Source organism: Oncorhynchus nerka, linkage group LG17 (genome assembly GCF_034236695.1).
Source record: "Oncorhynchus nerka isolate Pitt River linkage group LG17, Oner_Uvic_2.0, whole genome shotgun sequence".
Classification (NCBI taxonomy): Eukaryota; Metazoa; Chordata; class Actinopteri; order Salmoniformes; family Salmonidae; genus Oncorhynchus; species Oncorhynchus nerka.
The window spans coordinates 17,396,864-17,535,122 of NC_088412.1; the positions used below are offsets into that span (position 1 = coordinate 17,396,864).

General features: G+C 44.3%; 2 protein-coding genes across 7 annotated transcripts in view; one reads left to right on the forward strand and one right to left on the reverse strand.

Moving 5' to 3' along the window:
* Window positions 1–4,864, forward strand: part of aass (aminoadipate-semialdehyde synthase) — a 24,211-nt gene extending 19,347 nt beyond the window's left edge. For all 4 annotated transcript variants that reach the window (XM_029685855.2, XM_029685856.2, XM_029685854.2 and 1 more), the window contains exons 22-24: window positions 1,778–1,866; window positions 2,087–2,263; window positions 2,404–4,864. In XM_029685855.2, coding sequence (XP_029541715.1) covers window positions 1,778–1,866; window positions 2,087–2,263; window positions 2,404–2,522 — 385 coding nt within the window. In that variant the 3' untranslated portion in view covers window positions 2,523–4,864. The remainder of the gene's footprint in view (window positions 1–1,777; window positions 1,867–2,086; window positions 2,264–2,403) is intronic.
* Window positions 4,865–9,732: 4,868 nt separating this feature from the next.
* LOC115144792 (receptor-type tyrosine-protein phosphatase zeta-like) lies at window positions 9,733–107,446 on the reverse strand. Of its 3 annotated transcripts, XM_029685857.2 has the most exons (31): window positions 107,197–107,446; window positions 82,971–83,051; window positions 59,245–59,424; window positions 58,605–58,756; window positions 50,956–51,051; window positions 49,726–49,792; window positions 47,773–47,930; window positions 46,313–46,463; window positions 41,159–41,343; window positions 39,956–40,082; window positions 38,207–38,247; window positions 37,433–38,033; window positions 36,027–36,548; window positions 34,792–34,930; window positions 29,462–29,553; window positions 28,695–28,780; window positions 27,559–27,579; window positions 27,294–27,399; window positions 27,125–27,207; window positions 26,788–26,922; window positions 26,505–26,639; window positions 26,118–26,281; window positions 25,648–25,783; window positions 25,279–25,425; window positions 24,939–25,032; window positions 24,419–24,495; window positions 24,129–24,257; window positions 23,878–24,030; window positions 19,743–19,885; window positions 10,882–11,017; window positions 9,733–10,772 (listed from the first exon to the last, which is right to left on the reverse strand). In XM_029685857.2, exons 1-31 carry the CDS (start codon window positions 107,258–107,260, stop codon window positions 10,629–10,631), a joined length of 4,545 nt encoding a protein of 1,514 aa, XP_029541717.1. In that variant the 5' UTR covers window positions 107,261–107,446; the 3' UTR covers window positions 9,733–10,628. The 3 variants fall into 3 exon arrangements, with proteins under 3 accessions (XP_029541717.1, XP_029541719.1, XP_029541720.1); XM_029685859.2 differs by lacking the exon at window positions 36,027–36,548; XM_029685860.2 differs by lacking the exons at window positions 27,559–27,579; window positions 36,027–36,548.
* Window positions 107,447–138,259: the final 30,813 nt, after the last annotated feature.

Genomic DNA, 138,259 nt, shown 5'->3' on the forward strand with positions numbered 1-138,259 from the left:
CCCCTAGTCCCCTAGATACTACACATCCCTTACTCCCCTAGATACTTATCATCCCCTAGATACTACACATCCCTTACTCCCCTAGATACTTATTGTCCCCTAGATACTACACATCCCTTACCCCCCAAGATACTTATCAGCCTCTAGTCCCCTAGATACTACACATCCCTTACACCCCCTAGATACTTATTGTCCCCTAGATACTACACACCCTTACCCCCCTAGATACTTATCAGCCCCTAGTCCCCTAGATACTACACACCCTTACCCCCTAGATACTTATCAGCCCCTAGTCCCCTAGATACTACACATCCCTTACCCCCTAGATACTTATCAGCCCCTAGTCCCCTAGATACTACACATCCCTTACCCCCCTAGATACTTATCAGCCCCTAGTCCCCTAGATACTACACATCCCTTACCCCCCTAGATACTACACATCCCTTACCCCCCTAGATACTTATCAGACCCTAGTCCCCTAGATACTACACATCCCTTACCCCCTAGATACTTATCAGCCCCTAGATACTACACATCCCTTACCTCCCCTAGATACTTATCAGCCCCTAGTCCTCTAGGTACTACACATCCCTTACTCCCCTAGATACTTATCGTCCCCTAGATACTACACATCCCTTACACCCCCTAGATACTTATTGTCCCCTAGATACTTATCAGCCCCTAGTCCCCTAGATACTACACACCCCTTACCTCCCCTAGATACTTATCAGCCCCTAGTCCCCTAGATACTACACATCCCTTACTCCCCTAGATACTTATCAGCCCCTAGTCCCCTAGAAACTACACATCCCTTACTCCCCTAGATTCTTATCGTCCCCTAGATACTACACATCCCTTACTCCCCTAGATACTTATCGTGCCCTAGATACTACACATCCTTTACCCCCCAAGATACTTATCAGCCTCTAGTCCCCTAGATACTACACATCCCTTACACCCCCTAGATACTTATTGTCCCCTAGATACTTATCAGCCCCTAGTCCCCTAGATACTACACACCCCTTACCTCCCCTAGATACTTATCAGCCCCTAGTCCTCTAGATACTACACATCCCTTACCCCCCTAGATACTTATCAGCCCCTAGTCCCCTAGATACTACACATCCCTTACCCCCCTAGATACTTATCAGCCCCTAGTCCTCTAGATACTACACATCCCTTACCTCCCTAGATACTCATCAGCCCCTAGTCCCCTAGATACTACACATCCCTCACCCCCCCATAGCTAATACACATCCCTTACCCCCTAGATACTTATCGTCCCCTAGATACTACACATCCCTTACCTCCCTAGATGCTTATCAGCCCCTAGTCCCCTAGATACTGCACTTCTCTTACCCCCCTTAGATACTTATCAGCCCCTAGTCCCCTAGATACTACACATCCCTTACCCCCAAGGTACCACACATCCCTTACCTCCCCTAGATACTTATCAGCCCCTAGTCCCCTAGATACTACACATCCCTTATCCCCCCTAGATACTTATCAGCCCCTAGTCCCCTAGATACTACACATCCCTTATCCCCCCTAGATACTACACATCCTTTACCCCCCTAGATACTTATCAGCCCCTAGTCCCCTAGATACTACACATCCCTTACCTCCCTAGATACTTCAGGTCGAAATAGGATTCAATAAGCATATTGGTATAGCCTGATGGGTTAGTTGCATGGATTTTGTACTCATATCTTTGCCATATAGTTCTTAATTGTGTGTGTGTGTGTGTGTGTGTGTGTGTGTGTGTGTGTGTGTTCAGGTTTGGTATGCTGAGTAAGGAGGCTGTTCCTCATGCAGAGACTGTGCTGGCGTCACTGGCTAAGCACTTAGAGGCCAGGCTCTCCTTTGGTAAGAGAAGAAATGTCACTACTACCTTCTTCTTTACCCAATTTAGATTTTTTTTTCTCCAGTTGGTCTCTTGACCAATCACATCAGCTCTGAGAAATATCTGATGTGATTGGTCAAAATTAGTGTAAAAAAGATTACAATTGGGCTGTCTGTGTAAACACAGCCATAGTAATTATTTCTCTCTACTTTCTATTACTGTGTCCTTTATCCTCTCCTTCAGATGAAGGCGAGCGGGACATGATTATCATGAGGAACGACGTGGGCCTGCGTCACTCTACAGGCGAGCTGGAGACCAAGCACATCAGCCTGGTGGTCTACGGAGACCCCAACGGCTACTCTGCCATGGCCAAGACCGTGGGTTACCCTGCAGCCATCGCTGCTCGCATGGTGCTGGACGGTCAGTAGTGTATTATTCTTATTGCATGTGTCTTGCCCGAGTTGTTGATTAGGCTTTACTGAGTATGACACACTTATTCCACCACCAAAGATAAATGTACAACCCTAACATGTAAGTTTGAACTGACTTTCAATCTGCAGGAGAAATCCGTACGAAGGGACTGGTGGTGCCAATGACTAAGGACATCTATGGACCGGCACTGAAGAGACTGCAGGAGGAGGGCCTCAAGTTCACCTCGAAAAGCACCATCCAAGAGTAGTAACTCATGAGTCATCAGCAGTGTCCCAATAGTGTTTGTTTCTTTTCCTGGCATCCTCCTCCATCTGCACTGATCCCCCAAAAAGACCCTACATTTTTTATTCTTCATTTCAATTCTTTCAGAACAGTGCAGATAAAGGGAAGGCGATGAAGAAAGGAAGCTATTTTAGTTGTAACGCAACACCGTGTGATATACAGCCAATCAGTGGCTGGGTACCAGGCCACAGAGAAATGGGATGCATCTCAAGTCTCAAGTTACTTTCTTTGTTTGTCTCCTGTCCTTCATCTGTGCTGATCTGAGAAGGCAGGGTGGGGGAAGGCAATCTGGTAGAAATCCTCAGGAGGACAGGATATGAGGGGAAGCAAGTTGTGGCTATTGAGATGCACCCTGAATTCTGGATGCTTTTGAAACAAGCAATCTACTTTGTGTCAAATAGAACCATTAGGTTGTATGTGAACAGTTTCCAAGCACTTTGCTTCTTTTTAATTAAGGCCGTACCATTCTTTACCTGGAGAATCACAACTCCCTGAGTGTCGTTATAACATAACGATCCTATAATCTGCACAGACCTTCTAAGCGAAAGCGTCTCGTCTGTCCTTGACCGTAACGTATGCTTTTCCTGATGTTGATCACCTGCTGCACAGTTCTGCTGATCTTTACATATTGATTTGGTTACCTGCTCATTGTAGATGACACTCAGACAATCAAGATGCTATAAATATCAGGAGTGAACGTGTACAGTACCTGCTCAAAAAAAGACCAGTGAATAAGTTTGCGAGTGAACAGCACTAATATAATACCGTAGCCTGGACAGCTTGCTCAAAAGAACAAGTAGTTGTAGTCACTCACCAAGAGCCTCTGAATTTAAAAAACAACAACTTTTTTACTCCGTGACCTGCATCACCGGTCAACCATAGCTCATACCTACCATGTCTCATTTTCGGGTAATAGTTTTAAATCAATCTACTGTATTTGTGTACAATTCATTCTAAGTAGTGTGCAGATATATTTTAAGAACAAAAAAAGATTTATGTTGAATCCTATTTAAAGATCTCAAACACTATTTGTTGAGTAAAATATCCAAGTGTATTTATTTTCTGGATTGGATATAAATGGTCTCCAGTGCTGCAACATTGTTTCTGCGTAATTACATGGTTGAAATGTAAGATTGAGATGCCTATTTGTTATCAATGCCTATGTAAGCAAATAGATTATATTGGTCAATATAATCTATCATCCTATTGAAACAGATATACAAGTACACCTATTTTTTTTTTTAAAAGTTATTTAACCAGGTAGGCCAGTTGAGAACAAGTTCTCATTTACAGCTGTGACCTGCCCAAGACAAAGCAAAGCAGTGCGACAGAAACAAGAGTTACACAAGTACAGTCAATAACACTATACAGTGGGGCAAAAAAAGTATTTAGTCAGCCACCAATTGTGCAAGTTCTCCCACTTAAAAAGATGAGAAGCCTGTAATTTTGGGATCATTGTCATGCTGAAAGACCCAGCTACGTTTCATCTTCAATACCCTTGCTGATGGAAGGAGGTTTTCACTCAAAATCTCACGATACATGGCCCCATTCATTCTTTCCTTTACATGGATCAGTCGTCCTGGTCCCTTTGCAGAAAAACAGCCCCAAAGCATGATGTTTCCACCCCCATGCTTCACAGTAGGTATGGTGTTCTTTGGATGCAACTCAGCATTCTTTGTCCTCCAAACACAAGTTGAGTTTTTACCAAAAAGTTATATTTTGGTTTCAACTGACCATATGACATTCTCTCAATCTTCTGGATCATCCAAATGCTCTCTAGCAAACTTCAGACGGGCCTGGACATGTACTGGCTTAAGCCAGGGGACACGTCTGGCACTGCCACCAATTGAGCAAGTTCTCCCACTTTTATATATAGAAAAATCAATGTACAGTGTGTGGAAATGTAGGGAGGTAAGGCAATAGCTAGGCCATAGAGGGGAAATAATTACAATATAGTACTGGGTCAGACCCAATTTTGCCTCCAGAACAGGCAGAATTTTTCGGAATGGATTCTACAAGGTGTGGTGGTCAGACGCTCAATTGGTAGCAAGGGACCTAACGTGTGCCAGGAAAACATTACCCACACCAGTACACCGCCACCAGCCTCTACTGTTGACACCAGGCAGGTTTGCTATGTCTGTAGAACTTTTTAAAATTTGTTAACAGGGTGGTGTACCAAAAACTGTCCACTGAGTTTATATCTGCTCGCAGAACATATTGGGGTTTTCTTGTAAGATTAAACCCTTAGCAGTTGTTACACCGTTTGTGTATTTCATAGAAAAATAAAAGGAAAAGTGATGTGTGGAAGTTGTGTGGCTTTGATGAAATTGATTGGTGGCTTTCATTCTCAAGTACCTACAGAACACGGAAGGCTGTGACTGCATTCAACATTTTATCTAAACTATTTTAATCTTGAATAAGGGGTTCATTTTCAGTTCATGTCTGCATTATTGTGGATCAGCTTTTAACGTCCTTTCATTTCAAAAGTTTAACGGGTCAATCGTCATTTACTAACACTTTACATGGTTGTGGGAAATGTTTAAAGAACAAAAATTCTTAAGAAAATGTCAATCCAATTTTCATTAGGATAAATTGCTTTCTTTAACATAAGCGTTAGTTAAGGTTTCTAAAGAGATTTCTTTGACTTGACATGCAGCACCAATTACCAATAAGGTGTGCCTTTTGATATTTATAAATATGCATCCATTGTGTTTCAATAGATATTACTGAGTCAACTCATAGCCTCTGAATAAATAATCAGCTTTTCCTTCCATTCAATGTAGGCCCGCCCATGCAAACTAGGCCACCAAGCCAGGGATAATTGGGCATGCAATTATTAAAAGTAAAAAAATGCAAATGAAGGTATGGATACAGCTGCTGGTCAAGACGGTGTCTGGACACTTGACCTATTTTCCCCTGAAAAGGCGCATTTCTTTTGGAGTCTTAGACGGGATTAGAACATGAAAATCAATTGGAATAACCAATTCTCCACAGGGATTATTCCATAACTCCATAGAGTCGCATCTCTGTCACCGGGAATCCATAATCCAATGTCTAAGATGGATCTGTTTCTTCAAGCCACCCGTTTGTCTTCTTCCAGCACATATTGTTTAGCGGCTTATCGGGCCTGCCGAAAGGTCATTCTATCATGGCAAATGGCGGAAAAACATTAAAGTTGGTTTAACTAGATGGCGTGGTCATCTCTGCTTGCTGTAAGCAACAAGGTAATACAGACCCACCACAAAGCCCCCTGATAATATTTGGGGGAAGGTTTCAAGAAAGGGTTAGACAATGAACACCATGTGACAGTTATAGTATTTTTTAAATACTTTCTTTTATGACTTGCATAACAACTAGGCAGACAGTAAGTTCTTATTGTTTTTGACAGCATTATCTGGTTGAAACGCCAGTTTACATTTTTGTATTTTAATTTTTTTCTCCTTAAGTGTCAAGGAAAGTTGGACTCGTTATGAGTGAATGCAACACATTTCATATTTTCTCACTTTTTTACTCTATTGTAATTTTATTGAGAGATGACATATTTATATTATTGTTGACAGATCATACCTTTTTTTGATTGTTAAGGTTTAGCCTAGCTGCCTTACTATGAAATGTGTTATTTCAAACAACTGCTTACTAATCTGATGTGATGGGGTCAAATGGACTGTATTAGGAGGCAATAATAACTTCTGACTTAAGTTGATCATGTGTAAATAAAACGTAATTCCCTTTACATGCATGTTTCCCTCAGCCCGTATTCTGACCTTGAATTTAAGCACGAGAATAGGATGCTATTCACCCGCTTTTCATTTGGGGTGGAGATCAAAGAAAGGAAGGTGTGGCGGAGCAGCCCGGTCTCAGGCTAGACATAACATAGTAAACAAATCTGGGACATGCAAATTAGTATGATATGTTAAGTTTGGTATGGTTACATTAAGGCAAAAACAAATGTAGGCTGGTTAGTCTGGGTGGACATATAACGCAAACGTCTAGCAACCTAAAGGTTGCGAGTTCGAATCTCATCATGGACAACTTTAGCAACTTTAACTACTTAGCATGGTACCTAACCCTTCCCCTCACTCTAACCATTTTAGCTAACCCTTCGCCTAACCTTAACCCTAACCACTAGCCTTGCTAAAGTTAGCGAGCTAGCTAACGTTAAGACCTAGCTAGAATCCATAACATATGGTATATTTTTGCAAATTCACAGATACTATGAAAAGTTATTCGTAACAAATCATACGCAATGGGTGATGGACAGCCACAAATGAATCCATACCATACGAAACGTAACATATCATACTAAATGGAGTGTCTCGTATTTAGATACAGAATAATAAGAAAGGTTGGGTGGAGGTGTGTCTACATATGTGCTGTATTCTGACCTTGACAAAGACCTAGATTCAATCAGATCAAGCGTTAACCGGCGATAGCAAACATCCACATAGTGGTTGTTTTGGAGGTGGAACTGCATTGAAGCCCAAATCATTGAGCAGCTGCTCTTGCAATCATTGTCTGGAAGCCACATCCGGCCCAACCATGTTAGAAGTTCAGAATGAGAAAGTGTAGGCTATATAGAAATAATTATGCTCAAATTTAAAAATCATTCAACAAAATAAAGATTTCTAATCATGCTAATTAAGGTGTAGATTACATATCGCATTCCAGTGTTCGAACTTGTAAAACAAGGATGTGAAACTGACTCTGTGCAGCCAATGGCAATGTCCGCTTTAGGTATAAGGCAGAGAGTCACTTCTGGATTTGACAGCTCTAACATAGTTCCACCAAAACAACTGATATGCTGATCTCAGCTAAAAAAGGATCTGAATGAATAGAGCCCTTAATTCTTAATTCCATCATCTTTACGCGTGTGAGGAAACCATGAATAAGGTCGAGCGAACCTACCGGTTCCAAGTGGAAAAAGCATCTGCTTTATCTTTTCTGATAGAAATAACGCCATTCTCCATGCACTGTCATTTATACATTGATAAGAGCTATTTATAAGACCTAGGTAAATGACTAATCCGTTTGGAGAAGGGGATTGTAAATACACAATATCAATTGTTTTAGATGATTCTCTTATAAGGGAGACGAATGTCAAACCAATCATGGAAGCAAACTGAAAATCATATCAACATGACATGTATTGGGGCCCCTTTTCCACAGTGAAGAAGGCTATAAAAAACAGTGTCGTTATTCAGAGTTCTAATTGTATGCCCTCATATTGTGTGAATGAAATTGGACCCTCCAAGCTATAGGCTTCTGTAGGGCCCAACCTGCCAAGTGGATGTATGCGCTTTAGAATGGTTGAATTATTCATTTACAAGCTCTGAGCATTTTTTAAATCTAACAGTTGGTGCTAAAATGAACACTATTATGTATATATTTAGATGGCTTTCTTTCATAATGACACTACATTATTTTCCATTCATTTCTATTGGTCACAAAATGATCTGATACGCAACCAAAAAAATAGAAAATGCATCCAACAAGTTTGTAATTGCTTTGCCACATTCTTTGCAGTATTACTTTAGTGCCTTGTTGCAAACAGGATGCATGTTTTGGAATATTTTTATTCTGTACAGGCTTCCTTCTTTTCACTCTGTCATTTGCGTTAGAATTGTTGAGTAACTACAATGTTGTTGATCCATCCTCAGTTTTCTCCTGTCGGGTTCACCTAGGGGTCATGAAAAGGGTTGTACCAAAACGTTTGATATATTAGAATAATTGATTATTCTTATGTAGTATTAATAAAAGGGGAGGGATGAAAAGACCCCTCCCTCCTTACATTTATAGGGTCCTAGACTACAGATTAACAATATATATTCATTGTAGAGGTTTCGTATTCCACAATTGTTTTTTAATTCTCTCTTTCTTATAAAAAGGCCTCTCTGAGAATGTGTGACTGTGAAGAAGGAGCTCTGCAGGAGAGTGGAGGAGATAAGACTAAAATAATCAGCTTTGGGGAGTGGACGTTTCCTGCTAACTTTTAGATAACACTAAAAGCCATTTTTTATATAGGGTTTTGGTCTCAGGAGTAAAAATGTAATGACGTAGGTAGTGACATCACCAGGATAGACTGAGGGTGTAACAAAACAACTGGAGACTTTTTGTTTGATGCAGAACTTTCTCAAACATGCAATTGCATTAATAAAGGTTTTTGAATGATTTAATTAAATATATTGTCATAATGCTAATTTCATCAATGAACCAATGATTGACAAGGACGTAAGGAAGGAACCCTAACAACAGCCATTAAATGTTGTAACTGTTTTAAAGTCACCATTGGCCTCATGGTGAAATCCCTGAGCAGTTTCCTTCCTCTCCGGCAACTGAGTTAGGAAGGACGCCTGTATCTTTGTAATGACTGGGTTTATTGATACACCATCCAAAGTGTAATTAAGAACTTCACCATGCTCAAAGGGATATTTTTTTAACCCATCTACCAATAGGTGCCCTTCTTTGTGAGGCATTGGAAAACATCCCTGGTCTTTGTGGTTGAATCTGTGTTTGAAATTCACTGCTCGACTGAGGGACCTTACAGATAATTGTATGTGTGGGGTACAGAGATGAGGTAGTGATTAAAAAATCATGTTAAAAACTATTACTGCACACATAGTGAGTTCAGGCAACTTGTGACTTATTATGCAAACATTTACTCCTGAACTTATTTAGCCCATAACAAAAGGGTTGAATACTTATTGACTCAAGACATTTCAGCTTTTCCTTTTTGATTCATTTGTAAACATTTCTAAAAAAAATATTCCACTTTGACATTATGGGCTATTGTGTGTAGGCCAGTGTGAAACAAAATATAAACATAATCCATTTTATATTCGGGCTGTAACAAAATGTGGAAAAAGTCAAGGGGTGTGAATACTTTCTGAAGTCACTGTAGATGGATCCCTGACAAAGGCCATGCAGCCGAAACGCGCCAGAGTAAAAAAAAAGAAAAAAGAAATCGTTGTTCCATTGAACATGCCCTACAAATAAAGGCATTTTAATTATATGAAGAGTGCATTGGTCCTCCTTTCTTTTTGTTGACCAATTTACCAAAGAGCACCTTCTATTTACAAAGACCTACTATTGTGTACTCTAGCAGCGCTCCCCTTTTTTCTACAAACTCTTCATTGTACAGAACACTACAAAAAAAATACAGAACACTACAAAAAAAATGATTTCACTTGTTTAATCCTGTCTAATCCTCTAGCAATGTTTAATGTACAGCTAAAAAGTGTCAATACCCCATGCTTCATATTTAGTACGTTACAAAATACAGAACACTAATATTAAAACATAAAAAATGTTTTGACTAAGTTAATTTTAGAATGCAGCCATACATAAAAAATTGACAAAAATTGTAGTAAAATATAAAAATCTAGAAGTATAAATAGAAATTTGGTCCATTGACTTGGTTGCTATAATATTATTTACATAGATGTATTATTTCATACCATTATGCATTTTCGACTTCAAAAGCTCACTGTTGCTACAAACAAAATAGAATATTCAATGTTAGACGGAATAATTAGTTGCTCAATGCATTGACTCAACAAAAAATAGGCTAACAAAACCTGTTGAACGTAAAAAGTAGCATGTTCCCTTTTTTTTGCATACTGAAAATAAATATGAAACAGAGTAAAGCAAATATCTCAAGACAGCAGTATCAACAAAACATCAGAAAAGTTGACTTCAATTGTATGAGAGCCATTACAAGTAGGCTACAAGATGAATATACAAAGGCACACATTGCAAGGTCATAGGGTATCATGTCCAGCGGTCTGGAAAATGCATTCAAAGACGGAGAACAGAAGAGAGGGTAAACAGGCAAAGCTGCAGTTTTTAAAAACAGAAAACTGTGAGATAGGCGAGAATACATACTGACAAGTTAGGGGCCCTGTTGCCATAGGGCGGCAGGTAGCCTAGCTGTTAAGAGCGTTGGGCCAGTAACCAAAAGGTCTCTGGTTCGAATCCTCGAGCCGACAGGGTGACAAAATCTGTCGATGTGCCCTTGAGCAAGGCACTTAAACCTAATTACTCCTATTCTGCTAAGTGACTAACATGTAAATGGTTACACCAGGGACTCAAGGCTCTCTGCTGTGCTGGCGGTGCCCCCTGGGACTGTTCCGTTGTTGTCTGAGGACTGGAGCATCCTCTCGTCCTCCTGTGTGCCCACCAGACTCAGCATGGCTGTGTATAGGAACTGATACTGCTCCTGAATGAGAAATGGAATAGAGAAACTGTGCTGTTGAAGGGAGAATGTTGAGACACAAAATGGCCACAGTGCATCAAACAGGTACAATCGGTGCTTCAGATTGACTTACAACATCAGTGAAGGTCCTGGGCCTCATGAGGTTGAACATCTTGGCCACCTGGTACACGTCCACAGAGCTCTCCGCCTCTAGTTGGCGCACCAGAGTAGACAGGGCACAGAAGGTTCCCGCAGTAACACCGCCAACCCTGCAAAATCAGACCCACGCCTTGAAGTGGTGGTAAAACTGACCTTATCTAGGGTGTCCAACTAAAAACTACTTTCAAAAATAATATGTTCATTGTGTAGATGCTCCTCAAAAGTTATTGGCATTTCTACCCTTGTAGGCTAATGTGGCTAAATCAATGGAGGACAGAGAAAGAAAGTGGTAAAAGAAAACATTGCATCGCGTCAGCTAGGCTGGATTCTGTGCAAGAATTAAGGCTACTGGCTACCTGACAGGCTCACTTTCCCGTTGCACTTGTAATCTTCTCGAATCCGCAGGGCATAAAACAATATAAGATAGACATCAACTTTGAGACATGTATTTTCATATTTTAGTAATAGATTTTCCTATTCATTAAAAATCCCCGTTATTTTTCGAAGATTTATCACAAAAAATACCATATCTATGAAATACTGAGCATGTGCCAAGCTTTTTATTTTCAAAGCCTTTTACATTTAATTCAGCTTGTGTCATGCTAATTTAGCTTTTTGCGACCGGCGGAAACATCTTTGAAGACAAGGACCACAAAATGTCAAATCCTCAAGTCGTTACGAGAAACCTGCTCTACTATGTCAACAGATATGTCAAATGATAGGTCTGAAAGGCTCCTTAACAGCTTCTACCCCCAAGCCATAAGACTCCTGAACAGCTTCTACCCCCAAGCCATAAGACTCCTGAACAGCTACTTGGCTACCTGGACTATGTGCATTGACCCCCCTCACCCCCATTTTTACACTGCTGCTACTGTATGTTTATTATCTATGTATAGTCACTTTACCTCTACCTACATGTACATGTTACCTTGACTATCCTGTGCCTCCCCTCCCAATAGCATCGCTACTGTTATTGTTATTTTATTTTATATATTTTCTTCAAATTTTTACTTCAGTTTATTTTAGTAAATCATTTATGAACACTTTTTTAAATTGTTGGTTAAGGGCTTGTAAGTAAGCATTTCACTACACAGGTTGTATTTGACGCATGTGACAAATACAATTTGATTTGATTTGAAAAGAGGTCGGTGCTTATTAACCAACATATTATGTTATGAAATCCGAATTCTTGGATATAATGTTAATGATGTGTTAGAGAAAGACCCCACTGAATGATTCAGAACATGAATAATCATATTTGCCTTGGTAAAATTTATTTTGTAACAATAGGAAATTAAAATTAATCTCCAAAGTGTGTCATCACCCATTATGGGCAGAGTGGGTGAAGCCCTACCTTGTATATCTTAAGGGCTCCCGAGTGGCGCAGTGGTCTAAGGCACTGCATCTCAGTGCTAGAGGAAATCCAAAATTCACTACAGACCCTGGTTTGAATCCAGGCTATATCACAACCGGACGTGATTTGGGAGTCCCATAGGGCAGCGCACAATTTTTTTCATATATTTTTTTATTTCACCTTTATTTAACCAGGTAGGCTAGTTGAGAACAAGTTCTCATTTGCAACTGCGACCTGGCCAAGATAAAGCATAGCAGTGTGAACAGACAACACAGAGTTACACATGGAGTAAACAAGTCAATAACACATTAGAAAAAAAGGGGAGTCTATATACATTGTGTGCAAAAGGCATGAGGAGGTAGGCGAATAATTACAATTTTGCAGATTAACACTGGAGTGATAAATGATCAGATGGTCATGTACAGGTAGAGATATTGGTGTGCAAAAGAGCAGAAAAGTAAATAAATAAAAACAGTATGGGGATGAGGTAGGTGAAAATGGGTGGGCTATTTACCAATAGACTATGTACAGCTGCAGCGATCGGTTAGCTGCTCAGATAGCAGATGTTTGAAGTTGGTGAGGGAGATAAAAGTCTCCAACTTCAGTGATTTTTGCAATTCGTTCCAGTCACAGGCAGCAGAGAACTGGAACGAAAGGCGGCCAAATGAAGTGTTGGCTTTAGTGATGATCAGTGAGATACACCTGCTGGAGCGCGTGCTACGGATGGTTGTTGCCATCGTGACCAGTGAACTGAGATAAGGCGGAACTTTACCTAGCACTGGAGCCAGTGGGTCTGGCGACGAATATGTAGCGAGGGCCAGCCGACTAGAGCATACAAGTCGCAGTGGTGGGTGGTATAAGGTGCTTTAGTGACAAAACGGATGGCACTGTGATAAACTGCATCCAGTTTGCTGAGTAGAGTGTTGGAAGCAATTTTGTAGATGACATCGCCGAAGTCGAGGATCGGTAGGATAGTCAGTTTTACTAGGGTAAGTTTGGCAGGGTGAGTGAAGGAGGTTTTGTTGCGGAATAGAAAGCCGACTCTAGATTTGATTTTCGATTGGAGATGTTTGATATGAGTCTGGAAGGAGAGTTTACAGTCTAGCCAGACACCTAGGTACTTATAGATGTCCACATATTCAAGGTCGGAACCATCCAGGGTGGTGATGCTGGTCAGGCGTGCGGGTGCAGGCAGCGAACGGTTGAAAAGCATGCATTTGGTTTTACTAGCGTTTAAGAGCAGTTGGAGGCCACGGAAGGAGTGTTGTATGGCATTGAAGCTCGTTTGGAGATGAGATAGCACAGTGTCCAAGGACGGGCCGGAAGTATATAGAATGGTGTCGTCTGCGTAGAGGTGGATCAGGGAATCGCCCACAGCAAGAGCAACATCATTGATATATACAGAGAAAAGAGTCGGCCCGAGAATTGAACCCTGTGGCACCCCCATAGAGACTGCCAGAGGACCGGACAGCATGCCCTCCGATTTGACACACTGAACTCTGTCTGCAAAGTAATTGGTGAACCAGGCAAGGCAGTCATCCGAAAAACCGAGGTTACTGAGTCTGCCGATAAGAATATAGTGATTGACAGAGTCGAAACCCTTGGCAAGGTCGATGAAGACGGCTGCATAGTACTGTCTTTTATCGATGGCGGTTATGATATCGTTTAGTACCTTGAGCGTGGCTGAGGTGCACCCGTGACCGGCTCGGAAACCAGATTGCACAGCGGAGAAGGTACGGTGGGATTCGAGATGGTCAGTGACCTGTTTGTTGACTTGGCTTTCGAAGACCTTAGATAGGCAGGGCAGGATGGATATAGGTCTGTAACAGTTTGGGTCCAGGGTGTCTCCCCCTTTGAAGAGGGGGATGACTGCGGCAGCTTTCCAATCATTGGGGATCTCAGACGATATGAAAGAGAGGTTGAACAGGCTGGTAATAGGGGTTGCGACAATGGTGGCGGATAGTTTCAGAAATGGAAGGTCCAGATTGTCAAGCCCAGCTGATTTGTACGGGTCCAGGTTTTGCAGCTCTTTCAGAACATCTGCCTTCTGGATTTGGGTAAAGGAGAACTTGGAGAGGCTTGGGCGAGTAGCTGCGGGGGGGGCGGAGCTGTTGGCCGAGGTTGGAGTAGCCAGGCGGAAGGCATGGCCAGCCGTTGAGAAATGCTTGTTGAAGTTTTCGATAATCATGGATTTATCGGTGGTGACCGTGTTACCTAGCCTCAGTGCAGTGGGCAGCTGGGAGGAGGTGCTCTTGTTCTCCATGGACTTCACAGTGTCCCAGAACTTTTTGGAGTTGGAGCTACAGGATGCAAACTTCTGCCTGAAGAAGCTGGCCTTAGCTTTCCTGACTGACTGCGTGTATTGGTTCCTGACTTCCCTGAACAGTTGCATATCGCGGGGACTATTCGATGCTATTGCAGTCCGCCACAGGATGTTTTTGTGCTGGTCGAGGGCAGTCAGGTCTGGAGTGAACCAAGGGCTATATCTGTTCTTAGTTCTGCATTTTTTGAACGGAGCATGCTTATCTAAAATGGTGAGGAAGTTACTTTTAAAGAATGACCAGGCATCCTCAACTGACGGGATGAGGTCAATGTTCTTCCAGGATACCCGGGCCAGGTCGATTAGAAAGGCCTGCTCACAGAAGTGTTTTAGGGAGCGTTTGACAGTGATGAGGGGTGGTCGTTTGACTGCGGCTCCGTAGCGGATACAGGCAATGAGGCAGTGATCGCTGAGATCCTGGTTGAAGACAGCGGAGATGTATTTGGAGGGCCAGTTGGTCAGGATGACGTCTATGAGGGTGCCCTTGTTTACAGAGTTAGGGTTGTACCTGGTGGGTTCCTTGATGATTTGTTTGAGATTGAGGGCATCTAGCTTAGATTGTAGGACTGCCGGGGTGTTAAGCATATCCCAGTTTAGGTCACCTAACAGAACAAGCTCTGAAGCTAGATGGGGGCGATCAATTCACAAATGGTGTCCAGGGCACAGCTGGGAGCTGAGGGGGGTCGGTAGCAGGCGGCAACAGTGAGAGACTTATTTCTGGAGTGAGTAATTTTCAAAATTAGTAGTTCGAACTGTTTGGGTATGGACCTGGAAAGTATGACATTACTTTGCAGGCTATCTCTGCAGTAGACTGCAACTCCTCCCCCTTTGGCAGTTCTATCTTGACGGAAGATGTTATAGTTGGGTATGGAAATCTCTGAATTTTTGGTGGCCTTCCTGAGCCAGGATTCAGACACGGCAAGGACATCAGGGTTAGCAGAGTGAGTAAAACAAACTTAGGGAGGTGATGTTGACATGCATGAAACCAAGGCTTTTTCGATCACAGAAGTCAACAAATGAGGGTGCCTGGGGACATGCAGGGCCTGGGTTTACCTCCACATCACCCGCGGAACAGAGAAGGAGTAGTATGAGGGTACGGCTAAAGGCTATCAAAACTGGTCGCCTAGAGCGTTGGGGACAGAGAATAAGAGGAGCAGGTTTCTGGGCATGGTAGAATATATTCAGGGCATAATGCGCAGACAGGGGTATGGTGGGGTGCGGGTACAGCGGAGGTAATCCCAGGCACTGGATGATGATGAGAGAGGTTGTATCTCTGGACATGCTGGTTGTATGGCCGTCTACAACTCATCCAGAACGCCGCAGCCCGTCTGGTGTTCAACCTTCCCAAGTTCTCTCACGTCACCCCGCTCCTCCGCTCTCTCCACTGGCTTCCAGTTGAAGCTCGCATCCGCTACAAGACCATGGTGCTTGCCTACGGAGCTGTGAGGGGAACGGCACCTCAGTACCTCCAGGCTCTGATCAGGCCCTACACCCAAACAAGGGCACTGCGTTCATCCACCTCTGGCCTGCTCGCCTCCCTACCACTGAGGAAGTACAGTTCCCGCTCAGCCCAGTCAAAACTGTTCGCTGCTCTGGCCCCCCAATGGTGGAACAAACTTCCTCACGACGCCAGGACAGCGGAGTCAATCACCACCTTCCGGAGACACCTGAAACCCCACCTCTTTAAGGAATACCTAGGATAGGATAAAGTAATCCTTCTCACCCCCCCTTCCCCCCTTAAAAGACCTAGATGCACTATTGTAAAGTGGCTGTTCCACTGGATGTCATAAGGTGAAAGCACCAATTTGTAAGTCGCTCTGGATAAGAGCGTCTGCTAAATGACTTAAATGTAAATGTAAATGTTGTAATGGGTGAGGTCACCGCATGTGTGGGAGGTGGGACAAAGGAGGTATCAGGGGTATGAAGAGTGGAACTAGGGGCTCCATTGTAAACTAAAACAATGATAACTAACCTGAACAACAGTATACAAGGCATATTGACATTTGAGAGATACATACAGCGAGGCATACAGTAATCACAGGTGTTGAATTGGGAGAGCTAGCTAAAACAGTAGGTGAGACAACAACAGCTAATCAGGTAGCACAACAACAGCAGGTAAAATGGCGTTGACTAGGCAGAGGGAGGGTCGGATTAACTACACACAGAGCCTGAGTGCGGCTGGGGCCGACAGATAAAACATAAACAAGCAGAATGGAGTACCGTGATTAATGGACAGTCCAGCATGCATCAGCTATGTAGCCAAGTTTTCAGTGTCCAGGAGGCAGCGGTGGATGGGGCAGGGAAGCTGGACTGGCGAGTGTTATCCAGGTTAAAAAACTAACAATGACTAAATAGCTTGTAGCTAGTTAGCTGGTTAGCTTCTGGAGGTTCTTGAGTGTGTTCTAAAAATAAAAAATAATAGCGATTCCGTATCACATTGGGTGAGGCAGGTTACCGGAAGGTATAAACAAATAAAAAAACGAAAAGAGATAGAAAGTAAATATGGGTCCAGTGAGTGTTTGGGACGCGGCGATTCAGACGGTTAGCAGGCCTGTGCTAACAAGCTAACAGTTAGTAGGCCGGGGCTAAACAAGGTAGCAGTTAGCGGACCGGGGCTAAACAAGCTAGCAGTTAGCAGGCCGAATTAGCAAGCAAGGAGATAGCAAGGGCTAGAGAGTTAGCCTTTGGGGGACGTCGCGATGGGGTGAGTCTGTTTATTCCTCTTCATGCGGTGACATCGATAGACCGGTCGTGGGTCCGGATATTGTAGCCCAGGAGTATGCTACGGTGGTAGCACAGGAGCTCTGGCCGGGCTAGCTTCAAGCTAAGTGGGTGGAAACGCTAGCCAGGAGTAATCATCCGGGGTTGCGGTTAGCTAGATAGCTAGGTGTTGAAGATCCAGCTGAAAATGTTCCGCTTGTGGTGGGAATCCGGGGATAAAAAAAAAAATTAGGTCCGTTATGCTCTGGTTAGGGTCGCGTTGTTCGACCTGGTGAGAGCTTTCCGAGCTAAAGGTTAGCTGATGACCGGTTAGCTGAAGACCGCTAGCAATGTTTTGCTGACTGATAGCTGGTAGTTAGCTGGCTAGCTTCAGTTGAGGGGTTCCGGATCCGAAGTAAATATAAATACTTTAGGAAAAATAGCTACATTGGGTGAGGCGGGTTGCAGGAGAGTATTTAGAAGTTGAGGTTTAGCAAAAATGTTTTAAAAGATATGCGAAGAAAAATATGTAAAAACGAAGAAAAAAAACGATATATACAAGGGACACGACACGACAAGATGTCTTACTGCTACGCCATCTTGGCCCAGCGTTGTCCGGGTTAGGGTTTGGCCGGGATAGGCCGTCATTGTAAATAAGAATTTGTTCTTAACCGACTTGCCTTGTTAAAAAAAATGTAAACTCTTGTCATATTAGCCAAGGGCTACGCCAAACTGGAGTATAGAGTACTAATCCTGTACGTCTTTAGTGAACCTTTACAGTGTTGTCTGTGGTTAAAGCAGAGAATTAAGCGCCCTTTAACCCTTAAACCTTTAACAGGCAGCGCAACCCAGTGGTTGATCTCATTTTGACCACCAATTTGAAATGAAATGAGACCCTATGAAATTTGTTTGGCATGTTTTATCATCTCACCCAATGTAAAATTATCATTTGGTTTTCATTATCAGATTCCCATATATTTTTAAACACGCATTCAAAGATGGAAGTGAACGTGAGCAAAACCAAACTTGATTTACCACAATTGTTTTGTACAAATTGTGTATGAAATGGTAAATTAGAATGTAAATGTTGTTTACCTGTTAAACACAATTTAAGAATGATTAAATTACGAATATGTTGTTGTTTTACAATTTTAGGAACTCTTAAAAAAAAAAAGAAGCTCTACCAGGGTGAAAGAGTTGTCCATTAACCTGTTAAGCCCACCCGACACGCAGGCGTCTCATCTAGCCATCTGTAAATGCAAATGCGTTACGCTAAATGCTAATAGCACTCGTTAAAACTCAAACATTCATTAAAACACACATGCAGGGTACTGAATTAAAGCTACACTCGTTGTGAATCCAGCCAACAAGTCAGATTTTTAAAATGCTTTTCGGCGAAAGCATGAGAAGCTATTATCTGATAGCATGCAACACCCCGAAATACCTGAAGGGGACGTAAACAAAATAATTAGCATAGCCGGCGCTACACAAAACGCAGAAATAAAATATAAAACATTCATTACCTTTGACGATCTTCTTTGTTGGCACTCCTAGATGTCCCATAAACATCACTATTGGGTCTTTTTTTTCGATTAAATCGGTCCATATATACCCTAAATATCGATCTATGAAAAGTGTGTGATCCAGGAAAAAACAGCGTTTTAAAACGCAACGTAATTTTTTTAAATTAAAAAAGTCGACGATAAACTTTCACAAAACACTTCGAAATACTTTTGTAATCCAACTTTAGGTATTAGTAAACGTTAATAATCTATCAAATTGATCACGGGGCGATGTGTATTCAATAGCTCCATGTCTTGAAATCATGTTCGGAAATTTCTCATCCAAAACATCCTGTCGGAGACCGGAAGGAATGGGCTCTCTCTTACTCGTTTGACCAAGAAACAAAGCCCAGGCAATTGACAAGACTGGCGACATCGTGTGGAAGCTGTAGGACTTGCAATCTCAGCCCCATGTAATTTGCTTTCCAATAGACAATACATGCAAGTGGCACATTGATATATTTTCCAGATTTTGGTGATCAGTTTTTCTTCCGCTTTTCGATGAAACACACGTTATGTTATAGTCACAGCCGTGATTTAACCAGTTTTAGAAACGTCAGAGTGTTTTCTATCCACACATACTAATCATATGCATATACTATATTCCTGGCATGAGTAGCAGGACGCTGAAATGTTGCGCGATTTTTAACAGAATGTTCAAAAAAGTAGGGGGTAGGCTTAAGTGGTTTTAAGCTAGACTACAGTGCATTCGGAAAGTATTCAGACCCCTTCACTTTGTCCACATTTTGTTATGTTACAGCCTTATTCTAAAATTGATTACATTGGGTTTTTTTCTCATCAATATGCACTTTTGGGACTGTTCCATTTGTTCCAGGTTTGGAGTGGAGATTACCTTATTTCACAGATACATAATCAGTAAATCAATAGAGAGGTCTTACTGGTCGTGGACCACCGTGGGGCCCTCCTTGGAGGAGCTCTCCTCCTTCACCAGACTGAGCAGCTCAAAGGTGCTGCTGATGGGGCTGTCCGGGTTGGGCCAGTGAGGCGCCCGGTAGTGCCTCACTTCCAGAACATAGTCATCCTGGCCCAGAGGGAGACAACAACACACAATCAGAGAGAGGGCTAGAGAGAGAGAGAAAGTGTTTGTGTGTTCTAGGGTTGCACATGTTGGGGAAAATTCCGAAGTGGAAACTTTCCGTGGGAATAAACGGGAATATATGGGAATTAATGCAAATGAATATTAATACCATTTAAATGTAGATGTTTTTTGCATTGGATATATTTACCATATCATATGGAAACATTAACCTTTTACCTTAAGGAGACATAATTGCAAATGATTAAATCCTTCCAATAGAAATAAAAACTATTTAGTTATGAATTGAACTTTAATTAAATGAGTTGACTCTTCACATGGGACGATTTTACTGAACAAAAAAAGAAGGGGAATATTGAATGATCCGCAATGGTCCATCGCATCTCCCAAAAACATTATCAACATACATCTGTAAAATGATAGTCTAAAAACTAAAGCTTTGGTTGTCTTCCTCTCAGGTTTCCATGTCTTCTCCCTGGACCTCCTCAATGTCCACCTCTTGAACATCAGTCTCTGAGGCCTCATCTTCACTGTTACTTTCCAACCTTGATGAGGACGTTGCGATGTCGCCGAAGACCCATCTTCTTGCCCCGGTCCGCTAGCTTTCTAAGCGCCATGTCTCCCCGTGTTATTGAAAGAGTCCAGGGGCATCAGCTGTGTAGCCGAGTGATCATAGGGTTCAAAGAACAGCAATTGTGCTTTCCTCACCATCAAAGAACAGCAATAGTGCTTTCCTCACCATCAAAGAACAGCAATAGTGCTTTCCTCACCATCAAAGAACAGCAATAGTGCTTTCCTCACCATCAAGGAACAGCAATAGTGCTTTCCTCACCATCAAAGAACAGCAATAGTGCTTTCCTCACCATCAAAGAACAGCAATAGTGCTTTCCTCACCATCAAAGAACAGCAATAGTGCTTTCCTCACCATCAAAGAACAGCAATAGTGCTTTCCTCACCATCAAAGAACAGCAAAGTGCTTTCCTCATCATCTTAAATAAGCATGCCCCATTAAAGAAACGTAGAACTAAGAACAGATATAGCCCTTGGTTCACTCCAGACGTGACTGCCCTTGACCAGCACAAAAACATACTGTGGGGTACTGCATTAGCATCGAATAGCCCCTGCGATATGCAACTTTTCAGGGAAGTCAGGAACCAATATACACAGTCAGTTAGGAAAGCAAAGGCTAGCTTTTTCAAACAGAGATTTGCATCCTGTAGCACAAATTTCCAAAGGTTTTGAGACACTGTAAAGTCCATGGAGAATGAGAGCACCTCCTCCCAGCTGCCCACTGCACTGAGGTTAGAAAACACTGTCATTACTGATAAATCCACGATAATCAAGAATTTCAATAAGCATTTTTAACGGCTGGCCATGCTTTCCACCTGGCTACCCCTACCACGGCCAACAGCACTTCACCCCCTGCAGCAACTTGCACAAGCCCCCCGATGTTCTGAAAGAGCTGCAAAATCTGGACCCCAACATATCAGCTGGGCTAGACAAACCCTCTCTTTCTAAAATTATCAACCGCAATTGTTGCAACCCCTATTACTAGTCTGTTCAACCTCTCTTTTGTATCATCTGAGATTCCTAAAGATTGGAAAGCGGCAGCGGTCATCCCCCTCTTCAAAGGGGGAGACACTCTAGACCCAAACTGTTACAGACCTATATCCATCTTGCCCCACCTTTCTAAAGTCTTCGAAAGCCAAGTTAACAAACTGACCACTGACCATTTCGAATTCCACCATACCTTCTCCGCTATGCAATCTGGTTTCAGAGCTGGTCATGGGTGCACCTCAGCCAAGGTCCTAAACGATATCATAACCGGCATCAATAAAAGACAGTACTGTTGCAGCAGTCTTCATCGACCTGGCCAAGGATTTTGACTCTGTCAATCACATTCTTATCGGCAGACTCAACAGCCTTGGTTTCTCAAATGACTGCCTCGCCTGGTTCACCAACTACTTCTCAGATAGAGTTCAACGTGTCAAATCGGAGGGCCTGTTGTCTGGACCTCTGGCAGTCTCTATGGGGGTGCCGCAGGGTTCAATTCTCGGGACAACTCTTTTCTCTGTATATATCAATGATGTTGCTCTTGCTGCTGGTGATTCTCTGGTCCACCTCTACGCAGACGACACCATTCTGTATACATCTGGCCCTTCTTTGAATACTGTTAACAAACCTCCAAACGAGCTTCAATGCCATACAACACTCCTTCCGTGGCCTCAAACTCCTCTCAAATGCTAGTAAAACTAAATGCATGCTCTTCAACCAATCGCTGCCCGCACCCGCCCGGGCGACTAGTATCGACATAGAATATCTGAACAACTACAAATACCTAGGTGTCTGGTTAGACTGTAAACTCTCCTTCCAGACTCACATTAAACATCTCCAATCCAAAATGAAATCTATAATTGGCTTCCTATTTCGCAACAAAGCCTCTTTCACTCATGCTAAACATACCCTCGTAAAACTGACTATCCTACCAATCCTTGACTTCAGCGATGTCATTTACAAAATAGCCTCCAACACTCTACTCAGCCAATTAGATGCAGTCTATCACAGTGCCATCCGTTTAGTCACCAAAGCCCCATATACTACCCAACACCGCGACCTGTATGCTCTCGTTTGCTGGCCTTAACTACATATTCGTTGCCAAACCCACTGACTCCAGGTCATCTATAAGTCTTTGCTAGGTAAAGCCCTGCCTTATCTCAGCTCACTGGTCACCATTGCAACACACACCCTTAGCACGTGCTCCAGCAGGTTTATTTCACTGGTCATCCCCAAAGCCAACTCCTCCATTGGCCACCTTTCCTTCCAGTTCTCTGCTGCCAATGACTGGAACGAATTGCAAAAATCACTGAAGCTGGAGACTCATATCTCTCTCACTAACTTTAAGCATCAGCTGTCAGAGCAGCTTACTGATCACTACACCTGTAGACAGCCCATCTGTAAATAGCCCACCCAACTTCCTCATCCCCCATATGTTTATTTCTTTTTGCTATTTTGCACCCCAGTATCTCTACTTGCACATCATCATCTGCACATTTATCACTCCAGTGTTAATGCTAAATTGTAATCATTTCGCCACTACAGCCTATTTATTGCCTTACCTCCCTAATCTTACTTCATTTGCACACACTGTATATAGATTCTTCTATTGTGTTATTGACTGTACGTTTGTCTATCCCATGTGTAACTCTGTGTTGTTGTTTTTGTCGCACTGCTTTGCTTTATCTTGGCCAGGTCGCAGTTGTAAATGAGAACTTGTTCTCAACTGGCCTACCTGGTTAAATAAAGGTGAAATATATATATTTTTTAAAATAGATGTTCCAACATCTAGTGGAAAAGCTTCCTAGAAGAGTGGAGGCTGTTATAGCAGCAAAAGGGGGACCAACTCCATATTAATGCCCATGATTTTGGAATGAGATGTTCAATGAGCAGGTGTTCACATACTTTTGGTCATGTAGTGCATGTGTGCGCCTGTGTGTGTGTGCGCCTGTGCGCGTGTGCGCCTGTGTGTGTGCGCCTGTGTGCGTGTGTTAAAAATGATCCAGTGATTGGTGGTGCAGATGTCCGGGTCTAAACTGTGTGAAAAATAACAGCTGTGCTCCATTGAGGCATGGAGAATGTGGTTTCACCATGGGCTAAGATCCAGGAAGAGATAAGCAGAACAACTCCATGGAATAAGCATTTCCTTGTTGCTATATATTACCTCTGTGTATCAATTCAGTGGTTTAATGGTTGTTTGGGTATAGACACAGTGTTAACATTTGATGAGCAAAAGCGACTGGTCTACAGTGTCTGGTGCATAGTGACTGGTCCATTCTACGAAGCTAATATTTTAGTTATGATCCCACAGTCTGTGGCCAATGAAGTTAGTCTGTTCTATGTAGTTGATCATGTTAGTGTGACTTATCTTACTTATCAAGCTGATCTCCCTGGTCTTGCTGATCTCCCTCAGCTGATCTCACCTGTGTAGCCTCCAGGACGTAGTGCTGCACCACCAGCATCTCCTCGTTGGCCAGACACATGTGGTTCTCGCTCTGCAGGGTCACTGTGAACGCCTCATAGCTGATTGGCTGCTCCTTGCGGGGCCAGTACACGTATGGCTCTTCCCCCTCTGCCTGAGAACACAGATGTGGTAAGGACTTCCTGTTTGAGGCAGAAAATGGCTGCCATGCATACAGAGGTTTTGAGTCCAGGACGACAGATAGATACCCACCAGGCTTGGTGTTCCCGGCAGTGTGACTATGACCTGAGCATTGTGATCCCAGATCATCTTCCAGAAGTCTGTCACTGTGCCAGCCAGCGGGTTTTGGGTCACGATGAACTCAGTGCTCTGCCGGTACCCCTGGGGAACACAACCGGTGGTAGAACATTAAGACCTGAATCCGATCGCCAATATGGACAGGAAACCAAAAGTAAAATCGACTGAAAATGTGTTACTATGTGTAACTATGTAGTTAGTATCTGTCACCGTGACTCTTCTATCTAGAATGGTTGGGTTCTTACCGTGAGGTATGAGGCGTTGATGTAGTCTGATGTAGTTTCTCCAGCCACTGTGGACAGACAAACCCGTGACCTTTCATCTGGAGACAAAGCCACACGTTGTTAAACATCCTCATAAGGTATACAGAATATCATTTTGTAGAATATTACTATTAGAATGGTTAGTTTTATCAGAGCGGCATTACTAAACCATTATCAGACATTTGTCAGACATTTGTCTTAAACCAAACAAAAACAAAATGTGCTTCAAGGTCCATGCTCTCAAATAACTTCTTTGCCATTATTTTTTTAGTACAGTTTTAGTTAGGAGGGGTTAAAGTGTGCGGGAATTTTGCTAAATGTTCTATTGAAAGTGACAATGTTGAGGATGAGTGCTGGTAGAAATCCAACCTGAAATGTAAAAAAGGTCTCACTGTCTAAACTGTTCACAGTCGTGGTGGATGCTGTTCCAAGGTCAAGAGGAGAGGAGGTTTTTAAAGTGCTGGAACCTTTCAACGTATGAACAAACCTGTCTGTAACTCACCGGGTATTAAAGAGGAGTTTCTGTTCTTCTCTCTGTTACACTCTTTCAGGGCTGCTGAGTAGTCACACTGTATGGCATTGGACGAGGATATCAGCTGGAATCACATTGGAACCAAGGAGCAGATTAACTGTTAGTATTTAAAAATGTGCCAGTGGTTGTACCTGTTCTTTTCAGAGGACAAAGAAAGACAACCGATAGACTTATTGTTCTCCAAATGTATGTTTTACTTTTAGTTCTGCCCTTTCTGCCCTACTGGAGTTCTTATGGAAAGTTTACCATTGTAAATCTACAGTAAATGTAAATAGTAGCACTGTGACATGTTAATAGCATATGTCCTTACCTTAAACTGTTTCTCTAGCTGTGTCCCTCCGGAGGGCCCTGGGGTCAGGAGGTCGTTGACGTAGCTGTGGATGCGACTGGAGGGAACCTCCGTCTCCTTGCCCAAGATGGCCTCCACTAGAGCATCGTGGATGAACACATACTGCTCCTGAATGCACAGGGAAAGTAGGGGTTGAAAGCCTTAGTTGGGTGTTGACATTCGTACTGTTCTGGTAAGGTGACAGGACAACTAATCTTACTGTAGTGGATCCACTGTTTTCTTGTTGGTATCAGACCTGGGTTCAAATAGTATTCTTTCAAATGATTTAGACGCATTTGATGGAGCACAACCCAAAAGTGCAAACCCCGCCCATCTGGACTGAGCACTCACCTCTGTCTGTACCAGGTAGTTCCTCTGTGTGCGGATGTGTTTGAGGAAGCCCATGATGTTGACCGTGCCCTCTTCTTTGATCTGCTTCAACATGCTATCCAACACTATGTAGGTTCCAGTCCTGCCAACCCCTGCACTGGAAACACACACACAAGAGAGGTTCACAATATATTCTGAATCCTGGTTCTCTATGAAATAACGTTCCATGTTGAACTTATCAGCTGGACAAGGTGAAAGTGGCTGTTAAGTGATATAATGGAGGACTATGTCCATTCTAATCCTATGCGGGTCGGAATGTAAATGTCCTTCCTGAATTGAAACATTCACGTATAGAAGAAGATACATCTGTTTATTGACTGAATTTAAATGGAATTTCAGTTTAAACAAATGGCCTTGATCTTAAATCTGTTCTATACATTCTACTTATCTATGCATATATACATGTTCATTCTATATCTATGGCCTCCTACCTGCAGTGCACTACGATAGGCCCCATGTCATCTGTCCTGGCTTTGGAGGACTTCTGGACGAAGGTGAGCACGGGCAGAGTGTACTCGGGCACGCCCATGTCCGGCCACTGAGTGTAGTGGTACTGGGTCACGGTCCGCTCGTTAATCCGCCCCTTCAGAGAAACCTGGGGGTTTGTGGGAGGAAACAGGAAGTGGTAAGCAGGATGGGACACAAAATGGCTGTCAATGTGACACTTGGGATTCGTAGTTCCATAATAAATGTAGTAATGAGGCAGCGCTTCAACTAACTTGGAGTGGAGGTGCAACCGAGGTAGATGATACAGTGAAGAAGTAGAGGTTAAATTATTAATGAGAGGTAAATGTGATGTAAATAGTATGACCTCTGACCTTTTTGACCTTGGTGTTCCTGAGGGTGAAGGTTCTCTGGGTGTAGTGGGCCAGAACCTTACTGCTCTTCACCGTCACCAGGAAACCACCGTACTCTTCCTGGCTATCCAGGGGCCAGTACTGGTCACACTTCCTCTGACATACATGACCAAATACTTTAGAATAATTTCATGAATAAACATGAATAAACTATTTGTGAACTATTACTAAATATGTTCAAGCATTACAACACTTCAGCATTTACAAGCATGTATAAGCAGTTATAATGGCCCTGGTTTCTCACCCGTCCCTTCTCTACCAAGTTGGTAATCATGATGATGACGCCCACGTTCTGTTCCCACACCATCCTCCAGAAGTCCACGGTGCTGGACTTGAGAGGGCCCTGGGCTGCGATGTAGGCCCTGGACTTGTTGAAACCCTGTGGAGGGTAGGGAGGGAGGGAGGGAAAGCGTGAACAACAGATTAGCTACTGATACATCAACAAGACATTTGCCCTCATATCAAATCAAATTGTATTTGTCACTTGCTTCGTCAACAACAGGTGTAGACGAACAGTGAAATGCTTACTTAAAGGTCCTTTTCTACTATTGTGCACAGACAAATGCAAGAGAATTGCTTACGTCAACGTAGTTTGCGTTAATGTAATCTCCACTCATCCCATCTTTGTCAGCCTGGGTTGAGAGTCTTACTCGGCTGTGGTCATCTAGGAGTAGAGGAGGAAAGATAAGCTGGGTGCATTCAAGAATGTATGTGTGTGTACATGTGTTTGAAGGTGCATGTTTGACTAACAGGCCAGGATATTAATGTATCGGTTCTTGTTCTTGTTGTCTGGATGGTTGGAGCCGTCTGTGGTGATACCCAGGTCCACCGGGCACGCCGGGCACGCCTGCACCTCCTAAAAGAAAACACATGACCTTACATCCCACCATCCTTTTACTACGCAGTCAAACTAAAATGTGTCATCATGCACAACAAAAACATCAACATGGGCAGCTGGAAATGTGGCGAACATCTACACGTGACTACTTCAGAAAAAAAGGGAGACGTAGCTTACCTCATAACACTCTTTCAATATCTAACGGGGAGGGGGAATGCAAAAAGCACAGCAATGAAATTTCATGACACATGGTTAGCAAAAAAAACGTGCAAATAAATAACAAGAAAACAGTTTATGGGCAAATCTTAACTTCAAGACACTGTTTATGCGATCAACGGGATTCAGTCCATGTACCATGTTAATGTCCTTAGCTTTGACTTACAAACCTATGTTTGTGTTATTGACAAAATTTACACATGTATGCATTTATACAGCACTGATAAAATGCCAAGCTAGGATTTATATGGTAAGCAATGGTAAATATGTAGTTTAACATGAGCAATCACTGCATAGTGTATTTTATTGATCCCTTATTTTACCAGGTAAGTTGACTGAGAACACATTCTAATTTACAGCAACGACCTAGGGAATAATTACAGGGGGGAGGAGAGGGGATGAATGAGCCTATTGGAAGCTGGGGATGATTAGGTTAGGTAGCCAGGACAACTGGGTTAACACCCCTACTCATATAAGTGCCATGGGTTCTTTAGTGACCACAGAGAGTCAGGACACCAGTTTAACGTCCCATCTGAAAGACAGCACCCTACACTGGGCAATGTCCCCTATCACTGCCCTGGGGCATTAGGATATTTTTTTTTTTCAATCAGAGGAAAAAGTGCCTCCTACTGGCCAGTCAACACCACTTCCAGCAGTATCTGGTTTCCCACCCATGGACCGACCTGGACCAACTCTGCTTAGCTTCAGAGGCAAGCCAGCAGTGGGATGCAGGGTGGTATGCTGCTGGTTTATAATGTGGTATATTTGTAAGTCTCAGTGGTAAGGACAATAGACATGACTCCTCAGATGAATCTGGGCCAGAGACATACAATATCATGTAGCATGAGACAGAGAGAGAGTGTGAGTTTGAATGGCCATCACAGTGCAAAGCCTCCCACAAGTCCTCTGCATGCTTACCTTAAAATAATAACAGCCGCCGTGTAACATCGCAAATGACACATAACAGTTTCACAAGAAGGCTACATGCAGAAAAGCTCAATTAAAACATACTGCCAATTAATAAGAATAATACTAATACAAATGTCTGTCATAAACCATATCCTGTGAGGGAACTGAAGAAGAATTTGACAGCACACCTCAAACTCTCTGGAGAATGCATTGGTGTGGTGGAGCTCTGTCACGTGCTTGACAAACTGCTTCACTGGAAGGGCTTCTTGTTTATCTAAAGGCAGAGAGAAAGGGTTTTATTGATATCATCCACAAAAGTATTTTATCAGAACAAAAGATTGAAACTTCCTACTCTGGCAGAAGCAGATGTTGAGTAAGTGAGTGTTAATGAAAGAGCTAAGCTTGGTGAAGATGGTGGACAGATGGAAAGAACAACCTGTCCATATGTCTCTGTGCTTGTTAACACTTATCTTATGCCAACTCTACTGAATTCTAGTTGATCCCATGGAAAAGGTGTGCGTGCGTGTGTGTGAACGACCTAGATTCAATCAGATCAAGCATTAACCGGCGATAGCCAACACCCACATAGCTGATGTTTTCGTGGTGTCGGAGGTGTAGCTGCGTTGGAGCTGACAAATCGGTGAGCAGCTGCTCTTGATCACCCGTCCCACTCATGTTAGAAGTTCAGAAGGAGAAAGTGTATGCTATATAGAAGTAATTATGCTCAAATTGAACATCATTCAACTAAATAATAAGGGTTTCTATCATCCTAATGGAGGTGTAGATTCCATTTCACATTCCAGTGCTCCAACTTGACAATGGCAATGTTCACTTTAGGTATAATGCCAGGAGTTCTAAACCAGTTCCTCCTCCGACACGCCAAAACAACTGCTATGCGGATGTCAGATAAAGCGGATCTGATTAAATAGAGCCCTTTGTCTCATAGAATGGTTACCTGTATCTGTACGCATGGATGTGGGTGAAACAGATATGACTCTGGGGGATGTGTTGTCCTCTATGTAGAAATGGGCAATCTGAAAACACTTCCTGTGGAAACAAATGTACGATGATACAAGTTAAACAACAACACTCGTATAACTGCAGGTGTTGCCAGTTTCTTCTGTCTTTGTGACATATTGCCAATGCTATTATACCTTTGGTACAAACATTTTTGCTTTTTCCATCTAATTTAACACAAATGAGGGATTTGTATGCATTGTTCTCATTTGGTGAAAAATGTGTTGAAAATTCTGTGTGACAAAAACAAGAATAATATTGGAGTAATGCTTATGTAAATGTAATACAACAACTGTAGATATATTTTTAAGACATAAAAAAATACAGCAGGCCTAAAAATGCTGCTGTTGTTGTTTTTGAAGATAAAAAGCCAACCACCGATGTTGGCGAACATGGTAATCTGTCCTCAACACAGGAAAAAAAGATGTTCCTTCTAATCCAGAACAGGTTTTTAACAGGATCACCACTGCATGTCTTTCTGATGAACCTGCGCCCAGCTAACCAAAAATGGACATCACCACACAGATTACTCTGGACATAAAAAAAACAGCAGAGAGATGTCCCCGGTAGATTACATGTGTGCGTTTCTAAAAGACATCTCCACTTTGCTAACCCCAAACGCCCAGCTGTGGGGTGGCCAAATGAGCACCGTGTCACCGGAGGACGAGCAAGGACGCGACACAGAGGGGATTACAGCATTTCAGCCTCACGCCACTCATTTTACAAGACGCTGACACGAAAGCCTTCATGTCTGACATAATGAGGCGCAGGCGCTTTCCCCTCTCCTAGTCCACCCGAAGCCCCGTTCTTCCTTCCTACCCCACCAGATGCCCTGTTTCCCTTTTCCTACCCCACCCGAGGCTCTGTTCCCCCCTACTACCCCACCCGAGGCCCTGCCTGTCCCCCTCCTACCCCACTCGAGGCCCTGCCTGTTCCCCCTCCTACCCCACCCGAGGCCCTGCCTGTCCCCCTCCTACCCCACCCGAGGCCCTGCCTGTTCCCTTCTCCTACCCCACCCGAGGCCCTGCCTGTTCCCCTCTCCTACCCCACCCGAGGCCCTGCCTGTTCCCTCTCCTACCCCACCGAGGCCTGCCTGTTCCCCTCCTACCCCACCCGAGGTCCTGCCTGTTCCCCTCTCCTACCCCACCGAGGCCTGCCTGTTCCCCTCCTACCCCACCCGAGGCCCTGCCTGTTCCCTTCTCCTACCCCACCCGAGGCCCTGCCTGTTCCCCCTCCTACCCCACCCGAGGCCCTGCCTGTTCCCCTCCTACCCCACCCGAGGCCTTGCCTGTCCCCCCTACCCCACCGAGGCCTGCCTGTTCCCCCCTCCTACCCCACCCGAGGCCCTGCCTGTTCCCCCTCCTACCCCACCCGAGGCCCTACCTGTTCCCCCTCCTACCCCAGCCGAGGCCCTACCTGTTCCCCCTCCTACCCCACCCGAGGCCTGCCTGTTCCCCCTCCTACACCACCCGAGGTCTGCCTGTTCCCCCCCTAATCCACCCGAAGCCTGCCTGTTCCCCCTCCTACCCCACCCGAGGCCTGCCTGTTCCCCCTCCTACCCCACCCGAGGCCTGCCTGTTCCCCCTCCTACCCCACCCGAGGCCTGCCTGTTCCCCCTCCTACCCCACCAGAGGCCCTGCCTGTTCCCCTCCTACCCCACCCGAGGCCTTGCCTGTTCCTCCCCCTACCCCACCGAGTCCTGCCTGTTCCCCCTAACCCACCCGAAGCCTGCCTGTTCCCCTCCTACCCCACCCGAGGCCTTGCCTGTCCCCCCCCCTACCCCACCGAGGCCTGCCTGTTCTCCCTCCTACCCCACCCGAGGCCCTGCCTGTTCCCCTCCTACCCCACCCGAGGCCCTGCCTGTTCCCCCCTCCTACCCCACCCGAGGCCTTGCCTGTCCCCCCCTACCCCACCGAGGCCTGCCTGTTCCCCTCCTACCCCACCCGAGGCCCTGCCTGTTCCCCTCCTACCCCACCCGAGGCCCTACCTGTTCCCCCTCCTACCCCAGCCGAGGCCCTACCTGTTCCCCCTCCTACCCCACCCGAGGCCTGCCTGTTCCCCCTCCTACACCACCCGAGGTCTGCCTGTTCCCCCTAATCCACCCGAAGCCTGCCTGTTCCCCCTCCTACCCCACCCGAGGCCTGCCTGTTCCCCCTCCTACCCCACCCGAGGCCTGCCTGTTCCCCCTCCTACCCCACCCGAGGCCTGCCTGTTCCCCCTCCTACCCCACCCGAGGCCCTGCCTGTTCCCCTCCTACCCCACCCGAGGCCTTGCCTGTTCCTCCCCCTACCCCACCGAGTCCTGCCTGTTCCCCCTAACCCACCCGAAGCCTGCCTGTTCCCCCTCCTACCCCACCCGAGGCCTTGCCTGTCCCCCCCCCTACCCCACCGAGGCCTGCCTGTTCTCCCTCCTACCCCACCCGAGGCCCTGCCTGTTCCCCCTCCTACCCCACCCGAGGCCCTGCCTGTTCCCCCTCCTACCCCACCCGAGGCCTGCCTGTTCCCCCTCCTACCCCACCCAATGCCTGCCTGTTCCCCCTTCCTACCCCACCCGAGGCCCTGCCTGTTCCCCTCCTACCCCACCCGAGGCCTGCCTGTTCCCCTCCTACCCCACCCAAGGCCCTGCCTGTTCCCCCTACCCCACCGAGGCCTGCCTGTTCCCCTCTCCTACCCCACCCGAGGCCCTGCCTGTTCCCCCTCCTACCCCACCCGAGGCCCTGCCTGTTCCCCCCTACCCCACCGAGGCCTGCCTGTTCCCCCTCCTACCCCACCAGAGGCCCTGTTCCCCCTCCTACCCCACCCGAGGCCCTGCCTGTTCCCCTCCTACCCCACCCGAGGCCCTGCCTGTTCCCCCTACCCCACCGAGGCCCTGCCTGTTCCCCCTCCTACCCCACCCGAGGCCCTGCCTGTTCCCCCCCTACCCCACCGAGGCCCTGCCTGTTCCCCTCCTACCCCACCCGAGGCCCTGCCTGTTCCCCCCTACCCCACCGAGGCCCTGCCTGTTCCCCCTCCTACCCCACCCGAGGCCCTGTTCCCCCCTCCTACCCCACCCGAGGCCCTGTTCCCTAACCACTGTATGACCCCGAGCCCCAAGCTCAACGCTCTACACTGAGGCACATCTCTTAGCTTTAATCCCTCATCAGCACCAAGATTATTACAGATTTAAAATGAAATACAATAACAGGGTAGAAAACATGAACAATATGTCACGTCTCCAGCCCAGTGGATGAGAAATGTACAGTCTTATGCGGCTTAAGTGTTTACATTTCTGACAAAGTGTCCTTGATCGGAATGCCGAAGTTGGTTATTTAACTGTCCAACCGGTCCGTTTGCCACCACAGTGAAAAGTAGTATTTTTCTATGATCTCACAGTATGGGCATAATGTATTTATAACTAGAGACGGGCAACTCTGAATGATGGCACCTATGTGTAAGTGAATCTACCCAGACACATCAAAGCTAAATGTGAAAAGCCAGACCTCAAACCGAAGCCATGTTGAAGATATTGGATGTGTCATGGGGAAGTGTGTGAGAGTGAGAAAGAAATTGGGCCCATGTCAGAGGAGATTAGGTCTCACAGTGAGACAGACAAATATGTGGTTCTTAAGGTCAACCTCGCTCCCCCTCTGCCACCCCCCGCCTCGCTCCACCCGTGCCCCCTGATGTCTGGGGCGGCAGTGCCCCGTGTCTGGGGACAAAACAGTCCCACTCCTCTGAGACAGATGAATAACAATATGACAGGTATCGGCCCTGCGGCAGTTCCACACAGCTGCCCCATAGGGAAGCAGAAGGCATAATGGTGTCAGTATGTGTGTGGAGCCTATCAATGCAGAAAGAAAGCTGTTGTTCATGTAGCTTAGCTGTCAGGTTAAACAGATGATGGGTGGGTTCAGGGGGAATCGATGGGAGAGGATTTCTCAACATCATCACCATAATACTAATCATCATCCGTATGGATCTTATAACAATCATCATTATGGATCTATAATAATCATCATTATGGATCTATAATAATTATCATTATGGATCTATAATAATCATCATTATGGATCTATAATAATCATCATTATGGATCTATAATAATCATCATTATGGATCTATAATAATCATCATTATGGATCTATAATAATCATCATTATGGATCTATAATAATCATCATTATGGATCTATAATAATCATCATTATGGATCTATAATAATCATCATATGGATATTATCTTCCTCCTCTACCTTCTCCACCTCCTTCACTTCTTCCTCCATATCCACCGCCTCATCCTCCAAACCCCACCTTCTTCCTCCATATCCACCTCCTCATCCTCCAAACCCCACCTTCTTCCTCCATATCCACCTCCTCATCCTCCAAACTCCACCTTCTTCCTCCATATCCACCTCCTCATCCTCCAAACTCCACCTTCTTCCTCCATATCCACCTCCTCATCCTCCAAACTCCACCTTCTTCCTCCATATCCACCTCCTCATCCTCCAAACGCCACCTTCTTCCTCCATATCCACCTCCTCATCCTCCAAACTCCACCTTCTTCCTCCATATCCACCTCCTCATCCTCCAAACTCCACCTTCTTCCTCCATATCCACCTCCTCATCCTCCAAACTCCACCTTCTTCCTCCATATCCACCTCCTCATCCTCCAAACTCCACCTTCTTCCTCCATATCCACCTCCTCATCCTCCAAACACCACCTTCTTCCTCCATATCCACCTCCTCATCCTCCAAACTCCACCTTCTTCCTCCATATCCACCTCCTCATCCTCCAAACTCCACCTTCTTCCTCCATATCCACCTCCTCATCCTCCAAACGCCACCTTCTTCCTCCATATCCACCTCCTCATCCTCCAAACTCCACCTTCTTCCTCCATATCCACCTCCTCATCCTCCAAACTCCACCTTCTTCCTCCATATCCACCTCCTCATCCTCCAAACGCCACCTTCTTCCTCCATATCCACCTCCTCATCCTCCAAACGCCACCTTCTTCCTCCATATCCACCTCCTCATCCTCCAAACTCCACCTTCTTCCTCCATATCCACCTCCTCATCCTCCAAACTCCACCTTCTTCCTCCATATCCACCGCCTCATCCTCCAAACTCCACCTTCTTCCTCCATATCCACCTCCTCATCCTCCAAACTCCACCTTCTTCCTCCATATCCACCGCCTCATCCTCCAAACTCCACCTTCTTCCTCCATATTCACCTCCTCATCCTCCAAACGCCACCTTCTTCCTCCATATCCACCGCCTGCTCCTCCCTCTTACCTCCAGTAGATGAGGATTCCCACCAGGACGATGAGTCCCAGGAAGGTGAGGGTGGAGATCACTGCCAGAGGGACCATGGCCCTCCTCTCTCTCTCCCTGGCCAGACCCACCCTGGACTCATGGCTGCTGTTACTGGCCTCTGTAAGTGGTGGGAAGAGGGAAGAACAGACGAGACACACAACACAACTCAGAAAACGTGTCATTCACTCATTCAACTACAACACATAGACTGGCAAACACGTCAACAGTAAATCAATCCACATACTCATCCAATTTACCTTCCAGTTCCAACACAGAGCTCCTCCTTGACCTACGGAACCTTGTTCATTTACATTTTAAACGCTACAGTAGACCTTCGCTTTAACATCTTCATACCCATTCAGCTAACAAATCTAAACCTATTGCTACTTCTCTAACCCATATACAACTGCGACAATGATACATACGGATGAAAGTGAACACGAATGCTTTCACCAAGTTAACGTGCATTACAGGTTAGTTCATGACAATGGCTCAATGCTTGATGCACACAATGGCTTAAATCTATGGGACTCTTAATGAGCGGAGACCAAAAAAGCCTATTGGCAAAACTGTGCTTCTATTTGCAAAGGCTTGAATGCAGATGGACTTTCTATGAATTCGTTTTCTTGTCTACGGTTTGGATGTGGACAGATATATGGGATATTATAAAGGATTTTCAAGGTTACACATCACAAAAGATTTGCGAGGGGCCCTGAGACTGTCTGAATGATTTGTCAATTACATTGACTGTATAAAGGGACATTAGACCATAAGTGGTCTGCTAAGGCAAAAAACATTTGGGTGTGATTTGGGATTAGGAAGAGATCTGCTGCCCTCTGCTGGAGATCAAGTGCTATAACCAATGGAGTTCTTCACATGATGTTACAATACACAATTGAGACAAAGGCATGTGCATGTTAATGTTAACGAATATAACACAAAACACGTAACAAAGAACACTGAAATGATGATGACTGTGGACTTGATCATGAAAATGTTATAGAAAGCAGAAAGGCCATGACGGTGAATACACACACAGGATTTTAGTTGTCACAGAAAGGCGGTGTGTTAGGTGATGTGTCTCCTAAATCCCAGAGTATTTCCTGTTCCATTGGCATCATGGGAGCTGTAGTTTTCCCCAATCCGACAGGCGCAGCACTGTGCCTTGCCTTGATGTACGGGGAGATGTTGCCCCCTTGTGGATGGTTCTTTACCTGCAACTGGCTCCTCCTCCTCAGAGTCTCTCTCTGTGCGCTCGGTGATAGTGAAGTCTGATGACGTCTCGTTGTCGTACAGGCTCTCGCCCTGCCCCGAGCCACTCTCCACCTCCCCACCTAGCGACCAGGGCGCCGCCGCGGTCACCCCAGATACTGTTGCCGTGCTGCCCACTGTATCGTTGGTGACGGCACTGCCGTTCTCGCTCTCAAAGTAGAACGATGAGGAGAGTTCTTCTGTGTCGATGTTGGGAGTGGCGGCGGCTTCAGAGGTGAGTGAGGGGGTGAAGGTGGGGATGTAAGGGAGCGCGCCCTCCCCCGAGGCTGAACTCTGAACCCTGTCCCACTCCTCATCTAGCTCCTTCTGGGCTTCTCCAAACAGGGTCGAGCCAGAGGCACTACTGTCTACCGTCTGCAGTTCAGGGGGGAGGGTGGGAGTGAGGGGGGAGGCCGAGTAGGAAGAGGAGGGGGCCGAGGTTTGGAGGGCCGAGACCCAGTGGTCCTTGGAGCTGGACGGTGTGGCTGTAACAGAAACGAGCAGGTCACTATTGAAACCTGAGAGAGGAGGATGAGGAGGAACAGGGGGAGAGGATGAGAAGAGAGGCTGACCTCCAGATGGGTTGTGGGAGCCTCCCAGAGATGAATGGAGGAGATGGTCTAAATCGCTACCGGAGGAATAGAGCGCTAGGCTAGCCGTCCCCCAGTCAGACGTGGGCAGGGGAGGTGAGGAGAGGCATGCAACCAGGAGGACGAGAAGCCATCCAGAGAGCAGGTACACAACGACTCCACGCCATCGCTAGCTACCGTGAATCCAACATCACCACCACCACCGACGACGACACCCACCAGACAAGACTCTACTACACGGCCTGTAGCGTAACTAGAGTCCCCCAGCCCACCAGATACTGAGTCAGTAAGGCCCGGGGTGGCCCCGAACAGAGAGAAGTCACTAGAGAGGAGAAGAGAAGGCTGCAGGGAGAGAGAGGTTGCAGGGAGAGGTCTGAAGGCTAGCTCAGTGGGGGAGTCAGGTAAGGTTTGAAGGGGGTGAGTGTCACTAAACATTGGTGGGTCACCCGAGGCCACAGACGAAGAACCAGACAACATATCACCATCACCACTATCATCATCACCAAAACCATGAGAGACGACTGTCTCCCAACCATACAGGGGGTGTGAGGGGTGAGGGAGGAGAGACAGGGTGGGGGAGGTCGTGAGGTACGAGTCACCACTAGACAACAGTGCTGTAGCTGCATGCAGGGAGTCCAGAGCAGGAGGGGTCACAGACGACAGGGGTCTAGACGGGGGAGGGGCATGCAGGCAGGCGGTGGGGTCGTTGTTAGGGGTGGAGCCGGGGTTGCCAGGGGTCGACGTGTCACACACAGGGAGGGTGGAGGGGAGTGGCTCACCGTTGAACACCGGCTGCGTGGTCTGCAAGAGTGCCCCGGCGAAGGAGGCGGCAGTGGATGAAAACAAGGGCATGCTGGGACTTGTAGGCCATGGTGGTTCTTCCTGAGAGAGGGAGGAGGCGGAAGTGGCCATGGTCCGGCTTTCCGGGAGCGGAGTGGCCATGGAAACACCGCTGCCTTTTCCGCTTGGGACGGTCACAGGATACGCCACCCCTCTGCCCTTCTCGGTCTTGGTTGATGAAGTGTTGATGACATCAGTGCGTGATTGTGGAGTGGTCACTGTAGTGGTATACTTCTGGGTTCTCCCCTTGCCTCTGCTGCCTGCTGAGACGGCACCCTCTGCTGGTGCTCTGGTTGTACTGCGATACCTCTCACTCTGCTCTGTGGAAGTCTGTGCTCGGTTGGGTTGAGTGGTCCTGGATGGAGTGCCTGGTGTGGGGGTTCTCCTCTGGACAAATGGGGTGGTGGTTCTGATAGCAGGCAAGGGGAGGCTGGGTGGGCCAGTGGTTGATGTGGGCCTGGTTCTCGTAGTGCTTTGGGTTGTCCAGTCCATGTCATTGTCCAGTTCTTCACCTGGTTTAGCCCAGGGTCCATAGTCCTCCTGGTGGGGAAATACATTCAGAGTGCATGGGAAAATACTGAAGTCTTGTCATGAGACACAGCTCCTCGTACTATATCCTACGTTTAAATTAAAGCTTTTCTTGCAGTACGCTACTGACAGTATTATCACATTGCATTATGAAATAAGCTACATTTATGCAATATTATACTTACATCCCCTTCAAATTCAGTAGAATCTGGATAAGGTGTTGCCTCTGAAAAGAATCACAGATGATAGCGTTAGAGACCGAGTCGTGGGATTTCATACTTAATAATGTACCTTCCCTACAAGCAAAGGACGTTGAAAATACATTACTGTACAGATGTAGGATCGTAATTTGAGCAGGGTGATCAATTAAGATCGTACATCTGTAAACATGTTCATACGAATATTAAAGACAGTGTGGCAATCCAAGAAAACAGCCTAGACATTGTTATGTGTGATTTGTTTTTCTTCAATTTAGTTACAACTTTGACAATTACTAACAATAGCATTATAATTTAAGATATTGGTCCCATTGACAAACCCAACGACGTTGTAACAGACAAGCACTTTACACATCAAAATGTGACAGAGAAAATATCTATAAAGTATCTGCCAAAAACACACATACAAACATTGTGAGCCAATACGTGAAAACCATTCTGATGAAAAACTGAAGAGGCTTGACAAAAATCTTCGGAAGCTTGATATCCACTAAGGTCACATCTTTCAATGGGTCCACAGTATATGAAGCGAAAACTCATGCGATATAATATTAATCTATACTAGAAATCTTTGAGAATATGTTGCTGTCGGTGTAGATACCAGGTGAGGGAGAGAGAGAGAAACAGTGAGATAACAACATGAGGGAGATGTTCGGATATATTGGGCAGAACTTCCGGGTCAGCACAAACTGAGTATTAACACACACACACACACACCCTCTTACCTGGATTGGGCTAAATTACATATGGAGGCCTCAGGCCTGATCAGAATGGGTTTGTGAAGCATGAGGTGGGTTTATAAAGAGTTAAGTGGAAAGGAAAGGAATGAATGAATGAATGAATGAGTGCACAACCAGACCTCACAAAGGAGTTGTTTTGTCACCACAACTGTCACAGTGCATTCGGTCACACAATTGTATCAAGTCATTTGGATGAGTGTGTACAATTCATGCACATTGAAATATGATGCAGAGGATTTTCAGCAACAATAAATTAGTTTATTATCAACTTCAGCAGATACAGAGTTCCCATCATTTCATACAAATGACAAATGCTGCCCATAAGCAAACATTCTCTCACTGTGGGAGGAAATGGTGCCATTTCAAAATGTTTTGTCGTTTGTGTGACATAGGACACATGGAATAACCTTTGACCTCAACCAAACAGATTGAGGGGCTATTCCTCACCTTAGAAATATAGAAAAGCACATTTTAAGTAAGTACATAGACAGAAGAGGACATGAAAAATAAACAGCTTTCACCCAGAGCCAGAACACACTAGAAACAGCAGTAGAACATAGAGGAAGTGGTGTATGTTAAAAGGAACAGGACTGGACAGAAAGAAGAGTGGATGTCATACAGGGCTCATGATGTGCTGGGAAACAGAAGTGTCTCTGGAAACCTGTTACAGTTTGGTAGGTGTGACATATGTAAAAGGTGTGGACACCAATCAAAATTTCAGAAACCACGACAGAACTATATCTTTATTTCCTCTGAATTCCTCAACACAATCCATTAATGCCTAGTTAATAACTCTATCTGAGAAGCCTTCACAGCATATTAATTGCAAACTGACTGACTACCATTAAAGAGACACAATAAAGGGAACTGGTTTGCAAATGGTCAACCATCTAGGTTTGGTCTCTACTCTTCATGTAATCAGAATGCTACGTACGGTCTGTGTAGAGGTATTTGCGGTCGCGGTCGTCAGTCTTACCGGGGTCTTCGAAGGGCATGTCGATGGACAGCTGCTCGCTCACGTGACCGTACAGACCGTTGGTGCACACGGCCACCACCTGCACCACATAGCTAGTATTGGCTATCAGGTCCTGCAGCATGGCCCCCTGGGGAACAACAGGGAGAGGTGAGTACAGGGGATTTAGTGTCATGGTGGTGGAGAAGGTGGTGGTGTTGGTGGAGGAGGAGGAGATGGTGAAGGTGGTGGTGGTGAAGGTAGAGGAGATGGTGGTGGAGAAGGCGGTGGTGGTGGAGGTGAAGGTGGTGGAGGTGAAGGTGGTGGTGGAAGAAGTGAAGATGGTGGTGGAGGAGGAGGAGGTGGTGGTGGAGGTGTGTTACAGGTATCCTGTGTTGTTTTCTCTCCTTCTCCCCTCACAGGTGAAAATCATCACTCCCCAATCAGTCACCAATCCAATCATCAATCAGAAGACACACCTCCTCCTGTTTCCTACCCTATCACAGTTCCTTTCCCTTGGTTTAAAAACCCCATCAGTTGTTTGCTCTAGAGCTCAATCTCTCTATAAATGCCATGTCTGTAGGTCTCTGTGTTTCACGCTCTCTTTGTGTATTAACCTCTCTTTTGTTTGAGCACCTCCATAGCACTTTTTCATCACCTGTGAGTATTGTTTTGGTTATGGTGTTTGTTTGTTTGCTGGTGGGAAAAGGGGAAACCAAGACAAGTCGCCCATGGGCATACACTACCCGTAGGTAAACTTTGTTAAATACACTAGTTAGAACTGGGCGGACCACCCACTGGATTTTTGGTTAGTTAGTTAGCTATTGTTAAAGTAGGCTAGTCTAGTTTAGGGGTGTTTTTGAATACTTATTGTTTCTTTCCTTGGGTCCAGCTCAGCCCCTTTTCCTGCTCCCCCCCCCTAATAAATTCTGAGTTTGACGGTAGATTTCAGTGGTTATTTCGTTCTCACTTTTACTTTGTCACAATTATAATTTGCATGAGTTATGTTACGGGTCTCACTACCATCCCCCCCTAGACTGTCGGGCCAAAAGGGATTCGTAACAAGGTGGTTATAGCATCTGCTCTTGCATTCAATCACACTATGGTTCTTTAGTTTCTTCATTCATTCCTTCATTAATTCCTGCAAACCTTCTGAAATGTGATTGACCGGGGTCTGGTCATCTGTGTGTGTTAGTCCACCACCACCACTTCATAAAGGATGCTCACCACATCCTGGTCTCCGTCAGTCAGGTACTGGAAGGTTGCAGAGTCCTCTCCTTGGGCCAGCCTGTAGGTGACTGAGTACTTCTCTATCCCGGCGTCGTACACCGCCCTCGGCCGCTCCCACATCACCAGCAGGCTGGTCAGGTTATGGGGGTCTGCCTGCACATTCTCCGGCTCTGAACTACAGACTGACAGAGAAAGAAGAGAGAGACAGGGAAATAGAGAGAGACAGAGAAATAGAGAGGGAGAGAGAGAAATAGAGAGAGACAGAGAAATAGAGAGGGAGAGAGAGAAATAGAGAGTGAGAGAGAGAGAGAGAGAGATAAATAGAGAGTGAGAGAGACAGAGAAATAGAGAGTGAGAGAGTGAGAGAGACAGAGAAATAGAGAGTGAGAGAGACAGAGAAATAGAGTGAGAGAGACAGAGAAATAGAGAGTGAGAGAGACAGAGAAATAGAGAGTGAGAGAGACAGAGAAATAGAGAGTGAGAGAGAGACAGAGAAATAGGGAGAGAGGGAGAGACAGAGAAATAGGGAGAGACAGAGAGACAGAGAAATAGGGAGAGACAGAGAAATAGAGAGAGGGAGAGACAGAAATAGAGAGGGAGAGAGAGAGAAATAGAGGGAGAGACAGAGAGAAAGGGAGAGAGGGAGAGAGACAGAAATAGAGAGGGAGAGAGACATAGAGGGAGAGACAGAGAGAAATAGAGGGAGAGACAGAGAGAAAGGGGGAGAGAGGAAGAGAGACAGAAATAGAGAGGGAGAGAGACAGAAATAGAGGGAGAGACAGAGAGAAAGGGAGAGAGAGGGAGAGAGAGAGGGAGAGAGAAAGGGAGAGAGAAAGGGGGAGAGAGGAAGAGACAGAAATAGAGGGAGAGAGACAGAAATAGAGGGAGGGAGAGAGAGGGAGAGGGAGGGAGAGAGAGGGAGAGAGAAAGAGAGAGAGGGAGAGAGAAAGGGAGAGAGAAAGGGAGAGAGAAATGGAGAGAGGGAGAGAGAAATAGAGAGAGGGAGAGAGAAATAGAGGGAGAGAAAGGGAGAGAGGGGGAGAGAGAAATAGAGAGAGACAGAGAAATAGAGAGGGAGAGAGAGAGAAATAGAGAGGGAGAGAGACAGAGAAATAGAGAGGGAGAGAGACAGAGAAAAGGGAGAGAGAGAAATAGAGGGAGAGACAGAGAGGAAGGGAGAGAGAGGGAGAGACAGAGAGAAATAGAGAAATAGAGAGAGAGAAATAGAGAGGGAGAGAGACAAGAGAAATCAAAAATATTAGAATTAATATAGATTAATAAGAATCAAATATAAGAGAATCAGCCTCAACTGGGTGTTTGTCCTTCCTAATTGGTCCCATCACAGATTAGCGCTCCAGTACTAACGCAGCTCATGCGTTAGTGAGGGAGGGATTTCAGAATGGGAGACTTACAGTTGTACAAACCCCATTTTCAACACAAGAGAAAAGCAAAGGAACAACAGTCTTTTCCTAACTACTCGCAAAACAAATCCCAACAAAAGCACAAAAATAATTGCTATCTCTATTTTGTTGCGAAAAGCATCTCACTCTGGTAAACAAATGGTATGTCCAATAACAACAGGGAAGCAAGATACATTTCACACCTATTCATGTACATTATATCATATTCAATGCACTCTATCCATTTTTCAAAGACGCTTGAAAAGTCCTCTGTGAAAGTGAGGAGGCAGCCACAGACTGAGCAGGTAACCTAGCAACTACCTGGTCTAAAAAAACAGAGACTAATATCAATGCGGACATGACACATTAAGTAGTGAGAGACAGAGAGAGAGAGAGAGAGAGAGGGGGTCTGTCCCTGGCTTAGCATATTAGCCTGGTGCCTAAGCATTCACAACAATTACATTCTCCCTTTAAGGTTAGAATTTATTTAACCTTTATTTAACTAGGTAAGTCAGTTAACAATGTGTTCTTATTTACAATGCCTACTTGTAAAGCCCCCGCGTGAGAGTCTGGGTATGATTAAGGAGGCACACAAACATGCTGTCTGAATATTAATGCCTGCCAGGCTTCCAGCATCCATGTGCTAGTTAAAGTCCTGATTATGTTGAAAACACACATCAAACTACTGCAATCACTTCTTTAGTAGGGTAAGGGACGCCCAAAATAGGGCACGGCAGTGGTGACAGGCAGGCAGGTTCACAGTTGGGTTACCAGTGCATGCCTCCTATGATCATTTTAATAGGCCACCAAGAGTGTCATCAAATATATTTTGGACATTTGATATTGGTGTGTTGCTATTTGCTGTTCAGAATGTAATATTCTATGAAAATGTAGGCATGCTAGCAGATGCCCATAGATTTCCAGTCATTGCGCTAATGCCAGTGAGCATTGGCTCGCAAAACTACCTCTAACTTCCTTCATACTGGGCACAGAGACGTACATCATCAAGACCATGATTAGTTGAATCGGGTGTTAGTACCAAGAACCAGGAGTGAATACAAGAGATTCATTCTGTACCTAGAGAACTCATGATATCTCCAGGAGTGACAAGAGTCATCGTTTTGCTAGGGCCAATCTACTTTACGATGTTCCCTCTTACTACCTACCCTCTTACTATCTCTGACTTTGCTACTTTGAGGAAAAATGTACTTACTATGACTGTGAAATGTGGTTGCACCATAGCTATCTTAAGATTAACGCACTAACTGTAACTCGCTCTGGATAGGAGAGCTGGTGTAACTTAGTCAGGTTTGTAGGCCTCCTTGCTCACACACGCTTTTTAGTTCTGCCCACAAATGTTCTATAGGTTTGAGGTCAGGGTTTTGTGATGGCCACTCCAATACCTTGACTTTGTCGTCCTTAAGCCATTTTAACAACTTGGGAGTATGCTTGGGGTCATTGTCCATTTGGAAGACCCATTTGCGACCAAGCTTTAACTTCCTGACTGATGTCTTGAGATGTTGCTTCAATATATCCACATAATTTTCCTCCCTCGTGATGCCATCTATTTTGTGAAGTGCACCAGTCTCTCCTGCAGCAAAGCACCCCCACAAACATGATGCTGCCACCCTTGTGCTTCACGGTTGAGATGGTGTTCTTCGGCTTGCAAGCCTCCCCCTTTTTCCTCCGAACATAACAATGGTCATCATGGCCAAACAGTTCTACTTTTGTTTCATCAGACCAGAGGACATTCCTCCAAAAAGTACGATCTTTGTTCCCTTGTGCAGCTGCAAACCGCAGTCAGGTTTTTTTTTAATGGTGGTTTTGGAGCAGTGGCTTCCTTGCTGAGCGGCCTTTCAGGTTATGTCGCTATAGGACTTGTTTTATTGTGGATATAGATACTTGTGTACCTGCTTCCCCCAGCATCTTCACAAGGTCCTTTGCTATTGTTCTGGGATTGATTTGCACTTTTCGCACCAAAGTACATTTATCTCTAGGAGACAGAATGAGTCTCCTTCCTGAGTGGTATGACGGCTGTGTGGTCCCATGGTGTTTATACTTGCATACTATTGTTTGTACAGATGGTGGTACCTTCAGGTGTTTGAAAATTGCTTCCAAAGATGAACCAGACTTGTGGTCTACAATTTTTTTTCTGAGGTCTTGGCTGATTTCTTTTGATTTTCCCATGATGTCAAGCAAAGAGGCACTGAGTTTGAAGGTAGGCCTTGAAATATATCCACATGTGCACCTCCAATTGACTCAAATGATGTCAATTAGCCTATCAAAAGCTTCTAAAGCCATGACATAATTTTCTGGAATTTTCTAAGTTGTTTAAAGGCACAGTTAACGTTGTGTATGTAAAATTGTGATACAGTGAATTATAAGTGAAATAATCTGTCTGTAAACAATTGTTGGAAAAATTACTTGTGTCATGCACAAAGTAGACAACCGACTTGGCAAAACTATAGTTTGTTAACAAGAAATCTGTGGAGTGGTTGAAAAACAAGTTTGAATGACTCCAACCTAAGTATATGTAAACTTCCCTATTTCAACTGTACATACTGGTAGTGAGGACCTCCTCTGACAGACAGACGGGTGCGTACTGGGAGTGAGGACCTCATCTGACTGACAGACAGACAGACAGACAGGTACGTATTGGGAGTGAGGACCTCCTCTGTCAGACAGACAGGTAGGTACAGGGAGTGAGGACCTCCTCTGACTGACAGACAGACAGGTACGTATTGGGAGTGAGAACGTCCTCTGACAGACAGACAGACAGGTACGTATTGGGAGTGAGAACCTCCTCTGACAGACAGACAGACAGGTACATATTGGGAGTGAGGACCTCCTCTGTCAGACAGACAGGTGCGTACTGGGAGTGAGGACCTCCTCAGACAGACAGACCGACAGACAGGTACGTACTGGGAGTGAGGACCTCCTCTGACAGACAGACAGGTACATATTGGGAGTGAGGACCTCCTCTGACAGACAGACAGGTGCGTACTGGGAGTGAGGACCTCCTCTGACAGACAGACAGACAGGTACGTATTGGGAGTGAGGACCTCCTCTGACAGACAGACAGGTGCGTACTGGGAGTGAGGACCTCCTCTGACTGACAGACAGACAGGTACGTACTGGGAGTGAGGACCTCCTCTGACAGACAGACAGGTACGTATTGGGAGTGAGGACCTCCTCTGACAGACAGACAGGTACGTATTGGGAGTGAGGACCTCCTCTGACAGACAGACAGGTACGTATTGGGAGTGAGAACCTCCTCTGACAGACAGACAGGTACATATTGGGAGTGAGGACCTCTGACAGACAGGTACATATTGGGAGTGAGGACCTCCTCTGTCAGACAGACAGGTAGGTACAGGGAGTGAGGACCTCCTCTGTCAGACAGACAGGTACGTATTGGGAGTGAGGACCTCCTCTGACAGACAGGTAGGTAGGTACAGGGAGTGAGGACCTCCTCTGTCAGACAGACAGGTGCGTACTGGGAGTGAGGACCTCCTCTGACAGACAGACAGGTACGTATCGGGAGTGAGAACCTCCTCTGACAGACAGACAGGTACATATTGGGAGTGAGGACCTCCTCTGACAGACAGACAGGTAGGTACAGGGAGTGAGGACCTCCTCTGTCAGACAGACAGGTGCGTACTGGGAGTGAGGACCTCCTCTGACTGACAGACAGACAGGTACGTATTGGGAGTGAGGACCTCCTCTGACAGACAGACAGACAGGTACGTACTGGGAGTGAGGACCTCCTCCGTGCCGGTATAGGAGGAGAAGACCTGTCCCATGAACTGCTGCTGCTGCTCCCTGAAGTTGTTCTGCAGGTAGTCCATCAACATCACATAGCCTGCCTGATGCATGGTCATCACCTCACAGAACATCTCCAGCTACAACACAATACAACCAACACATTATTACACATTAGTGCTTGTTATTGCATGGTGATTTCACATTGTGTCCTTGGGCACAATGCCACACAAGGAGAGACCACATAAAGATCATCGGGAAATGATGGTTGTATTACTATTATCATTATTCACATAGACCTAAACAACTGGTTCAAACAGTATTCAGTCCTCTCACACCCTAACACACACACGTGCTACACACAAGCATGCATGTATATCATATACAGCTCTTGCACAGTCTATTGTGTAACACTATATATACAGTGCATTCAGAAAGTATTCAGACCTCTTCCCCTTTTCCACATTTAGATCAATTACAGCCTTATTCTAAAATGGATTAAATAAAACATGTTCCTCATCAATCTACATGAAATACCCCACAATGACACAGCGAAAACAGGTTTTTTGACATTTTTTCAAATGTATTAAAAATGAAAAAACAGAACTTATTTACACAAGTATTCAGACCCTTTGCTATGAGACTCGAAATTGAGTTTATTGATCATCCTTGAGATGTTTCTACAACTTGATTGGAGTTTACCTGTGGTAAATTCAATTGATTGGACATGATTTGGAAAGGCACACACCTGGTCACCCCTCATAGCCTGGTTCCTCTCTAGGTTTCTTCCTAGGTTCTGGCCTTTCTAGGGAGTTTTTCCTAGCCACCGTGCTTCTACACCTGCATTGCTTTCTGGTTGGGGTTTTAGGCTGGGTTTCTGTACAGCACTTTGAGATATCAGCTGATGTAAGAAGGGGTTTATAAATACATTTGATTTGATTTGATCAAATGAGTGAGAGTGTGTGTGTGTATATGTGTGTGTGTGTGTGTGTCTTTCTTGTAGCCCTCAGGGTATTTATGATTGACAGGTGTTACCTGAGGTGTACACAAGCAGTCATTAAATCCAAGAAATATAGACAGAGGCCTTCACTCCGCTTAAAATGAAACACATGGTACTGACACACACACACACCACACACACACATTTGATACCTTATCAAAAAGGGTCTCACACACACACACACACACACACAAAGAAACAGACACACAGAGCTACAACCAATTATGAATAGCGACTTGAAGGAGCATATGTTAAGCTCCCACCCAACCCATTCATACTATAAAAAAACAACTGTCATCTGACAGGGACAAAATAGGGAGATGAGGAGGCGCCCAGCACTCTCCCGCTCCCTTTCTCTTCTGTACTAACAAAAACAATATTTCCACACACACTCTCTGCTTTTATTCACACACTCACTCACACACACACACACACACACACACACACACCTGCGTGTCGGAGATAGCCACAGTGTTCTTGAAGACAATCCACTCCACGGTATCAGTGCAGGGTGGGGTGGTGAGGGAGCCATTGTAGGTGAAGTACTTATCTGTTGAGTTGGGCAGGAGGCCACGGAGAGAGAAGGGACCCACCATCCCACTCTTACCTTGAGAAAAGGAGGGTAGAGGAGAAAAGAGGGGGACATGTGTAAGATGAAAATGCACGGAAGGCTAAATAAAGTAGTGAGAGAGAAAGAGAGGATAGACGACATAAACATCAAATGTTCATTATCATGACACAGTGAGATAGTGGGTGTATGACTGTGGGGTAAAGTGGCACTTGACTTTAAATCTGTACAAAGAAGTTTGTACAACTAGCTTTCATAAGAGCTTGACATTACCCACAACAATGAGCTGATGCACTGAAGTCCTCTGTAACGCCTACTTGCATGACAAACTTCAACTGCCATTAGCATGAATTAACTACACTTAAGCCATAAGGCACGAGGAGGTGTGGTATATGGCCAATATACCACAGCTCAGGGCTGTTCTAACGCACAATGCAATGCGGTGTGCGTGGATACAGCCCTTAACTGTGCTATATCGGCCATATACCACAAACCCTGAGGTGCCTTATTATATAAACTGGTTACAAAGGTAATTAGAACAGTAAAAATAAATGTTTTGTCATACCTTTCAGCCAATCAGCATTCAGGACTCGAACCACCCAGTTTCTAATAGCCCAGGCTATGCAGACTTTCAATTAGTACTGTGCAGTAATACATCTACAATGAAACGCAAACTAGGGGTTTATAGCTACGCTTGGATGGCTTTGTGTTTGGTTAACTTAGTGTGGCGCCCCAGGTGGTGTGGCCGGGGAATGCCACTATTTGGGGAGTCAGCCACACACCACAACCAGCAGATTAGGGTGCAGCAAGCTAGGTTGCAGTGCCACGCCCTGCACCTGAAGCCACTCCGCATCGTTAAGGTGTCCGCATACATAGGTTTGGTTTGCTCTTAGCAGAACTCGACTAGGCGAAGTGAACATCTCGTTTCACATAGTCCCTAAAGACCCTCGCTTGAAAAACTAGAAAAAAGCTGCAATATTAATGTTGTTTGTTCCTCTTGAGATGCCATATCAACAACATACCCAGTAACACTTCCTCAACATAGTTTGAATCAAAGTTAAATCAAGGAATCTGTCATTAAGTTTTACATTTTTGCCAAGGAGGTCTTATGTAGTGCAATTTTAAATTAACTAAGATGTTTGGTGCAGTATTTTTCAAGGGAAAAATGTGCATGAAAAGTAGTTGTCTAGTTGAAAGACAAACTCTTAATTGAAAAATCCCTACTGTTGACCAATCCCTGACGAAGGGGCGTAGACTTCGGCTACGAACTTCGGTTTGCCTCAAGAAATAATTGTGTGTGCTAAAACCCTACCAACCCCCAAAACAAAACAAAAAAACGTCACAAAATGTAGTCGCAATATATGTGCAAACTGTTTTGACTGGGAAGTATACACTAAGCTTTAGGCTGCTGCACAGTGGACACATTTAAGGTGCTGGTTCAGTTCCACAGGGGAGGAGATCCTTGCTGGATGCCGGAGGCTGAGCTCTACAGACATTTGGAGGAATCCCGTGCACATTGACTTTCCACAGGAAGAAAAAACTGGAAAGAACAAATCAGCTGGTAAGCTGGATAGCAGCCCAGCTATTTAGTCTCTTAAGTTAAGTTCCAGTCTAAGTTAAATTTATCCCCTGTGTGTGTGAGTGGTTTTGAATGACATTTTTTGACCATCCTTTTTGTGAACCCATTTATTTAAATAAATATGCCATTGTTCTTGTCAATGTTCCTCATCATTGACATCCTACCAGCCATGCCTAGCGAATCGTTACATTAAATACACTACTTTAAGGTGAGCATTGGATGAGTATAAGGTTACTGGAGGTCAGGTTGGCATACCGAATCGGCTGACACTGTTGACTCCGTCGATAATGGCCATGTAGTTGTCATTGTCTTCGATGCCTGTCTGTAAAGAGGGAATAGAAACAGGTTAGTCAGACCTCTCAAAAGTCTACAGTGGCTTCCTCTCCTCTCCTTCACTTTTTTGTGTCTCTATATTTTTAGGCTGCTTTAAAGCTGTGACCCGCTAAACTGAAGCTAACACCGATGCTAAACTAAGCTGAAGCTAACAATGATGCTAAACTAAACTGAAGCTAACACTGATGCTAAACTAAGCTGAAGTTAACAATGATGCTAAACTAAACTGAAGCTAAAACTGATGCTAAACTAAGCTGAAGCTAACAATGATGCTAAACTAAGCTGAAGCTAACAATGATGCTAAACTAAACTGAAGCTAACACTGATGCTAAACTAAGCTGAAGCTAACAATGATGCTAAACTGAAGCTCACACTGATGCAAGCTAATAGCTAGAGACTGTATAATCCACAGCTGAACCCAAACTCTATAATGCATGTCTAATCTGTGGTCAGTCTGATACTGTGGTGGGTAATCAGTTCCACTATCCTGTCCCCTTTGATTTCAGGGTCGGGCGCGGAGTGTAGCATAATCTAGGGGCCTCGTGCGGAATAATTGTACAAAAAATAATAATATTACTAGCATAGTTTTTTTCTAAATTATGCTAGCTCACGAGGCCCCTTGATGAGCCAATTGCCTCTTCTACCTAATGGTAAGTCATGCCATTGCAAGTAGATATGTCATCCCTCATCGACTATGAAAAACCTTGCTGGTATGGGTGCAAAATGATCCACTACACTCTCTTGACACAGGTCATGCACACACACACACACATGCATGAACACACACACACGCTCAAACACACATCCACACAAACGCATAAACACACAGACAGCGCAAATACACTCTTCCTGTCAGTGTCGACAGCTAATCTACCTAGAGTACCTACCTGCCTGAACCCCCCCAGGAACACCCGCTCCACCCAATCTACTTACAGTACCGACCTTCCTGAACCCCCTCAGGAACACCAACTCCACCCAATCTACCTATAGTACCTACCTATCTGAACCCCCCACCAGGAAAATCCACTCCACCCAATCTACCTAGAATACCTACCTACCTGAACCACCCCCCGTTGGAGCAACACTTAACACACTATTTGCTCCAGACATTTATTACATGCTCATAGCAAGTCACAACATACAAACACACACCTCTAACAGCACAGAGAGGGCTGTGATCCTGCCCCCGTCCTTGATGGCCTGGTCTATGGACTCAAAGTGAAGTGCTTCATAACAGTAGATCTGCATCTGGAACAGACAGAGATAAGGTACAGGAGATGGTTGATATCTTATGTACTGTCATTGAACAAAAGTTTTGAGAATGACAAAAATATACATTTTCACAAAGTCTGCTGCCTCAGTGTCTTTAGATATTTTTGTCAGATGTTACAATGGAATACTGAAGTATAATTACAAGCATTTTATAAGTTTCAAAGGCTTTTATTGACAATTACATGAAGTTGATGCAAAGAGTCAATATTTGCAGTGTTGACCCTTCTTTTTCAAGACCTCTGCAATCCACCCTGGCATGCTGTAACTTAAATTCTGGGACACCGATGGCAGCCCATTCTTGCATAATCAATGCTTGGAGTTTGTCAGAATTGATGGGTTTTTGTTTGTCAAACCGCCTCTTGAAGATTGACCACAAGTTCTCAATGGGATTAAGGTCTGGGGAGTTTCCTGGCCACAGACCCAAAATATCCATCATGCTGGAAAAAGCATTGTTCGTCACCAAACTGTTCCTGGATGGTTGGGAGAAGTTGCTCTCGGAGGATGTGTTGATATCATTCCTTATTCATGGCTGTGTTCTTAGGCAAAATTTTGAGTGAGCCCACTCCCTTGGCTAAAAAGCAGCCCGGGTGCCCCTATTCAATCGGGAAGGGGATTCATCAGAGAAAATGACTTCACCCCAGTCCTCAGCAGCCCAATCACTGTACCTTTTGCAGAATATCAGTCTGTCCCTGATGTTTTTCCTAGAGAAAAGTGGCTTATTTGCTGCCCTTCTTGACACCAGGCCATCCTCCAAAAGTCTTCTCCTCACTGTGCGTGCAAATGCACTCACACCTGCATTCCTGAGCAAGCTCTGTACTGGTGGTGCCCCGATCCCACAGCTGAATCAACTGTAGGAGACAATCCTGGCGCTTGCTGGACTTTCTTGGGCCTTCGTCACAACAATTGAACCGCTCTCCTTGAAGTCTTATATTATAATTTTTTTATTTCACCTTTATTTAACCAGGTAGGCTAGTTGAGAACAAGTTTGCAACTGTGACCTGGCCAAGATAAAGCGTAGCAATTCGACACATACAACAACACAGAGTTACACATTTCCGGTCACAACTTGCAGACTTGTTTACGTGTGGCTGTGCGTTTTGTTTTATTTCTATGTTATTTTATTTCACCTTTATTTAACCAGGTAGGCTAGTTGAGAACAAGTTCTCATTTGCAACTGCGACCTGGCCAAGATAAAGCATAGCAGTGTGAACAGACAACAGAGTTACACATGGAGTAAACAATTAACAAGTCAATAACACAGTAGAAAAAAAGGGGAGTCTATATACAAAAGGCATGAGGAGGTAGGCGAATAATTACAATTTTGCAGATTAACACTGGAGTGAAATTATCAGATGGTCATGTACAGGTAGAGATATTGGTGTGCAAAAGAGCAGAAAAGTAAATAAATAAAAACAGTATGGGGATGAGGTAGGTAAAAATGGGTGGGCTATTTACCGATAGACTATGTACAGCTGCAGCGATCGGTTAGCTGCTCAGATAGCAGATGTTTGAAGTTGGTGAGGGAAATAAAAGTCTCCAACTTCAGCGATTTTTGCAATTCGTTCCAGTCACAGGCAGCAGAGAACTGGAACGAAAGGCGGCCAAATGAGGTGTTGGCTTTAGGGATGATCAGTGAGATACACCTGCTGGAGCGCGTGCTACGGATGGGTGTTGCCATCGTGACCAGTGAACTGAGATAATTTGTAAGTCGCTCTGGATAAGAGCGTCTGCTAAATGACTTAAATGTAAATGTAAAATAAGGCGGAGCTTTACCTAGCATGGACTTGTAGATGACCTGGAGCCAGTGGGTCTGGCGACGAATATGTAGCGAGGGCCAGCCGACTAGAGCATACAGGTCGCAGTAGTGGGTGGTATAAGGTGCTTTAGTGACAAAACGGATGGCACTGTGATAAACTGCATCCAGTTTGCTGAGTAGAGTGTTGGAAACAATTTTGTAGATGACATCGCCGAAGTCGAGGATCGGTAGGATAGTCAGTTTTACTAGGGTAAGTTTGGCGGCGTGAGTGAAGGAGGCTTTGTTGCGGAATAGAAAGCTGACTCTAGATTTGATTTTCGATTGGAGATGTTTGATATGAGTCTGGAAGGAGAGTTTACAGTCTAGCCAGACACCTAGGTACTTATAGATGTCCACATATTCAAGGTCGGAACCATCCAGGGTGGTGATGCTGGTCAGGCGTGCGGGTGCAGGCAGCGAACGGTTGAAAAGCATGCATTTGGTTTTACTAGCGTTTAAGAGCAGTTGGAGGCCACGGAAGGAGTGTTGTATGGCATTGAAGCTCGTTTGGAGGTTAGATATCACAGTGTCCAAGGACGGGCCGGAAGTATATAGAATGGTGTCGTCTGCGTAGAGGTGGATCAGGGAATCGCCCGCAGCAAGAGCAACATCATTGATATATACAGAGAAAAGAGTCGGCCCGAGGATTGAACCCTGTGGCACCCCCATAGAGACTGCCAGAGGACCGGACAGCATGCCCTCCGATTTGACACACTGAACTCTGTCTGCAAAGTAGTTGGTGAACCAGGCAAGGCAGTCATCCGAAAAACCGAGGCTACCGAGTCTGCCGATAAGAATATGGTGATTGACAGAGTCGAAAGCCTTGGCAAGGTCGATGAAGACGGCTGCACAGTACTGTCTTTTATCGATGGCGGTTATGATATTGTTTAGTACCTTGAGCGTGGCTGAGGTGCACCCGTGACCGGCTCGGAAACCCGTTTGCACAGCGGAGAAGGTACGGTGGGATTCGAGATGGTCAGTGACCTGTTTGTTGACTTGGCTTTCGAAGACCTTAGATAGGCAGGGCAGGATGGATATAGGTCTGTAACAGTTTGGGTCCAGGGTGTCTCCCCCTTTGAAGAGGGGGATGACTGCGCAGCTTTCCAATCCTTGGGGATCTCAGACGATATGAAAGAGAGGTTGAACAGGCTGGTAATAGGGGTTGCAACAATGGTGACAATTGTTGCCAACCTTACTTTGCTACCTGACAACTTTATGGTTTTTACTTTTTAGTTACCGTTTATATTTTTGGTTTTTCCCTCACTTAACTTTTTTTCATTCAACTTTTTCACTCCGGACGCTTTATCTGGACATGGTTCGTCAGGACCTCCAACAGCCGAAGCTAAGTAGTAACATTAACATGATGCCTTCTAACTGCAGTCGCTGTTCTCATAATATACAGGAGAACGATCTCCTTACGGCGAGGATAGCTGTGCTACAAGCCCAGATTCAGACGCAATCGCTAGGCACGGGTAATTTCAGTGTAGGAAAGGATGAAACAGTGTCTGTGCCACCAGTAAGTACAGAGTAGAGCCTTCTCTTGTCTCTACTCCTCCCGTTACGGGGTCTGAGACGCCGAAGCATCCCACCATTAGCTCTGACAAATTGAAAACTCTAGTCATTGGCGACTCCATTACCCACAGTATTAGACTTAAAACGAATCATCCAGCAATCATCCACTGTTTACCAGGGGGCAGGGCTTCCGACGTTAAAGCTAATCTGAAGATGGTGCTGGTTAAAGCTAAAACTTGCGAGTGTAGAGAGTATAGAGATATTGTTATCCACGTCGGCACCAACAATGTTAAGATGAAACAGTCAGAGGTCATCAAGCGCAACATAGATTCAGCGTGTAAATCAGCTAGAAAGATGTGTCGGCATCGAGTAACTGTCTCTGGCCCCCTCCCAGTTAGGGGGAGTGATGAGCTCTACAGCAGTCTCTCACAACTCAATCGCTGGTTGAAAACTGTTTTCTGCCCCTCACAACAGATATAATTTTTAGATAATTCGCCCTCTTTCTGGGACTCACCCACAAACAGGACCAATCCTGGCCTGCTGAGGAGTGACGGACTCCATCATAGCTGGACGGGTGCTCTCATCTTATCTATGAACATAGACAGGGCTCTAACTCCTCTAGCTCCACAATGAGATAGCCTGCTGCCTGACCTGCACTCTGTTAGCCACCCTGCCAGCTTAGTGGAGTCTGCCATTAGCATAGTCAGTGTAGTCAGCTCAGCTATCCCCATTGAGACCGTGTGTGTGCATCAATCTAGGTTGCGTAAAACTAAACAAGACGGTGTTCGCATTAGCAATCTCACTAGAATAAAGACCTCCTCCATTCCTGTCATTACTGAAAGAGATTGTGATATCTCACATCTCAAAATAGGGCTACTTAATGTTAGATCCCTCACTTCCAAGGCAGTTAGTTATAGTCAATGAACCAATCACTGATCATAATCTTGTGATTGGCCTGACTGAAACATGGCTTAAGCCTGATAAATTGACTGTGTTAAATGAGGCCTCTCCTCCTGGTTACACTAGTGACCATATCCCTGCGCATCCCGCAAAGGCTTAGGTGTTACTAACATTTACGATAGCACATTTCAATTTTCAAAAAATGACTGCGTTTTCATATTTTGAGCTTCTAGTCATGAAATCTATACAGCCTACTCAATCACTTTTTAGAGCTACTGTTTACCCTAGATGAAGTCGCACCCCTAAAACAAAAAACATTTGTCATAAGAAACTAGCTCCCTGATATACAGAAAATACCAGAGCCCTGAAGCAAGCTTCCAGAAAATTGGAACGGAAATGGCTCTACACCAAACTGGAAGTCTTCCGACTAGCTAGACAGTACAGAAGAGCCCTCACTGCTGCTCGATCATCCTATTTTTCCAACTTAATTAAGGAAAATGAGAACAATCCAAAATGTATTTTTGATGCTGTCGCAAAGCTAACTAAAAAGCAGTATTCCCCAAGAGAGGATGCCTTTCACTTCAGCAGTGTTAAATTCATCAACTTTGATGAAAAAGCTGTTGCGCTGCAACTCACTGCCTTCCTGAAGACAATCAATGTATATGAAACACTTCAGTCTGGTTTTTGATCAAAGCACTGAGACTGCACTCGTGAAGGTGGTAAATGACCTTTTAATGGTGTCAGACCAAGGCTCTGCATCTGTCCTCATGCTCCGAGACCTTAGTGCTGCTTTTGATACCATCGATCAGCACATTCTTTTGGAGAGATTGGAAAACAAATTGGTCTACATGAACAAGTTCTGGCCTGGTTTAGATCTTATCTGTCAGAAAGATATCAGTTTGTCTCTGTGGATGGTTTGTCTTCTGACAAATCAACTGTACATTTCAGTGTTCCTCAATGTTCCGTTTCAGGACCACTATTGTTTTCACTATACATTTTATCTCTTGGTGGGGTCATTCGGAAACATAATGTTAACTTTCACTGCTATGCGGACGATACACCGCTTTACATTTCGATGAATCATGGTGAAGCCCCAAAATTGCCGTCCCTGGAAGCCTGTGTTTCAAACATGAGGAAGTGGATGGCGGCAATTTTTAAAACTTTTAAACTCAGACAAAAGAGATATGCTGTCTGTTTCTAGGTCCCAAGAAACAGATCTTCTGTTGGATCTGACAATTCATCTTGATGGTTGTACAGTCATCTCAAATAAAACTGTGAAGGACTTCTGCGTTACTCTGGACCCTGATCTCTCTTTTGACGAACATATCAAGAATATTTCAAGGACAGCTTTTTTGCAACTTCGTAAAACTTTCCAAAATTTTGAAACTTTCTGTCCAACAATTATGCAATTATTTTTAAATCCATGCTTTTGTCACTTCTAGATTAGACTATGGCAATGCTCTACTTTACGGCTACCCATAAAAAGCACAAAATAAACTTCAGTTAGTGCTAAACACAGCTGCTAGAATCTTCACTAGAACCCAAAAAATGTGATCATATTACTCCAGTGCTAACCTCTCTACACTGGATTCCTGCTAAGGCTCGGGCTGATTTCAAGGTTTTCCTGCTAACCTACAAAGCATTACATGGGCTTGCTCCTACCTATCTTTCCGATTTGGTCTTGACGTACATATCTACACGTACGCTATGGTCACGAGACGCAGAACTCCTTAATGTCCCTAGAATTTCTAAGAAAACAGCTGGAGGCAGGGCTTTCTCCTACAGAGCTCAATTTTTATGGAATGGTCTGCCTATCCATGTGAGACTTGCAGACTCGGTCTACACCTTTAAGTCTTTATTGAAGACTCATCTCTTCAGTAGGTCCTATGATTGAGTGTAGTCTGGTCCAGGGGTGTGAAGGTGAACAGAAAGGCACTGGCGCAATGAACTGCCCTTGCTGTCTCTGCCTGGCCGGTTCCCCTCTTTACACTGGGATTCTCTGCCTCTAACCCTATTACAGGGGCTGAGTCACTGGCTTACTGGTGCTCTTCCATGCCATCCCTAGGAGGGGTGCGTCACTTGAGTGGGTTGAGTCACTGACGTGATCTTTCTGTCCGGGTTAGCGCCCCCCTTGGTTTTGTGGTGGAGATCTTGGGGGGCTATAATTGGGCTTGTTTCATGGTAGTAGGTTGGTGGTTGAAGATATCCCTCTAGTGGTGTGGGAGCTGTGCTTTGGCAAAGTGGGTGGGGTTATATCCTGCCTGTTTGGCCCTGTTCGGGGGTATCGTCATACAGGGTCACATTGTCTCCCGATCCCTCCTGTCTCAGCCTCCAGTATTTATGTTGCAATAGTTTGTGTTGGGGGATAGGGTCAGTCTGTTATATCTGGAGGATTTATCCTGTCTTATCCTGTATGCATTTAAGTATGCTCTCTCTAATTCTCTCTCTCTATCTCTACTCTTGGAGGGCCTGAGCCCTAGGACCATGCCTCAGGACTACCTGGCTTGATGACTCCTTGCTGTCCCCAGTCCACCCGGTCATGCTGCTGCTCCAGTTTAAAAAATGGAACCCTTGCCTGTTCACTGGATGTGCTACCTTGTCCCGGACCTGCTGTTTTGGACCGCACCTGCTGTCTCCAACTCTGAATGATTGGCTATGAAAAGCCAACAGGCATTTACTCCTGAGGTGCTGACCTGTTGCACCCTCTACAACCACTGTTATTATTATTATTATTATCTGACCCTGCTGGTCATCTATGAACGTTTTAACATCTTGGCCATGTTCTGTTATAATCTCTACCCGGTACAACCTGAAGAGGACTGGCCACCCCTTAGAACCTGGTTCCTCTCTAGGTTTCTTCCTAGGTTCCTGCCTTTCTAGGGAGTTTTTCCTAGCCACCGTGCTTCTACATCTGCATTGCTTGCTGTCTGGGGTTTTAGGCTGGGTTTCTGTACAGCACTTTGTGACATCGGCTGATGTAAAAAGGGCTTTATAAATACATTTGATTGATTGATTGATAATAGGGATCCATAATAAATACAAATACAGAGACAAGATACAGGATATGGTTGAGATCCTATGTACTGTCATTGGGAGTAGGCTGGGCGATATACGTATACTATTTTAAGGTATACTGGAATGGATCCACATACCGGTATGGATTTTTATAATACTGTTTATTACAATATATTTTGATACAGTGCTAAATAAATGAAAAGTTCTACAAATTGGACTACTTAACTGTTATAACTTTATCCTAGTTTGGTTGACTATAAAACAATCAATCAGAATGGGGAAATAATGAGTGAGAGTCAGGTCTTACCTCCAGGGGGTACTTGACCCCACTGAGACTGTGCTCGGAGCCCTCTGAGGAAGCCTTACAGAGGCCCCAGTGGAAGGTGATTCTCCCCACCTTAAACCTGCCCCTCAGCCCCCCTCCACTCACATAGAAGTCCCCCTCTGGGTTCACCGCCACTGGAGAGAACACACACAGAGCATTATTTGAGCATTATTTAACCAATATACACATACACCCACACACAGTATATTGATGCGGCCTGAAGCCTGCCAATGGAGAACACTTGCTCTCACATGTACATGCACATACGCGCACATTCACACACATATTTACATTCACAGCATGTAGGGTATTATATTTCATGCCAATTTCATACCAAGAAAGGGAAAAACACCTTCAATCATCTCCCCACCAGAACCAAGTAATTGTACCATCAGTTTAAAAAGTGCCATACGTATACACTATAACAACAATGCTCAATATTTGTATATATTATAATTAGACTGTAATTAAGACCCAGACCACCAGGCTCAGAGACAGGCAGTGTGGCTACTGAATAGCTAGCTGACTTAATGGTTGATTATTTTATTGTATTACTTTAGCTTTTCAGTTTCATTACTGGCTGGTTTTATGATGAGACTTCTGGTGACCTGAGAGCTCATACCGGTCTTGCCATCATTCTTGATGGTGGTCATATCAGACATCGCCTCCTCCCAGCCCTCAAACTCCAGTTTTTGGAACTGAACTTTGACCTGTGTCAGCTCCTCCTCGATGTTGATGGGCGACTGTCTAGCATTGCTGCATGATGGGTACTTGTTGGCCCAGTTGTTTTGGTTTAGAGTCCCTGCCGGGAGAGAGTTGAAATGTGTTTAATGCATAGTAGAAACATATTTGGTGGTGCCTCAGCTATATGAACTTGCCCAAAACAAGTACATATGCAGTTATCCATTACAAAACACAACCGATTTGTTTTCCCTTTTTCGGAAGTTTACTCGGGTTTCTTCCTCTCTAATCACGCACTAACTGGTTGCAGGTGTGCTCCTGTGGGGAGCTAATGAGCTAATCACCTTCAGGTGTGTCTGCTTTGATGGGATTTCACTGGGGTGATAGAGGGTAGTGCACACTGCCCATAGACTGTTCACTCTGCTGTTGCAGTCTGGACCCAACAGTACCCTGAACAGCTTCTACCCCCAAGCAATAAGAATGCTAAATAGTTAGTTAAATAGTTACCCGGACTATCTGCAATTACCCTTTGTGCACAAACCTTTTTGACTAATCACATATACGCTGCTGCTTCTGTTAATTATCTATCCTGTTGCCTAGTCACTTTATTCCTTGTTATATGTACATATCTACCTCAATTAACTCGTACCACTGCACATGGACTCAGTACTGGTGCCCCTTGTATATAGCCAAGTTATCGTTGCTTTTATTATTATGTTTCTATTATTTCTCTATTTTCTTGTATCTCTGCGTTGATGGGAAGGGCCCATAAGTAAGAATTTCACTGTTAGTCTACACCTGTTGTTTACAAAACAAGTGACAAATAAAATTTGATTTGAAACTTGATTTAGAACTGTGGAGTTTCTTAAGCCATTCCTGGGGGACCCACAGGGTGTGCAGATTTTGGTTTTATCCCAGCACCGATACCTGATTCAAGTTATCGTGGATTGGATGATTTGTTGTGCAGTTGAATCGAGTCCAATCCAATTCTTTCAGATCAACATGAAGAGCTTAGGGGAAAGGGCTAGCGTTGATCTGGGGTTGTGCATAGCACTGATGTGCCTGTTCCACACGAGAGAACAACTTCATGCAATGCCAATGTTTCATGTTAGGACTAATATGTTGATAAATACTTAAATTAACTTTCATTCAACATCTGCTCTTGGTTATTCTTTGCTTTGAATGTTCCAACTGGAATCAACTAAGGGGCTAGCAATATCGTTTTGAGTGTAAATCAAATTTTATTTGTCACACGTGCCGAATACAACAAGTGTAGACCTTACCATGAAATACTTACAAGCCCTTCACCAACAGTGCAGTTCAAGAAGAGTTAAGAAAAGATTTGCCAAATAAACTAAAGTCAAATATAATAAAAAGTAACACAATAATAACGAGGCTATACACAGGGGGTACCTGTACCAAATCATTGTGCAGGGGTACAGGTTAGCAGAGAAAACAGTCTGACTTGGGTGACTGGAGTCTCTGACAATTGTATGGGCTTTCCTCTGACCACGCCTATTATATAGGTCCTGGATTGCTGCAGGGAGCTTAGCCCCCTTGATGTACTGGGCCGTACGCACTACCCTCTGTAGCGCCTTACGCTCAGATGCCGAGCAGTTGCCATACCAGGCGGTGATGCAACCTGTCGGGATGCTCTCGATGGAGCAGCTGTAGAACCTTTTGAGGATCTGAGGACCCATACCAAATCTTCTCAGTCTCCTGAGGGGATAAGGTTTTGTCATGCCCTCTTCACGACTGTCTTGGTATGTTTGGACTATGATAGTTCGTTGGTGATGTGGACACAAAGGAACTTGAATCTCTCGATCCGCTCCACTACAGCACTGTTGATGTTAATGGGGGCCTGTTCGGCCCACATTTTCCTGTAGTCCACGATCAGCTCCTTTGTCTTGCTCACATTGAGGGAGAGGTTGTTGTCCTGGCACCACACTGCCAGTTCTCTGACCTCCTCCCTATAGGCTGTCTCATAATTTCCGGTGATCAGGCCTACCACTTCGTTGTATGGGCAGCCTAAAGTGCCTTTCTGAGTTGCTTCATTGCTTCTCCTGTAACGCAACTTATCCTGTTAAGCCTGGTTGCCAGTCTGTTTCTCCTTTAGCCAACACCTAGCCTATGTCTGGCATGGCATAGCCAACACAGCCTGGCTAAAACAAGAACACTCACCCAAACATCACTGAGTACGGGTGTTGTTTATTTCGCTTGCCTGGAAGTTTCCACCAGATATATTTGGGATGCATTGCTTAGGCTACATACTGTAAGTATGTAAACATACTTACTGCACACACACCTTCTGAAGGGATCAGACACACACGCACACTTAATTTCTTCTACATTTTTGTCTCAGCATTGTTGGGAAGGGTCCGTAAATAAGCATTTCACTGTTAGTCTACACGTGTTAACAAAGCACATTAACAAAGCAATTTGATTTGATTTACTAGCAGCATTTTATTTCCTTTTCTAACTGAATGTACTGTAAGTCATGGGGTCCACATACTGCAGACAACCGCCAGAGGACAATGTCGCTGAATGAGGTCATACTGGGTTCTGGGTCAGACCATTAGCATGTCAATGGCTACACACACACAGCAGCAGAGGGGACAGGATGCAACAGTCTATTCTTCATCATCTGTCTGTTGTGGGCAATTATAAGTTGCTGCTGCTGGTGTGTGTGTGTGTGTGTGTGTGTGTGTGTGTGAGGGAGAGACCTTTTTCGACAAAGTATAAAATGAGGCCACACCAATAGAAGTAGCTATTGCACAGTTTAAAAGCTTGTGTCACAATATTGTAGATATTTGGATGTTGGAAAAAATATGTTATTGAACATCACATAAAAGTTTTATAGAATGCTATGTGAAAAACGAATAAATACAAGTTATGAGAGGGAGGCTTCACGCCACTCTCTCAGTTTAGTATCTTAGTTATTTTCAGATGATCTCATTGTACTCTTTTGTAGATGTCAACTACGTGTGTGTGTGTTTTCTATCCCTGTTGGCTCCTCTCCCTGTAGGTTTTACAGATGCTCCCAACCCCGTATCTGCAACCCTTCTAATTTAGTGTACAATGGGTGCACAACCCATGTGGAATTCCTGGGGTCCGACAACATTTGGAACTGCCAATATTGTCAGGATTTGGCCAGGGTTGTTCCGGTTTTTGGTCACTAGATGCCCCCATTGTGCCTTTTGACCTTTTGTTTTCCCTTGATCCCCATTATTATTTGCACCTGTGCCTCGTTTCCCCTGATTGTATTTAAACCCTTTGTTTTCCTCAGTTCTTTGCTCTGTGTTTGTATGTTAGCACCCAGCCCTAGTACTCTTGTTGATCCCGGTGGACGCTCTTGTGGAATTCTGTTTTTTGTTCTTGTTTGTTTGTTTTTTGAGTATCTTTTGAGGCTTTTTGTGCTTTACCTTCCACCTTGTGGATTTACCTTTTTTGTCTTGGAGGATTACCTTTGTTCTTGTAGGATTCCTTTTGAGGTTGTGGAGTTACATGTTTTCCTGAAGAACTTCACTTTTTACTTCATTAAAATACACTGTCTCAAGTACTGCTGTGTCTGCCTCATCTTCTGGGTTCTGCCGACTATTCGTGGCTCAGTTGGTTAAGTGACTGTTTCTCACTCCGGAGACCCGGGTTCGTAACCGGGTCCTGACAGAAACACAGAGCCAAAAATGAACCCAGAGGCAGCCAGTTCCCAGGACCTTGTTGCCATGCTGTCCCACCACCAGGAGACTGTCCAACGCCACGAAGCCGCCCTGGTTCAGCAAGAGGCCTTAATGGCTAGACATTCTCATCTTCTGTCGGAGATGCTGACTTCCATAAAGCAGATATCTGATCGACTTACCCCGGCAACAGTTCCCGTCCCAGTACCTCAGAATCACGTACCCATGGCAGTTAACCCTCTGGCTGAACCTCGTCTTCCACCTCCCCAACGGTTCTCAGGTTATCCAAGTGCTTGTAAAGGGTTTCTCACCCAATGTTCTCTCTCCTTCGAGCTGCAACCCTCGTCGTTCCCCACTGACCGGTCTAAGATCGCATATATCATCACCCTGCTGTCGGAAAAAGCCCTGGCCTGGGCTACTGCTGTGTGGGATGCCCATAGTTCCTGCTGTGCCAGCTACTCTGCCTTTGCTGAGGAATTCAAACGAGTGTTTCAAGGCCCAAGCAGTGGTCCTGACTCAGCCAAACAGCTCCTGACTCTCCACCAAGGTCGGCGCAGCGTGACGGACTATGCTATCCAGTTCCGCACGGTGGCAGCAGCGAGTGGCTGGAACAACGAGGCGCTCACGGTGTGCTTTCTGAAAGGCCTTTCCGACACTATCCAAGATGAACTGGCCACTCGGGAACCACCGGACAATCTCGAGTCCCTGATCAAGTTGGCCTCACGCATTGACCAGCGTCTGAGAGAGAGAGAACTCAACCGTAGACCTCTAGCCCCTATCAGTCCCAGCTCCGAGTCCCCACCTTTATCCTCGCTGGCTCCACCGGAACCCATGCAGATTGGACGCATCTCCCAGGCTGAGAGAGACCGCCGGATGAGGGAGCGACGCTGTCTATATTGCGGCAAACCGGGCCATTTCCGTTCCACGTGTCCCGGGCTCCAGGGAAACGCTCTGTCCCGTACAGACCGGGAGGAACTGTAACGGGAAACATAACCTCCTCCCATCCGTCCAACTCCCGTCTGCTCATTCCAGTCACCCTTTCCTGGGACAACCACAAGCTTCACCTTCAAGCCTTGGTAGACTCTGGAGCCGCAGGTAACTTCATGGATGGTGTCTGGGCGAAGGAGAATGGCGTTCCCTCTGAACCTCTAAGTGACCCCATGAGGGTTACTACATTGGATGGAAGCCCTTTGGGATCTGGACTTGTCACTCATGTCACTACCTCCTTGCGACTTTCAGTTTCACAACACCAGGAATTGATGAACTTTCATTTGATCTCCTGTTCCGAGTTCCCTCTCGTCCTTGGATACCCCTGGCTTCACAGCCATAACCCTCACATCGACTGGTCTGTGGGCACTATCAAGCAGTGGGGTCCTACGTGCCAAGCTACTTGTATTTTCCCGAATTCCCCGAGTTCTACTCCCGAGTCTTTAGAATCCATCGCCCTGACCCGAGTTCCCGAGTGTTACCATGACCTCAAACTGGTATTTAGCAAACAGAGGGCCACCATGCTACCACCCCATAGACCTTATGATTGCCCCATCGAACTGTTTCCGGGCACTTGCCCTCCCAGGGGTCGGATCTTTTCCCTATCTCCACCCGAACGAGCTGCTATGGATACCTACATCAAGGACGCTCTGGAAGCAGGCCTCATGCGTCCATCCACCTCCCCGGCGGGAGCAGGGTTTTTCTTTGTGGCCAAGAAAGACGGTGGATTACGTCCTTGCATCGACTACCGGGGACTCAATGCCATAACCGTCCGTAACCGTTACCCGCTACCCCTTATGGCCACAGCCTTCGAGCTGCTCCAGGAAGCAGTTGTTTTCACTAAGCTTGACCTGCGGAACGCATACCATCTTGTGCGGATCAGACCTGGTGACGAGTGGAAGACCGCTTTCAACACGCCTACTGGTCACTATGAATACTTGGTGATGCCCTTCGGCCTGACCAACGCCCCAGCGGTGTTCCAAGCGCTCATAAACGATGTGCTTAGGGATATGCTTAACATATTTGTGTTCGTTTACTTGGATGACATCCTCATCTTTTCGAGCTCTCTTCAAGAACACACTAAGCATGTCAGACAAGTACTCAAACGCCTCCTAGACAGCCATCTGTACGTTAAGCCGGAAAAATGTGAATTCCATTCATCCCGAGTACAATTCCTGGGATTTGTAGTGGAACCCGGTCGAGTCCAAATGGACCCCAGGAAGGTAGGGGCGGTAGCGGATTGGCCCACCCCCAAATCCGTAAAGGAAGTTCAGCGTTTCCTGGGCTTCACTAACTTTTACCGCAAGTTCATCAAGAACTTCAGCTTGGTGGCAGCCCCTCTCTCAGCTTTAACCAAGGGTGGCAATGCAAGGTTTTTGTGGGGAAGAGAAGCTGAGACGGCCTTCCAAGGACTCAAGCAGCGCGTCCTCTCTGCTCCCATCCTGATACTACCGACTACGGATGAACCGTTTGTGGTGGAGGTAGACGCCTCAGAGGTTGGTGTTGGAGCTGTCCTGTCTCAGAGGGTGAAGACAAGAAGCTTCATCCGTGCGCTTTCTTCTCACACCGGCTTACCCCGGCTGAGAGGAACTACGATGTGGGGGATCGTGAACTCCTAGCGGTTAAGATGGCATTGAAGGAATGGAGACACTGGCTCGAGGGCTTCTCACCCGTTTCAAGTGCTTACGGACCACAAAAATCTGGAGTATATCCAGCAGGCGAAGCGGTTGAACTCTAGACAAGCTAGATGGTCTCTCTTCTTCAACCGATTCCAGTTTATCCTCACCTATCGGCCCGGGTCGAAGAATCTCAAACCGGATGCCCTGTCCCGAGTCTACGCTCCTGCCATTCGAGATGACACGGACATGCCTGTCCTTCCTGCTGCTAAGATCGTGGCTCCGATCTCGTGGCAAGTTGAGGATACTGTGAGACGAGCTCAAGCTATTGAACCGGACCCGAAAGGAGGTCCTGCCAATCGGTTGTTTGTCCCCAAGGCAGTGAGGACTCAGGTCCTTCTGTGGGGGCACTCCTCTCGCCTCACCTGTCACCCGGGCGTAGGTCGCACCTTGGAGTTCATCCAGCGTAAGTTCTGGTGGCCTACCATAAGAGAAGACGTTGCCACTTTCGTCAATGCCTGCCCCGTGTGCTGCCAGGGCAAATCTTCTCACCTCCGCCCGCAAGGACTCCTTCACCCTTTTACCTGTTCCCCACAGACCCTGGTCCCATATCTCGTTGGACTTCATTACTGGCCTTCCTCCATCCCATGGCAATACTACTATCCTAGTCATTATCGACAGGTTTTCAAAGGCGGCCAGGTTCATCCCTCTGACTAAGTTACCTTCTGCCAAGGAAACGGCTGAGTTGGTAATTAATCATGTGTTCCGAGTCTTCGGCATTCCTCAAGATATGGTTTCTGACAGAGGTCCCCAGTTCGCCTCTAGGTTTTGGAAGGCCTTCTGCCAACTCATGGGGGCTTCTGCCAGTCTATCTTCAGGGTACCATCCGGAGTCCAACGGCCAAACTGAGAGGATGAATCAAGAGCTGGAAACCACCCTCCGATGTATGACTCGTAACAACCCGTCCACATGGTCGTCCTTCATTGTTTGGGCCGAATACGCGCACAACACCTTGCGCTCCTCCTCCACTGGTATGTCCCCGCACGAGTGTCAGTTTGGCTATGCCCCTCCATTGTTCCCGGACCAGGAGGCAGAAGTCAGAGTGCCTTCAGCCTTGAAGTTCGTCAGACGCTGTCGGCTTATGTGGAGGAAGACCCGTCTTAATCTTATGCGTTCCTCACAGAGGTACCAACAACAAGCCAACAGACGTCGCCGTCCCGGGCCTACCCTGCGCCCCAGCCAGAGAGTCTGGCTCTCCACAAGAGACTTACCACTACGGGTGGAGTTTCGCAAGCTGTCCCAAAAATACATCGGTCCCTTTAAGGTTGCCAGGAGAGTTAACCCAGTTTCTTATCGCCTACACTTACCCAGATCCCTTAAGATTAATCCCACGTTTCACATTTCCTTATTAAAACCTGTTGTTTTTTCTCCCCTTGTCCCAGCAGACAGACCTCCCCCTCCGCCTCGTGTCATTGGAGGCCAGCCGGCTTATACCGTCCATCGGATACTGGATTCCCGCCGGGTGCAGCGGTCCTGGCAGTATCTGGTGGACTGGGAAGGCTACGGTCCCGAGGAGCGCTCCTGGGTTCCTGCCAAAGACATACTGGACCCTGACCTCATTCGTCAGTTCAGGGCCCTCCACCCTGAGAGAGCTGGTAGGAACGTCAGGAGCCGTTCCTAGGGGGGGATTCTGTCAGGATTTGGCCAGGGTTGTTCCGGTTTTTGGTCACTAGATGCCCCCATTGTGCCTTTTGACCTTTTGTTTTCCCTTGATCCCCATTATTATTTGCACCTGTGCCTCGTTTCCCCTGATTGTATTTAAACCCTTTGTTTTCCTCAGTTCTTTGCTCTGTGTTTGTATGTTAGCACCCAGCCCTAGTACTCTGAGAACTCTTGTTGATCCCGGTGGACGCTCTTGTGGAATTCTGTTTTTTGTTCTTGTTTGTTTGTTTTTTGAGTATCTTTTTGAGGCTTTTTGTGCTTTACCTTCCACCTTGTGGATTTACCTTTTTTGTCTTGGAGGATTACCTTTGTTCTTGTAGGATTCCTTTTGAGGTTGTGGAGTTACATGTTTTCCTGAAGAACTTCACTTTTTACTTCATTAAAATACACCGTCTCAAGTACTGCTGTGTCTGCCTCATCTTCTGGGTTCTGCCGACTATTCGTGGCTCAGTTGGTTAAGTGACTGTTTCTCACTCCGGAGACCCGGGTTCGTAACCGGGTCCTGACAAATATGCGGCCAACAAGGCTAATGCTAGTTAACAACTTCCTTCAAACTTCTCTCAGAGACATAAAATGGTATCCAGTAACTTCAACCTCCCGATGTCTGCCTTTGATTCATTTCATTCCACCTCTTTCTTTCCATTCCTTTTCTCTTCTGACCTCACTCTTTCCCAGTCCCCTCGCACTCACAATGCAGGCAAAGCACTTGACCTCATCTTTAATAGAGGCTGTTCACCTACTAATCTCACTGCAACCCCCACCCCCCCCCAGGTCTCTAATCACTACTTTGTTTATTTCTCTCTCCGTCTCTCCTCCAGGCCTACCCACTCAGCCCCTACCCAGCTGCCTCTTCGACCTTACTGACCTCCCGTTCCACATCCCTTCACTGTCCCCTTTCCTCATGGCAGGCTCAACCCTCCCCTCGCTCCGTGGCCGAGTGACTCTCACTTTCCTCATGGCAGGCTCAACCCTCCCCTCGCTCCGTGGCTGAGTGACTCTCACTGTCCCCTTTCCTCATGGCAGGCTCAACCCTCCCCTCGTGGCTGAGTGACTCTCACTGTCCCCTTTCCTCATGGCAGGCTCAACCCTCCCCTCACTCCGTGGCTGAGTGACTCTCACTGTCCCCTTTCCTCATGGCAGGCTCAACCCTCCCCTCGCTCCGTGGCTGAGTGACTCTCACTGTCCCCTTTCCTCATGGCAGGCTCAACCCTCCCCTCGCTCCGTGGCTGAGTGACTCTCACTGTCCCCTTTCCTCATGGCAGGCTCAACCCTCCCCTCGCTCCGTGTCTGAGTGACTCTCACTGTCCCCTTTCCTCATGGCAGGCTCAACCCTCCCCTCGCTCCGTGGCTGAGTGACTCTCACTGTCCCCTTTCCTCGTGGCAGGCTCAACCCTCCCCTCGCTCCGTGGCTGAGTGACTCACTATCTTCTCACAGAACAGGGCTGCGGGCAGCTGAGCAGCAATGGAGCAAAATTTAATTTCCAGAGGGCCTATTTAGTCATTTAGTATTTATTAGGATCCCCAATTAGATTACTCTTCCTGGGGTCCAAACAGGAAACACAACAACAAATAAAATACATAATATACATAAATAGCACCACATTTACATTATAATTGAGTCATTCAGCAGACAACAGCCAGTGCATTCATCTTAAGATAGCCAGGCGAGACAACCACATATCACAATCGTATCCTAACCAAACATCACATACATAATACAGTACATAATACAATCGTATCCTAACCAAACATCACATACATAATACAGTACATAATACAATCGTATCCTAACCAAACATCACATACATAATACAGTACATAATACAATCGTATCCTAACCAAACATCACATACATAATACAGTACATAATACAATCGCAAATGCATAAAAATGTCTGTGTGTCTCCACAGTCCCTGTCTATTTAGTCATGGCTTTATTTAATACTGTGTTTCCCTGCCTCTGTTCTGGACAAGGGGACTGTGAAGAGACCTCTGGTTGCATGTCTTGTGTGATAATGACACATGTTCAAACTGTGTGCCAACTGCTTGAACAGACAGTTCGGTACCTTCAACACAAACACCTCACACAAAGACCAATAGTGATGCAGTCAATCTCTCCTCAAATTTGAGCCAGGAGAGACTGACATGCAAGTCATTAACACTCACCCTCCGTGTACTGTACATCTAAGTGCAATGTGTGCTGCTCTATTTTGGATCAACTGCAATTTTCCTATGTCCTTTGTCACACATGACCACACAACTGGACAGTAGTTCAGGTGCGACAAAACTAGGGCCTGTAGGACCTGTCTGGTTGACTGAGATATCACAAAAGCAGAGCAACGCTTTATCATGGGCAGACCTCTTACCATTTTAGTAGCCAATGAGTTTATTTGTGTTGACCATGATAGTTTGCTATCTAGAGTGACACCCAGCGGTTTAGTCTCTTCAACATGTTCAATAGGTAGATTGCTCGAGTATGGAGGCGTAAATTTATAGATCGGCAGGTAAGGGTGTTCTCGAGCGGCTAGATGTTCTTCACCATTTGGCCATCAGCTTTGCCACCAATGCTCCTTATAGGACACATCACTGGACTCTATACTCTTCGGTAAACTGGTCATCTCTGTATACCTGCTTATTTCTAAAACCATCTTAGGCTTCACTCCCCCGTATCTGAGATATCTACTGCAGCTCTCATCCTCCACATACAACACCCGTTCTGTCAGTCACATTCTGTTAAAGGTCCCCAAAGCGCATCCCTGGGTTGCTTCTCTTTCCAGTTTGCTGTAGCTAGCGACTGGAACGAGCTGCAAACACTCAAACTCGACAGTTTTATCTCAATCTCTTCATTCAAAGACGCAATCATGGACACTCTTACTGACAGTTGTGGCTGCTTTACGTGATGTATGGTTGTATCTACATTCTTACCCTTTGTGCTGTTGTCTGTGCCCAATAATATTTGTACCCTGTTTTGTGCTGCTACCATGTTGCGCTGCTGACATGTGTTGCTACCATGTTGTTGTCATGTTTTGTTGCCACCATGTTGTTGTCATGTTGTGTTGCCATGTTGTCGTCTTAGGTCTCTTTTTTTATTTATTTTTTACAAAAAACACAAGGAAGGTGTAACATTAAAGTATTAGAACATGAAGGACAAACAATACAGCATCAAGACACTATCAAACATGTATCAGTCTTTCCACAACAGAGCCATCCTTATGTGTGAGGGTGCGTGTGCATGATAGTGATATAAAATACATGCCATAGTTTCCTTTTTCATGACCAAAATCTTGTGAAACCTGAACCCTCCAAGATCTGTGGATAATATGCGATTAGAAAAGGTTGAAAAATTACGTAAAACACAAAAAAAATACACAGCACATGGAATCCAAACGAGGGTGGTCTATGGTGATAGGTGGGATTAAAGAGCTGAGGTCTATGGTGATAGGTGGGATGGGTTTGAGAGTGGCAGAGGGGTGGGATTAAAGAGCTGAGGTCTATGGTGATAGATGGGATGGGCTGAGAGTGGCAGAGGGGTGGGATTAAAGAGCTGAGGTCTATGGTGATAGGTGGGATGGGCTGAGAGTGGCTGAGGGGTGGGATTAAAGAGCTGAGGTCTATGGTGATAGGTGGGATGGGCTGAGAGTGGCTGAGGGGTGGGATTAAAGAGCTGAGGTCTATGGTGATAGGTGGGATGGGCTGAGAGTGGCAGAGGGGTGTGATTAAAGATCTGAGGTCTATGGGGATAGGTGGGATGGGCTGAGAGTGGCAGAGGGGTGGGATTAAAGAGCTGAGGTCTATGGTGATAGGTGGGATGGGCTGAGAGTGGCAGAGGGGTGGGATTAAAGAGCTGAGGTCTGTGATAGGTGGGATGGGCTGAGAGTGGCGGGATTAAAGAGCTGAGGTCTATGGTGATAGGTGGGATGGGCTGAGAGTGGCTGAGGGGTGGGATTAAAGAGCTGAGGTCCATGGTGATAGGTGGGATGGGCTGAGAGTGGCTGAGGGGTGGGATTAAAGAGCTGAGGTCTATGGTGATAGGTGGGATGGGCTGAGAGTGGCAGAGGGGTGGGATTAAAGATCTGAGGTCTATGGGGATAGGTAGGATGGGCTGAGAGTGGCAGGATTAAAGAGCTGAGGTCTATGGTGATAGGTGGGATGGGCTGAGAGTGGCAGAAGGGGTGGGATTAAAGAGCTGAGGTCTGTGATAGGTGGGATGGGCTGAGAGTGGCAGAGGGGTGGGATTAAAGAGCTGAGGTCTATGGTGATAGGTGGGATGGGCTGAGAGAGGCTGAGGGTGGGATTAAAGAGCTGAGGTCTATGGGGATAGGTGGGATGGGCTGGTGGGAGTGGCTGAGGGTTGGGATTAAATAGTTTATGTTTGGTAGTGTATTATTGTTACGTGACTGATTTATATAAAAATACCATGTATGCAAAATGTGTATGTAAAATGTACATGTAAAAGTTATGTATATGTGGCAAAAAAGCCATCAGACTGCCATCAGACTGTTAAAAGGCCATCACTAACATTTAGTGGCATCTGCCAACATACAGATTCAATCTCGAGCCACTTTTATAATTAACATTTGGATGTAATAAATGTATGACTAGTCACTTTAAACAATACCACTTTATATCATGTTTACATACCCTACATTTCATATGAATATACTGTACTCTATACCATCTACTGCATCTTGCCTGTGCCGCGTGGCCATTGCTCATCCATATATTTATATGTACATATTCTCGTTCATTCCTTTACACTTGTGTGTATAAGGTAGTTGTTGTGAAATTGTTATATTACTTGTTAGAAATTACTGCATGGTTGGAACTAGAAACACAAGCATTTCTGCTAACCATCTGCATGTGACCAATATTTTTTTTTAATTTGATGTAAAAAAATTTGACTGGGTTGTAGTGGAGTGACGGTGGTAGGCCTGAGCACGCCTCCATCACATTGACTGGGTTGTAGTGGAGTGACGACATGACGGTGGTAGGCCTGAGCACGCCTCCATCACATTGACTGGGTTGTAGTGGAGTTACGACATGACGGTGGTAGGCCTGAGCACGCCTCCATCACATTGACTGGGTTGTAGTGGAGTTACGACATGACTGTGGTAGGCCTGAGCACGCCTCCATCACATTGACTGGGTTGTAGTGGAGTGACGACATGACGGTGGTAGGCCTGAGCACGCCTCCATCACATTGACTGGGTTGTAGTGGAGTGACGACATGACGGTGGTAGGCCTGAGCACGCCTCCATCACATTGACTGGGTTGTAGTGGAGTGACGACATGACGGTGGTAGGCCTGAGCACGCCTCCATCACATTGACTGGGTTGTAGTGGAGTGACGACATGACGGTGGTAGGCCTGAGCACGCCTCCATCACATTGACTGGGTTGTAGTGGTGTGACGACATGACGGTGGTAAGCCTGAGCACGCCTCCATCACATTGACTGGGTTGTAGTGGAGTGACGACATGACGGTGGTAGGCCTGAGCACACCTCCATCACATTGACTGGGTTGTAGTGGAGTGACGACATGACGGTGGTAGGCCTGAGCACACCTCCATCACATTGACTGGGTTGTAGTGGAGTGACGACATGACGGTGGTAGGCCTGAGCACGCCTCCATCACATTGACTGGGTTGTAGTGGAGTGACGACATGACGGTGGTAGGCCTGAGCACGCCTCCATCACATTGACTGGGTTGTAGTGGAGTGACGACATGACGGTGGTAGGCCTGAGCACGCCTCCATCACATTGACTGGGTTGTAGTGGAGTGACGACATGACGGTGGTAGGCCTGAGCACGCCTCCATCACATTGACTGGGTTGTAGTGGAGTGGTTCGAGAGCTTACATTCCTCTGTGTCCACATCGCTAAGAATCTATCATGGTCCACACACACCAACACAGTTGTGAAGAGGGAACAACAATGCTTCTTCCCCCTCAGGAGGCTGAAAAGATTTGGAATGGGCCCTCAGATCCTCAAAGTTCTACAGCTGCACCATGTTGAGCATCTTGACTGGTTGCATCACCGCCTGGTATTCAGCCAGTATGCAGCCTTTCAAATTCGAGGAATAAAACTCATATATTGATTGCACCCTACTCAGCTGTCTCTCGTTGCCTCTTTGGTCGTTGCCTCCCTGACATATGGTGGCAGCAGTGGGATGATCAGAAGAGTAGCGGTTGCTTAGCTTAGGTTCATTTGATTTATCTTTTTGTTTTTAAAAACAAGAGGACCAAACATTGGACCAATACGGTACAAAGAAAAACCAGGACAGGGACCACATGGACCACCTCTCCAGGCTGGGCTGAAGGAAGAGGGCCCATACCAGACGATCCAGGGGTGACCTCATTGGAGGAGATGGCCCTTCTGTTCAGGAGCAGCCTGATGTCTTGCAGCAGGCGTAAGACATCAGGCTGGAGTGGGAGGCCGAACAACAGGAGCGACAGTGGAAGGCGATGCAAAACCTTTTCAGGGTTCTGCAGCATGAGATCAAAACTATTCGACCCCTGTCCCTGACCACTCCCTATGTGGCTCTTCCAACGCCAATGGCATGGACATTGGCCTAGAGGCTGCAGGCTCCCGCCACGGCTAGGCTCTGGGCCCCAATGACCTTGACCCTCATCAAAATAACCCTTACCGTTCCCCATATGGCCCCAATCCAGATCCAGGTCCACGTATAGGTCCGTATCGGGTCCAAGAGCCAAGGTTAGAGCAGTTAAATGACAATGGCAACATTGAACATTATCTGGGATCACTTTTAATGTTAGTTATTCAAGGGTCAGTGTAGCGTTCATAGGGCCATTGGACCAGCACTGGGTACTCTCTTGATGCTATTTATGCAATAGGCCTATAGATCAAAGTTTATCAAGGACAGTCGGGCAGGGGCGTGGGGGTGGGGCAGGGGCATGTTTAAGCTGGCATTGGCAGTCTGGATGTGGGGTGTCCCCATCTGCCTGCCCCCCTGGCCCCATAATGCCCCCATTGTTGTGCCAGTCTCGTGTGTCAAGCAGATTCAGTTTGTTGTGACACTGAGCGAGACGAGAGGGGAGGTATGGGAGAGCTGTGTGGTAAAGAGAGCAAAAGGGAAGCGGGAGAGGGGAGAACAGAGTGATAGAGGGGGAAGAGAGGATATTTTTCCTTGTCATATCTCGTGAAAGACTGCGAGATAGATGGGGAAGAAAGATAGATGATTGTGTGCCACTGCCTGAGGGGCATAGTAAATATTCATAGTAAATTCCCATGCAAAATTATACATCGATTTTGTAGAATATGCTTTATTACTCACTCTTTGGCAACTCTGCATATAATATTATCATGCCAATAATATAAACGGTATCTACTGTAATTGAAGAGAAATACACATATTTTTACTACACATCATACAGTCTATGTTGTACTGGTTACTCGTAACACATGTCATGTCTCATCCAAAACAGATCAGATAAGCACCGCTAGGCTAAACAGCAGCTCCCAACCAGGAGCTTAATGTGCCCTACTTTCCGAATATGGGTCCCAGAGACTAGCACAGGAAATTCTCCATGGCTGAAAAAAACTAAAGCAGAGTCCCTCGAGAAGAAAGTCCCAGGTGTCCCGGGGGGTTGTGTGTGTCAGTAGAGGCTGCTGAGAGGAGGACATAATAATGGCTGGAATGGAGTCAATAGAATGGTATCAACCACATCAAACACAAGGTTTCCATGTGGTTGACACCATTCCACCAAATCCATCCATTATTAAAAGCTGTCCTCTCCTCAGCAGCCTCCACTGGTGTGTGTGTGTGTGTGTGTGTTAAACTGTGCAAGAGATAGTGTATTGGTGTGGTCGCAATACACTCTCTCTTACACAGTTTAACAGCTTGTGTCACAGTATTGTGCATATTTTTTAGATGCTGTCAAAATTAGTTGAAAATAAATTGAGGGCCATATTCTGACCTGAACTTTATTGTCATCCCCCCATCTGATAACCCAAGCATAGGCCAATATGCCTACTTCTTCATTTAAAGCATTTCAGTTTAAACTTGTCCAGTCTTCTCACCTACCAGTGGTCATGTAGAAAAGGAGAGAGAGGCCATGCCATTTCCTATTGGAACGAGGCCCTAAATGGCCCCCAATGATAACCAATACATTTCCTGGTTTCTCTCTCCACACACAATACCAAACCACTCTGTCAAACATCTTAGGATTCATGAAGATCAAATGAATTAAAACGTACTCAAATGCAAATCCCCAAATGAGACCGAGGACACTGGAATGGGTTCAGATGATTTTCAAATAGGACATTAATTCCCAGGTACATTCGGCGTCCCTGTTTAAAAAGCTATTTATGAAACCAAACGAGTCACTATGTCACACCCTGACCTTAGAGATTCTTTTTATTCTCTATTTTGGTTAGGTCAGGGTGTGACTAGGGTGGGTAGTCTAGTTTTTTCATTTTTATGTTGGCCTGGTATGGTTCCCAATCAGAGGCAGCTGTCTATCGTTGTCTCTGATTGGGGATCATATTTAGGCAGCCTTTTCCCACTGCCTGTGAGCACTCCATTACTTCACCTTTCGTTTGTTTCTGTATTGTTTCGGTGAGTTTCTATAATTAAACATATGGAACTCTACACACGCTGCACCTTGGTCCATTTATTCTAACAACGATCGTGACACACTATGACTTGCATAGAAAGCAACGGAGGCTAACTCTGCCATGGCTTGTTGGCCAAAGACTATGGGGGAATTCATATTGGATAAATGCTGAAAATCGACCTGTGATAAACACAGGCTTTGGAGATCTACGTTTTGTTCTGAATTTTCAGCAACTAATGTCATTTTTTGTGAATTTAAGCATTTATGTAATCGAAATAAGCACATAAAGTGTATAAAGGCTTCATAACTCATAAAAGTCATGTTAACTGACTGATATTATCTCATTGAACAAAACGTATAAGATCTCCTTTTTTATGGAGGCAAGCTGAAGTTGAGGCAAATTCTATGCCCCGTCGTCGTGATTGGTTAACAGTAGGGATTCTTCAATAAAGTGTGTCATTCAACAAGAGATGTTTTCATGCACATTTTAAAATGTAGAAATACTGCACTAAACATCTTAGTTAGACAAAAATATCCTCTGCAAAAACGTTACAATTCATGACAGATTTCTAGAGTAATGTTACATTAATTCACTCTCTCCGTGGTTATCTGTTATTTTATTACTCACACACATGCAAAACAGCCACAAGCAACTATTAGTCTTAATTATTTTTTGTTTGATTTATTTCAACTTTATTTAACTTCTTATGGTATAGGGGATGCTTGCGTCCCACTTGGCCAAAAACCAGGGAAAATGCAGCGCGGCAAATTCAAATAAAATGATATAAAAATCAAACTTTCGTTAAATCACACATGTAAGATACTCAATTAAAGCTACACTCGTTGTGAATCCAGCCGACATGTCAGATTTCAAAAAGGCTTTTCGGCGAAAGCATAAGAAGCTATTGTCTGATGATAGCACAACAGTAAACAAAGAGAGTAGCATATTTCAACCCTGCAGGCGCTACACAAAACGCAGAAATAAAATATAAAACATGCGTTACCTTTGACGAGCTTCTTTTATTGGCACTCCAATATGTCCCATAAACATCACAATTGGTCCTTTTGTTCGATTAATTCTGTCCATATATATCCAAAATTTCAATTTGCCGCGTTTGATCCAGGAAAAAAAACAGCTTCCAAAATGCGCAACATCACTACTAAATATTTCAAAAGTTGCCTATAAACTTTGCCAAAATATTTCAAACTACTTTTGTAATACAACTTTAGGTATTTTTAAACGTTAATAATCGATCAAATTGAAGACGGGTCTATCTGTGTTCAATACAGGAACACAATAAACCAAGCTACTTTTCAAGTCTTGTGCAACTCTCAACAGTGTTACGCAGTTCCTAGCCCTACTTCTTCATTGCACAAATGAATAACCTCAACCAAATTCCAAAGACTGGTGACATCAAGTGGAAGCGGTAGGAACTGAAAACAAGCTTCTAAGAAATATTGTTTGCCAATGAGACCTCAGTGAACAGACAGAGACCTCAAAACAAAAAATCTGAACGGTTAGTCCTCTGGGTTTTGCCTGCTACATAAGTTCTGCTATACTCACAGACATGATTCAAACAGTTTTAGAAACTTCAGAGTGTGTTCTATCCAAATCTACTAATAATATGCATATCTTATATTCTTGGCATGAGCAGCGGGAAGTTGAATTTGGGCACGCTATTTATCCAAAAGTGAAAATGCTGCCCACTATACCTTAAGAAGTTAACCAGGTAAGCTAGTTGAGAACAAGTTCTCATTTACAACTGCGACCTGGCCAAGATAAAGCAAAACAGTGTGAAAGAAACAACAGAGTTACACATGGAATATACAAGCGTACAGTCAACACAATAGAAAAAAAGAAAGCCTATATAGTGTGTGCAAATGGCATGAGGTGGTAAGGCAATGAATATGCCATAGTAGCAAAGTAATTACAATTTAGCAGATTAACACTGGAGTGATAGATGAGCAGATGATGATGAGCAGATGGTGTGTAAGTAGTGATACTGGTGTGCAAAAGTGCAGCAAAGTAAATAAAAACAATATGGGGATGAGGTAGGTAGATTGAGTGGGCTATTTACAGATGTACTATGTACAGCGATCGCTCAGCTGCTCAGATAGCTCATATTTAAAGTTAGTGAGGAAAATGTAAGTCTCCAGCATCAGCGATTTTGAAATTCGTTCCAGTCACTGGCAGCAGAGAACTGGAAGGAAAGGCGGCCAAACGAGGTGTTGGCTTTGAGGATGACCAGTGAGATATACCTGCTGGAGAGTGAGCAAGGAGGCCTACAAACCTGACTCCGTTACACCAGCCATGTCAGGAGGAATGGGCCAAAATTCAACCAACTTATTGTGGGAAGCTTGTGGAAGGCTAGCCGAAACATTTGACCCAAGTTAAACTATTTAAATGCAATGCTACCAAATACTAATTGAGTGTGTGTAAACTTCTGACCCACTGGGAATGTGACGAAAATAAATAAAAGCTGAAATTAATCTATTATTCTGACATTTAACATTCTTAAAATAAAGTCGTGATCCTAACTGACCTAAGACAGGTAATTTTACTAGGATTAAATGTCAGGAATTGTGAAAAACTGAGTTTAAATATTATTTTGGCTAAGGTGTATGTAAACTTCCGACTTCAACTGTATAGCCTACAAACTACTGATGCAGACCTTTGTAACATCTAAATAAAAAAATTATAATAAATCAATTTAATATAGCCTACACCATCACAATAAAGCCATTATTTATTTTAGACAGGTCTAAAGAAACATTATATGAAGAAAATGTAGTCTATTTCAGAAGAACAGAATAGCATAATCTGAGTTGTTAGGCCCTGATCTCGCTATGCCATATGGCTGTGGGCTGCACTAGTTAATTTAGCAGACAAGATTTTCTTAAAATTCTGTGGCATTATATTATTTTATGGTATGAAAAAAACAATTGCACATAGCTGAATAAAATATAAATAATAATTTCTCCAAACGATCTCTTAGGGAGTGAAGACATGCAGCTATTCTGTGTTGAGCGATTAACAAAGAAACAGGTACTCCTATGTGCTTCATTTAGAGTTATTAATGTAACTTTAGTTGTGATAAAAATGTTGGCCTATATGTTTTGCCTCCTTTTTCTTATGTTTTGATTTTTAATACATTCTAAGGTTGCATGATGCAACTCTAATGATGATTTGAAAAAAGATGCATGAAAAGGCATGAGCTCTGCTTTGTTTCTTGCGCAGGCTGCACACTTCATCAGTCTCTCATTCACAATTTGACAAGCACTTGATAATATTCTCACCAGGATTTCTCGAATCTCCCGGTGGCATCCCCCTTGAGTGGCCATAATGTCCCCCCAAAAATCTATGCCTTTTGGGGCTAATGTGGCCGTTGTGCCCTTGGGCTGAATATAATAATTCCCTTCTCCTGGTTGCCATTTGCAGTGCTCCGAAGCACCTCTCACTCACATGGCTCTCTCAGATACTTTTAGTATATGTGGACACCCCTTCAAATTGGTGGATTCGAGCACACAGCCATGCAATCTCCATAGACAAACATTGTCAGTAGACTGGTCCATACTGAAGAACTCAGTGACTTTCAATGTGGCACCGTCATAGGATGCCACCTTTTCAACAAGTCAGTTCGTAACATTTATGCCCTGCTAGAGCTGCCCCGGTCAACTGTAAGTGCTGTTATTGTGAAGTTGAAACGTCTAGGAGCAGCAACGGCTCAGACGTAAAGTGGTAGACCACACAAGCTCACAGAACGGGACTGCTGAAGCGCTCTCATCAGTGGTGGAAAAAGTACCCAATTGTCATACTTGAGTAAATATAAAGATACCTTAATAGAAAACGACTCAAGTAAAAGTCACCCAGTAAAATATTACTTGAGTAAAAGTCAAAAGAACTTGGTTTTAAATATACTTAAGTATCAAAAGTAAAAGTATAAATCATAAAAAAACAGACGGCACAATTTCCTTGTTTTTGTTCATTTACAGATAGCCGGGGCACACAAACCCTCAGACATAATTTACAAACAAAGCATTTGTGATCAGAGGAGGTAGGGATATTCTCTTGATATCTATGTGAATTGGACTATTTTCCTGTCCTGCTAAGCATTCAAAATGTAATGAGTACTTGTGTGTAAGGGAAAATGTATGGAGTAAAAAGTAAATTATTTTCTTTAGGAATGTAGTGAAGTAAAAGTTGTCAAAAATATTAATAGTAAAGTAATGAAGATACCCCCCAAAAAGTACTTAAGTAGTACTTTCAAGTATTTTTACTTAAGTACTTTACACCACTGGCTCTCATGAAGTATTCAATTAGATGTTCGATTACATTCAATTACAGAGTGATTAGAGTGGGGCGTAGCTGAATCAGAATTAGTTAGGTAACATAGATGAATAAGACGTTTTATTTACTTTCATAATATGCTTATGTGAGATACTTGTCATTAGAATGTCTCTTTTTGGACTATACTGTCGTCAGTTGCATTTTCTTTTCTTCTCTAGGGAAAAGTCACTTGGGGCCCAGAGAGGGGAGAGGTCAGAATGGAACATTGTCTTCATATGTGAATGTATCTGTTAAACCATGTGTCGTGTCTTTACTATCATTAAATGAAGACTTCGTTTTTATCAAAGATTCTCTGTAATTAGTATTACGCGATCAAATTGACTAATCATGTAACTGTAATTAACTAGGAAGTCGGGGCACCAAGGAAAATATTCAGATTACAAGGTTATAATTTCCTAATATAACCTTTCAGATATTTTCATATCTGATCCATAGTCTTCTGATTAAAGAATTATTTACTTTACTTTAGTCTCATTCCAAACGTCGTAAATTGTTGGTTATCTGCACGAATCCAGGCTTCACTATGAGTCATCCATACATCAATTGTCTTAAATCATTTATTTATTACTAACTAAGTCATTCACAGAAATGCATAAACAAACAAACAAGGTAAATATGGTTACAAGAAATGATAGGGGAATGTGCCCTAGTGGGCTAAACCGGCATCGCAGCTTGTTAGACAAAAGGGGAAGTGGGGGTCAACTGAGATGAGACACTATAAAGTTGATAATTATAACAATTGAAATGCTAATCCTTTGCACATGAACGCTCACTCATTCGGGAACAATTGCAATCAATCAATATATTTACGCTCAGTGTGTCGTCGGGATCTTTGTTGAAAAGTTCGTTTCTGTTGGAGAGTTTTGTCCGTCTCTCTCTCTGTCTTGGTTAGAGGGGATATTTCAGAGCGACATTCATTCATGATTTTGTAGAATGGATGTTTCGGCAGTTGACGTTCTTCGCGTTCAATGATACCGAATTCCTAGCTGCAGACTAGTAATTAATATCAAAGACTTGTTCTTATTCTGTCGGTATCGATAGTCTAAGAGTTTAACCACGTGGTATGGTTAAAAGTTTCAGCAATGGTCTGCAACCAAACATGGTCTGGTGATAATTTCTAAAAGTTGGGTTTTATTCAGAATTGCAGAAAAGGGGCTGTCCCAGGATGCTTGACTAACTGGGCTCAGGGGCAGTCCTCTGATTTAGTTCAAATCAAAAGGGAATTGGATTTTCCTTCATTAAACAGTCCAAAATCATATTACACAATTTTACAAACAGTATCATACTCACTCATTCATCTTATACAACAATTAGATGTAAACCTCATATCTGAGGCTATTATATAAACAGCGTTATGGTAATGTGGCCACACCGTCTCCCATGAGCTTCCCCAAGTTGTAACAAATGGACCAGTTCGTAGCTGGATTCTTCACCGATCTTTTATACTTTCTCCGGAACATGAAATTTGTTCGGACCTCGAGTTCTTGTTCGGATCTCTATACTGTGTGGCCATGTGGCAGGAATTTACGACCTCTCTCTGACCACAGGAAAGGGGGAGGCAGGGAGAGGAGGATGGGGTTGCTTTACCCAAAGAGGTCAATGTCATGACACATGCGATGGGAAGATGTCGTGGAAAATTGCAAGATTATGTTATAGTGCTTGTACGATTATTTTCTAATCTTTCTATTGCATTAGAATGGTTGTTTTATTCGACAGAATATAATCTGTTGAATATTGTGTGTGTGTGTTCCACTGAGGATGGGCCTCTATGAGACAGCACTGACAGAGGAGATTTACGATGTCTTTGGCCAATAAAGGTTAAAGAGCATTCCAGATAACGAGGTAATGTTTTGGTACTATGAAGTACCAGGAACGAGATTAGAATCTCGTTTTAGAGACCAAACTGAATGATAATTTATAGCTAATGCTATCTGGCTATAGGATACTCCTCTCTCAATTAAAAGGCCCTTTGTGAAGTTTCTGAGATCTGTGGTTCGTCATGTGAGTTGAGAGTTGTGTATCTTGGCTATAAAAGATACTAGAATTATTTTGTAAGCACTCTCAGAATTCATTTATAGACACTGCATTGATCTGAGAGTCAAAGGGCTATGGTGAAGCTCATATGATTAAAGATTAAGTTTAAATATAACTGACTTGTGTGTGGTTTGTAAACTCTCCTCATTTAGTAATACAGGAAATTACCAACGACAAGTGACAATAGAGTGCTCAGTACCAGCCAGAATAGCAAGTTTGGTAGGCTACTAATGACCATCAGCAGCTTCAGAGCTTGGAGAAGCCTAGTTACTGTGACTAAATGATCACAAGGAATTTGACTGCGGTCATGACTCGTGACCGCCTGTGTGGCGGTAATATGGTCACCATAACAAGCCCTAGCCAGGACCATTCACAGTTGAGCTCACTCGGTTTAGCTCAATGCTGATTAGGTATTATTTTTATTTTTTTAAATGTACCTGGCTTCCTTTGCATTCATTGCTGCGGGCAGCAACAATGTCATACTATTTTGGACCAGACAGCATCAGATAGATGGCCTACACATACAGAAGGGCTTTGTTTCCCTTGCTCTGATGCTTTTTCCAGTGAGATAGTCAGCCTCTTGCGAATTGAAGGAAAATTATGAAAACACAGAGACAAAATATACATTTGCTCTACATCTTGTATTTATTCTAAGGCTTCCCATTGAGAGAGACATTGAAAATTAAACCAAACTCGTGGTCCACTCCACACTCACCCGCATAGGACCAGTCGATGTCATCAGCGAATTTGCGCTGGGCGGCCTGGGCCCGGTGTCCGTATCCTTGCACAGGTTCAGCTGCAACAGAAATCAACTCTTTCTCAAAAACAGCTCTGTTTAAGGCCTCTATGACCAAAAATGTGATTTCATTCACATCAGCCATTACCATTATCATGGAATCAGAATTATCATACATTCACACATCCTCTCAATCCTCCTGAGCTGGTCTGGTTTTATTTGAGAATTGAAAGACATCCATATCCCTTTGAGGGATCAAACTCATTCCAAAAGATCATTGGAAAAACAAACCATTTGTTATTACACATTATAATATTGCAAATAGGCCATTATGGGTAGTGCAACATTGAGAAAATATCAGCAGAAGAAATGCTCTGAGCTTGTACAATAAAAACGGTCAGTTATGTTTTCCTTCTGAAGAAATTTCCTCCAGTTCGGGAATAATGAGTAAGTCTCAGATCTACAGGACACAGACTTAACATAATGCACTCTGGGGGACGTCTGTGGAGTACATCCATGTGTGTTTGTTTACTTGTCTCTAAAAACCACACATACACAATAATCCCTGCTTTTCACTGTCATTTGAACTAGTGCTATAGAATGATGAGGAGGTGATAGTGTATCATTATGATGCCCTACTAGTCCTGTCTGGGTAATGAATTGGAGCCAGAACTCTCAGGGCCACACTGACAGGTCATTATGGAAGAGTTACTGTCTGTCAGAACCAAAATGCCTCATTAGCATAGCTAGCACAAAGCAACTGCTCACTAAAGCAAAGGGAAACCAAATACACCAAACGTTCTCCTGCAGCGTTAATAACTCCAAATGTTTCCAAAACGCAGGGTAGTGACTGAAACAGCACCCAATGTCCTGGAACATCACTGTGAATGTTGCTGAATAAAACCAGAACAACTGACTAGAAGAGGGGGTGGATTACCTGCTTCACCTTTTGCAACCATAATCAACCTTAAAAACAACATTCCTCCATGCTTCAGCATCGTCAAAATATTGTCATCTAGGGGATAAAATAAACTTGTTTTCCTCTATGACAAACAAATTCACTTAGTGATACTTCGCAATTTTCCCCCAGAATCAGATGGACTCGTTGATACCATGTTTATGTCTCTGTGTCCAGTATGAAGAAAGTTAGAGGTACTATAGTGAGCCAATGCTAACTAGCATTAGCACAATGACTGAAAATATATGGGTACCTGCTAGCATCTGACTCTGGGGAAGTAGATATAGGGCCTTATTGACAAAATCCCAAAGTGTACCTTTAAAAATGCACTCAGTACTCGAAACGTCTATGTAAAAAAACTGTACGGTTGGGGTCAGCACAATAGTCTTAAAAGGGTCTTTAAACCATGAAAAAGTCTTGGCCTGATCTGACTCTGGTTGGATGAAGATAAAGAGGAGGCCATGCTGTGTTTGACTATTTTCATGTTTGCCTGGGATAAATTGTCAATCTAATCCAGGATTAAATGTCTCCGAGTACCAGAAACAAGCTGTCCCTCTTGCAGGGCAGAAATGTGTGGTTTATGACCAAGCAAAAGTCTCATTCACTCATAATATTCCCAAAGTACCATACAGTAACTCTTGATTTAAAAAGTGATCATTGAGGATATCATCCAGAAGGTGCAAACGGTTATAGTCTTGCATAAAATAATATTACTTAGGAAACTAGAATAAAGTAATAAATAGCTCTCTTTCCTTTTCTCATACTCTTCATTTTCAGCTCTATCTGGTGGTCTTCCTCACATTGTTGGACCTCAGTTGTCCATGCCTGTTTAACACCGTGGTCAGCCAAGGGTCGTAGAGCGCCTTAAACCAAAGTGTTTTCTTTCCAACACAGGGATATGGCTACCATGGCTTCCCATCTTCCTCTCCTCTCCCTGATCTGAGAGATATGAGAGTCTAAGGTATTTGGCTTTTGCCTGTCCTATTCTTTCAACTTTTCATATTATTTTACACGTCCTGTTCTTTATTTCTTTTTTTCTCCCTTTTCCTCTCCAGTTGGTAGTTACAGTCTTCTCTCATCTCTGAAACTCCTGTATGGACTCAGGAGAGGTGAAGGTTTGAGAGCCGGGCGTCCCCCGAAACACGACCTTGCCAAGCCGCCACTCGGGAGGCAACATGTCCTATTCTTTTACCTGTCCTATTTGTTTACCTGTCTTATTCTTTCAGTTCAGTGCGGATGAGGGAAAGGGTACAAGGGCAGGATGCATGTTATGACCATTGAGATACATCCCCAGTGTCCCTGTCTCGCTCACCTTCTGACACAGACTATACAGAAAGGAATGCTAGCCGGCAATTATGTTTTCCACTACTGTGACGCAAATCAGCCAATTAATGACGCTGTATCCCCCCTGGTTGGACATAGGGAGCTCAGTAGTTGTAGATCTTACTATGTCCATCTACTCCTACAACTACTGAACTCACTCACTCACTCACTCACTCACTCACTCACTCACTCACTCACTCACTCACTCACTCACTCACTCACTCACTCACTCACTCACTCACTCACTCACTCACTCACTCACTCACTCACTCACTCACTCACTCACTCACTCACTCACTCACTCACTCACTCACTCACTCACTCACTCACTCTGAATAAAAGAGAAAGGAAGCTGCTAAATTATGGACCATCTCTTCAGGGGGAAATGGACTATAGAGTGTGTAAACAATTGCTTTGACATGAAACACCTGTCCACTTCCAGCACCAGTTCGTTCAATAAGTGCGGTTCTATTACACAATGTGTGTGTGTGTGTGCATGCAAGTCTGCTTGACTACATATGTGTGTTTGTGTGTGTTGTACACTTGGCGGTGTGTTTGTGTGTGTTGTACACTTGGCGGTGTGTTTGCGCGCGTGTGTGTGAGGTCAAGGGCACCATTCATCTCCCTATTTCCTTTCAACAGAGGATTACAGTCTGGCTCGTCTTACACTTGCTTTGTCTGGTGATTGTCCTTGACCATGACGAATGGCATTACCTTTCCTTTTTAAGGATCACTGGTGCATCTGTGACTGAAAGGGAACATGTAAGCTTTCTTACACTGACAACGTTGGGTGATTAACTCATTGTGGCCCAACGCCTCCATCTGTGGCTGTTATGCATGAAAACTACAATTGGCTCGACAAACATTGAGTATCTTTCAAAAATGCATTGTGAGAAAATACTCAATGATGTAAAAAAAGGAGATTTGATAGTGAACATCTATTTTAAATGACTTGTACAGTGCTACATCTCATATACAGTTTTTGCTTTATTTTCTACATTGTAGAATAACAGTGAAGACATCAAAACTATGGAATAACACATATGGAATCATGTAGTAAAGAAAGTGTAAAACAAATCAAAATATATGTTATATTTGACATTCTTCGAAGTAGCCACCCTTTGCTGTGATGACAGCTTTGCACACTCTTGGCATTCAACCAGCTTCATGAGGTTGTCACCTGAAATGCATTTCAATTAACAGGTGTGCCTTGTTAAAAGTTCATTTGTGGAATTTCATTCCTTCATAATGCGTGTATAGTAGGTATGTCCAATCTTTTGACTGGTACTGTAGCTAGCTATCACAAGAGGTCCGTGCCAAGTAACTGAGAGCTACACTCCCAGACAGGCAGGTAGCCTAGCAGTTAGAGCGTTGGGTCAGTAACTGAGAGCTACACTCCCAGACAGGTAGGTAGCCTAGCAGTTAGAGCGTTGGGTCAGTAACTGAAAGGGCAATAGCTCAAATCTCTGAGCAGACAAGGTGAAAAATCTGTTAATATGCCCTTTAGCAAGGCACATCACCATAATTGCTCCAGGGTCACCGTTCATAATGGCTGACCCTGGCCGTGACCCCACTCGCAGAGGATGTCTCAGGGGAGTTGGGATATGCAAAAAAAACAAGTTTCCAAGTCACACATGCATAATATAATGCACACATGTACAACTATAAGCACCCACCAAATTATTATTACAACACACACAGACAGTCAAGGTGAATGATGAGGTCCAACGATCAGTAGCAATGGGATAGACAGACTCATTCTGCGTTACTCTGGTGACAGAAAAAGGTGTGAAAAAAAACGATTATGTTATGATTTCCTTGCAGTAATGACTGAATCTTGATTCATGTTCAACATTAAGGATGGGAATTCTGCACTCATTGAATTCCAGAGAGGGACTGAATAGTCCCCCCACACCCCCAAAAAAAGCTTGTCCAGTAAGGGGAGAGACTTTGTTAAGACTTACTAAATCAAATCACATGGTTAGTAGATGTTAATGCGAGTGTAGCGAAATGCTTGTGCTTCTAGTTCTGACTATGCAGTAATATCTAACAAGTAATCTAACAAAAGAGAGAGAGACAAAGAGAAAGAGAGAGATACGGAGAGAGACAGACAGAGACACAGAGAAAGAGAGAGAGATATGGAGAGAGACAGACAGAGAGAGACACAGAGAAAGAGAAGGGCTACAAACACATCAGTGTGTTGATTCAGCAGAGAGTGGCCAGCCAGCCTTGTGTATATAGTGTGTGTACATGGAGCCTACATTTTAACAGGGCTGTGGCTCTGTGAGGCATGGTGAATAACAGGATTAACCAGACCCTGGGAGACACTGGCTAGCTCACAGGGCAGGGTCACAGAATTCTACCAGAGCCAGAATGGTTGAGTGACCCACCCCCCTACGCCAGGGGTGGGGGGGTAGTGTTGCCCACTTCCTGGAAGGTTAGGCAGCCCCTGGCAATGGGTACCCCTTGAACCACTAAATGTTTGGTTCCTCTCCATAGGTAACTGAGAGATTTAGAGCAGAATATGCTGTTTGATGTAAAGAAGTATCAGCATAAATGTGTCTGTCTTCCATTACAAAACAACAGACAGGCAAAGGAAGTGGTCAAAGTGGTCACAGGTCTGAACAGACAACCGGCTTCAACCACTACACCCCCTCGCACACCCTGCGATCACACAGAACCTGTGCCAGTCTTTTCATTGGCAACAATAGCTAATGCCAAATCTCAGTTCCCAAGTTGCGTCGAGACAGAAGGGTAAAGGTGCAAATCCTCTATGGAGCAATGCCACCCAGCACACAATGGCAGCCTATCATTCAGCAGGGATTATCACCGACATAAAAACTAGTCAGTTCTACAATGCATAATTTTGCTTGGGTGGGAAAGAATGATAGATGGTCTTTGGATAGTGTACTGTAGATATTACTGCACGGTCGGAACTAGAAGCACAAGCATTTCACTACACTCGCGTTAACATCTGCTAATCATCTGTATGTGACCAATAAAATTTGATTTGATGTACAGTTGAATTCGGAAGTTTACATACACCAGCCAAATACATTTAAACTCAGTTTTTCACAATTCCTGACATATAATCCTAGTAAAAATTCTGTCTTAGGTCAGTTAGGATCACCACTTTAATTACAAAATGTGAAATGTCAGAATAATAGGTGAAAGAATGATTAATTTCAGCTTTTATTTCTTTCGTCACATTCCCAGTGCGTCAGAAGTTTACATAAACAATTTAAAGGCAAATACTAATTTAGTGTAACTTGGGTCAAATGTTTCGGGTAGCCTTCCACAAGCTTCCCACAATAAATTGGGTGAATTTTGCCCCATTCCTCCTGACAGACCAGCCTGCTGGTCTGCGCATGTTCTGAGGACATGGCTAGGGATGCCGTCTGGGCCGGCAGCCTTGCGAGAGTTAACACGTTTAAATGTCGCAGGTTTTGGTAGCGGGTCATGTCAGTGGTACTGTATTGTCCTCAAAGCAAGCAAAGAAGTTGTTTAATTTGTCTGGGAGCAAGACGTCGGGGGTCCGCGACGGGGCTGGTTTTCATTTTGTAATCCGTGATTGACTGTAGACCCTGCCACATACGTCTCGTGTCTGAGCCATTGAATTGCGACTCTGCTTGTATTCGGTCATGTTTCCAGTCGCCTTGCCATTATTAAATGCAGTGGTTTGCACTTTCAGTTTTGCCCAAATGCTGCCATCAATCCACGGATTCTGGTTGGGGAAGGTTTTAATAGTCACCGTGGATACAACATCACCGATGCACTTGCTAATAAGCTCGCTCACCGAATCAGCGTATACATCAATGTTTATATTTGAGGCTATTCAGAACATATCAGAGTCCACGTGATCGAAGGAATCTTGAAGCGTGGAATCCGATTGGTCGGACCTGCATTGAACAGACCTGAGAACAGGCCTTTCCTGTTTTAGTTTCTGTCTATAGGCTGGGGGCAACAAAATGGAGTCGTGGTTAGATTTGCCAAAAGGAGGGCTTTGTATGGGTCGCGGAAGTTAGTTAGAGTAGCAATGATCCAGAACATTGCCAGCCCGGGTCGCGCATTTGATATGCAGATAAAATATAGGGCGCCTTATTTTCAGATTAGCTTTGTTAAAATCCCCAGCTACAATAAATGCATCCTCAGGATATGTGGTTTCCAGTTTACATAAAGTCCAATGAAGTTCTTTCAGGGCGGTCGAGGTGTCTGGTTGGGGGGGATATACACGGCTGTGATTATAATTGAAGATAATTCTTGGTAGATAAGGCGGTCGGCATTTGATTGTAAGAAAGTCTAGGTCAGATGAACAAAAGGTATTGAGTTCCTGTATGATGTTATGATCACACCACGACTCGTTAATCATAAGGCATACACCCCCTTCTTCTTCTTACCAGAGAGATGTTTGTTTCTGTCGGAGCGATGCGTGAAGAAACCGGGTGGCTGTACCGACTCTGATAACACGTTCCGAGTGAGCCATGTTTCTGTGAAACAGAGAATGTTACAGTCTCTGATGTCTCTCTGGAAGGCAACCCTTGCTCGAATTTCATCTACCTTGTTGTCAAGAGACTGGACATTGGCGAGTAGTATGCTCGGGAGCGGTGAGTCTGACCAGAAGACCGCTCCGTCTGTGGCGCTGTTGTTTTGGGTATCCTACTGGGATCCGATCCATTGTCCTGGGTGGTGGTCCAAACAGAGGATCCGCTTCGGGAAAGTTGTATTCCTGGTCGTAATGTTGGTAAGTTGACGTTGCTCTTATATCCAATAGTTCTTCCCGGCTGCATGTAATAAGACTTATTTCCTGGGGTAACAACGTAAGAAATATATACATTTAAAAAAAGAAGAACGCGAAGCGGGGCGACCATCTCTGTCAGCGCCATCTATCTCTGTCAGCTGCTGCACACACACACACACACACACATCTGTGTGTGTGTGCAGCAGCTGGTATGAGATCTGTAATGCAACACAGCTGGAGCATTAGTGTGCTTTCGGAACGCTAGTACTAGTTTCGGAACGCTAGTACTAGTTCTACCTAATTCCTCCATCACGTTTCCTCAAAAGCATTGGGTCACACTCTTCAACAGCGGAGGCGGCAACAGCACTCCTGCATCATCAATGAGACGTAATAGATTGGCCAAACACTGCTACACGAGATCCTGAGGGACCGAATGAGAACTGTACTCACACAGGGCCGGGCTTACCAACTGGGGCCCTGGTAAGGGCCGGACTAAGCAACTGGGGCCCTGGTAAGGGCCGGACTAAGCAACTGGGGCCCTGGTAAGGGCCGGACTAACCAACTGGGGCCCTGGTAAGGGCCGGACTAACCAACTGGGGCCCTGGTAAGGGCCGGACTAACCAACTGGGGCCCTGGTAAGGGCCGGACTAACCAACTCTGTTATGCACCTCCGCTATTGAACTGAATTGCTCCTGGTGTATTCATGCATGTACAGTGCTGGCTCATGTCCAGACTATGGATGATTCTACACTGATTCCACAGTCTATAGAGTACTGGTTCATGTCACCATGAGATGGGTCAATTGGCATTGTGGGACTGTGTGGGCACAGGCTGTGTGCCTGGCATCCTGCTGGGACTGGCAGCCTGTCATTGTGCCTCGTTTTAAGTGGCTCTGGAGAGTGCATGTCGATGGCAGGGCGGCACGAGGACATGGCACAGTGTGTGCCTGAGGGGAGGAGTATGAAATAAGAAGAAGTGTAAGTGTGTGGTCACACTTTTAATTGCATTCTGATCTCTCTGGCCTGAATTCTCCATCACCAGGTCCTCTGTACTGGGGTGATAAGCCTGAGTGTGTGTGTTTGTGTGTGTCTGTGCGTGCATGCAATGAGGAGTATGTGTGCATGTGATAAAGAACAGATGAGGGAAATAAATAACGTGTGTGTGTTGATGCGTATGCTCCTTCCTGCCTATACATAATGACCCATCCAGAGAGCCTGTATGATGGAGGATGCATAATGACTCCAGAGGTTTAAGGTCTCCATCATTATCCCCTCTGGACTCGGGCCAAACACACAGTGCAGGGATGTTTGTTTATACAGCCTTTCTAATGAGTCATCCTAACGCTCCCCTGCTCAACATAACTGCAGTAGTGTGAGGGAGGCCTGGTACAGTAGCCAGCCATATTCAGAGGTCTTGGTCTTGTGGTCATCTGGTCAGAGCAAATCAGCGTGCAGAAAACATGAGGCCCAACTCCCTAGAAAACAAGTGGACCTCTTTAAGGCCACCGGCCACAGTGACTTTACCTGGTCTCCCACACATTGCTATGGTCACAGATTAAGCCCGTTTCCTCACACTGCCGGTCTTGGTGAGGATGTATCATTATACACTACAGAGAAACTATAGTCTAGCACTTTGTCTGTATCTCCGTCTCTCTATCATCTCGGTCTCTATCACACTCTCTCCGTTATGAAAACAGTGATCATGTTGCGTCATTCAGACAGTCTTTCTTCAGGGGAGAAATATTGTCGATTTTTTCACTTTGTCATTACTTCCTGGCCAAACGTCTCTAAACATTTAGAGTGGGATAGTGGATGTTTTAAACAAGGGGGTTCTACTTAGCCCAGCTTGTTTAGAGGAAAAGAGAGAGATTTACAGGGATCAAAAAGGGGAGAGTTCCATAATAACAATCTCAGAAGACTTATTTATAGATTTATTTTTTAAATACCATAAAGGATTATGTACAGGGTGTGATTTAAGGACCAAGAGCCATTTGAAAGCATTGAAAAATGTATTTATGGCTACATGACCGTGTATTTGGTCAATTGCTCCTTCACTAACTACGGCCTCCATACGGTTTCCATATGGTACCCTGTGCCAACTGGGAAAGTATTCACACTAGGCGTGGCCAGCATGCCATATATACCGTATACCGGGGTATTTGGAAATAGCCACAGGATAGTTTTTCAATATCGTTGAAACAATTTTTTTTTTACATTCTTCAATAAATTGTCATATTTGTAGCTACTTTTTAAGTAAATACCTGCAGTCAACTTGTGCAGTACGTTAGGAGATGAACAACGTGATCTGCTTATTTCCCATCACATCCTTTTACATTATGAAGCTAGTAGTTCCACAGATCAGTTGAGCCGGTCATGTGTTTGTTTGTAAATAGCACAATGGGAGAAAGCGGGAGCAGGTCCAGCTGTTTATTGAAAGTCAAGTGTTTTTTCGCTTCAATAGACTGATCAGGGACGTGCAACTATAGTTTTCCTTCACAGAAAAGACATTAGTGCAATACATTCGGTTCATTTTCATTAGATGACAAGAGAAGTGCAACGGTTACACTGAGAAAAGTACCAGAGAAAAAGTAGCCATCTGCTGATAGAATGCCTGTTTGTGAACAGCAACTGAAGCAACAATTTAGTCTGATGCAAAGCAGAAATGACAAAAAGCATCTTAGATCTGGGTTTACAAAACGCAGCAAGAGATTTTACGCATTTTATATATTTTTCCTGTGTGAAAAATCTAGAATTCTGCGTTAACTAGCAAGTTAAACTTAGCCGTCGCGTTATCTAAGTAACTAACTTAAGTTGGCGGGGCTTCATATTGTGTAAGCTTTCTACCGCGTTTGAGAAGTCAAAGCACTTTGGATGAGTTCTGTACAGCTGTCACTGCTATCTTTTGATTTCCTTGCATTGATTTCCAATCTATTTATTTATTTATTTATTTTATTGATCCTTTATTTCACCAGGTAGGCCAGTTGAGAACAAGTTCTCATTTACAACTGCAACCTGGCCAAGATAAAGCAAAGCAGTGTGACACATACAACAACAGAGTTACACATGGAATAAACAAACATACAGTCAATAATACAATAGAGAAAGTCTATATACAGTGTGTGCAAATGAGGTAGGATAAGGGGGGGTAAGGCAATAAATAGGCCATAGTGGCAAAATTATTACAGTATGGCAAATTAAACACTGGGGTGATAGATGTGCAGAAGATGAGTGTGCAAGTAGTAGTACTGGGTGTAAAGGAGCAAAATAAATAAATAACAATATGGTGATGAGGTAGTTGGATGGGCTATTTACAGATTGGCTATGAACAGGTACAGTGATCTGTGAGCTGCTCTGACAGCTGGTGTTAAAGCTAGTGACGGAGATATGAGTCTCCAGCTTCAGTGATTTTTGCAGTTCGTTCCAGTCATTGGCAGCAGAGAAATGGAAGGAAAGGCAGCCAAAGGAGGATTGGCTTTGGGGGTTACCAGCGAAATATACCTGCTGGAGCACGTGCTGCAGGTGGGTGCTGCTATGGTGACCAGTGACTGAGATAAGGTTGGGCTTTACCCAGCAACTCCTTATAGATGACCTGGAGCCAGTGGGTTTGGCGACGGATATGAAGCGAGGGCCAGCCAATCGAGAGCATACAGGTCACAGTGGTGGGTAGTATATGGGGCTTTGGTGACAAAACGGATGGCACTGTGAAAGACTGCATCCAATTTGCTGAGTAGAGTGTTGGAGGCTATTTTGTAAATGACATCGCCGAAGTCAAGGATCGGTAGGATAGTACATTTTACGAGAGTATGTTTGGCAGCATGAGTGAAGGATGCTTTGTTGCGAAATAGGAAGCCGATTCTAGATTTAGTTTTGGATTGGAGATGCTTAATGTGAGTCTGGAAGGAGAATTTACAGTCTAACCAGACACCTAGGTATTTGTAGATGTCCATCCAGAGTAGTGATGCTGGATGGGTGGGTAGGTGTGGGCAGCGATCGGTTGAAGAGCATGCATTTAAGAGCAGTTGGAGGCCACGAAAGGAGAGTTGTATGGCATTGAAGCTCGTTTGGAGGGTTGTTAACACAGTGTCCAAAGAAGGGCCGGAAGTATACAGAATGGTGTCATCTGCGTAGAGGTGGATCAGAGAATTACCCGCAGCAAGAGTGACATTATTGATGTATGCAGAGAAAAGAGTCAGCACGCGGATTGAACCCTGTGGCACCCCATAGAGACTGCCAGAGGTCCGGACAACAGTCCCTCTGATTTGACACACTGAACTCTGTCAGAGAAGTAGTTGGTGAACCAGGTGAGGCAGTCATTTGAGAAATCAAGGCTGTTGAGTCTGCTGATAAGAATATGGTGATTGACAGAGTCGAAAGCCTTGGCCAGGTCGATGAATACAGCTGCACAGTATTGTCTCTTATCGATGGCGGTTATGATATGGTTTAGGACCTTGAGCGTGGCTGAGGTGCACCCATGACCAGCTCTGAAACCAGATTGCATAGCAGAGAAGGTATGGTGAGATTCGAAATGGTCGGTAATCTGTTTGTTGACATGGCTTTCGAAGACCTTAGAAAGGCATGGTAGGATAGATATAGGTCTATAGCAGTTTGGGTCAAGAGTGTCCCCCCCTTTGAAGAGGGGGATGTCCGCAGCTGCTTTCCAATCTTTGGGAATCTCAGACGACACGAAAGAGAGGTTGAACAGGCTAGTAATAGGGGTGGCAACAATTTCGGCAGATAATTTTAGAAAGAAAGGGTCCAGATTGTCTAGCCCGGCTGATTTGTAGGGGTCCAGATTTTTCAGCTCTATCAGAACATCAGCTGAACGGATTTGGGAGAAGGAGAAATGGAGAAGGCTTGGGCGAGTTGCTGTTGGGGGTGCAGTACTGTTGACCGGGGTAGGAGTAGGCAGGTGGAAAGCATGGCCAGCCGTAGAAAAATGCTTATTGAAATTCTCAATTATGGTGGATTTATCAGTGGTGACAGTGTTTCCTATCTTCAGTGCAGTGGGCAGCTGGGAGGAGGTGTTCTTATTCTCCATGGACTTTACAGTGTCCCAGAACTTTGTTGAGTTAGTGTTGCAGGAAGCAAATTTCTGCTTGAAAAAGCTAGCCTTGGCTTTTCTAACTGCCTGTGTATAACGGTTTCTAGCTTCCCTGAACAGCTGCATATCACGGGGGCTGTTCGATGCTAATGCAGAACGCCATAGGATGTTTTTGTGTTGGTTAAGGGCAGTCAGGTCTGGGGAGAACCATGGGCTATATCTGTTCCTGGTTCTAAATTTCTTGAATGGGCCATGTTTATTTAAGATGGTTAGGAAGGCATTTAAAAAAATATCCAGGCATCCTCTACTGACGGGATGAGATCAATATCCTTCCAGGATACCCCGGCCAGGTCGATTAGAAAGGCCTGCTCGCTGAAGTGTTTCAGGGAGCGTTTTACAGTGATGAGTGGAGGTCGTTTGACCGCTGACCCATTACGGATGCAGGCAATGAGGCAGTGATCGATGAGATCTTGGTTGAAGACAGCAGAGGTGTATTTAGAGGGGAAGTTGGTTAGGATGATATCTATGTGTTCAAGGCTTTGGGGGGGTACCTGGTAGGTTCATTGATAATTTGTGTGAGATTGAGGGCATCAAGTTTAGATTGTAGGATGGCTGGGGTGTTAAGCATGTTCCAGTTTAGGTCGCCTAGCAGCACGAGCTCTGAAGATAGATGGGGGGCAATCAGTTCACATATGGTGTCCAGAGCACAGCTGGGGGCAGAGGGTGGTCTATAGCAGGCGGCAACGGTGAGAGACTTGTTTTTAGAGAGGTGGATTTTTAAAAGTAGAAGTTCAAATTGTTTGGGTACAGACCTGGATAGTAGGACAGAACTCTGCAGGCTATCTTTGCAGTAGATTGCAACACCACCCCCTTTGGCAGTTCTATCTTGTCTGAAAATGTTGTAGTTTGGAATAAACATTTCGGAATTTTTGGTGGTCTTCCTAAGCCAGGATTCAGACACAGCTAGAACATCCGGGTTGGCAGAGTGTGCTAAAGCAGTGAATAGAACAAACTTAGGGAGGAGGCTTCTAATGTTAACATGCATGAAACCAAGGCTATTACGGTTACAGAAGTCATCAAAAGAGAGCGCCTGGGGAATAGGAGTGGAGCTAGGCACTGCAGGGCCTGGATTCACCTCTACATCGCCAGAGGAACATAGGAGGAGAAGAATAAGGGTACGGCTATAAAAGCAATAAGAATTGGTCGTCTAGAACGTCTGGAACAGAGAGTAAAAGGAGGTTTCTGGGGGCGATAAAATAGCATCAAGGTATAATGTACAGACAAAGGTATGGTAGGATGTGAATACAGTGGAGGTAAACCTAGGTATTGAGTGATGAAGAGAGAGATATTGTCTCTAGAAACATCATTGAAACCAGGAGATGTCATTGCATGTGTGGGTGGTGGAACTAATAAGTTGGATAAGGTATAGTGAGCAGGACTAGAGGCTCTACAGTGAAATAAGCCAATAAACACTAACCAGAACAGCAATGGACAAGACATATTGACATTAAGGAGAGGCATCCTTAGTCGAGTGATCAAAAGGGTCCAGTGAGTGGAGAGGTTGGTTGGGGGTCACGGCGATTTAAACAGCTAGCAGGGCATCGGTAGCAAGCTAGCATAGGATGGAGGTCTGTTGTTAGCCACCTCAGTAGATTAGTGAAGTTCCGTGTGGTAGAGGGGATTAATCCAAATCACACAAAAAAAGTAAATAAAAAATATTAATTAGCGGCTGTTGTAAAATCGATATTCTGATATTCTTTGAGTTAATTTGGGAAATAGAAACTCAATAAAAAAAAATTCCCATGGTGCCCCAGGTTAATGAGTTAATAATTGCTTGATTCAGTTAATCACGCAATTAGAAACGTTTAATCATTCGATGAGCAACAGTCACATTAACTAATACAACGTCACGACACATGGAATCACTGGTCACTTAAATAAAGTTTGCATACTGTTGTACTGATTTCCAGAGGGTCTATCTGCCCAACGCATCACCAGGAGCACAGTGCATGCCCTCCAGGACACCTACATCACCTGATGTCACAGGAAGGCCAAAAAGATCATCAAGGACATTAACCACCCGAGCCACAGCCTGTTCACCCTGCTATCATCCAGAAGGCGAGGATGATAGCAGGGATTGTCAGTGATGTGTATGCTGAGGAACTTGAAGCTCTGAAGCTCACCTCCTCCCTGTAGGGAGCACCCGAGTGGCGCAGCAGTCTAAGGCACTGCATCTCAGTGCTAGAGGAGTAACTACAGACCCTGGTTCAATTCCAGGCTGTATCACAACAGGCCGTGATTGGGAGTCCCATAGGGCAGTGCACAATAGGTCCAGGTTTGGCCGGGGTAGGCCGTTATTGTAAATACTCATTTGTTCTTAATCTGACTTGCCTAGTTAAATATAAATCAAATATCATATGTAAAGTTGAAGTCAGAAGTTTACAAACAGTTAGGTTAACAAACTATAGATTTGTCCTATATCGACATAACCTGAAAGCCCGCTCAGTAAGGAAGAAACCACTGCTCCAGAACCACCATAAAAAAAGCCAGACTACGGTTTGCAACTGCACAAGGGAACAAAGATTGGACTTTTTGGAAAAATGTCCTCTGTTCTAATGAAACAAAAATAGAACTGTTTGGCCATGAAGACCATCGTTATATTTGGAGGAAAAAGGGGGAGGCTTGCAAGCCGAACACCACCATCCCAACCGTGAAGCACGGGGGTGGCAGCATCATGTTGTGGGGGTGCTTTGCTGCAGGAGGGACTGGTGCACTTCACAAAATATATGGCATCATGAGGCAGGAAAATTATGTGGATATATTGAAGCAACATCTCAAGACATCAGTCAGGAAGTTAAAGCTTGGTGGAAAATGGGTCTTCCAAATGGACAATGCCCCCAAGCAAACTCCCAAAGTTGTGGCAAAATGGCTTAAGGACAACAAAGTCAAGGTATTGGAGTGGCCATCACAAAGCCCTGACCTCAATCCTATAGAATATTTGTGTGCAGAAATGAAAAAGTGTGTGCAAGCAAGGAGGCCTACAAACCTGACTCAGTTACACCAGCTCTGTCAGGAGGAATGGGCCAAAATTCACCCAACTTATTGTGGGAAGCTTGTGGAAGGCTACCTGAAATGTTTGACCCAAGTGAAATAATTTAAAGGCAATGCTACCAAATACTAATTGAGTATGTAAACTTCTGACCCACTGGGAATGTGATGAAAGAAATAGAAGCTGAAATAAATAAGTATCTACTATTATTCTGCACATGTCACGTTCTTAAAATGAAGTGGTAATCCTAACTGACCTAAGGCAGGGAATTTTTACTAGGATTAAATGTCAGGAATTGTGAAAAACTGAGTTTAAATGTATTTGGCTGGTGTATGTAAACTTCCGACTTCAACTGTATATACTATATTCTACTGTATTTTAGTCAATGCCACTCTGATCTTGCTCGTCCTAATATTTATATATTTTCTTAATTCCATTATTTTAATTTGAGATGTGTGTATTGTTAGTTAGTTAATTTTTAGTTAGTTAATTTTATACAAATAATGGAACATGAGTAATGACAGCTTCTGGGCTAATTTGTCATAATTGTTATGGAAAGGGTTGGGATCATGCTTGTTAGGGGGCACAGAGGGCGGTTACACAATCATCCTAATTGTTTACACAGTCCCATTCATTGACGTCATTACGCAATATGAGGAGAGCATTGAACATGATTGTCTCAGTAGTCTGGCTCAGGAGATACAATCTGTGTGTGTGTGTGTGTGTGTGTGTGTGTGTGTGTGTGTGTGTGTGTGTGTGTGTGTCCAGAAATGCAGGACAGTGAAGATGCCAGAGCTTACATGACCAGTCGATCCTGAATCGTCAATCTGAACCATCTCTCTCCTCGAGGATCGCACTACTATACAGAAGCCCCTGTGATTATTCATAAAGCAACAAGGCTTAGATAGGCGTTGAAAGCTAAGCACACAGCTAAGTAAGTTAGTGAGGATGGAAGAAAAAACATAATTGACGTTTCATGAAATTACAAATATAAATAATTGCCTCTATAAAAAGCAGTGGACAAGACACTGTGTTCCCAATTCTAACGGAACCCATGACAGAGATAAAAAGTTGATGAGGCTTTCCTACTCCACAGAAGAGATGCTTTCGGCAACTGTGGCAAATCGTTTTAACTAGATTTCCACATGCATAAAGGATTCGTTCTGATGATGGAGGCTGGTGGGGCTGTTTTGGCATGGGCTCGTCTAGACATGGACCTAATCTAAATCGGCCACATGGAGCCTGATCAACGTTCTCCAAAAAAGGGGACAACAGAAATAGAGGAGCAACTAAACCACATCTCAGCTGGATGGGTGCACTCTTTGCCAATGTTGTATCTAGATTGTCCCGAATGTGTGAGTGGGAGGGTCTGTGAGCAGTCGTATGGGGACTCCTCTCTGCTGCCTGCTTTCATGTTATTTCTAATGAGCTGATTGAATTTTGTTAGATGAGGGAGAAAGAGTATGTTATGGCCTCCTATCTCTCATGTCTTTACTGCTAGAGAAGCACCTGATCATAGGATGAATGGAGACAGCTAAAACAATGACGCAGGGATGATCATAGAAATGCTCTCAAAGAAACAACAGCTATAGAAGATTTGAAAAATGCTCTCACTAAGAGCAATGAATGGTTCGTTCTCTCCGTTGTGTTATTGTAAGGCACAGTGACAATTTAAAGACTGACAGCTGACACAATGGCTCAAGAGTACAACACTTCAGTTTGTGAGTGTACATATGACTACAGCACTCCCATTAAGTTCCGTGCCTCACACTGAACATGCGGACACCAGAGGATGCACAGCCTCATCCGAGTAGAGTGACTGATCTACATCAGAGAAACCCCCTTCCTTCTTGTGCCCTGACAGTAGACACATGGAGCGACCAACAGACAAGAGGATTAGGGCTGTGACGGTCATGGAATTTTGAATGACGGTTATTGGTCAGTCAAATGTTATAGTCGTTTGAAAAGCAACAATAACACCACCACCTTGCTTGTTTTAGCAAGGACTAAGTTTCATCAAGTTGTGAAGAGTCCATGTTAACACAGAAACAGACTCAACCACACAAATACCTGGCCTCCCCCTCTTCAGTAAGCTGTTCGTTCCACAAACAAAAAAACAGTTATGACGGTTATTTTATCTTCATGAAGGTCTTCACCGATAAATCAAATTTAACTGGTGACACACAAATTTAGCAGATGTTATTGCGGGTGTAGCTAAATGCTTGTGTTCCTAGCTCCAACAGTGCAGTAGTATCTAACAATGCACAACAATACACAGAAATCTTGAAGTAAAAGAATGGAATAAAGAAATATATAAATATTAGGTTGAGCAATGTCAAAGTGGCATTCGCTTAAATACAGTAGAATAGAATACAATATATACATATGAGATGAGTAAAGCGATGTGGATGTGTTGTTTCCTACCTTCACCACCTGGGGGCGGTCCATCAGGAAGTCCAGGACCCAGACGGACCGCACCCAGGTTACACGATCATACAGTAACTGAGCCGACCCTAGATATCACATCTTTACAACATGCTGCTTGCTCATCCAGGCTCTGGGCCATCCTCCACTCTCCGCAACCATATTTCTCTGTATGGAGTGATCCTTTCTAGTCTTCATGCAATATCCTTCTTTATGAGCTACTATCAATCTTTTGTTTTTCACAAGTCATAAAGCTCAAGGATTCTTCTATTGGAACATCGCTGCAGAAAAAGTCCTCCCACAGGTTTCATTGTCAAAGGGTAATCACATAAAGACGGCAGTATTATAAACCACTAGCCTGAAAGAGCTCAGCTCAGGGTATCACATCAGCACAGAGCTCTATAGAAGATGACAGTACCATAAACTACTAGCCTGAAGGAGCTCAGCTCAGGGTCACATTGGCACAGAGCTCTATAGAAGATGACAGTACTCAAACTACTAGCCTGAAGGAGCTCAGCTCAGGGTCACATTGGCACAGAGCTCTATAGAAGATGACAGTACTATAAACCACTAGCCTGAAGGAGCTCAGCGTATCACATTGGCACAGAGCTCTATAGAAGATGACAGTACTATAAACTACTAGCCTGAAGGTGCTCAATAGTAGAGGTCCTGTGTGGCTCAGCACTGCCCTTGCAACGCCAAGGTTGTGGCTTCGATTCCCACATGGGACCAGTGAGAAAAAGTAAGAAATTGTGCACGCTCACTTCTGTAAGTCACTCTGGATAATAGTGTCTGCTAAATGACCCCCCCAAAAAGTAAAATGTAGTAGGTACCACAAAGCCACTCAGCCTACATACTAATTGCTTTTCACCTGCATTAATATACTCTGTCCCTTGACCATCCATCAAGGTTAGAGTGAGTGCAATTACCAACTCATTAACAATCACCCAGTATTTCCATGGTGGCCCGGGGGACCAACGTCTGTAACTATTTTGAGTGATACGCTAATTGAAAATGTAGGGGCTCAGGGATGGGGGAAGACGTACCGTGACAAGCAGGGGAGGGATATGGATAACTCTTTAGAAAGGCATTGCCCTTGACTGGTCCTGATCCACTTCACAAGGTGCAGACAACCAGCTTTTTGTCTCTGATAGTCTTTTATTTTCAGGTTCAACTTATCAGTAACCTGAGATGTCATTCACCAAAGCTTTTTGAGGTTCCACTGATGGCCTACTTTTGAGTGGCATCGTTCATCACCAATAGATTTCTGTCACCGAGGATGAAAGTTCAGTTTTAACATGTTGATCGGTAACCTCCTTAGATATGGGGCTACAACTCAGATTGAGTTGTACCCGGACTAGGCTCTGGACCCCTGATGGAAGCATTAGCACTGTTCACCACCAGCTGTGGCCAGCTTCTACCCTCCACTAAAGACTGCCAGTCAATCAGCAGAAATGGGTATCATGGTAGCATATAGAGCAGGATATTTTACTCATTTTGTTCTAGTGAAGTAAGTGATTCTATGAATATGGTGCCAACAATGAAATGCCAGCAGGCACAATGGGTGGTGGTGTGGAAATAATGATCATGGTTTTGAGCACACCTGACTTTCACCAGACCCACAGTAACTAACTTGATTCGCTGCGGTTCGCAAACATTTTGAGCGGCTACTTCTAATTGGGAGTCCAAAGACAAAGATCTGGTATAATAAAAGTGATTTTTTTTTAAACAATTGTTTTATTTGGTCAGTGTGGGTAACTGTTATAATGGGGTTTCAATACTTGCTTTTCAATATCACATCAGGGACTCCCTCAAACCCTGGTTGTCGCTGGAATAATACCAAACCTCTGTCTTGGTATGTGTCTCTGCGCCGTGGGTCTTCTTCTAAACAATGAAAGGAACCAGTTTGACTGAAAGCTATATACCTTGGGGTAAACAGCTGCTGACTTCAAGGGCTTGACAATAAAAGGTCATACTGACAGACAAGTCCTAAAACACGCACCTAGGATCAGGTTTCCAGGTTTCCTTCTCCAAATCTTCAACTCAAAGTGTTTACAAAGAAATACTGTCAAACACTTGACCAATGTGGCTTGAGTGAAATATTCCCCTGTACAGCCTTTGGCTCAGCACTGCCAAAATATTCTTAAATTGATCAAAGTCCCAGTTATTTGCATAACTACACAGGCATGTCATACTACACACCTTTTTAAAATTGTTCACATTATGACTTCTGTCATAACTGACTACTGCCCAGACTGCATTCTACGCCAGGTTAAACTTTGTTGCAAAACAATTTGTCACCATCCTGTTAAAATCTTATTCCTGTAAGCACTTACATTTCATTTGTATCTTACTGGTATGTTATGTAAATTAAAAGAGCATGGGCCTTTTGGGGAGTGTAATGTGCAGTCATATTAGTCCCAACACATCTACTTATTCCATTATGGGTGTCACATTGAGAATTAGAACTAAAAATAAGATTCTAAATAAAGGGGAGGGGGATCACCTCCTAGCACTTTGACCAACAGTGTTGCTCACACAAGCTTGCTGGCCTTCATCTTAGTCACTTTGGGATTTCTATTCAGCATCAAAAGACAAGAGCCATCGATATAGAGTACAGTTAGGAGACCACACACTAACAGGCAGCTGAAGAGAAGAGGGAGAGAAATCAATGGATCTCCACAAGATTCTTCCTGTTCTCCCCAATGGTCCCAGTGTGAGCAGCCCCTTTTCAGTTGCAAGACGGGCCACCCGGATCTGCCCTGTCCTCCATTAAGTGGCCAGTGGTAGGCATCAAGTAACCGGCTGGCAGAACACCAGTGGGAAAACAGCAGAGCTTGACTGTCACGCTAGACAAGATGGTTGGCCAAACCAATGAGTCCACAGGGACAGAGAGACAAATGAGGAGGAGAATAAGTTGAGGGAAGAGATGGTGGGAAAGAGACAAGAGGACGAAAGGAGGGAGAGGTTGGGGGAGTGAGAGAAGAATGAGACAGGGGGTTGATGAGAGGAGGAGAAATGAGAAGAGAAAGATGAGAGCTGGAGGATGATGAGGGAGGGAGAGAAAAAGTTGAACAAATAGATGGGACAAAAACGAGACGAGAATAATGCATGTGAAAGTGTGAGATAAAGAGAGAGCATGAAAAGGGGGGAAAGTCTGGAACAAGACTAATGAATGTACAAGTGCTGTTGAAACCTCAACTCCATCGCACTCCTAGCTTGGGGGTGGGGGGGGACACTGAGGTGTCAAGGAGGGGGGCTTGGGAGCCAGAGCGTCAGAGCGTTGCCGTGACGCTCCTGTGACGGTTGTAACATGCTGCACTCTCGCACTTCCCCTCCAGTCTCACAGCATGATAGCCTCCTGCTCCAACGCCGCCACTGCTTCTGGGACAAATCGGCGATCCATCGAGTGTCACGGTTACAATGGTCTCCCTCGCTGTGCGCCCCTTAACACCGTCCCCCTCTGCCAGCTTCTCCCCCACCCATACAAAACCAACCACTCTTCTGACAGCATCATTCGGGGAGGTCTTGGGAAGATTGGGGATATGGAGGAGAGTCCTGGGCACCACTATGGAGGCTTGGCTGGGATGTACCCCCACATAACCCCAGTCCTATTCAGTCATGGCCTGGGTGAGAGAGAGTGGTGACTCAGAGGATTCAGTGTCGCCCCTGTGCATGCTTGAGCGAATGTCGTTGAGCCTAACACCGACTAATCTGGTCGTCAAATAGCACTGCTGCTGCCGATTGGAAATCTGCTTGGCTTTATACCAACAACCAGGGGATGGCTAAGAGGACCAGTGTGCCAAGCTGCTCTGGGTACGGTATCCCGCAGCTCCCTCGGAGAAAGAGGGAGAGAAGGAGAAATATAAAAGAATGGGAGGAGAAGGTAGGAAAATGAGAAGAGAGGGTAGAAAGAAAGAGGGCAAGGTGGCATGGAGAAAAAGCTATTCATCTGTGTCAAAGGAGGAGAGAAGCAGCATTTCAATTTCTATTGGTAATAAGTACTGATTTGTAGCTGTTAACAACAGTCATAATCAGACTGAAGCAGACAATGTTTGACTCATACACAATAATTGTTTTCCAGATTATGCAAATACACTCTATGCAAATAAACTCTTGAGTTGTGTACTCTGCAAGTCTAGTTTATTGTGCTCCTCAGTGTGATAACCACTACATGGGCAACCTGAAGTTATGAACTGGCAGTGGAACACTTCCCTCATGTACCAGTAAGCTACATCTGAAACTGGGTTAAGCATTGGACCACCAACCTTTGACACACGGCTCTCAGGTGGTCATCCAAGAGGCACGAGGAAGAGTTGTGGCCTCTGGATCCCCACCAAACGACCAACCATCCGCCTAAATGACAGACTGACTAACTAACTATGACTGCCATCTGTCACGAGTCAGGACCACCCTGCACCAAAACAACAAGCATAGAGACTTCCTCATCCGAGAGAGAGAGGGGCACTGTGGGTGATGCCCAGTGTAAATGTCCTATCTATAACCCACCATGTTGGGAATACAGATGGCACAGGGTCTGCATTGCATTCAGTTCACTTGTGTCTTATTTCTTCCATCAATTCCTCTGCAGCCTTTCCAACAGCCACTTTCTTTGTGACCCACATTTCATCAAAGAGTCATTTAAACCACTCAACTGAAAGAGGCAAAAAAAGAGGAGGGGAGTGGTGGCAGAGGGGTGCATGTGGTAAAGCATTCAGCAGGTACCAAAACATTTGCTATACCAGTTCACAAGGCCTATCACAAGGCTCCTAAAATGAAATCTTAAGCAAACTGGCTTTAGCCAGCTTTTTTCAAATATTTGTTTAATGACTCAACCAAAGGATTAAACCAAGCATATCAGTCTCCTCCTTGGCACTGTACGTGTGTGCCATATTGAAACGGAAAGGCTGAGACCAATTGGGCGAATTAAGAAAACACTCCTTTCACTCAGTTCTGAGGAGACATTGTAAACCATCTGTTTATTGAAATATTTACTAATAATATTGGTAACACCAATTATTTATAAGCACACGACTGTCCTATAATAAAGCTAACAACACATGATGTATTTATTCAGGACCATTATGAGATAAGATACAGTGGCATAGTGCCTTGGTATTGTACACATTTTTCCATGAAAATGTTGCTGTTTAGAGATCAGGGATTCTAGAAAGGACAATCGCAACTTTTTCCCCACAAATAGTTGTCTTAATATTAACAACATTTTAAATATATATTTTGATAGACCAAAGTATCAACTATCACGCCATGTAAAGGAACAAACTCATTTTGAAAAAACTGTAAATAGCCTGTCTTTTTACTGTTGTTTTATTTCTTTACTTCCCTATTGTTCACCTAACACCTTTTTTGCACTATTGGTTAGAGCCTGTAAGTAAGTATTTCACTGTAAGCTCTACACCTGTTGTATTCGGCGCACGTGACAAATAAACGTTGATTTGATACAGGCGTCCTTCCTAACTCAGTTGCTGGAGAGGAAGGAAATTGCTCAGGGATTTCACCTTGAGGCCAATTGATAGAGTGAAAAGAAGGAAGCCTGTACAGAATAAAAATATTCCAAAACATGCATCCTGTTTGCAACAAGGACCTAAAGTAATACTGCAAAAAATGAGGCAAAGCAATTCACTTTTTGTCCTGAATACAAAGTGTTATGTTTGGGTCAAATCCAATACATTACAGAGTACCACTCCCCATATTTTCAAGCATAGTGGTGGCTGCATATGTTATGGGTATGCTTGTAATTGTTAAGGACTGGGGAGATTTTCAGGATAAAAAAATAACTAAAATGGAGCTAAGCACAGGTAAAATCCTAGAAGAAAACCTGGTTCAGTCTAACTCTAACCCACCAGACACTGGGAGACAAATTCACCATTCAGCATGACAATAACCTAAAACACAAGGTGAAATCAACACTGGCGTTGCTTACCAAGAAGACAGTGAATGTTCCTGAGTGGCAGAGTTACAGCTTTGTCTTAAATCTACATTAAAATCTATGGCAAGACCTGAAAATGGTTGTCTAGCAATGACCAACAACAAATTTTACAGAGCTTGAACAATTTTGAAAATAAAATGGGCAAATGTTGCACAATCCTGGTGTAGAAAGCTTAGAGAAAGACTGTAATTGCTGCCAAATGTGCTTTTACCATTCTATCGTCTCTTTTCCCTTGTAAAATTTGGCTAAATGTAAATTAAGATCAAATAATGCAACAAAACTATAAAATTAAGTTTCGCTGCAAAACAAGGACTCCCGGGTGTGTGCTACGCAAGTGATGAGATAATAATAAGACATTAAAAAAGGGGGCATGTTACCACTTATTTTCTGGACAACAACATGATTCTACTGTAGGCTACTCCAAAGACGCACAACGCTTGTGCATCATGATTGTCGAGAGTATTTAATATAGGCTGAAAAACAATGGATTACGTTTAGGTTTAAAATATAAATCAGTAAAAAGAATCCATGATGCACACAATGAAGGTTGTAAAAGGTAGGCTTGTAAAAACAAGCGAAGTTGATTTGAACCTGAACTTCACGCGCACTGCATTCTTGTGGAGAGAAAAACACATAGCCAACAATCATCAAGTAAAAAAAAAAAAAAAAGCTTTTAAATGTACTAATAATGAGAAAACACAATATTAAATATCAAGTTCTTACCTAATTGACAGACGAGCAAGAGCTGAGTGAGCAATAGGAAACATCTTGAAGCAGCCGTTTCCATATTTCAACCTCACCAGCCTCGGTGGAGACAATAAAAAGGTAATGTCTGTTCTGGGAAAGATACTCCCGGCAAGCGTGACGGTTTCACTATTGTTTCATGGTGGGAGTTGTGTGGTCCCAGTTTCTCTTCTATTCGGTATCTCCGGGGCGACTGTTCTACACGGAGATGTGTTTGAGAGCGTGCGCCTCCCACAGACCATTACAACGCACGAGCTCTATCTTGTTCAAGGGAGTTGAAGTTTTTTTAAGCCTCCATTCATTTATTTATTGATTCAATTAATTCATTATGAATTGTGATGATTCCATGGAGCTCAGTTGCAACAGTTGTTTTGGTTACTTTTTATATGAATGCAAAATATTTTCAACCACAAACTATAGGCTAAGGATAGGATGGTTGACCAAACTCCACCTCTACACATGAAATGGCAACGTTTATTGAAAACTTTTGGTTCACACATTTAATTTCACATGGATAGATTTTTTTCAGAGGACCTCTCTATACATCTGTGTTGCCTTCAGCACTCAGCGGTCCCATTCTGTGAGCTTGTGTGGTCTACCACTTTGCGACTGAGCCATTGTTGCTCCTAGAAGTTTACACTTCACAATAACAGCTCTTATAGTTGACCAGGGCAGAACTTTAATGAACTGACTTATTGGAAAGGTGGCATTCTATGATGGTGCCAAGTTGAAAGTCACTGAGCTCTTCAGTAAGGCCATTCTACTGCCAATGTTTGTCTATGGAGATTGCGTTACACCTGTCAGCAAAGGGTATGGCTGAAATAGCCGATTCCACTCATTTGAAAGGGTGTCCACATACTTTTGTACATACAGTGTATTTTCAAGCTTGCATGTTTCTTGCATGGGTCGTAGGATGGTCCATCACAAGTGATTCTCAACTCCAATGCTACTTGCTCACAGAGCCGGTTCACACATTTCTGATTTGGAGATGGAAGAAGTTTGTAACTGAACAACAAAACATGTTGGAAAGCACCAGATATGACATAACTGACAGGTACTCTGAGTCAGGGCCCAAGAAACACATATTTGTTTTAATAAATTAATTTTAAAAATAATATATTTTATATATGTGTATATATATATATATATATATATATACACACATACACATATATATATGTGTAAATATATATTTATGTATGTGTATGTGTATATATATATATATGTATATATATATATGCATGTGTATGTAAATACATGTACAGTGGGGAGAACAAGTATTTGATACACTGCCGATTTTGCAGGTTTTCCTACTTACAAAGCATGTAGAGGTCTGTAATTTTTATCATAGGTACACTTCAACTGTGAGAGATGGAATCTACAAAAATCCAGAAAATCACATTGTATGATTTTTAAGTAATTAATTTGAATTTTATTGCATGACATAAGTATTTGATCACCTACCAACCAGTAAGAATTCCGGCTCTCACAGACCTGTTCGTTTTTCTTTAAGAAGACCTCCTGTTCTCCACTCATTACCTGTATTAACTGCACCTGTTTGAACTCGTTACCTGCATAAAAGACACCTGTCCACACACTCAATCAAACAGACTCCAACCTCTCCACAATGGCCAAGACCAGAGAGCTATGTAAGGACATCAGGGATAAAATTGTAGACCTGTACAAGGCTGGGATGGGCTACAGGACAATAGGCAAGCAGCTTGGTGAGAAGGCAATAACTTTTGGCCCATTTATTAGAAAATGGAAGAAGTTCAAGATGACGGTCAATCACCCTCGGTCTGGGACTGATATGTGACAATAATGCCAAAATAACATGCAAAACAGGCAACATATATGTATATAGTTTGTTGTTGCCTGTTTTGCATGTTATTTTGGCATTATGTGTCACATATCAGTTTTCTAAGAATGTAAAAAAATATATACATATATATTGAGGTAATAAAGCCGCATACAAACATGGCCTCTTTTTTTTGTTTTCTTGAGTAAGGCAGCTCCTAAATGCAGGTGTTTCAGCCTAGCTCAGTGCTTTCTTTGGTGGAGGGGTAGCCAGAAGAAAATACAGAGCGTAGAGGTTGGTAATCTTCTCTAGTTGCGCCATGATTGGCTCAGTGTTCTGTCACTCATGGGGACACTATGTCATCGCAACATCTACAGGGAGAGAAAAAAGTTCAAGCCCCTTTGGGTGCTGCCTTTGATTGGACTGATCATGTCAACATGATACTTTCAAATTCTTAGCTAGCAAGCTAGACAAGCAGTCATCATCATGAATCATCGACAATCTACTGGCAAATCCTTTTTAATCGTCATACAATATGAAGAGAAAATATAGATAAAACGTATCGGTGCTTATCTTCCATTAGACATAAACATTACACAACAAGTTGGAAATTGCAAATCAACCATGAGTGGTTTGGAAGAAATCAGTGAGTAATTGCAAGCGTTGCACAGAAATCACTATTTTTCTTCCGCTGCCTGCTATTCAGTGGAGTGGGTGTGTGGTCCAAGTCTGGGTTTAAGGGTCTCTTTTCCAAGCTTAAAAGGCTAAACATTCACATGCAACACCGTGGGCCAGAAAAGGTTGAATACTTTGGCCATGCCGTCAATCCAGCATGACTTCTGGCATTTTCTGGAAATTCGGGACTGGGAAAACTAGCTGCAACTGGGAAAATATATTTTGAATGGTCATCCAACTCAGAATTCCAAGTCAGGAACTCGGGCCTCTTTCTAGGGCTCCAACGTGAAGATCACTAACGTCATGATTCAACCTTGTTTTTCTCCAGAGTTCCCAGTTGTATGACAAAATTTGCCCACACGAAGGACCGCTGCACCACTTTCCTGTTCAAGTGAGCACAGCACAACAATGGTGAGGCCAAAAAGGTATTGTATGCTGCTGCATAAATTATATTATATGCCAGGGAGATTTGTAAACTGTAGCTAAGAAAGTAACAAAATGTGTACAGTCGTGGCCAAAAGTTTTGAGAATGACACAAATATTAATTTGGGATTAATTAGGGATTTTTGACCAATAAGGAGAGTGATGGAGTGCTGCATCAGATGACTTGGCCTCCACAATCACCGGACCTCAACCCAATTGAGATGTTTTGGGATGAGTTGGAACACAGAGCAAAGGAAAGTCAGCCAACAAGTGCTCAGCATATGTGGGAATTCCTTCAAGACTCTTGGAAAAGCTTTCCTCCTGAATCTGGTTGAGAGAATGCCAAGAGTGTGCAAAGCTGTCATCAAGGCAAAGGGTAGCTAATTTGAAGAATCTAAAATCTAAAATATATTTAGATTTATTTAACACTTTTTTTGGTTTTTGGTTACTACATGATTCCATATGTGTTATTTCATTGTTTGATGTCTTCACTATTATTCTACAATGTAGAAAAGTGAAAATTTAAAAAAGCCCTTGAATGAGTAGTTGTGTCCAAACTTTTGACTGGTACTGTATATATTGTTCAGTTTACAGGTCAATACTGCTACCAAACATCCTGTTCAGATGCCTAAGCTCCACCCATGGATAATGTTACATGGGAAAATGCAACAGGCATAGAAACATATCAACAGCAACAATTCCCCAAGGTGTTTGACTGAGAGTTTTTCAGGACATCAGATAAGCCTCCATTATTGGAAAATATAATTGTCTAATGCTCATGCTGTATCATTGAATTTTCACGCGATGGAGAGCTGGCCGTCCATATAACATTGCTAAAAAACACTGACAGAAATCGATGATTATTTTACTCCAATGAGTACTTTGAGTTTCTGTTTGTAAAAATGTTGTTCAGTCCAGCTAAAGTAGTAATCCTTAGGATGAGGAAATAAATGTCTACCTTCAAAGGGAGGATGAGAAGAGAGGGGTGGACGAGGGTTGATATTGGGGCGGCAGGGTAGCCTAGTGGTTAGAGCATTTGACTAGTAACCGGAAGGTTGCAAGTTCAAACCCCCGAGCTGACAAGGTACAAGGTACAAGGTACAAATCTGTTGTTCTGCCCCTGAACAGGTAGTTAACACACTGTTCCTAGGCCGTCATTGAAAATAAGAATTTGTTCTCAACTGACTTGCCTAGTTAAATAAAGGTAAAATTAAATATTGGGAATGGACCAGTTCCAGAGTCCTTCTGTCCCAGAAACTAAGGGAAATTGGACAAGCTCTGAGGCTGTCAGGAAAGGCCTGTCCACAGAAGATGAACTATCTGTGTCCAATCTGCTCACAGGGAGCTTCAACAGCAGCCAATCAACTGACTTTAGGCCGAAAGGGAATTTGAAGCCCCGGATTGACTACTTTGAGATGACTCTTCAAAAGAGGTCAGACCAGAGGTGGAAAATGTATTATCTCTAGTCATTCTTCCATTCTTTTCCCTTAGCACTGAACATAATTATAAGAAATATAGAGGTAGTGCCTCATTTCAAATCCCATTTGACAGCAAGAGAACCAAGGACATGGAAGGTTGTGGCATATCTGCCAAGTAACCCTATTAGTGCCGTTATTTTGTTGTATTCTCGTGTTTTGACAAGGCCTACCTTTGTGTGTGTGGCAGATTGGAAGTCATAGTTGTTATTGCTACTCTATAAATACTTTGAACTGTAGATGAGTTTAAAAAATAGCATGAATTCCTATTCCTTTTTCTCACTACATGACAGTTCTACACGTTTTTCAATTCTCCTCTGGTGTTGCTTTAACGCCACACTCCCCATAGGGATTAAAGTAATGAGGTCACATTACAAATCACAGAAAGGGTTTAAAGATACCATCCTCCCTCATTTATTTGGTTCACTGCCTTGGCACATGGTTTCCATGACACTAGGGGTTTGTTGAATGACACCAGCAATGTTATCGTCAACCAACTGCCAATAATGTGGGCAGGCAAACCGCACTGATAGTCATCGATCCTCAGTCTGTCACTGTTGATCATGGTAGGAGATGTCAGTGCAGCAGTCTTGGTCCTACCCCATTACCATTCTTCATCACCATTCAATTCTATGGTTAGGGTTCCAGTGATGTAACCTTGAAGCATTTATTATCAAGTTGTGATTTTAGTTGTTCACTATTTTCCCTCATAAATCATGGCCTCAGAAATGACTTTTAAAATATTTTAGCGTGCCTCACAAGTGGCGCAGAGGTCTAAGGCACTGCATCGCAGTGCTTGAGGTGTCTGTCTACATTCAAGATGGCGTAGCAGTCAGACATCTTCGTCTTGTAGTGTCACATGTATATATATTTTTTCTTCGCATATTTAAAAAATACCTATTTTGCCAATTGGCCTGGACCCCTTTTACTGCGGATACGGAGCCCCGCCGATACATCACGACTGGACTACTGACGTAATCTGCCCGAGGGGGTTTTCAATAGGCTCCTCTGTCTCGACGTTCCCTGAATGCCCATCTGCAAGGCTGCTAGCTGTCTAGAGCATATCGGACTGTTCGCTGAAGAGGCCCATCGGACAATTTTTTGGGCCACTATACCTATTTTGCCAATTGGCCTGAACCCTGTTACTACACAGAGCCCTGCTGGATCCATCACAACTGGTCCGCCGACATAACTGCACCAGGGGGCTACAACAGACATCTTCCGTCATGACGTCCCTCTAAGGCCCCTCTGCTAGCTTGCTAGCCCCGGCCCGCTAGATGTCTGAATCGCTGTGTCTCCAGCCCACCTAGCTACTCACTGAACCCCTATGATCACTCGGCTACGCATGCCTCTCCCTAATGTCAATATGCCTTGTCCATTGCTGTTTTGGTTAGTGATTATTGTCGTATTTCACTGTAGAGCCTCTAGCCCTGCTCAATATGCCTTAGCTAACCCTTTAGTTCCACCTCCCACACATACGGTGACCTCACCTCGTTTAAATCAAGTTTCTAGAGACAATATCTCTCTCATCATCACTCAATACCTAGGTTTACCTCCACTGTATTCACATCCTACCATACCTTTGTCTGTATATTATGCCTTGAATCTATTCTACCGTGCCCAGAAACCTGCTCCTTTTACTCTCTGTTCCGAACGTACTAGACGACCAGTTCTTATAGCCTTTAGCCGTACCCTTATACTACTCCTCCTCTGTTCCTATGGTGATGTAGAGGTTAATCTAGGCCCTGAAGTGCCTAGCTCCACTCCCATTCCCCAGGCACTCTCATTTGTTGACTTCTTTAACTGTAAAAGCCTTGGTTTCACGCATGTTAACATTAGAAGCCTCCTCCCTAAGTTTGTTTTATTCACTGCTTTAGCACACTCTGTCAACCCGGAGGTCCTAGCCGTGTCTGAATCCTGGCTTAGGAAGACCACTAAAAACCCTGACATTTCCATCCCTAACTATAACATTTTCCGACAAGATAGAACTGCCAAAGGGGGCGGAGTTGCAATCAACTGCAGAGATAGCCTATAGAGTTCTGTCTTACTATCAAGGTCTGTGCCCAAACAATTTGAGCTTCTACTAAAAATCCACCTTTCCAGAAACAGGTCTCTCACCGTTGACGCATGCTATAGACCACCCTCTGCCCCCAGCTGTGCCCTGGACACCATATGTGAATTGATTGCCCCCCATCTATCTTCAGAGCTCGTGCTGTTAGATGACCTAAACTTGGACATGCTTAACACTCCGGCCATCCTACAATCTAAGCTTGATGCCCTCAATCTCACACAAATTATCAATGAACCTACCAGGTACAACCCCAAATGCATAAATGAGGGCACTCTCATAGATATCATCCTCACCAACCTGCCCTCCAAATGCACCTCTGCTGTCTTCAACTAGGATCTCAGCGATCACTGCCTCATTGCCTGTGTCCGTAATGGGTCTGCAGTCAAATGACCACTCCTCATCACTGTCAAACGCTCCCTAAAACACTTCAGCGAGCAGGCCTTTCTAATCGACCTGGACCGGGTATCCTGGAAGGAAATTGAACACATCCCATCAGTAGAGGATGCCTGGTTATTCTTTAAAAGTGCTTTCCTCACCATCTTAAATAAGCATACCCCATTCAAATAAATGTAGAACCAGGAACAAATATAGCCCTTGGTTCACTCCAGACCTGACTGCCCTTGACCAGCAGTAAAACATCATGTAGCGTACTGCATTAGCATTGAATAGCCCCCGCGATATGCAACTTTTCAGGAAATTTAGGAACCAATATAGACAGGGAGTTAGAAAAGCCAAGGCTAGCTTTTTCAAACAGAATTTTGCATCCTGTAGCACAAATTTTAAAAAGTTCTGGGACATTGTAAAGTCCATGGAGAATAAGAGCACCTCCTCCCAGCTGCCCACTGCACTGAGACTAGGAAACACTGTCACCACTGATACATCCACGATAATTGAGCATTTCTCTACGGCTGGCATGCTTTCCAACTGGCTACCCCTACCCCGGGCAACCGCCCTGCACCCCCCACAGCAACTTGCCAAAGCCTCCCACATTTCTCCTTCACCCAAATCCAGATAGCTGATGTTCTGAAAGAGCTGCAAAATCTGGACCCCTACAAATCAGCCGGGCTAGACAATCTGGACCCTGTCTTTTTCTAAACTAATCTGCCCAAATTGTTGCAACCCCTATTACTAGCTTGTTCAACCTCTCTTTCGTATCGTCTGAGATCCCCAAATATTGAAAAGCTTCCGCGGTCATCCCCCTCTTCAAAGGGGGAGACACTCTAGACCCAAACTGCTACAGACCTATATCTATCCTACCGTTCCTTTCTAAGGTCTTCGAAAGCCAAGTTGACAAACAGATCAACAACCATTTTGAATCCCACCGTACCTTCTCCGCTATGCAATCTGGTTTCCGAGCTGGTCATGCACCTCAGCCACGCTCAAGGTCCTAAATGATATCATAACCACCATCGATAAGAGACAATACTGTGCAGCTCTTTTCATCAACCTAGCCAAGGCTTTCGACTCTGTCAATCATCACATTCTTATCGGCAGACTCAACAGCCATGGTTTCTCAAATGACTGCCTCACCTGATTCACCAACTACTTCTCAGGTAAATTTCAGTGTCAAATCGGAGGGCCTGTTGTCCGGACTTCTGGCAGTCTCTATGGGGATGCCACAGGGTTCAATTCTCAGGCAGACTCTTTTCTCTGTATACATCAATGATGTCACTCTTGCTGCTGGGGATTCTCTGATCCACCTTTATGCAGACGACACCATTCTGTATACTTCTGGCCCTTCTTTGGACACTGTGTTAACTAACCTCCAGATGAGCTTCAATGCCGTACAACTCTCCTTCCGCGACCTCCAACTGCTTTTAAATGCAAGTAAAACTAAATGCATGCTCTTCAACCGATCGCTGCCCACACCTACCCACCCATCCAGCATCACTACTCGGTTCTGGATGGTTCTGACTTAGAATATGTGGACAACTACAAATACCTAAGTGTTTGGTTAGACCGTAAACTCTGCTTCCAGACTCACATTAAGCATCTCCAATCCAAAATTAAATCTAGAATCGGCTTCCTATTTCGCACCAAAGCATCCTTCACTCATGCTGCCAAACATACCCTCGTAAAATTTACTATCCTACCGATCCTTCACTTCGGCGATGTCATTTACAAAATATCCTCCAACACTCTATTCAGCAAATTGGATGCAGTCTATCACAGTGCATCTGTTTTGTCACCAATGCCCCATATACTACCCACCACTGTGACCTGTATGCTCTCATTGGCTGGCCCTCATTTCATATTCGTTGCCAAACCCACTGGTTCTAGGTCATCTATAAGTCTTTGGTAGGTAAAGCCCCGCCTTATCTCAGCTCACTGGTCACCATAGGAGCACCCACCCGTAGCACATGCTCCAGCTGGTATATTTCACTGGTCACCCCCAAAAACAATTCATCCTTTGGCCGCCTTTCCTTCCAGTTCTCTGCTGCCAATGACTGGAATGAACTGCAAAAATCACTGAAGCTGGAGACTCATATCTCCCTCACTAGTTTTAATCACCAGCTGTCAGAGCAGCTCACAGATCACTGCACCTGTGCATAGCCCATCTCTAAATAGCCCATCCAACTACCTCATCTCCATACTGTTATTTATTTTGCTTCTTTGCACCCCAGTATCTCTACTTGCACACTCATCTTTTGCACATCTATCACTCCAGTGTTTAATTGCTATATTGTAATTATTTTGCTACTATGGCCTATTTATTGCCTTACCTCCCTTATCTTACCTCATTTTCACACACTGTATATAGACTTTTTCTATTGTATTATTGACTGTATGTTTGTTTATTCCATGTATAACTCTGTGTTGTTGTTTGTGTAGCACTGCTTTGCTTCATCTTGGCCAGGTCGTACTTGTAAATGAGAACTTGTTCTCAACTAGCCTACCTGATTAAATAATCGCGCTCTAGCAACTCCTTGTGGCGGGTCAGATACCTGCAGGCTGACGTCAGTTGAGCGGTTTCCTCTGACACATGGGTGCCGCTGGCTTCCAGGTTAAGTGGGCGGGTGTTAAGGAGAATGCAGAGGGGCAGGTCATGTTTCAGAGGACGCATGACTTGACCTTCACCTCTCCCGAGCCCATTGGGGAGTTGCAGCGATGAGACAAGATCATAATTAGATATCACAAAATTATAATACAAAAACAAAAAAAGCTTTTAACAGTTCAATATGAACAAGCTGAATGTTAACTATGCACATCCCAACATTTTTGCAACTGTTTGTTATGGTAACCTATCCTATCATATTTCCTTTCCAACTTATGTTGGCATATTTTATTTAGTTACACAATTGATAATGTGAATTTGGAATGAATGTTGTTCCTTTCAAGAAACAAACTAATTTTAGGCCATGGTAACCATTCAGGTTTTTATGAAGATTAACTGTTATTATGGAGTTCTGTGTGATTGCGAGTGCCTTTTTTCTCCAGGTTAGGGTCAAGGCCTGGGAGCTGTGGCTACAGCAACAAGGAGCTTTCTGCATACCACAACAGAACAAAATGCTCCTTCAGTCACTCAAATGTAGAGCTTTAAATCAAAATGGGTTCAGGCCCCCCCCCACACACACACACAACTGGGTTCCCTGAATATTATCCCAAGAAAAAAGAGTAGGAGGGTACTGAGTGCTCTCAACTGAACCTCTCAACCCTGTACAGGGAGAGATGAGGTGTGACACACACACGCACACACACACGTATACAATGTGCAAACATACTTTTTTTAGGGCATATAAATATATATATATGTATATATATATATATATATACACACATTGTTCTCTTTCACAAAGTCGCAGACCACTCACTTTTTCTACTAATGAGTTGGCATTCAAGTACCCAATTGCAATACACAACATGTTCAATTACACATCTATACAGCATGTCCATGGCCCACAGAACAGTCACATCAACTAAATATATCCTGAAATACAAACAATGTAAATTAGTGGAGAAGAGTATACAGGACTGTACTCTGTTTCACATAAAAAATAGGGCACATAAGTGTGTGAAAGATAATGGCGTTCCATTTTCCTGGTTATGAAACAGATTGAAGCTCTAATGATCTTTATGGATCCACCGTAGGCAGTAGGCAAAGCCTGTACACTCCAGCTAATTAGGGAATATTGATTGTTGATCTTTTTCTATACAGCTACACAGAGGCCAAGTTAATTACAATGGCATGTGGGCCCTATTCAAATATAAGTGTAACCTTCATTTCTGGATTGTCGATATTATATTCAATCTCCTCCGGAGGACTATTGGGTCTTATAACTCACAGTTACAATTGGTAAAGTACTTTATCTTGTATTAGTTCTCTGATAACAAGAACATAGCCAAGTAAAGTAGCAATTCTATCAACATCCGAAACTTTTCTCTTTCCCTCTCAACATGCGCATGTGATTCTGTGAATAATTAAGTGCTTCACAATAAAAGTCTTAAAGGAGTACTGTCAGTAATAATGACAATATAGTTTCAGAATAAAAGTATGATACAAAAACCTAGGCTACATAAGATAAATATCTAATTCTTGCTCCTCACGGATATAAGGTTTATGAGGCAGAGGTTGGTCCATTTATGCGGCGAATGCAGAGCTTACTTGTGAGCCCTTTCCCAACAATGCAGAGTTAAGATGTATGAGAAGATGAGGAAATAAGAAAATAAGTAACAATAACGACGCTATAAACAAGGAGTACCGAGTCTATGTGCAGTGGTACGAGGTTGTTGAGGTAATTAAGGTAGTATGTATGCTACCGTTCAAAAGTTTGGGATCACAGTTTGGGATCACTTAGAAATGTCCTTGTTTTTGAAAGAAAAGCTATTTTTGTGTCTATTAAAATAACATTAAATTGAACATAAATAGAGTGTAGACATTGTTGTAAACGACTATTGTAGCTGTTGTAGCTGTTGTAGATGGAAACTAATGGAAAATCTACATAGCTGTACATAGGCTCATTATCAGCAACCTTCACTCTTGTGTCCAATGGCACGTTGTGTTAGCTAATCCAAGTTTATCAGTTTAAAAGGCTAATTTATCATTGGAAAAGCCTTTTATTTTAGCACAGCTGAAAACTGTTGTACTGATTAAAGAAGCAATAAAACTGGCCTTCTTCAGACTAGTATCTGGAGCATCAGCATTTGTGGGTTTGATTACAGGCTCAAATGGCCAGAAAAAAAACAACCTTTTTCTGAAACTCGTCAGTCTATTCTTGTTCTGAGAAATGAAGGCTATTCCATGCAGGAAATTGCCAAGAAACTGAAGATCTCGTACAACGCTGTGTACTACTCCCTTCACAGAACAGCGCAAACTGGCACTAACCAGAATAGAAAGAGGAGTGTGAGGCCCCAGTGCACAACTGAGCAAGAGGCAGAGTTCCTCTGTCTGTGTTCTTTTTGCCCATCTTAATCTTTTCTTTTTATTGGCCAGTCTGAGATATGGCTTTATCTTTGCAATTCTGCCTAGACTTTTGAATGGTAGTGTACATGTAGGTAGGGATAAAAGTGATTAGGCAATCAGGATAGATAATAAACAGAGTAGCAGCATTGTATGTGGCAAGTGTGTGTGTGTGTGTGTGTGTGTGTGTGTGTGTGTGTGTGTGTGTGTGTGTGTGTGTGTGTGTGTGTGGCGTCAATATGCGTGTGTGTGTTTTGTAAGTGTGGGTTGGAGTGTCAGTGTAGTATTTGTGAGTGTATGGGTAGAGTTCAGTGAGTGTGCATAGAGCCAGTGCAATAATGTCAGTGCCCCCTACAAAAAAGGGGGTCAATGCAAATAGTCTGGGTAGCCATTTGATTAACTGTTGGGGGTAGAAGCTGTTCAAGAGCCTTTTGGTCTCAGACTTGGTGCTCTGGTACCACTTGTCGCCTATGACTTAGGTGGTTGGAGACTTTGACAATTTTTTGACAGAGCTCCTCTGTGGAAATGGGACAACCATCTCCACCAATCAGGCCTTTGTGGTAGAGTGGCCAAATGGAAGCCACTCCTCAGTAAAAGGCACATGACAGCCCGCTTGGAGTTTGCCAAAAGGCACCTAAAGGACTCTCAGATCATGAGAAACAAGATTCTCTGGTCTGATGAAACCAAGATTGAACTCTTTGGCCTGAATACCAAGCGTCACATCTCAATGAAATCTGGCACCGTCCCTACGGTGTAGCATGGTGGTGGCAGCATCATGCTGTGGGGATGTTTTTCAGCAGCAGGGACTGAGAGACTAGTCAGGGAGGGAGAGAGGAACAGAGCAAAGTATAGAGTAATTCTGGATGAAAACCTGCGCCTGTAACAGCTCTCGTTGGTAGAAGGAGACCAAGGTGCAGCGTGGTAAGCGTACATCATATTTTATTGATGACACCAAACAAAATAACAAAGACAAAAACGAAAGCGAACAGTTCTGTCAGGCACAGACACTTAACAGAAAAGAATATCCCACAAAACAACAAAAGGAAAATGACAACTTATATATGATCCCCAATCAGAGACAACGATAGACAGCTGCCTCTGATTGGGAACCACACTCAGCCAAAAACAAAGAAATAGAAAACATAGACTTTCCCACCCGAGTCACACCCTGACCTCACCAAACACAGAGAATAATAAGGATCTCTAAGGTCAGGGCATAAGAGCTCCAGAGTGAAGGTTCACCTTCCATCAGGACAATGACCCTAAGCACATAGCCAAGACAACGCACGAGTGGCTTCGGGACAAGTCTCTGAATGTCCTTGAATGGCCCAGCCAGAGACTTTTACCCCTTTTTCTCCCAAATTGGAACTTACAGTCTTGTCCCATCACTGTAACTACCCTACAGACTCAGGAGTGGCGAAGGTTGAGAGCCATGTGTCCTACAAATACAACCCTGCCAAGCCGCACTATTTCTTGACACACTGCTCGCTTAACCCGGAAGCCAGCCGCACCAATGTGTCGGAGGAAACACCGTCCAGCTGGGAACCATAGGCCGCTTGCACGCGCCCGGCCCGCCACAAGGAGTCCCTAGAGCGCGATGGGACAAGGAAATCCCGATCGGCCAAACCCTCCCCTAAACCCGATGATGCTGGGCCAATTGTGCGCCGCCTCATGGGTCTCCTGGTAACGGCCGGCTGTGACACAGCCTGGGATCAAACCCTGGTCTGTAGTGACTCCTCAAGCACTTAGACCGCTGCGCCACATGGGAGGCCTCAGTTTTTTATATTTAATACATTTGCAAACATTTCTAAAAACCTGTTTTTGGTTTCTCATTATGGGGTATTGTGTGTAGATTGATGAGGAGGAAAAAACATATTTGGGGGTGTGGTTAAATGTATGTGTATTTGTGACAACCATCAGTGGAAGTGTTGGAGCAGTTTAAGTGTTTGATAGTTATGCCAGTACAAGTATTGCATTTGACACTGTTCTGCAAAATTAGCAAGAGATTGTGATAGTAATGAGCTGCACTGTAAAGTGCTTATTGTGCATTTTCCAGTAATATAATGGTAACTTGTTGCTGTGAATTTGTAATTTCTTAACTGGAAAATACTTGTCAGGAAGTTATTATAAAAGTCACAATAACATACTGCCAATATGGTGCCAGTAACCTACTGTGCCTTCACTGATATTTGTGTTGACATGTACATCACTTGCTGATTGGCAGCATACTGTAGCAGCCTATCAGAATATTGCAGGAGAGGCTTATTTGAGGCATTGCTTTCAGCTAGTTCTTCTAGTCTCCCATGAAAGGTAACGTCATCCTGTAACAATACAGAGGCGGATGCAAGATGCAAGCAACGATGGTTTAATGAATACAGGTTACAGCAGCAACAGGACAGACAGACTGTACTCAGACGGAATCCGACCCAGGGACTAGGGCGCATCCTCCTATGTGAGCGTGCTGAGAAACCCAGGGGAGAGTGTCCGGATGGGTAGGAAGGAGCACAGCAGATAATCCACACAAGGGCGGCGAGAGATGAGCACGGACACACGACACAACCTCAGGGAAGTAACAACGATCTGACAACAAGAAACACTGGTTACAGAACATATAAAGGGAAGATAAGTGATTCCAGCTGGCGCAGACAATCAGGCCGAGATTGGGAACCACGCCCACACAAACACGGGAGAGAGAGAGAGAGAAGGAAAAGGAGGCAGTGGATTCATGAACCGTGACAATACCCCCCCCCCCTAGGAACGCCTCTTGGCGTTCCCAGGCGAATTTACCTGTCGATTGAAATCATCGATAAGGGAGTGATCCAGAATGTCCCTAGCAGGTACCCAACTTCTCTCCTCCGGGCCGTAACCCTCCCAGTCCACCAGGTACTGGAATCCGTGTCCCCTCCTTCTAGAGTCCAAAATACGATTGACAGAAAAGGTGGGTTCCCCATCAACAAGTCGTGGCGGCGGGGGAACAGGGACCGGTGGGTTAATGCGTGCCTGAAACACAGGTTTTATTTTAGACACATGAAAGGTAGGATGAATTCTCCTATACGCCGGAGGAAGCTGGAGCCGGACCGCCACCGGACTAATGATCCTGGTGACTTTGAACGGGCCGATAAATTTGGGGGCAAGCTTGTTCGAAACGGATCGGAGTGGAATGTTCTTAGTAGAAAGCCACACTCTTTGGCCAACGACGTATACCGGAGGCTTCGACCGGTGGCGATAGTCTTGGTGCGCGCCCCCACCCGGAGAAGAGTCTCACGGGCTCTGCTCCATGCGCGACGGCACCTCTGGATGAAAGCGTGAGCGGAGGGAACAGACACCTCGGACTCCGTACTGGGAAAGATAGGTGGCTGGTAACCTAAACTACACTCAAACGGAGAGAGACCCGTGGCTGCCACTGGCAACGAATTGTGAGCGTACTCAACCATAGAGAGTTGTTGACTCCAGGAAGAGGGATTCTTAGAAACCAAACATCGCAACACTCTCTCCAAATCTTGGTTGGCCCTCTCCGCTTGACCGTTGCTCTGGGGATGAAACCCTGAAGACAGGCTGACACTCGCTCCCAGTAACCTACAAAACTCTTGCCAAAACTTGGACACAAATTGGGGCCCCCTGTCAGAAACTACGTCCATCGGCAGACCATGTAAGCGAAAGACGTGATCCACGACAGTTACCGCTGTCTCCTTGGCAGATGGTAATTTAGGCAAGGGAATAAAATGAGCCGCCTTCGAGAACCGGTCCACCACGGTCAAAACAACAGTCTTGCCCTGGGAGGGCGGGAGGGCGGTAACAAAATCTAGCGCGATGTGGGACCAGGGTCTCGAAGGGACCGACAGCGGTTGGAGTAACCCATCTGGGGGTCGATTAGAAGTCTTCCCAGTGGCACAAACCGAGCAAGCCAAGACAAAACTGTGAATGTCACGAGCCATCAGTGGCCACCAAAAGCGTTGCTTAACCAAAAAGCTAGTGCGACTGACTCCTGGATGACACGCTACGTTGGAGCAATGCCCCCACCGAATAACATCGGACCGACACCCCTCCGGCACAAACAACCGATTAGGCGGGCAACCGGGCGGAGGCGTTACCCCTTCTAAGGCCGTTTTGACCCTCGATTCAACCTCCCATGTGAGTGTGGAGACCACTAGGGTCCCGGGTAGGATGCACTCGGGAGTGGATGGGCGTTCGGAATGGTCAAAAATGAGAGAAAGGGAATCGGGTTTGACATTCTTGGAACCCGGGCGATACGAGAGAGAGAAGTCAAAACGTCCGAAAAAGAGTGCCCACCGCGCCTGCCTGGAGTTGAGTCGCTTGGCGGTTCTGATATATTCCAAATTCTTGTGATAGGTCCAAACTATAAAAGGTACCCCCGAACCCTCTAACCAATGGCGCCACTCCTCCAGTGCTAACTTCACTGCCAACAACTCTCTGTTGCCAATGTCGTAGTTGCGTTCCGCAGGTGATAACCGATGGGAAAGGAACGCGCAAGGGTGCATCTTGTCGTCAGAAGAGGAACGTTGGGAAAGTACCGCACCTACCCCCACCTCTGAAGCGTCCACCTCCACCACGAACTGACGCGAGGGATCGGGAGCTATGAGGATGGGAGCCGAAACAAAGCGGCTCTTGAGTTTGACGAATGCAGCCTCGGCTGTATCGGACCACCTGAACGTCACTCTGGGGGAGGTTAAGGCGGTAAGAGGAGCGACTATCTGGCTAAAGTTGCGAACGAAACGCCGGTAGAAATTGGCGAATCCCAGAAACCTCTGTAGGGCCTTACGGGAATCTGGGCTTGGCCAATCCACCACAGCCTTAACCTTGTCAGGATCCATGCGAATACCTTCAGTCGAGACGATGTAACCTAGGAATGGAACGGATTGTGCATGAAAATGCATTTCTCCGCCTTGACAAAAAGTCCATTCTCCAACAACCTCTGAAGCACTCGTCTGACGTGCTGAACGTGTTCCTGGAGAGAAGAAGAAAAAAATCAGTATGTCATCCAGGTAAACATATATGAACTGATCAATCATATCTCTCAGCACGTCATTTACGAGTGCCTGGAAAACCGCTGGGGAGTTGGATAGCCCAAAAGGCATGACCAAATATTCGAAGTGCCCTCTGGGGGTGTTAAACGCGGTCTTCCATTCGTCCCCCCCCCTTATGCGAACCAAATGATATGCATTACGTAAATCCAACTTAGTGAACACGGATGCTCCCTGTAACCTTTCAAAGGCTGAGGACATCAACGGTAAGGGATAGGTATTCTTCACTGTGATGTTATTCAACCCACGGTAATCAATGCAAGGACGCAGAGATCCGTCCTTCTTCTCCACAAAGAAGAACCCCGCCCCCGCTGGAGAAGAGGAAGGACGAATGAATCCAGATGCCAGAGAACCAGAGATGTATCTCTCCATAGCCTCCCTCTCAGGAACAGAGAGTGAATATAACTTGCCTTTAGGCGGAGACTCACCTGGCAATAATTCTATTGCACAGTCATACGGACGATGCGGAGGAAGAGAAGCAGCACGGGACTTACTGAACACCTCCTTCAGGTCGAGGTATTCAACGGGCACGTTAGACAAATCCACCGCCTCCTCTAGAAACACAGAATCAGACACAGACGAACAAGCAGACACTAAACAGGACTCAAGACATTTGTTACTCCACATGGATATAGAGTTATGACCCCAGTCAACTCTGGGGTTGTGTTGGGTGAGCCAAGGGTGGCCGAGAACTAATGGTGCAAGGGGTGAGTCCATGAGTAGAAATGATAGTGTCTCAGTGTGATTGCCAGAAGTGATGAGTGTGATAGGTTCAGTGGTGTGAGAAATGTTGGGTAGTTCTTGACCATTGAGAGCGTTGACGGATATCTTGTGCGTGAGTGAGGTGATAGGAATCTGGAGTTTGTGAGCGAGCTTGAAGTCCATGAAATTACCCTCTGCTCCTGAGTCCAGTAAGGCTTGGGTGTCGTGCGTGTGGTTGGCCCATCTTAGTCTTACCGGGAGGAGAGTAGATGATGAGGTCTTCTCTGTGGTGACACCACCCGATAGTAGCCTCATTCTTACTACCGGGCCTAATCTTTTACCGGGCAGGAGTGGATAAAGTGGCCCGCTCTACCACAGTAGAGACAGAGCCCTTGGGATCTCCGCCTCTCCTTCTCTTCCCGGGAGAGGCGAGCTCTCCCCAGCTGCATGGGTTCGTGAGCGGAGGCTGAACTGGCTGTGTTCCCGCCGCTGGCATGCCAGCCCTCCATGTCGTTATATGGTCTGTTAGGGCATGCTCGGCGGCCAACACGACTCAGACGAGCGTCGACCCTCAAGGCTAGTTCCACTAGTCCATTTAAACTCCTGGGAAGGTCCAGAACATAAATCTCCTTCTGGATCCGGTCCTCCAGCCCATGCAGGAACATGTCCCACTGCGCCTCCTCGTTCCACTGACACTCTGCGGCCAGAGTGCGGAATTGGATGGAGTATTCCGATACTGAACGGTCTCCTTGGCGAAGGTCAGCGAGTAGTCTGGCCGCCTCCCTACCCACCACGGCCCGATCGAAGACCCTTCTCATCTCCTCGGAGAGTGTCTGGAAAGAGGTGCAGCATGGGTCCTGGTTCGCCCACACCCGCCGTTCCCCAAAGAGCCGCTTTGCCTGATAGCAGTGTGAGTACGAATGCTACCTTAGACTGTTCACGGTTGAAGGTCCGTGGCTGCAACGAGAAATGCATGGAACATCTCGTAAGAAAAGCTCTGCAATAGTCAGGATCACCTGAATAACCCTCTGGTGTCGGTAGCCGTGGCTCTAGCTGGGAATCCGGCTCTGGCGGGGCGGGTTGAACTGCCGGTGTAGGTGGCGCAGCGAGACCCCTCAGATGTTGTAATTGTTGGGTCAGCTGGGATACCTGCGTCGCAATGGCTTGTACTGCCCGACCTGTGCTGGAGATGTTCTCCTCTTGTTGATCCATTCTCGTGATACTACGGGAAATGAATTCGGTCAGACTCGTTGAACTCGCTGCATCCATGGTCTGGTCAGATCGTTCTGTAACAATACAGAGGCGGATGCAAGATGCAAGCAACGATGGTTTAATGAATACAGGTTACAGCAGCAACAGGACAGACAGACTGTACTCAGACGGAATCCGACCCAGGGACTAGGGCGCATCCTCCTATGTGAGCGTGCTGAGAAACCCAGGGGAGAGTGTCCGGATGGGTAGGACGGAGCACAGCAGATAATCCACACAAGGGCGGCGAGAGATGAGCACGGACACACGACACAACCTCAGGGAAGTAACAACGATCTGACAACAAGAAACACTGGTTACAGAACATATAAAGGGAAGATAAGTGATTCCAGCTGGCGCAGACAATCAGGCCGAGATTGGGAACCACGCCCACACAAACACGGGAGAGAGAGAGAGAGAGAGAGAGAGAGAGAGAAGGAAAAGGAGGCAGTGGATTCATGAACCGTGACACATCCCAGTTAATGTGTTCTGTTGTATTCTGTTCATAAATATTTAGCTTGTATACTGTTACATCTGCAGCTCTGTTATAGGCTGACATAAGTGCATGTGATACCAAACAGCCATATGATATTTTATTCGTAGCTAGTCAGTTGTGAAAGAAGAACCCAATTGTCATTCTTGAGGAAAAGTGAAGATACCTTAATAGAATATTAATGAAGTAAAAGTAAAAAAGTCACCCAGTAAATACTGCTTGAGTAAAAATCAAAGGTAAATGTAATTGCTCAAATATACTTAAGTATCGGAAGTAAATTGATAAATTATGTCAAATTCCTTATATGAAGAAAATCAGAAGCCACCATTTTCTTTTCTTTTTTATTTATGGGTAGCCAGGGGCACTTTTACAACACTCAGACATAATTTACAAAATAGTATTTGTGTTTAGTGAGTCCGCCAGATCAGAGGCAGTAGGGATGACCAGGGATGTTCTCCTGATAAGAACATGAATTGGACCATTTTCCTGTACTGCTAAACATTTAAAAATGTACTTTTGGGTGTCAGGGAAAATGTATGGCGCAAAAAGTAAAAAAAACTATTCAGGAATTAAATAAAAGTTGACAACAATATAAATAGTAATGTACAGATACCGAAAAAATTAACTTAAATAGTACTTTAAAGTATTTTTACTTAAATACTTTACAATACTGTAGCTAGTTCCCATATTATTGTAACACTCACTTACCTACCAGGTACCAACTAGTTGATAGTAAGTTACTGAAAATTAAACATTAACTTCCTGTGAACCAGCTGCCATTAAGCTTTTGGAAGAAAGACGGTAACTTATTAACAGTACAGTTCTTGATTGTCACAAGGACTTAGTGCAGAACTGACAGTGTCAAAAGAGATGCTTGACCTTCAACATAACGATAAAACCACTTAAATTGGTACAAAACTTCTACTGAAGGTTGGCACAAATACAACATATTTCAGAACATGCCCCCAAATTATCTAATGAGCCCCCGACAGCACATTGCCCCTACCTACATTTCAAAGTGCAGTAATGATTGTACCTAATCCTACATTTATGGGAAGTGGGAATTTACCACATACGACTGGGAAAAATACACTTGAAGGGCCCTCCAACTGGTAAATATTAGTCGGAAATGCATCTACCATCCCTGAGCACTGACTTCCCACACATGCTGATATCAGCTAATAAATTACCTTGAGAACAGCATTTGTCAGTTAAGCCGAAAATGCAAACCATTAATATGGTTTTAAAATTCCATAATTTGTTTACAAGCATGATAGCTGTACTTTTAGTTTATGGTTGATGCACATGAATATATCAAACTGGTATTTATTTACAACTACACTGGTAAATTCCCACCTCCAACATGGTTACGAATGTCAAGAGTCTCTGAACTACTTTTTCGTTGGTATTGTCAGATAATTGCACGATTATAAACTTGATTCCGAGCAACTTTTAGAAAAGTGCAGAAATGTATTCTTGCCAATAAATCTGTGGCCAACCTCTGTTTGGAAATTCAGGTTCCTGGCATCCAAGGGGTTGTGAGTTCAAATCCTAGGTGTGGTTGCATCCCAAGTATGCTGACCAATGTTGGGGTCAATTCAATTAAAGTTCCAGTCAAATCAGAAAGTGAACCAAATTCCAAATGCTCCAGTATTGAAAATGATTGGAATTAGAATTCATTTTTCCCTTCTGAATACAGTTTGTTGTTGTACAGTATATGTAATGTAAAAATACAGTTCAGCTGCAGAAATACATTCAAAGTTGTTTCCACTATTTTCACCGTGACTCAGTAACGGTGACGATAAAATTACAGTTAAAAAAAACACAGTTTGTGCCATAAAGCACAAGTGAACAAGTATTCTATAAGATTAAAGGAAAAATCCACCCAAAACCACTCATTCAAGTTGTAATGTCACATGCACAAGTACAGTGAAATGCATTTCTTGAAAGCTCTAACCCCAACAATGCAGTAATCAATAACAATGTAATACTAAAAATAACAAGGTAAATCAAAAACACATAATATATAAAAATAAGAAAAACACTATAAAGTAAGCAAGCATAATATATACAGGATCAGTTCCAGTACCATATTTACAATGTGAAGGGATACTGGATAGATAGAGGTAGATACAATGCCTTCAGAAAGTATTCATACCCCTTGACTAATTCCACATGTTGTTGTGTTACTACCTGAATTCAAATTGGATTAAATAAATACAAATTCTCACCCATCTACCCCATAATTTATTTAACCAGGTAAATTGACTGAGAACGCATTCTCATTTACAGCAACAACCTGGGGAATAGTTACAGGTGAGAGTAGGGGGATGAATCAGCCAATTGTAAGCAGGGGATGATTAGGGGGCCATGATATTACAAAGGATAGATGGGGAATTTAGCCAGGACACCGGGGTTAACACCCCTACTCTTACAATAAGTGCCATGGGATCTTTAGTGACCACTGAGTGTAAGGACACCCGTTTAACGTCCCATCCAAAGACAACACCCTACACAGGGCAATGTCCCCAATTTCTGCCCTTTTTAGACCAGAGGAAAGCATGCCTCCTACACCACTTCCTGCAGAACCTGGTCTCCCATCCAAAGACTGACAAGGACCAACCCTGCTTAGCTTCAGAAGCAAGCAAGCAGTGGTATGCAGGGTTGTATGCTGCTGGCTAATGACAAAGTGAAAACATATTCTTAGAAATGTTTGAAAATATCTAATTTACATACAGTAAGTATCCATACTTTTGAGTCAATACATGTTAGAATCCCCTTTGGCAATGATAACAGCTGGGTAAGTCTCTGAGCTTTGCACACCAGGATTGTACAATATTTGCCCATTATTCTTTTGGAAATTGTCCAAGCTCTGTCAAATTGGTTGTTGATCATCGCTAGACAACCTTTTTCAAGTCTTGCCATAGATTTTCATGTAGATTTAAGTCAAAACTGTATCTTGGCCACTCAGGAACATTCACTGTCTTCTTGGTAAGGAACTCCAGTGTAGATTTGGCCTTGTGTTTTAGGTTATTGTAATGCTGAATGGTGAATTCATGTCCCAGTGTCTGGTAGAAAGCAGACTGAACCAGGTTTTCCTCTGAAAAATCACATATGATATAACACCTCACAGTGATGAGGCCTACCAACCCTGCATAGTCAGCAAACTTAATGATGGTGTTGGAGTCGTGCGTGGCCACACAGTTGTGGATGAACAGGAGGTACCGGAGGAGACTAAGCACGCACCCCTGAGGGGCCCCCGTGTTGAAGGTTAGCGTGGTGGATGTGTTGTTGCCTGCCCTCACCACCTGGGGCGGCCCGTCAGGATGTCCTGGATACAGTTGCAGAGGGAGATGTTTAATGCCAGGGTCCTTAGTTTAGTGATGAGCTTGGACTATGGTGTTAAACGCTGAGCTATAGTCAATGAGTGGTGCGTGACATCAAGGAGCCAAACAATTTGCACTAAAAGGAATAATAAGTATTTCTTAATGAGATTAAATTCCCAATTCAATAAATGTGGATGTTGGCTCTTCTGAAACATTCACAGTAGATGAAAGAGATGTTTGCTTGGTACTTAAGGCACAACAGAACCACAAAACAGTGCTGCCAACAAGCAGAAATTCCCTGACTCCAAACTGCTTACACAGTCTTCAGAAAGCTGGTTGGCTGATCATTTTGCTTTTATACATGCTGTCTCCAATTGAGGAAGCTGTGAACGTTAGCCAGGCTAGTCCAGAAAGAAAGCGCCAGTGCAACATCAAACAGTGTCCCATGGTTTCCTAGCAACACTAAGTGAGAGAGATTCTGGGCTGAGATGAAAATGAACTAAGAAGTTCTGAGTTCAGTTAACTATATTGATTGGGATTCAGAGAGAAGTTTCTTTAAGTGTAAAGTCCATATTGAACTTCTTCTGAAAAACATTTTGTTACTCTTTGGACTCTCTTGATGTGGTTCGGAATCCGTGTGATCAAGTGACACACATTTTTATACTCCATAATGTGTAAAGTAATGCTGTGTTTTTCAGTGCTTGTTGTAACATATGTATCCATTATGTTGTTTTTTACTCTCCCTCTCTGTAACCTGTTGAATCTAAAGATAACACAACTCACACATCTCTATTTCACCCTCTCTAAAAATGAAACTAAAGAACATATGCATAAATACCACAGTGTAGCTTCATTTTTAATTGTTGTTCATCTTCAAAGATTCCCAGTAGTATTGTCCCATGATTGGGCTGGCTGCTTCCAATGGCATTCCCTCATTCAGAGCGCTAGACCTGAGGAGAAGCACCGGCAGACAACAGCTCCAATACTCTTTCTCAAGTTGTCTGCACTCACAATGGACTTTCTCAGCTTTCAAACAAAAGAGCCCGGAGCATAAAAAACGTCAAATTTCAATGACATTCCTTCCCACAATCCATGGCTAGAATATGGGCTTTTCTCTGTTCTCTATCCCCCCTCAGTAATATATATATATTTTTAAAGTAAGACATTTCATAAAAACGTTATTAAAACAAACCGAAAGGTGAGATTGTATGAGGAAGTAACTAGAAATGTATGAAAACAAGAACAATGATGCAGTATTGCCAGTATCATTCTCATTGCATGGAAGGAAGATTTTACAGTAGCAAACTAGGATGCTGTGATGAATCGTCAAATAAATACCTACCCTGCTTACAAGCAGGGTTTTTGCATACAAGCAAAAATTAAAGCAGGAAGCACCAGTGAATAGATCAATAAAAAAAGTGGTCAGATGAAGCAGATGCTAAGCTACTGGACTGTTTTGCTAGCACAGAGTGGAATATGTTCCGGGATTCCCCCAATGGCATTGGATTCCTCAATAAGTGCATCGATGACGTTGTCCCCACAGTGACCGTACGTACATACCCCAACCAGAAACAATGGATTACAGGCAGCATCCGCACTGAGCTAAAGGCTAGAGCTGCCGCTTTCAAGGAGCGGGACTCTAACCCAGAAGCTTATAAGAAATCCCGCTATGCCCTCCGACGAACCATCAAACAGGCAAAGCATCAATACAGGACCAAGATCGAGTCGTAGTACACCGGCTCTGACGCTCGTCGGATTTGGCAGGGCCTGCAAACCATCACAGGCTACATAGGGAAGCACAGCTGAGAGCTGCCCAGTGACACGAGTCTACCGGACGAGCTAAACTACTTCTATGCTTGCTTCGAGGCAAATGACACTGAAACATGCATGAGAGCACCGGCTGATCCAGAAGACTGTGTGATCACGCTCTCCGTAGCCGATGTGAGTAAGACCTTTAGACAGGTCAACATTCACAAGGAAGCAGGGCCAGATGGATTACCAGGACGTGTACTGAGAGCATGCGCTGACCAACTAGCAAGTGTCTTCACTGACATTTTCAACCTCTCCCTGTCCGAGTCTGTAATACCAACATGTTTTAAGCAGACCACCATAGAGCCTGTGCCCAAGAACCCTAAGGTAACCTGCCTAAATGACTACCGACCCGTAGCACTCATGTCTGTAGCCATGAAGTGCTTTGAAAGGCTGGTCATGGCTCACATCAACACCATCATCCCAGAAACCCTAGACCCACTCCAATTTGCATAACACACAACAGATCCACAGATGATGCAGCCTCTATTGCACTCCACACTGCCCTTTCCCACCTGGACAAAAGGAAAACCTATGTGAGAATGCTATTCATTGACTACAGCTCAGCGTTCAACACCATCGTTCCCTCAAAGCTTATCAATAAGCTAAGGACCCTGGGACTAAACACCTCCCTCTGCAACTGGATCCTGGACTTCCTGACGGACTGCCCCCAGGTGGTAGGGGTAGGTAACAACACATCCGCCACACTGATCCTCAACACAGGGGGCCCTCAGGGGTGCATGCTCAGCCCCCCTCCTGTACTCCCTGTTCACTCATGACTGCACGGCCAGGTACGACTCCAACACCATCATTACAATTTCCGACAACAGTGGTAGGCCTGATCACAGACAACAACAAGACAGCCTATAGGTAGAAGGTCAGAGGCCGGGCCATGTGGTGTCAGGACAACAGCCTCTCCCTCAACGTGATCAAGACAAAGGAGATGATTGTGGACTATAGGAAAAAGAGGACCGAGCACGCCCCCCTTATCATCGACGGGGCTGTAGTGGAGCAGGTTGAGAGCTTCAAGTTCATTGGTGTCCACACCACCAACAAACTAACATGGTCCAAGCACACCATGACAGTCGTGAAGCGGGAACAACAAAACCTATTCCCCCCTCAGGAGACTGAAAAGATTTGGCATGGGTCCTCAGATCCTCAAAAGATTCTGCAGCTACACCATCGAGAGCATGGTTGCATTACTGCCTGGTATGGCAACTGCTCGGCCTCCAACCGCAAGGCACTACACAGGGAAGTGTGAACGGCCCAGTACATAACTGGGGCCAAGCTTCCTGCCATCCAGGACCTCTATACCAGGCGGTGTCAGAGGAAGGCCCTCAAATTGTCAAAGACTCCAGCCACCCTAGTCATAGACTGTTCTCTCTGCTACCACACGGCAAGCGGTGCTGGTGCACCAAGGCTAGGTCCAAAAGGCTTCTGAACAGCTTCTACCCCCAAGCCATGAGACTCCTGAACATCGTCACTTTAACGTCACTTTAATTAACTCTACCTACATACTACCTCAACTAACCGGTGCCCCCGCACATTGATTCTGTAAAGGCACATCCCTGTATATATTGTTATTTTTTTACTGCTCCTCTTTAATTATTTGTTACTTTTATCTTTTATTCTTATCTGTATTTTTTTTAACTGCACTGTCGGGTAGGGGATCATAAGTAAGCATTTCACTGCAAGGTCTACACATTTACATTTACATTTAAGTCATTTAGCAGACGCTCTTATCCGGAGCGACTTACAAATACACCTGTTGTATTCGGCGCATGTGACTAATAAAATTTGATTTGATTACACCTTCCACTCCACATAAACACACACACACTCACCCCTCCTACCCACCCCACCCTGTGCCTCGCATGGGGTGACATTAGCTCCCCTATCACATCCTCAGTCTAGGCTGGGGGGTGAACTATTGTCACACTGTACAATGGGCCCCACTGGCAAGCCAGCAGCTTACCAGCCCAAGGCTGCCCGGCAACAATAAGGGGGTTTGGAATGGGTAAAAAGGGGAGTCACATAGGGGCCTAATCCCCTTGCCCCGTACATCTGCACAGGGCTGTTTTGCACCAGGAATTAAAAGGCACCCCCTTTGAATCAGACCTCTTTTACTTTTATTCTATCTCAGAGAACAATACTGGCTGTAGTAGAATAGGGGCCTTTAGTGTAACCAAGACACAAGCGGCAGCCTTTTGCCAAATGGATGGCTCTAAGAAGGCTCGTTTTACTCATGTCGTGTTTGAAGTGCTTATTTTGGGCTTGGTGGTTGTTTTGGAGAGCACGTGAAAAGACTTGAGACAAGACATGAATGCTGGCTCTTGAAATTCACACAATTTACTTTAAAAGCAGCCTTCTCTGTGTGTTTGGGTGTGTCAATGAGCGTGTTGTTGGTGTTGCTTAAATAAATGTGTCTCTCTGCATTTCAGATGATAAAGGCATTATTAACATTCCTTGACAGGGGTAGTTGAAAGCCATCAAAAACACTCACTTAAATAAGCACTTTGGCTTTGGGTGTGCTGTGTGTTGGAAAGAGCATGATTCTTGCAACGCCAAAGTTGTTGGTTCAAGACCTGTAAGGATCACGAAGTAGAATTAGTTGGCTCTCCTTGAAGTGTAACTTTTCAAGAACTGATCATTATAATCAACACACAAACAGCAGTAGGTAGCACATGGTCTTTAATAATTAATAACTTCTTGGAACCAAACTCTTGCATAATTTATACTTTTGGCAAAGGGAAGTGGAAAATTGATAGTTGAGATGTTTCAGTTAATTTTGACCTAGATATCGTTTTTTAGACAATATTTTGAGAGAGAAAAAACTGCAGCATATTGGCAAAACACTCCAGCATTGAATAGATCCACAGGCCCAAAGGCTCAGCTGCCATAATATTTACAAGGAGATGTGAAAAATATTCAAAATGGTTGTACACATTTTTGCAAATCTGTCCCACTTTCCCCCAACTCACTCTCCTTGGGGTCCAAGCGTCGAATGATGAGATGTTTTACAGTACATCAGTTTTAGGGCTGTATCTCTATGTATACAAGTGGTGCCATCTAGTGGTCACTTTACAAAAATACAATTTGAGGCCAATCAAGGCTAACATACTGCATTACTATGGCAATGTTCAAAACTACATTTAGGCCAAAAATAAATATGTATCTAGATATAACACTGGTACATAATCATACATCACTGTGGCATAAAAATAATAATCAATGAGAACTCAATTAGGCTAAACATTTAGTTTTACAAAGATGATATTTTGTATAGCGAATGCATCTTCACTTAAAAATAATTGCTATGAGGTCTTCTGACAGTGACACAGAGTATAACTGAATCCATGGCAACAGAACTTCAGTCCCATTTACTGTCAACTGCCTACATTCAAACACACACAACTACCACCGCTGGGCCCACGGCAACCTTTAAAACAGGTTCTGCTGAGTTATTCTGAGTTTGGGGAGTACTCCTGCTGCGCCTCATTCAGGCCTAGTCAGCACCCCGCTAGATAGACCCTTTTCTCTGGACAGTCTAGTTGGTGGCGGTAATGCAACATTTATTGGATGCCAACTGCCGTTAAACCTCATGGAAGAAGACACCATTGCATTTGACTTCAGGGTCTTCCTAGAACAGCTCTGCATTCACAACCAGTGTTGGGGATTAGTGAACTACATTTAGTTCAACTAGTAATTCAACTAAATTTTGCAGTAGCTTGGTGGTAGTTGAACTATATTAAAATATTGGTAGTGTTTTCAGTAGTTAATTACTTTCTTGCAATGTAGCGGTGTAGCTAACTACTGGAACTACACACTACTGTTTTACCATGTAGCAGTGTAGCTAACTACTGGAACTACACACTACTGTTTCTCCATGTAGCGGTGTAGCTAACTACTGGAACTACACACTACTGTTTCTCCATGTAGTGGTGTAGCTAACTACTGGAACTACACACTACTGTTTCTCCATGTAGCGGTGTAGCTAACTACTGGAACTACACACTACTGTTTCTCCATGTAGTGGTGTAGCTAACTACTGGAACTACACACTACTGTTTCTCCATGTAGCGGTGTAGCTAACTACTGGAACTACACACTACTGTTTTACCATGTAGCGGTGTAGCTAACTACACACTATTTATTTGGCAAAAGTAAAGTAGGTAAGAATTTCTTTTTTCAGCATTAGACCTGCATAATACGCACTTCAAACAGTTGTGTTCAATAGGCTACATTACTAATTCTGTTAACATCTGACTCCATAGTGATCTGTTTTTGCAATTTGTACTGTGTTCTATGATATTTCAGATTGACATAATTGTTCACAAAGTAGTTGAGGTAGTGAACTACTTTTTCAAAGTAACTTTAGCTACTTTAAGTTTAGCTACTTTATGTGTAGCTTAACTTCTTTCAGTGTGAAGTAATTGGTAGCTTGATAAACACAATTTTCAGAGTAGCTTCATACAACACTGTTCACAACATGTTCTACCATCAAAGCCAGGCTTACAGGAACACTGGCCACAGCCGTGGACAAAATACAACCGTATTAGAAATGTGTCAGTAATGGGTTCACACACAGTTACATTAAGAACCTTCATGAGTGACTGCAAAACAATGACATTTCAAGGCCTTTTGTCTAAAATACTATCTAGGATAGACAATATTCTATGTGAGGTAGCTAATATGCTTATTGCATTAACACTCTGATGTGTATGTTACATTCATGTTTAAGACCAGTGGTGGAAAAAGTACCCAATTGTCACACTTGAGTAAAAGTATAGATACCTTAAGAGAAAGTTACTCAAGTAAAAGTTAAAGTCACCCAGTAAAATACTACTTGAATAAAAGTATTTGCTTCTAAATATACTTAAGTACCAAAAGTAAAAGTAGAAATAATTTCAAATTCCTTATATCAAGCAAAGCAATTTTATTGATTTTAAAATGTATGGATAGCCAGGGGTACACTCCAACACTCAGACATAATTTACAAACAATGCATTTGTGTTTAGTGAGTTTGCCATATCAGAGGCAGTAGAGATAACCACGCTTTCTCTTGATAAGTGGGTGAATTGGACCATTTTCATGTTCTGTCCTGCTAAGCAACTCAACATGTAACGAGTACTTTTGGGTGTCAGGAAAAATGTAGAGTAAAAAGTACATTATTTTCTTTTGAAATGTAGGGAAGTAAAAGTTGTCAAAAAATATAAATAGTAAAGTACAGATACCCCCCAAAACTACTTAAGTAATACTTTACAGCTGTTTAAGACACAAATCGGCAACTGTCCAAACACTTAAAAGGCACACCCTATCCCCTCAGCCCTCAAATTAAGTGGACACTTCTGATGAAATATCATGACGTCTGACGGGTATACACTTGCAGGGCAAGGTAGGAAGGAATCATTATTAAATGGACCGCACTTGCCTGGAAATTCGTCACTCATTCATCCCGAGATGATTGTGTTTTCAGCTACCGGTAGCTTGTGGGTGCTTTAAATCCACTCCAGTCAATTATGATTTCATGTCTACTTATATTGACTATATAATTATTAATATAGGCCTACTGTATGATAGCTAACAAATAAATTAGCCTGCCTAGCTGGAACATCTGAAGAAGGATTTTTTTTTTCTACAATTTCCAAAAGCTTAAAAAACAAAAACATTTACTTTTATGAGACGTGTTTGTGCCATCAAGTGCATTAGTAGCACAATTTCTAACCTGTTTACATTAGTTTTTACTTACACTTGTATGTTGACATCTCCATTGATGTTGTTTTTAAGTTTTGGCTGACTTTTCTTAGCCGATATAAAATCATTGCTAACAAAATGTATGTAATTTTTTTCCACCTTTATTTAACCAGGTAGGCTAGTTGAGAACAAGTTCTCATTTACAACTGCGACCTGGCCAAAGCAGTGCGACACAAACAACAACACAGAGTTACACATGGAACAAACAAACATAGTCAATAATACAATAGAAAAAAGTCTATATACAGTGTGTGCAAATGAGGTAGGATAAGGGAATGAATGAAATAGGCCATAGTTGCGAAATAATTACAATATAACAATTAAACACTGGAGTGATAGATAATGCAGAAGATGAGTGGAGTGTGCAAGTAGAGATACTGGGGTGCAAAGGAGCTAAATAAATAACAGTATGGAGATGTTGGTAGTTGGGTGGGCTATGTCCAGGTGCAGTGATCTGCTCTGACAGCTGGTGCTTAAAGTTAGTGAGGGAGATATGGGTCTCCAGCTTCAGTGATTTTTGCAGTTTGTTCCAGTCATTGGCAGCAGAGAACTGGAAGGAAAGGCGACCAAAGGAGGAATTGGCTTTGGGGGTGACCAGTGAATTACGTGGAGTTTCAGGCCCTGGAGTGAACATAATTGGAGACTCGCAAACTCGACTAAAAACGAGGGCTGAAAGGCTCACATTGCAAACTTCTCTTGCTTGGCTAGTCATTTGGACCGGCCCCAAAGATGGTGACGGGGATTCCCCCAAGGGCCTAAGGCGAGAGTAAGTGGACGAGGGTGTCTTTTATTTGTTTGAACAGCAGCCTGTCTAATTTATTTTTTCTT

Bases quoted from the DNA above. Each gene is read 5' to 3' on its own strand.
- LOC115144792 (XM_029685857.2), bottom strand. From the start codon at position 107,260: ATGGAAACGGCTGCTTCAAGATGTTTCCTATTGCTCACTCAGCTCTTG. The intron at 26,923-27,124 runs GTAAGCAATTCT...TACCCTCCACAG, and splicing joins TTAACGCAAACTACGTTGAC to GGTTTCAACAAGTCCAGGGC. The intron at 26,282-26,504 runs GTCAGAGGTCAT...ACAAACCCCCAG, and splicing joins GGAACACCAAGGTCAAAAAG to GTTTCTCTGAAGGGGCGGAT.